This window comes from Cyprinodon tularosa, unplaced genomic scaffold (genome assembly GCF_016077235.1).
Source record: "Cyprinodon tularosa strain WSP-4 unplaced genomic scaffold, ASM1607723v1 ctg532, whole genome shotgun sequence".
In the NCBI taxonomy this organism is placed as follows: Eukaryota; Metazoa; Chordata; class Actinopteri; order Cyprinodontiformes; family Cyprinodontidae; genus Cyprinodon; species Cyprinodon tularosa.
Window position 1 is genome coordinate 3386 of NW_024039266.1, and position 144179 is coordinate 147564.

Genomic DNA, 144179 nt, shown 5'->3' on the forward strand with positions numbered 1-144179 from the left:
CTTTCTACCTCCTCATGGATACTTGTGTTTAAGCAACAAGCCCCTCATTCACCTCTGAAAATGAGTAATTATAGAATATGTGAGAAGGTCCCTTCCAGGAAGCATCTACCTTAACCTCGCTGTGCCTAAACTGTAAAGAAAGGTCCACTTTCTCCAGTCCATCACCTGCAGTGGTGTCAAAAGTTCACACATTTGTTACTTAAGTAGAAGTAAGATACTGCAGTTTAAAAACACTCTGGTAAATATCAACTTGATCTCTTTACTCAAGTAAAAGTAAAAAAGTATGTGCTCCAAAAACTGCTTAAAGTATAAAAGTATAAAGTAACCCAGTGGCGGCCGGCCCATAGGGGGCGCTAGGGCACCGCCCTCCCTGATAAAAAGAGAGAAACGTAAAATATATTTTTAGAAATTAACTCATAAATGTCAGTTTTACTCTCTAGAGTGTTTACATATAAGCAAAACAAATTATATAAACTACATTTCCCTACCTACTGTCATTAATTTGTGGATTTCCACAGACAGACTCCTACCGTCTCTGTTCTGGGGGCGCTGATCAGACTGACCCACATTTGCAGAGAATCTGTCAATCATGTACTATTGCTAGGTGAATTTAATGGCCAATCAGCGTCTCAGAACTTTATGGTCTTGGGGCGCTGAAAATACTGCGCTTTAACAGGCTTCTGAACCCAAGCGCAGGTGCAGACAATGAGAGGGACGATGGCGAATGTAACGAACGAGATGCAGCTTCCACCAAATTCGGTGAGATCCTTATTTATCTACCCGTTTGCCAGAAGAACATCTACGGAAGAGGATTAGGGCCACTGAAAAAAAAAAAAAGTTAACAGATAAAAAAAAAAAAAAAATTCAGTTTAGTATGGGAAAAAAGTCAGAATTCTGACTTTAATCTCAGAATTCTGACTTTAATCTCAGAATTCTGACTTTAATCTCAGAATTCTGACTTTTTTCTCAGAATTCTGACTTTTTTCTCAGAATTCTGACTTTTTTCTCAGAATTCTGACTTTAATCTCAGAATTCTGACTTTTTTCTCAGAATTCTGACTTTATTCTCAGAATTCTGACTTTTTCTCAGAATTCTGACTTTTTTCTCAGAATTCTGACTTTAATCTCAGAATTCTGACTTTTTTCTCAGAATTCTGACTTTAATCTCAGAATTCTGACTTTTTTCTCAGAATTCTGACTTTAATCTCAGAATTCTGACTTTTTTCTCAGAATTCTGACTTTAATCTCAGAATTCTGACTTTTTTCTCAGAATTCTGACTTTTTTCTCAGAATTCTGACTTTAATCTCAGAATTCTGACTTTTTTCTCAGAATTCTGACTTTTTTCTCAGAATTCTGACTTTAATCTCAGAATTCTGACTTTTTTCTCAGAATTCTGACTTTAATCTCAGAATTCTGACTTTTTTCTCAGAATTCTGACTTTAATCTCAGAATTCTGACTTTTTTCTCAGAATTCTGACTTTTTTCTCAGAATTCTGACTTTAATCTCAGAATTTTGGATTTTACTGTAGATGCATGCGCACCATGCAGCAAGAGATGTGGCAGCACTAAGCTTCATTGCCAAAGATACAAGTTGTTTGGGAGGGCCTGGTGGAAAATGACGGAATTAGGTGACTTTTTACGTGCCAGAGGAGTCCCCGATGATGCCATTTCATTAATGGAAGAGCAGAAGGTGAGTAAAACAAGAGAGTAGTTTGTAAACAGTCACGGCTACAGCTGTATGCTAACATGTTTGTTAGATTAAGTCGATTGAGATTTTTAACATAATAGACAACAGAGGCAGCGGTTTAACAGCGAAAGCTAGGGTTAGATTTGTAATTTGAAATTTTTTACTTTCTTTCTTGACTGTTAAGACCTGGAGCTAAGATGGCTAGCCACCGGTCCTAATATCAGCTGTTTGGGCTGATATTCAGTGGACATTGACTAGCAGACCGAGAGTTATTTAAGAAACATTACATAAATGTGACGGTGGTAGGCTACAGTCACAGCTCACTATATCAAACAATGCGGTGCTTAAACTTTTTATGCATTTTTTAAAAACAAGGTTGTCGGTACCCACTGTAGCTTTGAATTGTGACCACAGGGTGGCGTGATGACGTTAGTGCAACCAGTGGGAACGTGGATGGATGGATGGATGGATGATGGATGGATGGAGAGAAACAGGCTACTAAGAAATGTGGAGATTAAAAAAAGATCCCTTTGAGATGATTTAAAATGTTAATGTTTGTGTGTTCTACCTGTAATACTTTTTACCTTAAATGGACTGTAAGTCGTAATCTCTTTTTACATCACAATGAATTATTTTCTTTTTTTTTTATATAATGACTGATCAATTTCCTTAAAGGGTACATAAAAGCTCCCTTCTTCCATTATTTGTATGCCTCCTGAAAGCAGTAGATAGCCCTTATGTTATTTACAGTCAGTTTTTCCCATCTATGGGTGCAATGTTAAGGGTGCGCTAATTGATTTGTAGGGAAAATATTTTCAAAACTAATAATTTTCGTGTTCTTTGTGCTTAGATCGACTGTGATGTCATAGCACTGATGGATGATGCAACTCTGGCAAATTACATCCCCTCCTATGGAGACCGAATTGTCCTCTTCAATTTCTGCAGGAGCAAACAACAACCCTCAAAAAGAAATCAAGGACTTCTGCAGAGGCTTCGTGAGAAAATGAAAAACAGAGAGGGAAATTCAACAGAGAACACCTCACATGAAAGAACAAAGCAGACAAAGAAGCAGAAAGTAACACGAAATGTGGAGATAGGATGGATCCATTCTGATGGAAAAGTAACCAAACAGGTGAGAGCGAAGCAGGGAGGCGGCACTAGAAAAATTCAGATGTCCGCTGATGCTGGATTAAATGATATTCTTCGAGAAGGAAAGAAACTGTTTTTTCCTGGTGGCATATCACCTAAGGGACCTGAAACAGATTTTGAATTTGAAGTTTGGGACTTTAAACAGAACCACCTTACTGAAGACACCTGCCAGAGTATTGGCACTATGTATGAAGCAGCGAGGCTGACAATGTTGCGCTTCTACATTTCAACAAAGCTGAAAGATCCTGAAGAAGATGAAAGTGAGAAATCTGATTTCATATTTGGCTTGGAAAGCAATAGCAGTGAAATTAATCCTTTGCAAGGGGTGGAACTCAGGAATAGTTATGCTGAAGTCCGACCTGGATTGGACAATTTGGATGATTCAGAAATCACTTTCGGTCCCATTCTTGATGCTGAAGAAGATATAGAAGAAACATTAATCTATGAGGGTTTTCCTGCACCACTCAGTCCAGCAAATCCAGAGGATGTAACAACAATCACTGTACGTTACACTAACACTTTAAATGACATTATTAGTGCTTTTTCTGATGCTGAAATTATGAAAAAAACACTGAAAGTGAAACGCATACTTCCAGACAACAAAGAGGAAGCTGGCAGTGGATCAGGGATACTGAGAGATGTACTAACCTGCTTCTGGAATGAATTCTACGAGCGATGCACTCTTGGAACAACAGTTAAAGTGCCATTCATCCGCCATGATTTCACTGCTGAGAAATGGAAGGCAGTTGGGCGAATACTTTTGAAAGGTTACCAGGACTGTCAGTATTTTCCAAATAAACTTGCAATCCCCTTTCTTGAACAAGTGCTTTTCAATGGTGTTTACAGTGATCTTCAAGGGCACTTTCTGCAGTTTGTCAGCAGCCAAGAATGTGAGGTTTTGAGGGAAGCAGTCAAGAACATTTCTGCTGTTGACTTTGATGATCTTTTGGAAGTACTTGATAGTTATGGCTGTAGAAAACAAATAACGGCTGAAAATCTTCCTACCATCATTGATGAAATAGCTCACAAAGAGCTTGTCCAAAAACCAATGTTTGTCATTGACTGCTGGAGGGAGGTCATCTATCCACATCTTTCCATTACTCCAGAGGAACTAATTAAGTTGTTTTCGGACCTGCAACCAACACCAAGAAAAGTCTGCCAACTGCTGAAATTTGAAGAGGATTTGTCTCCCATGCAAAAAGAAGTGGGAAACTATCTCAAAAGATTCATCAGAGAGCTGGATGACGTTAAAATTCAGAAGTTTATGCGATTCTGCACTGGATCGGATCTTATAGTAACAAATAGTATTTATGTGGAATTTCAAGATATGACAGATTTCACAAGACGACCAGTGGGACACACATGTGGAAGCATTCTACAAATAGCTGATAGCTATGAAAACTTCCCTGACTTCCGTTCTGAATTTAATGCAGTTCTTGAAAGCAATATGTGGATAATGGACATTGTGTAGACTCTTAACTCTTCACTACATTTGAACTACTTATGCAGACTACAGCAGGGTTGTAAAAAGAGATAGATTATACATTTTGAACTCATGAAAATGACTCCTCTTCAAAAAAAAAAAAAAAAAGAAAGATAATTGAACCCTTTGTGCCTGAAAAGCAGTTTCGGCTAAAATATTCCTGTTTCTTTTACTATGCCTATTTTCGGATCCTATAGTTGAATTTGTCAAGCACGAATGAGTTCACTGTTTATTACTGTAACAGGAGCTGTTTTCACCAGACCAAGTTCTCCAGATGCATGCTAGAAACTAAGCAGCAAAAAGAAAAAAAATATCAGTTGATATCTATAAATTAGTATGAAGCTTTTACTTTGTTTTCCTTAATATTTCACATATTTTGTGACAGTTTGGCACAGACTCTTGTAAGTTAGAAGTAAGAATAATTAATTCAGGTTTAAATGTCTTTACAGCTTATGCAATTGTTTGTTAAGGTAAGTTGAGGTATCAGACTTCTTTTTTGCATTTGAACATAAATGAACATGTTTATGGCTTTTCCAGTATTGTCTAAATGTCTAATTGATTCTAAGCATATATATGTTTCATTCACTAATCAAGTTCAGTTTTCTTGTGATGAATCCACTGACCCTTATGTTATAAATGTAAACTTTACAATGGAGTGAGCTGATCGTAAGCTCTGATATTTGGTTGTCCATATGCCAAATAATAATCTTCTCAACTGTTTATTGATCTAACATCTGATAGAATTCCACTGTTACTGAATGAAGTTCTTTTTTTTTTGTTTTTTCTATTAAAAAAAAAAGAATGGAGCTGGTTTTATCTCTGAACCTTGGTTTTTACCTTTAATTTTGTTTACACAGGAGCATTAATGTTCATTATATTCTAGTTAATGTCACTGGTGTATTACAAACAACTGTATTAGACCAAAAATGTTTCTAAAAGTTGGCTCATTTTAATTACTGAGTTATAAGGATTGGCAAATGTTTTTCTAAAGTGTTCCTAATAAAGTGTTGCTTTATTGAAATCCTTTATATGAAGAGGGCTCAAATCCACAGCTTTAAATATGTATTTTCCAACTGTGATGATGTGAAAACAATGGAATCACAATTCAAAGAGACTCCAACACTTAAACTCTGTAACAGGGTGGAATACCATTTATCTTCTTAAATATTCTTTAAAAATAGTTTGATACATGCAATGTATCTATTAATCATACATGCTCTCTTACATGTGATGGGAAGATGACTTAGTATTTTATCTGTGTCATAGATGCAGGGATGCTGCACTAGATTATGTTGGGTATGTGTTTCTTAAAAATTCGGGAGTCATGTCAGATCAAGGGCTTTATAGTACAGCTCACAATGCATCATTATGGTAATGGCTCATGTCAATTTAAATGAAAAGCAAACAGGTCTTCAACTCCAGTCATTTAGGGCTTATATACAGGAAATTTTAGATGTTTCTCTGCTTCAACAAGCGCAAATTAAATAATCATGTCATTTCGAAGACTTGGAAGAATATTACTGCATATTGTGGATATAATTTGACAATTTGATTCAGGTGTGTTGGATCAGAGTCACATCTAAAAATTCTAGTAAACTCAAGGAGTCGAGTTGAAATCCATGTACCCTAAAAGGGGAAAGCAGCCTCAATTTAACTACATTTCTTCAGTTACCTTACTTGATGTATTTACAATGGTTTAACTAGAGAACTTATAAACTTAATAAATCAAGCTGCAGAAACTGAAATCAATTACTTATCAATCGAAGTACTCCAAGTTGGAGCTGCATTCTCTTTAGAATGTGAGCTAAAAATATTACATTACAGAGCTTAAATGCAATATTAAGGTGATGGATCTACATATGTGTCATGATTAGATGGCATTTTTTATTAGCACTACAAGCTTTCCAACAAGCATAATAGCTTGAAATCCACATGAAGATAAATGTTTAGAAATGCTTAAATGTTGTGTTATCACACAAGGGCCAAGTCCAACCTCCCAGAGCTATTATTCTGCAACTTTAGATGTGTAACCATTCCAGAAAACTTAAATCTTAACACTGAATACCCTCATCTGCATCTCAAGGAGCTCTGCAGTGGAATGATAACAAGCTTGTTCATTTGATGCTGTTATGATGACGAAAGTATACAATGAAGTTGAACGGCAGCTCAGTAGAGTTTCACTTTATACTGCGTAAAAACTTTGCAACAAAAGTGTTATATTTATATTCAATGGAAGATGGATAAACTACTTTTATGTTATTTTAACTGTACTTACACTGCTAATGTTACATCTCAGACATGCACCGTTATTGAATTTAGTTTAGCAGTACAGAAATGTTAGGATTGCGATAATTGTACAAGCAGTTGAATGCATGGGTATTCAGAAGGATTTGCATTGCACACATAGCTAGTTAAATCATAATATGTAGCTTTATTATTCAACAGATTTTCATTGTTTCCTCTAATTGAAAAGGTGAAAGAAAAATTAACTGTTTTGTAAAATAAGAGGTCACACAAACTGCTTTTTATTGTGATCACTGATCAGAGTTTATATTAAATCAGTAAAAAACACAATATTTGGACAGAATATAAAAAAATTGATTTGATTTCACCCAAAATATCCTTTGTTTGCAACAATGCATGTGTATTGGGTACCTGTAAGACATGGCTTGGCTATTCAGTGAAATTATCAACAGAAACAGAAACACTGTGCTTAAATTTTTCCTTTTATTGGGAGCACTTCCTAGATAATTTGGAGTATTTCTTCTCTTAATCTCATATACAAATCTGCTGATACAAGTGGATCTCTTGGGGCATCCCACTCATTTTCTGCCATGAGCAGACAACAACGTTCAAAGACTGTTTCATCACAGGGATATTGGCCTTTTGGCGACACTCCTCAGTACACACAATGATCTCATCTTTGACAACTGGTTTCAGTCTATCCTCAGCCCTGTGTAGCTCTGGAAATGAGTACATCAATACTGGTCGACCTGATGCTGCACTAGCACTTGGTGTGAGTTCCATGTGTTCAAAACGTCATCAAGTTCATCCTGCAAAAAAAAGCAGAACAGTGTAAATCTATGAAACAGACCATATAACCATGCAGCAACAGAAATATAGCACTTTAAGCTAACAGCACATGTGGAATGAGTATGGAGCAAATTTCTCTTTTTAATATTTAAACAAGCAAAAAGAAATTTAAATTAAAACATTTTTGGGAACAAAACCTCTTAAATGGAAATGAAATGTATTAATTTATTTTTAAAAGTTCTGTTTGCAAACTATTTTTTAAAATTACGTATTGTTTGATTAAATAATAAAAAATTAAATTCCTTCGATAAACAGAGAGGTGGAACAATTTATAGTGAGTGTACAGTCTGATTACTGTGTGCTAATATTGCAAGTATTTCTTTGTTAAACACTTGAAAGCCTGAAGTACCGTCTGACTAGGTCATCCAAATCTGACATTTTAGGAACAATGACTTTCACCAAACCTTCAGAGGTTTTGCAGAAGTCCTTGATTTCTTTTTGAGGGTTGTTGTTTGCTCCTGCAGAAATTGAAGAGGACAATTTGGTCTCCATAGGAGGGGATGTAATTTGCCAGAGTTGCATCATCCATCAGTGCTATGACATCACAGTCGATCTAAGCACAAAGAACAAGAAAATTATTAGTTTTGAAAATATTTTCCCTACAAATCAATTAGCGCACCCTTAACATTGCACCCATAGATGGGAAAAACTGACTGTAAATAACATAAGGGCTATCTACTGCTTTCAGGAGGCATACAAATAATGGAAGAAGGGAGCTTTTATGTACCCTTTAAGGAAATTGATCAGTCATTATATAAAAAAAAAAAGAAAATAATTCATTGTGATGTAAAAAGAGATTACGACTTACAGTCCATTTAAGGTAAAAAGTATTACAGGTAGAACACACAAACATTAACATTTTAAATCATCTCAAAGGGTTCTTTTTTTAATCTCCACATTTGTTAGTAGCCTGTTTCTCTCCATCCATCCATCCATCCATCCATCCATCCATCCACGTTCCCACTGGTTGTACTAACGTCATCACGCCACCCTGTGGTCACAATTCAAAGCTACAGTGGGTTCCGACAACCTTGTTTTTAAAAAATGCATAAAAAGTTTAAGCACCGCATTGTTTGATATAGTGAGCTGTGACTGTAGCCTACCACCGTCACATTTATGTAATGTTTCTTAAATAACTCTCGGTCTGCTAGTCAATGTCCACTGAATATCAGCCCAAACAGCTGATATTAGGACCGGTGGCTAGCCATCTTAGCTCCAGGTCTTAACAGTCAAATTTAAAACACAGTGAAAGTAAAACATTTCAAATTATAAATCTCACCCTAGCTTTCGCTGTTAAACCGCTGCCTCTGTTGTCTATTATGTTAAAAATCTCAATCGACTTAATCTAACAAACATGTTAGCATACAGCTGTAGCCGTGTCTGTTTACAAACTACTCTCTTGTTTTACTCACCTTCTGCTCTTCCATTAATGAAATGGCATCATCGGGGACTCCTCTGGCACGTAAAAAGTCACCTAATTCCGTCATTTTCCACCAGGCCCTCCCAAACAACTTGTATCTTTGGCAATGAAGCTTAGTGCTGCCACATCTCTTGCTGCATGGTGCGCATCTACAGTAAAATCCAAAATTCTGAGATTAAAGTCAGAATTCTGAGATTAAAGTCAGAATTCTGAGAAAAAAGTCAGAATTCTGAGATTAAAGTCAGAATTCTGAGATTAAAGTCAGAATTCTGAGAAAAAAGTCAGAATTCTGAGATTAAAGTCAGAATTCTGAGATTAAAGTCAGAATTCTGAGAAAAAAGTCAGAATTCTGAGATTAAAGTCAGAATTCTGAGATTAAAGTCAGAATTCTGAGATTAAAGTCAGAATTCTGAGAAAAAAGTCAGAATTCTGAGATTAAAGTCAGAATTCTGAGAAAAAAGTCAGAATTCTGAGAAAAAAGTCAGAATTCTGAGATTAAAGTCAGAATTCTGACTTTTTTCCCATACTAAACTGAATTATTTTTTTTTTAATCAGTTAACTTTTTTTTTTTTTCCAGTGGCCCTAATTCTCTTCCGTAAACATCCCTGTTGTAGGATATGAAAATTTCATGTCATGGTTATTGTGACTGCGACGAATCCACATCCTCTAACTTTGCGCGCCACACACACATTCCTGTTATACTGTGTTTGTGAGGACTAATACACTCGCGCTGAGCCCTACAGTAGCGGTCCATTAACTTAAAACACACAAGCTGTCCTGGTTACCTACTGGCATATTGAGGGTGCACACTTAATATTTCAGTGGGGTTAGCCGTGTGTGTGTGTGGGGGGGTGTGGGTGTGTACGTGTTTATGCTATGGGGAGTTGTCATCTTCAGTCTGGCTGCGTCTTTGCTGGTTTCAAACCCAGTTTGGTGTAATTGAATAAGTCAATGAATCTGTGTAAAATAATTAAGTTGTAAAAATTATTTGTTTTTGGATATCAATTATTTGTGGAGGTGATATATGGACAAAACTGATTTATGAGAAGAAATCAGAAATAAGAGAGCCTGAGGGGAGGGGCTTAAACTATTTAATGAGGGCTGTGGGAAGAAAAGCGGCAATTTTTGTTTTCTGTTTCTTTGTTACATTGCTGGTAACTGGAGAGAGGCTGAGGCCCAGAGGATCTTTTACATGTTTAGTTTCTTTTGCACCCTGTTTTGAGTTTTTGAGCACAATAAATCACCAACACCAGTAACCAGGGGCGGATTTAGGAAATTTGGGGCCCTAGGCAAAGACAGGCACGGGGCCCCCTGAGAAGAAAACCCATAAAACAGACCCATTCTGCAGATAGAGAAATGTTAATAGAATAGACATCCATTATTTGTTCTAGGTTTTGTCCCTCTCTTCTTGTCCCTTTTTCCTCTCTATTTATCAGTGTTCTGATGGCATTTTAGCCAAAGGATTTTTATCAAAAACATAATTAATGTGCACAAATAAGGATTAGTTGTATTAACCATACATGGAAACAGAGTTTTATGGGGCCCCCAGGAACTTGGGGCCCTAGGCAACTGCCTAGTATTGCCTAATGGTAAATCCCCCCCTGCCGGTAACCCGACTGAGACTGGATTCTTGGAGGCCAAAGAACCCCGTCACAGTGACCCAAATCATCACTGTTACTGTTATTATATAGTAAATTAAATCATTACTGTTAAATTGTATGTATTGTCCAATTGTTTATTTGAATTCTTATTCCGGATTAGTTAGAGACATACACTAGGCTATATCAGCCCCACCAAAAATATTTTTCACCAGCCGCCACTGAAGTAACCGTTAAAAAAAAACAGCCAAATGCCACTATATCGGGGTTTTTCAATGTTTTCCAGGCCAAGGATCCTCAAACCTATGGCGAGATGGAGCGGGGATCCCCTAATTATATAGATTGTATGGAATTATGTTATATAAAACTGTTCCTATAGTCCCTCTATTGCATATTTCTTTCTGGGATTATTAAAGTATTTCTGATTCTGATTCCTGGTTGATGGGACAGGTGTTGTGAATGAAACGGTGCCCAGATTGAAAGAGCTCCTGTGTGTCGCTGAATGTGAGCATTGATGACTGAAAGACATCTTCTGCCTCCATTTATCTGTTTACTACAGTCTGTTGAATTCATGTTAATGTGAATTTAAACATATTTCAATTAGTGGAAATAATTGCTGGGGGGAATATTAAAAAAAGTCTAATCAACCAAAACTTTTGCAACCCCCATGCAGTACCTTCATGGAGGGAGTCGCGGACCCTCTGTTGAAGAACTGTACACTATATGAATTGAAAGCTCAATTTTTCGAGTATTTCGAAAAGTTATTTGAGATAATTAGATAGAGAGATAGGATGAGGGGAGGTCTTGTTGGTCTCCATCTCTGATACGCTCTCGCCTGTGTCCGACCTTTGAGACATTTCAACATCTTTTTCTGAATCCCACATTGTAGCATGGCATAGACAATTCACGTTAGCAGTTTGAAGAACACCTGCTTGCTTCTGATGGTTTCCTTTAGCTAACCAATGAGTGTTTGCGTTCTATGACTCATCCAATTACACTAGTTTTCACTAGATGTGGATGGAGCCAATGATCTGCATTGGATGGAGCACATGACGGGAAATAAATATTTAGAAACATTAAACCGAGGCCAAGAGTAACGTTTGTTTTAAAAATGTAAGGAATAGAAAGTACAGGTACTTGGTAACCTGGGGGGTGGACCTGGGATGGATTTTTTGGGCTGGTCCTAGGCTATGCTGCTGCTCTCCTCCCTGTTTAGCATCTGAGTGCTTGTTTATGTCCATATGGGTGTAAGAGTGGGATTGTGTGAATTATTCTGGATGAAATTGAAGTTTATTTTTGTCTACTTGTCACTTTGGGTGCTTGACTCCTACGCCCAACCTACATCCTAGGTCCCAAGTATGAGGAGGGCCCTCCCCCTTTCCCTCCCCTATAGATGATTAATAACTCTGTTTAATTTATAAAACAACTTATTGACATTTACTGATGGGGAAAACTAGATTTTCATAAAGCCTTTAATAAGCTAGACACATATTTATACATGTATTCTAAAAATGTTATGGTTCCGCATTTTATATATATTTATATACATTCAATGGGTTGAGCAACGGCTCTTTTTATCTAATTTCATAGAAGACTACTTCATGGCAGGAGAGATGCAAAACTTTCTTTCTTGCCCATGAAGCCTGGATACTTAGGCCAGCTCCCGGATACTCTGACACTAGTGTTTGTTTAGATTTAGGGGACATTTACTAATGGGGAAGACATCTTGGATTTAAACTGCCGGTTCAAAATGTACGGCAACAAAGGTACATAACACAAGGTACCTAGCAAACTCAGTTAAAATCATTTAACTAAAGATAATTACTTGGGTTTACCCTTGATTTAAATGACATATTATCTAATTAAAACTCCTGCTTTAGTTAATAATATTTCCATTATCTGCTGGTAAAATGTTTCCATTTTCTACTTTACTTTTAAAGGTTATCTGGAGTTTTAAACTTTAGGTCCATAAAAATGTTCTTCACAAGAACAAGTATAGAGCAGAAGTTTATGTTTTGCATTTGTCCCAAAAATATCAATTGACTAAGAATTAATATAAAGTTTGAACCCATTTTAACCAGATTCCAGTTATGAAAATGAGACAGATTATTTCCTTTTTAACCAGAAATACTATACACATTTAAGGTAGCTCAACTGGGGGTTTACATAAAACAGTAAAGCTGGAAATTGTCCTTTTTGGTAATGGTAGAGCAGGCTGTTTAGTTTTACTATTACAATCAGAGATTTGTCATGTAGTTGAAAATCTAATAAGCAACTAAAACCACAACCAGCAAATGCATTACCAGAGCCTGTTTATTCTCCCCGGGATGAGGAGTGTCAGCGGAGGAGCCATCAGCCACCGTACGGTAAACATAACACTGCAACAAACCACAGGCAAGTTTCTAACCATCGATCTTCAGTCATTAGCCATGAGCTCATGGCGCCGCTCACTGACCAGATGAACTTCCAGGGTAATACAAGCACATAACCTCCATTATTGATCCACATACATGCCTTTTTTATGTCAAACACTCTTAACAGATGGTGTCAAAAAGACCTACAGGCAGAAGAAGAAGACATGGTCGACCTGACTGAGGTCTTTTTAGCTGTCTTTTATACTGAATGTCACTCCTCAAAAGCTATAGCGCCCCCTCAGGTGACTTACTGATGTGAAATATTGAAATTGACTTCTGACAAAACTTTGTCTGTGTATTTTAGAATCTGATAGAAGATGCAAATAAAATATAATAACAGTATTATAATAATATTACCATTTCATGTTGTGGATTATTAACCTGTCCAGGGTGTATACTGCCTCTGTACTAGAGATATGCACCAGCATATCCGCATTGGATAGATTAAGTCTATTATTTTTGTTTATATGTAAGAAAAACAGATATTGAAATATGTTAGATAAACTGAAATTGTCATGATTTTACTAAAGTTCTGACCCAAATGCAGAAGACCAAACAGGGAGACCAGGTTAAAAGGTTCAACAGGTTTTATTGAAGAGATAATGCAGAGAGAAGTGTTGCTCTGAACACTGCTCAACCGGAACTGAAAAGTGGGGGAAGGCACAGCGATTAGTTCAGGCTCAGTGGGAAAATAGATTTGTGAACTTGGAGAAGAATATTTGGTTGCTGACTCACGTTTCCAAAGAAGTTGTTGAATCTTTGACTCCAGTCTGTATGCTGTTGTTCCAGTGTTTGTCTGATTCGGAGGAGGGCGGAACAGGGTTTACCCAGAAACAGGTTGTTTGTAGGTGAACGGAGAAACCGACTGCCACTCAGATTTCCTGCCGTACTTAAATGGGTCGTAATGGAGATGAATCCCTTTCTCAGTGCGAAGCTCAAACGATCTCTTGGGGAAAGTGGATCCAAACCTCCTATTTGAACCCCAGCTCAGTTTGAAGCTCAGTTGATCCTTCCAGGGAAAGAAGATCCGAAAAATTCAGTTTGCAGGATAACTTCCTGCCGAGAGGCAAAAGACAAACAACAAGACAAACTCAAAGTTCAGCTCACAAAGCTGTAAATGAACTAGTTTAAGTTCATTTGGTAAATGAAGCCACAATACAATACAATTTACCAAATGACACAGAACTTCAGAAACCTACAGATTCTGCTGAAAAGTTCTGGATCCAAAATGATTACTTCCATTCCTCATTCAGATAGCTCAGATGCTTTAAATCCACGTGTGGCTTTAAATGTGAAGTGGACGTGGCTGACGTATGGACTCGTTTATTAAGTCCCGGTGCAAAAAGTTTGCACTAAAACGTGAGTTTTCTTCTGTCCCAGTCATCCTTTGTTAGTTGATCCATCTCTGCCAAGCTCTCTGCTAAACTGGTATCAGAAATACCAGCAGATGAGTCTGAGTGCAGCTGACTAGTACTAACATCAGACATGCTGCGCTGTAAGGCTGTTTGCCATAATAAGTGACGTAAAAACCTGACGAAAAGTATCATTATCAATTGAACGCCAATGTGAGCTGTGTGTGTCGCACATTATTCTCAGAGTGAATGTCGCTCTGGTTCACGTTCATTACTTGAAAACTGATCCATTCAGTTCACCGTTCACTGAAAATAGGAATGTATTCAGTGAACGCCGTTCATGCACAACACTGGCCATCAATATTGGTGTAATGTTCCTGGCACTGGAGCTGCTAATTGCAATCAGTGCACCTGTTCTCACTCCACCCCACCTGCTTAAAGGCTCCGCCCCTCCAGCCTCCAGTGCCAGAACGTCTCTAGCCAAACGGTGAGAACTTCCAGCCTTATCTGATTGCCCGTCTGCCTGTCTGAACCGCAACCTGTTTTTTGCCCCTGTCTTTTGAGCCAACCTGACCCCTCTCTGGATTTTGTCTGCCCACCTGAGCCCTGCTCGTCAGCCTCAGTGATCTGGACTGTCTACCCGTGTTCTGACCCTGCCTGCCTGTGAGTAACAGAGATTGCCTGCCCCTTAAACTGTCTTTGCCTTTTTGGATTGTGGAACTGGATCTGGACTTGGAACCTCTCCTGGATTCTCCCTTGGATACCTCAGCTGGCTTAACGGACCTCCCCCTGGTCAAGACCCGGACCGAACTTCGACAAAGAATCCTGGATTACCCCAGCACGTACTCCGTCCTTTCCTGAAACCAGACTGTGTCCAACCAAGTCTGCCCTTGACCAGGTTAGTGACCAAGCCCTAAACTCTCACTTCTGTCTGCCTCCACTGGTCACTAACCACCACTCTGTCTGTAGGAGCTGCCAGTTGCTGAACGTGAACCGCACGTCCCGGGAGTCCGTGCCGCCCTTCTCTTAAATAAAGACTGTTAAAGTTTCACTGACCTGTTTGCGGGTTGTGTTTGGGTCCATCCTAATCCATTACAATTGGACCCTAACTTCAATCACCTTTTGGTTAAGCAGTAGGGCAATCAACCAATATATAGACACAAGAGCAACTCCAAATAAACCCCAAAGCAATCAAAACAAACACACCTAATTTTGGTGTGACCAAACCGTACTCCAATTCAATTATGATTCAGCACTTTGTTCTTAAAACAGGTTGTTCATAGTCTTCATCTTCCATTCTGGCTGAATCACAAAATGTCTCTTCCTCAGTGTGGATGTGGATGACCTATTGGATGTTATTGCAAACTTTGATATCAGTTGCTGCTGCTTAAAGGGTCATATTGCCTGGGTCTGTGTTTCTTCCCAACCTTAATGATGGTATCCTCATTTACAAAAAAAACTTGGAGTAGCCTGTAACAATCAACAAACAAACTGCATAGATCACTGTAAATGCAGAACACATGTAATTAAATTAGAGTTTTAAAAGTGTCTCCATACTAAATCGAAAATAACCAACTACAAATAAAACATACTAAATACTACAGAATGAGCTAAAGATTTAACCAAACTGAAAAGAACAATCAATTGTTCTTAGGGTTGATCTAGATTAATCCAGATTAAGATATTTAGTTGTGCAAAGACTTCTCCAAAACATTTAACCTTGAGTGATTATGAAATCCAGTGTCTGTCTTTATTGTGGTGAGGGGTTGGAACCTGAGATCATGAAAGAGAGCTTTTTAATGAATAAAAGGTCATGTTTTTTATTTTTTCTTGCTTACATGTAACGGTATCTTGTTGACTGTTACTTTATACCTTGTGCCAAGACCAGTAATTCCTGCAATTAGGGTGAGTGGGGTCTAATGACTCATGTAACTGCTTTGACCCAATCAGGATGAGGCTCACAATGCGATCCAGTTACTTTGAGTAAATTTACATCCACATAGCTTTGACTTGAAGCGTGTTTGGGAGAGAGTAGTTTAAGAGAATGGAGATAGGTCACTTGAATGGTCCTTCTACAAGTGTTGTGACTTAGTTACGGTTGTCTGCTGTTAAATACAATTTACTTTATTATTATTCACTTAATGCCACATGGTTGTACATAATTACACAGGATAAAAGGAAATGTATTTTAAGGAAATGTTTTATATTGAAGAGTTCCTAACAGGATCAGGTTTTGTCTCTATTGCTAACTTGTCATCTGTTGCCAGTGTTGCTAGGATACGATCTGATTACTGATTACCTTGCATGTTCAATTTAAATATCAAAATTTAACTGCTCAATAAAGAGAACTTTGAGCCTCCATCATGATTTAAGAGACTTTCCTTATGAGAACGCTCTGTTGCAACAGGCACAGGCTGACCTAATAATTGGACTAATATCGTAATGTTAGCCATCCACCTTCATCAGTCAGGGTCGCAATTGGGTTGGTGCCTATCTCCAGCAATCGATGGGCAAAAGGCGGGGTCCACCCTGGACAGGTCGCCAGTCCATCGCAGGGCAACAAAGAGGCACACAAACATAGACACACATGTTAACGTCTAAGGACAAGTTAGAGATGCCAATCAACAATCACGTATTTTGTCTGAGGGAGGAAGCAAGAGTACCTGGAGAGAACACAGATATACACAAGAAGAAAATGCAAATTCCATGCAAAGAGACCCTGGGCTGAGGATCAAACACAGGCAACAATGCTACAAACTGTCCAACAGCGCAGCCATTATGTTAGCCAGAATAGCCAAACTTCAAAGACAGTTATGTAGCCATTAGTTTTAGTTTTAAACATCTAGCATTCTCAGGTGAGCATGTCAATTTATTTACTAAAGTTAATCTAAGATGTTACCATCAAGGCGCAGACAGTAGGACCCAGAATTCAGGCAGACATAACAGGTTTGTTTAAAAATTAAAAGCTTTATTGCTGCTCGTCAGCTGAGACCGGCTCACTGGAATCTCTGTAGAGATAGATACTCAGGTTAGTGACCACGAAACTCCAACGGGGAACGATAACAAGCATGTAAGTCACTAACCTTGCTCTTAAGTTCTGTCCATGCCCAGAGAAAGCAGTGGAAACCGATCGGATAATTTCTCCAAGGCATGTGGTGGGAGCTGCCCGGACCCTTCCAGGATGAATCCGAAGGGACAAGGGCAACAGATCCAAGGTCGTTTATAGACAGAATCCAAAGCAGCAGTCCGAAAACAGGAACAGGCAGAAACAGACCAGAACAGGGGCAAACCAAACTCAGGAGTCCAGAGAGAGAAACTGGTACAGGTCAGGTAATCAAATCTCCACAGGGTAGGCCAGAAAACTCTAAACACTGGGCTCAAATTATCTGGCAAACAGGTGGCATAAATGGGAACTGGAACAGGTGGATCAAATGAGAGCAAATGAAAACTGGTCAGAGCTAAGCAGGTGGAAGAAATTAACTAATAATCCAGGCATCAGTCCAAAGATCCTGACAGTTACACATATTTCAAGCATTCCATTCCACTTTATCCCAGTTGGGGTCGCAAGGTGTGCTGGTGCCTATCTCTAGCTGTCAGAGGCGGGGTCCACCCCGGACGGGTCGCCACTCCATCACAGGGCAACACAGAGACAAACAAGACAGACAACCATTCACACACACACACACTGACATCTAAGGACAATTTAGAGAAGCCAATTAACAGTCATGTTTTTAGACTGTGTGAGGAAGCCGGAGTACCCAGAGAGAACCCACCCATGCAGGGAGAACATGCAAACTTGATGCAGAATTAGAACCTGGAACCTTCTTGCTGCAAGGCAGCAGGGCTACCCGCTGGAACACTGAGCAGCCCTTCTTCACACATACACTATATTGCCAAAAGTATTTGCTCACCTGCCTTGACTCACATATGAGCTTAAGTGACATCCCGTTCCTAATCCATAGGGTTCAATATGACGTCGGTCCACCCTTTGCAGCTAGAACAGCTTCAACTCTTCTGGGAAGGCTGTCCACAAGGTTTAGGAGTGTGTTTATGGGAATTTTTGACCATTCTTCCAGAAGCGCATTTGTGAGGTCGCACACTGATGTTGGACGAGAAGGCCTGGCTCTCAGTCTCCGCTCTAATTCATCCCAAAGGTGTTCTATCGGGTTGAGGTCAGGACTCTGTGCAGGCCAGTCAAGTTCATCCACACCAGACTCTGTCATCCATGTCTTTATGGACCTTGCTTTGTGCACTGGTGCACAGTCATGTTGGAAGAGGAAGGGGCCAGCTCCAAACTGTTCCCACAAAGTTGGGAGCATGGAATTGTCCAAAATGTCTTGGTATGCTGAAGCATTCAGAGTTCCTTTCACTGGAACTAAGGGGCCAAGCCCAGCTCCTGAAAAACAACCTCACACCATAATCCCCCCTCCACCAAACTTTACACTTGGCACAATGCAGTCAGACAAGTACCGTTCTCCTGGCAACCGCCAAACCCAGACCCGTCCATCAGATTGCCAGATGGAGAAGCGCGATTCGTCACTCCAGAGAACGCGTCTCCACTGCTCTAGAGTCCAGTGGCGGCGTGCTTTACACCACCGCATCCGACGCTTTGCATTGCACTTGGTGATGTATGGCTTGGATGCAGCTGCTCGACCATGGAAACCCATTCCATGAAGCTCTCTGCGCACTGTTCTTGAGCTAATCTGAAGGCCACATGAAGTTTGGAGGTCTGTAGTGATTGACTCTGCAGAAAGTTGGCGACCTCTTCGCACTATGCGCGTCAGCATCCGCTGACCCCGCTCCGTCAGTTTACGTGGCCTACCACTTCGTGGCTGAGTTGCTGTCGTTCCCAAACACTTCCATTTTCTTATAATACAGCTGACAGTTGACTGTGGAATATTTAGGAGCGAGGAAATTTCACGACTGGATTTGTTGCACAGGTGGCATCCTATCACAGTTCCACGCTGGAATTCACTGAGCTCCTGAGAGCGACCCATTCTTTCACAAATGTTTGTAAAAACAGTCTGCATGCCTAGGTGCTTGAATTTATACACCTGTGGCCATGGAAGTGATTGGAACACCTGATTCCAATAATTTGGATGGGTGAGCAAATACTTTTGGCAATATAGTGTATCTTTACGTATTATGATGCAGTGGTGGAGGAGTGCAATAAACAGTTAATTTCCGTTAATTACCGATAACCCTAGGAGATTTAGAGAATCACACATTTATCAGTGTAAATCTCCCAAATTTGCAGGATTGAATCAGAAATTTAAGAGTACAAATTACAAATGATCAAATAAGAATGACAAATGTGTGAGTAAAAATCCTATATTTTCAAGTGCCAATCACAATTTAATAAAACCAAACATTTCAGCTCAAACAAAAACTTCAGAGATCTGATATATGATTGATGTTTTTTTTTTTTTTTTTCATATTCTTGGGGATTTGTAAACAACCTTCAGGTGTGTTACTTCCCCCAACTCGTAAGGAATATAAGAGCTTCATCATAGATTGGCACTTTTATATTTATGATTTGGAATTATATACTTGTTGTTCTTTTAATCGTGATTCATTCTGAACTGATGCAAACTTGTCGTCTTTGTAACTCCTTAACTTTTATTCTTACAGATGAAATAACTTGATTTCACATTTTTATGAGATGATAATAAGAAACAAATACAAATACTACATTTCAATACATACATTCACTTACTATCTTTTTTTTTTATTTAGACACCTTCATATTTGTAGTTATTGATTCCAAAAGTGTTAAAAAAAAAAAAAAAACAATCCATTGGACTTTGTTTCCAGGTCTGAAGATGTTTCGCTTCCCAACCAGGAATCTTTTTTAATTCAAAATTTAATTGAATTAAATGTGAGGTTCCACATTTTGAACACAAATATATATATATAAAAAAAAGGGTAAATAAAAACATGTTTTTATGCAAAAAAAAGATAAAAGTTAATATTAAGTCGAATCAAACTCCTGAATAACAGAACATCAGCATTGACAGAAAAAGAAAAAAAGGCTTTTTAAAAAGATAATTGGACCAGCTTTCTGAGATCCATTACAGAGAAAAAAACCCACTCACTTTCATTACACCACACTTTGACATCGCTTCAAGTTCTCACTTTACCACATGAAGAAAGTGAGCATGAAGTGGAGCACAGTTCAACCCCTGGGCTAATCATGGGGCCTTTTATCTGCAGCAGAAAGAGGGTCTTTTGTCAGAAACAGCGCCCTGACTCGGCAGTGAGGAGGAGGGAGGGAGAGTTCTGGGCATTGTCTCTCAGGAGGACACTAATGGGTTTTGGTGTCATGTGTTTTTCACTCAACGCTTGACACATGGAGCCGTTCTCCTTCAATCACTCCATTTTTTTTGCGTCCATTAGGATGAGGTGTGCCAAAGTAACGCGTTGACTTTTGGTCACTTTGATTGCCCAAAATGAGAATCTGCTCCGTCCCTGTTTGAAAAGGAAGCCTTTCTCTGCATCTTTTTAGTCGTTTTAGAAAACCCGCAGCCTCTCTGTTCTTTACTGTAAAGCCCATAGAGCTACATAATCTTAGTAACTGCTCTCTTTTCTAGGAACTAGACTGTCTAATGAAGCCCGGGATGCCAGTGGGCGTGGGGGAGGAGAGTGAATTTGGGGCAATAAAAGATATATTCTAACCAAAGGAGGAAGAAAAATATACAAATACAACTTCTCCTTGTCCTCACCTGGCACTATTTAAATTATGGCTCCGTCGTGGTGAAGTAGGACACTCCGTAGCTCCTAATCCATTAGACAATTAATTTGGGAGCTTAGAACGGCGCTGCAGATTTCTGCAGAGCAGTCGTCGGGCTTGTGCTAGACAGAGAGCACTCGGGGGCAGTCCCTGAAACTTGAGTAGATGATTAAGTGCATTTCTGCTCCCGAGGAGAGATTACGTCGTGTGCGCCAGTGCCTGAGTCAGAGGATGGAGCACGGCTGGGGAACTTGGCAATGGTCGAGGTACATTGAGATAATGATGTACCTGTCCTCAACAATAACGCTAATCATATCTCACCTCAAGGGTTTTCCTTTAAGGTCAGAACAAATTCGCTGCCATGCATTAGGGGCTCTTGTATTGTTCTAATGAAGGTGCATGGAGTCCTGCTGCTGCCGACTGCTCCTCCAACCTCAGAGAGTCCCGCGTGTATAAACGCCTTCCAACTCTCCGCTCTGTTAGCCGAGGAGCCTCATTGGAGCGGTGGATCAGCTCAACGTTGTGAGGAAGGAGATTGTGACACGTACGACCCCGGGCCTAGTTTTAATAAATGCGGCAATCTAGTTCTCCTGAAATTAAAGCCGTGCGGCACGTTTCGCCTCAAATGTATGGAGCCAATGAAAGGAGCATCTGGCGCCGAAGCCTGATGGTAGTTTCTCTTACAGGGGAGCCATGGAGATATATTTATGTTTCTTCCCCCATTACCAGAGCTTTAAATAATAAAGCAAAATAAATAGCATCCATTAAACTGATCACATTGTGCTAACTCAAATTGTGTTTATTATGCTAATGGTACATGAAATTAAGAAAAAGACCTTGATGCCAGTGGATTTAATTAATGGGCTTTGGGAAAGGCACTGAGACATAATTCATTTCTGAGTAAGTAAGTCTCATTTGCAGTTCCATGGGTCCTCGTGCTGCTGATTGCCTGAGTTATTCTTGCAGATGTGCTGCTCACAGCATGTCCCTCCATTAGAAATGAACACCTCATTATATAAACTACCTAATTAAACATAATACTGCTCCGCATTGACTCATTAATGCGTAGCCTGCTTTTCTCCGAAGGAAAGAATGTGAAGGAGGGAGAGAGGCAGAGATAAAGCAAATGAGAGATGGAGGAAGGAGAAAAGGTGCTGCGAGCAGAACAAGCAAGTAGCCTCTGCAGACAAAAAAAGGAGCTTGCACCTTTTTTTTTCTCTCTCCACTAATTCAACTCTTTGTTACGAATAGGAAAGTGATGAAGATGTCGGCCATACTGCATGTTTGCTGGAACTGCTGAATAGTGTTTTTTTTTCTTTTTTTCCCTCCACATTAATAGCTTCTTATAATTAGGGAGCGTTTCTTAAACAAACAGGCTCCAAACTATCACTGCATGTTTGTTTCAAAATGACCAGAAGGTGTAAAACTGAGCCCTTTGCCCTCTGTGGTTTCATCACCCTTAAAGCTGAAAGCAAACACTGGCCGTTTAAGCTTCAATAATTCAAGACTAATTAAAAAAAAAAAGACACTAGGACTCACTGAGCAGGATATACAGAGTGCCCTGGAGTCACAGATCACCCGATAGGCCCGGAGCAATCCATTTACTGCCTTCCTCAGCTGCTCAGGGTCGCCCAGGTCCAGAATTAGGCATTCATTTTAAGTCTGGGTTTAATTCAGGCCTTATGTTAAGTGCTTGCACGGGAAAAGTAGTCATTCATAGGCTCAAAATCTGGAAAAACAAAGGGTTCGGAGTCTTTTCAGGCAAACGACTTCTGACATCTTCTGTCATTTAAAAGATTTTTCTGAGGCAGATTTTTGTGTTTTTTTTAATGAGCAGGAAAACACAAGCAGGTGGGGGACATGAGAGTCCACACTGGTTACTTTCGATGTTTACACAGTTGTTTAAAACATATTTGCCTGCTTACAGATATCTGGTTTTGGTTTTATATCATGTAAATATCCGTTACGTTCGAACTTTTATAAGAATGTGTTTCCTTTTCTTTCTCGAAAAAGTCAAGAACCAGCTGAATGTTAACCTGACTCCGCTAGATGGATTTGCTCCGCATATCCATCTGGAAACCTTCCGTTGAAGTAATTTTGGGAAGGGGCGAAAATACTGGTTAGCTGATTGGCCTATGTTGGTGATAGACGGGCCAAATAAACCAATCAGATCAACGAACCATATGACGTACTAACAGAGCGACGACGAAAACACAACCACAAGCCAGGCTACTCTTGCCGAAACCAGTCGGGAGAAGAGCAAAAACATCTTTTCCTCTGAGAAAAGCCTCCAGAGCAGTGTTTTGCTCTTCTTTCAGTGAAGTAATACTCTGTAATTCCGATAAAACCTGCTCGATAGCCACGCTAACGCTAGTTTCATCGGCTGAAGCCGCCATGTTCGTCAGACTGAACTGTCGCGCTTCTCGTTGCGTCACACCTCAACCCGCCTCAAAGCCAACGCTGATTGGACGTTCGTTTGGTGAACGGCTCCAAATTTTCTTCAACCGAGAGTCTCCAGACTGATTAGCGAGTGAAACCTTGAAAGCTCGCGAGATCAGGATGGTCTCACGAGGCTACCTGAATGTAGCATAAAGACAAAAATAAGTCACTGTTTCCATCAGGCTCTTCTAATGCATAAACAAACACGTGAACTTTGGTGTAGTTGGTAGCACTGTTGCCTAGCAGCAAATGGTTGTGAATTTAAAACGTGAGCTTGGTTCCTTCTGGCTGGAGTTTGCAAGATCTTCTCATAACTGCTAAGATCTCTCGGGGTATTCCTGCTTCCTCTCATTGCCGGACATATATTACCGTTAGCCGCTCTTAGCGTTCAGTGAAAGCTATATATAATTTCCCCACTTTCCTTGAGAGGCCCTCGGCTGGTCCTTGACGGATCCTCCACAATTCCTTTTTTTAAACATCAATCTTTACTAAAATATTCTTTCTGTCATGATTTGTGGACATTAAGATCTAAAGAGAAGCGCCATCTCCTGGTCAGAACCTGTAATTCAGTTAAAGGGTGGAGTCAGAGTAAAAATATGTGTAAGAGAGGGTCACTGCAGTGGCTATATGTTGGAGGGGATTTTGCTGGGAGTTTCAGGGAAGTGGGCTGCCATTCAGCTGGCGTTGGACTGAGAAGCGCCATTTTGAACGGCTGCTACTGTGTGCTCACACTGAAGGCATATGCAACTCATAATCAATTTTTATTTCTAATATGCGACTCATATCCGACTTTTCATGACAGTCAGAAAGGCCCAGTTACGATCTTTCAACCCTACAAATAATCTGATTTCTGCCACGTCCGTATTGGATATGCATCCTATACTAATGTTACTTGCAGAGTATTTCCCTCTCAATACGCAGGTATACTAAAAGTAGAATGGGAGGCAGATCTTTTAGTTATCAGGCTCCTCTCCTGTGGAACCAACTACCAGTTTTAGTCCGTGAGGCAGACACCCTGTCTACTTTTAAGGCTAGGCTTAAAACTTTCCTTCCTTTCTGATAAAGCTTATCGTTAGAGTGGCTCAGGTTTTCTGATCAACTGTTTCTTCCCAGACAGAGCCCCCCTGTGGAGCTGGTTTACTGTTACCTTTTCTAACAGAAAGCATTTATAGATCAGTCCTTCTACATTTGTTTTGTCTGTCTGCTTCTGTCTCCTTGACCTCCCAGTTGGTCTCAGCAGAACAACGGTGCAGGGGGAAAAAAATCAAATTTACCATCAAGACCTACAGGGTGAAAGTTGCCTATTTGACTTTAGGCCTGAGATTTAAGATTTTGTTGAAATTGTACTTATTTCTGCCTCTAACTTTGGCGGACAGTGAGAGCGGTTTGCAGTGTTTCAATCTGTTTGTTTTGTTTCATGGGTGAAACTGTAAAAAACATAAGTTAAGTTTTTGTTAATCAAGAGTTAAACTGCTATTCTTTTCCACATGTGTCGTTAAACAGTCTTAGAGTTATCAGGGTGGTGCACTAGCCTGAGTAACAGATTTAGGTAAAAAAAAACTTTCCTGCTAACTTTTGACACCATAATACCAGTAAAGGGTGTGAGTACGTGCTAACAAGGCCTTTATCATTAGAATATTTTAAAGATGGATGGAAAGAGAGAAATGCAGGAATTATTTTAAATATTCTGAAGATAAAGCCTTTGCTTACACCTATAACATACGTGCAAACAGCAGTGGAGCAAAAGTTCATTTATTACATCAAATCAGGTCCAAAAGTAAAACTCATGTAAGTTCACACTCGATCAGATGCAGCTTTGATTCTCACCCTCACTGCCTTTCACACCCGGGTTACCTGGATTTCTAAATGAAATGAAAACTCGGTTCTGATTTAAAAATCAAGCTTTCAGCTACTTTTATTCTGACCGTGCAAAATAAACTTTTCTTCGCTGTGGTTCAGAAATTGATTAATACAAAATATTACTTAAAGGTATAGAGGAAGATCTCTTATTTCCGAGTGGATTATCTAAGTGGTCCTCCTAACTGTCAATCATTCTGGTGAAATGTTTACATAAGGCCGTCCTACCTGCTCTTTTTCTGCACTTGTGCACCTCGCAAAGCATTATGGGATTTGCTGTCACTGCGTCCTGCTTTCGCTCCCTACCCGACAGCAGCGACTAACGACAAAGATGGCGCAGGCACAGCGCAGTGGAGGAGGAGGTATGTGACCAATGGAGCAAAAAGCAGTGATCATCTGTCCGAACGGTCAGTTAACTGAGTTCACTATAAAGTTCACTATATGGTCCCCGCTGTATGTGGACAGAGTAAGCTTCTATGAGCTATGAGAACAGATACTTTTAAACAGGGTTTTGCACGAGAAGAAATGGGCTCGTGCACGCACTTGCACATGCATTTTTTTTTTGTGGAGAGGACGGGTCTTTTAAAAAATCCTTCACAATACCTTTAAACAAACTAATCTGACTATTTTTTTCTCATAATTTTGATAATGTCAGATGTTTACATATTTTTATCTTTTCCTTCCACTCAACGTTCTGTGAAAAACAATGTCCCAAAAGGGTCCACTGCAAAAACTATTTAGAAATAAATGAGTGTTTCTAACCTTAATTTGAGTAGGTAAATGAGATGATTTGCCAATGGAATGAGGTTTTTTACTCTTAAAATAAAATAGATGACATGCACTTGAAATAAGACAACACAATTGTTTTTTTCTTATTTCAAATGTAAATCGTCTTGTTCCATTGGCAAAGTGTCTCACTTAAGTCCTCAATTCAAGAAAAAATGCGCTTATTTTAAGAAAAAAATACTTTTTGCAGTGGATCTTTGTTTGTTTTTAAAAAATATCCTGCATGTATAGGTTGAGTTATCCACTGTAATGTTTTTTCCAGAGACATGACCCAGGCAGCTTATCCCTGTGATAAAAGTCGCTGCACAGACACAAAGAGAAATCCCAACAATTACAAATGCAGATAATTAGTCTGTGATTGCATGAAATTAGGCCATTATGAAAACCTCAACCACCCCTGCTGACAACTTCACTCCATGACTAACTGGAAATATTTTTCCTCCTCCATTCACTGTGTTGCATTAACAGTCAGTAAATAGCTGCAAACGTAAGTACAGTGAACAGTAAACAGCAGAGGTAAAGAGTAACACAAACAATGGACCTAATAGCCAATGGCAGCAGTAGGGGGTGCGTATTACCCAATCCTAATGCCCCACTCCATGTCCCCACTCAAGCAGTATTGACGATTATTGATTCATATTTTGCACTTCGTTATTAATCTGACTTCAAACCAGAGTAATCCTGCCTGCTCTGTACGCCTTCATGTCAGTCAAACTAACCTGTGCAGGTTTATTGATCACATTACCAACTGCTGTGAGAAGTTATGAAGTTATGGATATAAGTTACTAAGTTACAAGTCTGCAATATTAAGAGTAGAAATCACAATTTTACAAGTACAAAGCGAAATTGAAGCGGTTACACTCCTGACCAGTTGGTGGCAGCACTGCAAAAAATCTAAGTCTAGACTAGTCATTTTTTTCTTAAAATAAGTGCATTTGTTCTTAGATTGAGGAGGTAAAAGAGACATTCTGCCAATGGAACAAGACAATTTACACTTAAAATAAGAAAACACAACTGCATTGTCTTATTTTAAGTGCATATTATCTAATTGTCTTATTTTAAGAGTAAAATTACTAATTCCATTGGCAAACTATCTCATTTACCTTCTCAAATTAAGGGTGAATACACTTAATTTAGGAAATGTTTACTTATTTCTAGATCATTTTTGCAGTGAGTAATGCCATCGAAGGTTGTTTTAATGAGAGGAAACTCAATCACATTTTATATACTCTACATTTCATTTTACCCTAAAATTTATTATTTGCACTTCTGCATTTGTGATTCATTCATTTTAATTTGTGATTGGTTCTCATAACCTCTGATAGTTTATCTAACCTAATAGTTTATCTAACCTAATTGTTTATCTAACCTGATTGGTTCTCTAACCTGATTGGTTCTCATAACCACTGATTGGTTCTCTAACCTGATTGGTTCTCATAACCACTGATTGGTTCTTCAACCTGATTGGTTCTCTAACCTGATTGGTTCTTCAACCTGATTGGTTCTCTAACCTGATTGGTTCTCTAACCTCCGATTGGTTCTCTAACCTGATTGGTTCTCTAACCACTGATTGGTTCTCTAACCACTGATTGGTTCTCATAACCACTGATTGGTTCTCTAACCTGATTGGTTCTCATAACCACTGATTGGTTCTTCAACCTGATTGGTTCTCTAACCTGATTGGTTCTTCAACCTGATTGGTTCTCTAACCTGATTGGTTCTCTAACCTCTGATTGGTTCTCTAACCTGATTGGTTCTCTAACCACTGATTGGTTCTCATAACCACTGATTGGTTCTCTAACCTGATTGGTTTTCTAACCTGATTGGTTCTCTAACCTGTGATTGGTTCTCTAACCTGATTGGTTCTCTAACCTGTGATTGGTTCTCATAACCATTAATTGGTTCTCTAACCTGATTGGTTCTCTAACCTGTGATTGGTTCTCTAACTTGATTGGTTCTCTAACCTGATTGGTTCTCTAACCTGTGATTGGTTCTCTAACCTGATTGGTTCTCTAACCACTGATTGGTTCTCATAACCACTGATTGGTTCTCATAACCACTGATTGGTTCTCTAACCTGATTGGTTCTCTAACCTCTGATTGGTTCTCTAACCTGATTGGTTCTCTAACCTGTGATTGGTTCTCTAACCTGATTGGTTCTCTAACCACTGATTGGTTCTCATAACCACTGATTGGTTCTCTAACCTGATTGGTTCTCTAACCTCTGATTGGTTCTCTAACCTGATTGGTTCTCTAACCACTGATTGGTTCTCATAACCACTGATTGGTTCTCTAACCTGATTGGTTTTCTAACCTGATTGGTTCTCTAAGCTGTGATTGGTTCTCATAACCATTAATTGGTTCTCTAACCTGATTGGTTCTCTAACCTTATTGGTTCTCCTAACCACTGATTGGTTCTCTAACCTGTGATTGGTTCTCTAACCTGATTGGTTCTCTAACCACTGATTGGTTCTCTAACCTGTGATTGGTTCTCTAACCTGATTGGTTCTCATAACCACTGATTGGTTCTCTAACCTGTGATTGGTTCTCTAACCTGATTGGTTCTCTAACCACTGATTGGTTCTCTAACCTGATTGGTTCTCTAACCACTGATTGGTTCTCTAACCTGTGATTGGTTCCCTAACCTGATTGATTCTCATAACCACTGATTGGTTCTCTAACCTGATTGGTTCTCTAACCTCTTATTGGTTCTCTAACCTGATTGATTCTCATAACCACTGATTGGTTCTCTAACCTGTGACTGGTTCTCTAACCTGATTGGTTCTCTAACCACTGATTGGTTCTCTAACCTGTGATTGGTTCTCTAACCTGATTGGTTCTCATAACCACTGATTGGTTCTCTAACCCGATTGGTTCTCATAACCACTGATTGGTTCTCTAACCTGATTGGTTCTCTAACCTCTGATTGGTTCTCTAACCTGGTTGGTTCTCTAACCTCTGATTGGTTCTCTAACCTGATTGGTTCTCATAACCACTGATTGGTTCTCTAACCTGTGGTTGGTTCTCTAACCTGATTGGTTCTCTAACCTGTGATTGGTTCTCATAACCACTGATTGGTTCTCTAACCTGTGATTGGTTCTCTAACCTGATTGGTTCTCTAATCTGTGATTGGTTCTCTAACCTGATTGGTTCTCTAACCTGTGATTGGTTCGCGTACACAACAAAATTTAATGTATATATTAAAAATATAAAAACATAAATAAACTAGTGATTTCTACGGGGAAATTTATGATTGGTACTTGGAAATTTGTAATAAGAATCTGTAAACCTGTGATTTGTACTCTTAAAGTTGTGATTTTTTTTCTTATGAATTTGATATTTATAATTTTCTCTTTGCAAAGCTCTAACTTTGCAATTTATATTTGTAAATAAAATTCTATTCTCACAGATGGGACCTCAACAGTGAAGAGCGAACAAAATGAACCACTTTATTTACCCACTCACAGTGATGCAAGAGAAAAAGGATTCACCCCACATTTCATGTGTCCCAGGTCAAACCCTTTGTGACGACCTCCTGACCCCCTCCACCCAACAGACACATTGACGGGGAACCTCCCTACATGGTCACAAAAAAAAACAACAAACAGGACAAGACCGCATTATTTAGACAAGGTTGCAGACGCCTTATCTCACAGCAGGGATGCTGGAAGCTTTTGAAGGTGGGATAAATTGGCTAAGAGAGAAGAGGCTAATGTGCGGTTTACCAGCGTTATGCAGCTTCTCTCTGTGTCTATTAAGGACCTCAACTAATGATTTCATAAGAATCAATGCCAGTGGACATTAAATACTTCCAAAAAGTGTCATTTATTAATACTACAAAAACACCAACTGTTATGATTCCTATTTGTTGTTACTCTGAGTTTTCTGTTATCAGTTGTTTTGTTTTTATTTTCCATTATCTTCAAGCATTCTTTAGTTACTCTCTGTTGCCCCCTTGTGATTGTTTTCTTTTCCCTTGGATTCCCTCTTGCCAGTTCCACCCACACCTGCTCCCCATTCAGCTCGTTAGTCCTTCCTTTGTTTGGTTGTCCTTAAATACTCCACCTCTGCAGTCACTCAGTGCTGGTTCCTTCTTGTTGCTGTGCTGTCTACTCTGCTCGTCTCTCCCCGGCTCCTCAGACTCGTCTTTACCCTGATGTCTCCATGATTTTTGGTTTGTTTTATATTTTGAGTTGGATTCCCGGATTTCTGCCTCTGCTGCTTTTTGGTCTTCAATTAAACCTTTCAGAACACATCCCTGCTTCACTTGTCTCTGCATCTGGGTCCTCAAAGCAACCTCACCACCCATTGCTGACAGAAGGAACCAGCCAACATGGACCCAGCAGAGTCAAACTTGGCAGGAAGCATGACACACTTCCTGGAGAACTGTCGGTTCACTCTGGACAGGATTGCCACTCTCAGCCCTCCCTGGAGACGGGTATGTGCTGCAGCCGACCTAAAAAAGATTTTAACCCCCCAAACAACTCTCCTGTCATCCCTAGGGTTTCTGGTAATTTTAGAAGAGGTGGAGTGGAATTACAAGGCTGCTTTAGCTGAGCTTTTTAATAAACCTCCACCACCTCAACCTCAATCACCTGCAGCGGCTGCCTGCTCAACCTCTCCATTAGTTCCTTCCACTTCTCCCTCAGCTTCTACAGACTCTCCTCTGCCAACTGCTCCCTCCAGGCGTAAGCATCGCCGGGGGAAGAAGTCCACTCCCTCTCCGGCGGGTCAGCCTGACGCCTCCACTCCCTCTCCGGCGGGTCAGCCTGACGCCTCCACTCCCTTTCCGGCGGGTCAGCCTGACGCCTCCACTCCCTCTCCGGCGGGTCAGCCTGACGCCTCCACTCCCTCTCCGGCGGGTCAGCCTGACGCCTCCACTCCCTCTCCGGCGGGTCAGCCTGACGCCTCCACTCCCTCTCCGGCGGGTCAGCCTGACGCCTCCACTCCCTCTCCGGCGGGTCAGCCTGACGCCTCCACTCCCTCTCCGGCGGGTCAGCCTGACGCCTCCACTTCCTCTCCGGCGGGTCAGCCTGATGCCTCCACTTCCTTTGGTCAGCCAGCTGCTAGCCTTAGCTTCCCCCATAACCAGGTCAGTGTCTCCCATAGTCTCAGTCGTCACCTCCATGACAAACAGCTAGCCCCATCTACTAAAAAACTCAAACCAGGTCCACGTATTACACCCCCTGCAGTTAGAGCTCCCCATATTGAAGAATCTCAGTTAAGGCACTACTTTTATGGGGAGAGGGAGGATCTTTTTCCTTTCCTGCCACCTCCATCAGCTCCTAGCCAGCCAGATCCCCTAGCTCCAGAACCCATTAGCGATCCAGTTTTCCTAGCTCCAGAACCCATTAGCGGTCCAGTTTCCCTAGCTCCAGTCCCCATTAGCTGTCCAGTTTCCCTAGCTCCAGTCCCCATTAGCGGTCCAGTTTCCCTAGCTCCAGTCCCCATTAGCGGTCCAGTTTCCCTAGCTCCAGTCCCCAGTAGAGGGCCAGTGTCCCTAGCTCCAGAGCCCAGTAGAGGGCCAGTGTCTCTAGCTCCAGAGCCCAGTAGAGGGCCAGTGTCCCTAGCTCCAGAGCCCAGTAGAGGGCCAGTGTCCCTAGCTCCAGAGCCCAGCAGAGGGCCAGTGTCCCTAGCTCCAGAGCCCAGCAGAGGGCCAGTGTCCCTAGCTCCAGAGCCCAGCAGAGGGCCAGTGTCCCTAGCTCACGAGCCCAGTAGAGGGCCAGTGTCCCTAGCTCCAGAGCCCAGTAGAGGGCCAGTGTCCCTAGCTCCAGTCCCCATTAGCGGGGCAGCTTCCCCAGCGCCTGAGCCCAGTAGAGGGCCAGTGTCCCTAGCTCCAGTCCCCATTAGCGGGGCAGCTTCCCCAGCGCCTGAGCCCATTAGCGGGGCAGCTTCCCCAGCGCCTGAGCCCATTAGCGGGTTGCTTTGCCTAGCGCCAGAGACTCCTGAGGCCATTAGCGGGCCGTTAGGCCTAGCGCCAGAGACTCCTGAGGCCATTAGCGGGCCGTTTAGCCTAGCGCCTGGGACCCCTGAGCCCGCTCAGAGTCCTCCTGATATCCCCGAGCACACAAGTAAAAGACTCTAAAATAAAGCTCAGCGGGTGCTCCAAGCCTCCACGGCCCCTCAGCGGGCGCTCCAAGCCTCCTCTGAGGCTGTTCCAGTGCCGCAGTCGGCGGCCCCCTCCGAGGCTGTTCCAGTGCCGCAGTCGGCGGCCCCCTCCGAGGCTGTTCCAGTGCCGCAGACGGCGTCCCCCAAGGTTCCTGCAGCTGCGTCTGAGACGGCGTCCCCCAAGGTTCCTGCAGCTGCGTCTGAGACGGCGTCCCCCAAGGTTCCTGCAGCTGCGTCTGAGACGGCGTCCCCCAAGGTTCCTGCAGCTGCGTCTGAGACGGCGGCCCCCAAGGTTCCTGCAGCTGCGTCTGAGACTGCGCCGCCGGCCTCCTCCTGGGGCTCTCCTCCTTATGAGACGGTGTCGCCGCCGGCCTCCTCCTGGGGCCCTCCTCCGTCCTCCTGGGGCCCTCCTCCGTCCTCCTGGGGCCCTCCTCCGTCCTCGCCTCCGGCCCCACGGCCGGCCTCCAGAGACTCTGTCACCTCGCCTCCGGCCCCACGGCCGGCCTCCAGAGGCCCACCTTCGTCCTCGCCTCCGGCCTCCAGAGGCCCACCTTCGTCCTCGCCTCCGGCCCCACGGCCGGCCTCCAGAGGCCCACCTTCGTCCTCGCCTCCGGCCCCACGGCCGGCCTCCAGAGGCCCACCTTCGTCCTCGCCTCCGGCCCCACGGCCGGCCTCCAGAGACTCTGTCACCTCGCCTCCGGCCCCACGGCCGGCCTCCAGAGACTCTGTCACCTCGCCTCCGGCCCCACGGCCGGCCTCCAGAGACTCTGTCACCTCGCCTCCGGCCACACGGCCGGCCTCCAGAGACTCTTTCTCCTCCCCGGTCACATGTCTGAATTCTAGAGACTTTAGGTTCCCTCGCCCACCTTTTGTGGGTTGTTTTGTGTTTCTTGCCCTCCTTCCTGGTTTCCCCCTCCGCCCACCCTGGGTGGGTTGTTTTGTGTTTCTTGCCCTCCTTCCTGGTTTCCCCCTCCGCCCACCCTGGGTGGGTTGTTTTGTGTTTGGGCTCCAAGAGCGTCTGGTATCCGCCCTTGAGGGGGGGGGTACTGTTATGATTCCTATTTGTTGTTACTCTGAGTTTTCTGTTATCAGTTGTTTTGTTTTTATTTTCCATTATCTTCAAGCATTCTTTAGTTACTCTCTGTTGCCCCCTTGTGATTGTTTTCTTTTCCCTTGGATTCCCTCTTGCCAGTTCCACCCACACCTGCTCCCCATTCAGCTCGTTAGTCCTTCCTTTGTTTGGTTGTCCTTAAATACTCCACCTCTGCAGTCACTCAGTGCTGGTTCCTTCTTGTTGCTGTGCTGTCTACTCTGCTCGTCTCTCCCCGGCTCCTCAGACTCGTCTTTACCCTGATGTCTCCATGATTTTTGGTTTGTTTTATATTTTGAGTTGGATTCCCGGATTTCTGCCTCTGCTGCTTTTTGGTCTTCAATTAAACCTTTCAGAACACATCCCTGCTTCACTTGTCTCTGCATCTGGGTCCTCAAAGCAACCTCACCACCCATTGCTGACACCAACCACTCCACCATATCACTTAGTCTGCACAGGATTCATGGAGAGCTTTTGGGATTGAAGAAGGAAAAAGAAAAGGAATAAAGCTGAGTTAAGGATGGCTCATTGAGATATAGGACTGCTGTCAATTACAGCATTAAAAAAGGTCAGCATTTATGATAACATGTTAATAATCTAATACAAAAAAATCCATCCTTAATTCCAAACATTTGTTCATTCATTTTTAATTTGTCTCTTCTGTAAAGAGCAACTGGAATCTTTTTATTAAAAACATAAAAAAAAAACAGAGGCAGAGGCTTCTTTAAAATGTTAAGACTACATCTTCTCCTTTATACTGCAAATCAAAATATGTTTGTCCTAATTCTCAGCAGATTATCAGATTTATCAGATTATCAAAGAGTTTAGTTCATTTATCCAGTTTGCAGCTAAAATGTTGTAAAAGTAGCTCAGCTAACTGCAGGTACGTGTTCACTGGGCCTCCTCTGTCCATCATTCCCCTCCCCACCATCACCGATCACTTCCACCTGATCCAGGCTCTGTCCTGGCAAAACTCAGCACCAGATTAACTCCTAATATCACAGAAGCAGGTGGAGACAAGCCCCGGGCTGCTCTTTAAGCTATTGCTGTCCTAAAGAGCTGCTTTAGTAACTGTTATGAGCAACACGCTCAGTTTGTGCTCATAAGGCTACCTCAATAAGAGATTATATAAAACTTTTTTTGCCATTTATCATCATCAGATGTTAAAATCGGGGATAGTTGCAAAGTTAAGTTACAGGATCTTGGGCTTGTTTATCATAAGGTGTGTTTTCAGTACAGGGGCCCTTAACAGGGGCCAGGACCAGTTTTGCAATTGCACTGGCCCCTATCGGTCCTTGACTAGAAACGCCCATGGGTCCAGAGTCTGAAGCCAACCACAGAGAAAGCCCTCCCCACCAAGATCATTTGAAATATATCTCTTCATTTGATTCCTTTTAGGAAGCGTGCCGCAGACTTCTGCATGAACTTAAAGTTCATCCTGAGTTATGTCTTTATAGAAAGAATTTAGCAGTCTGGTAAGGTTGAAACATAAGGGATAATCACCTGCTCAAAATCCTAAAAAAGATAAATAATATAAGAATTGAAGATGATAATAGCTGGCTTTAACCACAATCCACGTGAAGAGGGACGCAAAGGCTGTGGCTGAAGGACTAAAATATTCTTTAAAGGAAAAGTCCGCTCATATTCAGAGTACAAACTTCTGAAAGTACTTTAAGTATGAAATTATTACATACTTTTTAATTAAGAGTAATGTGAATGTGCTTTACTGGAGGCATCCATGTTTGTCAAAGAACACTACTGCCACCTACTGGTTAGTGACGTCACGGTGCGGTATCGGCTGTTGATCAAGTCCCAGTGCTGTATCTGGTGTTTGTCACAACGCGCTATTATCCAAGTCATCTTGAAAACATTCTTCTTCCAAATGTTGGCTACATATTACGGGTTTTTTCTCTGGCCTGTCATGATCTGGCCTGTTTGCTCCTCCTTAATTATTCATTCCTTTCACCTGTCGTTTTCCCTCCCTGCCTCAATTATAATTTATTCCTCTCACCTGTTTCCTCTTGGTTATATTCAGTTCAGCCTGAGCATTCAGTGCCAGATCATTAACTGTTTCTCTGTTAGCCTGTCTGTTCAGTTTATTTCTTGGTTCATGTCCTGGATCCTAGCTGCCAGTGGAAAGAGGGTTTTAGTGTTTGTTTCGTCTCCTGATCGTCCACTGTTCTTCCCCTGCTGAGTCCTCTGGGTTTTTGGCTCTATATGTGGGGAGGTTCAGTTTTTATCAAAGTAAGCCTGGCTCCAAGGTGGAGACCAGTTTAAAGTCCTGCATCAAGTTCTAGTTCCACATCCTGTCTCGGCTACCCTCTTCCACTGAGTCTTCTCATCTGCACCTGATCCTGTCTGCTCCTGTGTGTGACCACCTGGTCACGCTTTCGAACCCTGTCAGACCCTCCTGGGAGCCTGTGGGTGCCTGGAAGTCTGGATCAAGCCTCCTGTTTTTGTTTCTGCCTCATCTGGATCCTGCCTGTTCTGTCTGTTCCTGTCTGTTCTGAATCCCTGACCAGGATCGGCTTCCAACATGTCCTCTGGGACTGCAGCACTTGGGGACATTCTTGGACTGTACTGTTAAACCAGGTAAGTGGCAAACTCAGATAATCATCTTTTGTCAGGTGATCGTGGTCACTTACCTGTGTTTCCCCTGCAGAGTGTCTGTGATTGGGCGGTGCCCCCCTCCCCATCCTGCAGTGCCCGTGAGCCACAGCTCCACTTTAGTTTTTGTTTGTTTATTTAATAAACGTTTTGAACTTTACTGACTGTCTCTCCTTGAATACTGGGTCCATCTGTCCTCGTTTCATGACATGGCCAGAAGTTCGATGGCAAATCCTCCCTCTTCAAGTTGGCGATCCAACGATGAACCGAGGAAGTTCAGGAATCAGAAAGTTGAAATAATGATTTGACATTTAAATATGACTTCCCTACGACTTTAAAAAGGAATTGTAGGGGACCAGCAAAGTGTCCATCAAGAAAAAAGGGGAAATTTTGAAAGGCTACTATATACACACATATATATACCAAGAGGGTATAAGTGTGTAAGTTATAATTTGTTATACTAAGACTTTATAACCACCACTGTTCCCATCAACCTCAATAAGTTGCTACATTCATGCTGATTTTGCACAGTTTCTATCTTAGTCAGTTAAAGCTACAGTGTGTAACTTTTAGCGACATCTAGCGGTCAGACTGCAGACTGCAGCAACATGAACATCTCCCCCCCACTGCTTCTCCCCCCCAACAGTACGGCAAGCGTTACGGGACAAAATGTCTTCCACGACGTCCGCATCACCTACCTTCTCAAGTGATGAGGTTTGTTTATATAGATAATTTTACAGATAGTATTTCATAAGTCTGTGTAGGGTATAGATTTCATGTAGACTTAGGATAATAAATATACCCGTTATTTTTTCTACATCGTTGTGACGTTTTGGCGATCTCGCAATCGCTACTTTGTTGGCTCTGCGCTGCCGTAGCGCAAAGATGTCTGCCTCCATGGCTGCGAGACCCGCTCCTATGTAATTATAAATAACGAATTCTAAGGCAACGCAAATATTAAGGTTAAGAGGCTGAGCTCGTAGATGATGATAAATAACATAGTTATGTATAATATATTACATTTTTGACTGTATATCCCTGTAATTATTACACACTGTAGCTTTAAATAACCTGCTGCTGTCATTCTGCACATCTCTGATGTTGCTGCTATTTTCCAATCCATTACTATAAAAATCTCCATAGCTGTTTATTGGTTATTTATTTTCCAGGTTCACAGTTTTTTATATTGTTAAAACACTTTACAGTATTTTATTGTTAATCTTTTAACTCTTCATCATTATGTTATTCTTAGAAATCTTTCTCAGTTCCACGTTTGTGTGATAGATTTTTCTATAATCTTTTTGCTGCTGTAAACACCAGAATTTCCCAATAACAGGACAATAAAGGGATTTTCTAATCTTTAAGTAATGCATTGGTCATTGTGAGTTCGATGCTTTGGATCCATCTGTTTTCACTGCTGTGGTTTTCCCCTTAAAGGCAGCAGCCGGGGTGCCGCTGAAGTTTCCTGGATTCTTCTTTGAATCTTTAGAGAAATCATGATTTGATCATTCTGCACACTTAGTGTTTTAGAAAAGTCTAGAAAACTTCATGGTGAGGAGAAATTTAAAGAAGCTTGTCATCTTTTAATACCTATAGTGTTTTTCAATGTTGCAGGTTGGGCTATAAACACAGCATGCCAGCCTGTTCGCTGTACTGCAAGACCTTTCTAAAACTCTTGACAGTGCTTGACGTGAGCTTTGTTAATTACAGTAATGGCATGCATTCTCATTAAGTCGTTGTTTACGTATCCTGGGGGCCTTATGGAGCCTGAGCGGTGCTCCAGCCTGCTCGGGCACTGCCGGCTCACTGGTCTGCCCGTCCAGGGCCTCGTTATCGCAGACAGCTGTTCCTCCCAGCCACAGCCGTGGCCCACATGACGAGTGGCGCCGGACATGCCGCCAAACACACCCACTGCAGGAGCAACTGTCAGAAATAGAAGTATCCCACAAGGCAGGAAAACGTCAATGAGTAATCAGCAACAAAGTGCTCCTCAGGTTATGTTTTTCCAGGCCCAGCCCCCAACCCTTAATGAACCAGCCGCTACCCTTCACAAGACTGTTCATGAGGCTGTCTCATGACCAAGTCTATTGTTTTAATTGGTGCAGTTGGTGCATGATTTCACCAGTAACCTGTGGCGAGGAAAAGCATGAGCAGCACCCAAACTGTAGGAATTTTTCAGCAGTTCCAGACAAACTTCTGGAGGTTTCATTGAGTAGAAACCTTGGAAAAAAATAGGGAAAAGAGACTTAACTGAGAAGCTGGTTTAGCTTGTCGGTTCTAAGTCTTTCAAAAAAACAAAAACAATGTTGGCCTCTAGTATTAATGAAAAGGTCATAACTTTATATAATTTTTGATCAATCTATGTCTTGCTTGTCTATAGAAGGAAATATGATATTCTCATGGTAGGAATGAGCTTAACTAAAAGTACCTCAGTTGTAACAATGCATATCACTGCAGTTTATTTCTATAGCGCCAATTCACAACACTTCATCTCAAGGTTCTTTATAGATACAATTCAACCAGATCATCCAGTCAAATTGATTCAAAGTTTTCTATCTAAGGAAAACCAGTTGATTGCATCGATTCATTGACTCTTCAGCAATCCCTCACACTAAGCATGCTTGTAGCGACAGTGGAGAGGAAAAACTCCCTTTGAACAGGAAGAAACCTCCAGCAGAACCAGGCTCAGTGTGAGCGGCCATCTGCTGAGGCCCACGGGGGTTCAAGGAGACAGAAGCAGACATAGAAAAAGAAGCATAGATACAAAAGGCAACTGTCAACCAGCTCCACAGGCGGCCCCGTCCAGGAAACACACAGCCAGGCAGACGAGCTCCGAGCCAGCTCTCATGTCAGAGGATGAAGAGAGCACATCCAGTTAGTCACAGTCAGAGAAACAGGACTACACTGGAAAACAGGCCAAGCTCCAACATCTAGAAACAAAGGTGTTGATGGCAGCAGGACAGCTGATATTTCATTTCAAGAGGGAAGTACGAAGTACTCAACTAAAGTACTTAAGTAAAAGTATTGATACTCACACTCAAATCTTATTTAAGTATTTACTTATACTTAAGTAGTATCAAAAATACTTAAAGGAAAATTCCGGTTTTTAACACTTTTAGCCCCTTTTCTGTAGTGTCCAGGATGAAATTGAATGATCGACACCAAAATTTTGACGATTGGTCCTGTCTCGGCTATTTGGCTCATGTAGAATCCCCCCTGGCTGCTTCAGAATGGCTTGCATAGTGCATGTCAGACAATGTCCTTAAAACAACCTTAAACGTTCTTTTTTTTAAATATGCTACTCACCGGGTCGTCAGCGCTGTTCAATGACGTTCCAAAAAAAGTTTCGTGAAGAAAAACCGTTCCTGTCTTGTTTTATTTAGCATTTTCTAAATCCCAGAGCTATTTTTTCCGATACAGCACAACCGCTTATAAACTTCCGCTTCCTGTTCGAATCTGAAGCGTTGCACACTCCAGACCACTAGTTGGCGACAATGTCTCTATACTTTGGGAATGTAGGACCACTGTGTAGGACATAGCAAACAAATTTTCAGAGTTTTTTAAAGTGTTTAACAGAGACGTTAGCACCTCGACGTCGGAGTACACAGAGTGAAGCAGAAACACTTGGGCCTTGCGAAAGGACTACAACTAAGCGTAAACAGGCCCCCTTTCCGATTCCGGTGGCGGAGGGATATTGACTATTCCAACAGAACTCAATGGGATTTACAAAATGCTAAATAAAACAAGACAGGAACGTTTTTTCTTCACGAAATTTTTTTTGGAACGTCATTGAACAGCGCTGACGACCCGGTGAGTAGCATATTTTAAAAAAAGAACGTTTAAGGTTGTTTTAAGGACATTATCGGACATGCACTATGCAAGCCATTCTGAAGCAGCCAGGGAGGATTCTGCATGAGCCAAATAGCCGAGACAGGACCAATCGTCAAAATTTTGGTGTCGATCATTCGATTTCATCCTGGACACTACAGAAAATGGGCTAAAAGTGTTAAAAACCAGAATTCTCCTTTAAGTAGTATCAAAAGTACATGCATCTAAATGTAGAAAAATATTCAACGGTACAAATAAAATGTTCTGATATTCGTACATTTCTGTCTAATTTTCAGATTATTTTTAAAGAACCTGTAACTTTCAGAAACCACCTGATCTATTGATGCGTAGAACCACCTGCTATAGATTCTACACCACCTGTAAAGAACTGTAGCATAGAAATGCCCAAAAATAAATAAGGACGACTATTTTGAATATAATTTATTATTCAAAAGCAAAACAAAAAGAAGCCAGGAGAGTCTTGATTCTCCTTTCACTTTTACTATGGAATAGAGGTTTAGGTTGAATCTGTTACCACAAAGAAACCGTTACTCTGATCGGAGAACTCATCAAACTGAACAACTGGGCCACATGTTGTTCTATAACACCTAACGCCATGATAAAACGTATAAACTACTAATAAAATCTGCCCGGAGTTTCTCACATTAGTGGAACGTCATTAGGTCTCTAAAACAGTGGCGTCCAGATTCTGTCCTGAGGGCTGCTATCTTGCATGTTTTAGTTCTTCTCCCTGGAGGTAGTTACTGCCTCCTCAGCATGTCAACGTTCTACATCTAATGAGCTACCATTCCACTCAGGTGTGTTGAAAAAGAGAGAGATAACTAAAACATCCAGGAAAGCTGTTCTTACAGATGAACGTGAACTTTGTGAGAAACATAATGTGGCCAATTGCATTTTCAGAAAGAAAAACAGAAAAAGGAGATTACAGAGCTAAGCTAAGGCAACAGGATTGATTAACGACTATAATATATAAAATATTGAACTATAAAATACTAAATTTGACTTGATATTGTTAAAACACATTACATTACAGTATTTAATTGTTTATCTTTTAACTCTTCACTATTATGTTGTTCTTATACATTTTTCGAAGGTCCACATTTGTGTGGCCATTTTTTTCTCTAATTGTTTATGTAAACACCAGAATTTCCCCATCGTGGGACAGTAAAGGGATTTTCTATTCTATTCATTCTATTATTTACATGTCCCTCCCAAGAAAAAGGGTAAAGAAATGAAGTAAATGTACTCTGTTCCACCAACTGGACACACAACACAAAAATGTTTTAGACAACAGTATAACACGATAATTCGGCAAGAGTAGCCTGGCTTGTGGTTGTGTTTTCGTCGTCGCTCTGTTAGTACGTCATATGCTGCGTTGATCTGATTGGTTTATTTGGCCCGTCTATCACCGACATAGGCCAATCAGCTAACCAGTATTTTAAAATTACTTAAAATTACTTCAGCGGAAGGTTTCCAGATGGATATGTGGCGCAAATCCAGCAAATCCATCTGGCGGAGTCAGGTTAGCTGAAAGTCGGCCCGATCGAAAAATTTTTGGACGACTGGAAAAATCGGCCCGAAAAGGGCAAAAAAATCGTACAGTGTACGCCTTTATACTTTGTGCTTTATGGTTTTATGCTCTATGCTGTAGCTACATGATACAGACTGGAGATCATGGAGAAGATTCCTCTTTCATGAGTCCAACAGAGGATTATCAACTCAAATGTCACTGCTGGAGAAACATAGTGATAACAGAGCGTTGTTTTATTAATGGAAGTTAAGGTGGAAGGAAAAAGTGGTGCAAAAGACTGTTAATTAATCCATGACAGGTTTGAGAAGCCGAGCTCCTTTAAGAGTGTCATGGTCTTGGTTCTGTTGTTCTTTACTTTGCTCCTTGTTTTCTAGTTTTATTGGTTTAATTCCAGTTTGGTGTAATTTCTACATTTATGTTAGTTCTCATGTTTTTCTGTTACCCTCTTGTGTGTTCCTTTCCCCTTGGCTCCCTCGTTGTCTCCTCTCACGCCTGCTCCTTGTCAGCTCGTTAGCCCTCCCTTTGTCTGTCAGCTATATATGCTCTCCCTCTGCTCTCGCTCTTTGTTGGTTCCTTGTCTTTGCTGTCCTCCCATGCTTTTGTCTACCTACCTCGTCTCTCCCTGGCTCCTCGTGTTTGGTTTCCCCAGATGTCTCCATAGTTCTGGTTTGCTTTTGATTATTAGTTGGATTTTTGCATTCCTGCCTTTGTTTACTGTTTTTGCCCCTATAAAATTCCAAGAAATCTCTGCAGCCTCTCTGCCTCCGCATTTTGGGTCCTCAAACCACAACGAAACCCTGACAAAGGGTTTGGAGGAGGTTCACAAGGCATGAACTGCAGCTGGAGCCAAGACAAGCAGGTGGAGGAAGAATGCAGTGGCACGGGAAGGGGGGTGCTGCGGGGGCTGCAGCCTCCCTCGTCATAGCATCAGCCCCCAATGGTGGGGGGCTGTGGAGTAACTGTTGGGATCTGGAGGTCTGTCCACTTTCTCCACCAGAGGGTGTAGTAGATCTCCTGGAGCCAGAGCTGATTGCTACCACCTGTCGCTCATCTGCTCATCAGGAGATCCGTATTTAAGGAGGCAGAGGACTTCTCTCCAGTGCCAGAGTGTTTGCCAGTAACGGTTAGCAAGCCTGAGCCAACCAGCCTGTCTGAACCTCTGACTCCCTGATAACCTGAACCTAATCTGTTCTCTCTTCTCTGCTTCCTAGCACTGAATGAAAAGTGGGATTTTCGTCAATATGCGGCACTGTAGATTGTCGTGGAACTTCAGGTTAGCGGCAGTTTACGACAATTTGCAGGCTTCGCCGAAAACTCCCGTAAATTGTCAGAAATTGACGTGGACTTTCTAAGGCAGTGTTCCCCCCATGCCTCCCCCCCATGGAATTCTAGGGGAGGCTTTAACATGTAAATGAACATGCTGTGAGCTATACAAATGCAATTCAGGGTTGCAGGGGGGTTTTACCCCAAGTGACATTTTTCTAAAAGGTAAGAAAATCTCTGATACAAAGAGATCAGGCTCAGTATAGCCTCTTACATTTTAGCTTGAATTGATTTATTTAATTAAAGTATAGAGACCAAAACAGATCTTTAGCTGACAGAGCAATACATTTAGAGCAGTAATTATAAAAAAAAAAAAAAAAATTGCATTTAAGATAAAAAATAAAATGTTGTCTGTCAATATGCTCAATTCACAATAACTTAAGTGGAAAAGTTTCAAGAAATGAGTCTGAGATGATTCACTTTATAACATGGCGCATTATCCTGTTGGAAGTAGCCATGAGAAGATTGGTACACTGTGGTCATAAGGTCCGGCCAGGTCAAGATTCGCAATTGCAATCGCACCAAACAGGAAAAAGAACATCGACAAATTCCGGTTCGTCAAATTAAAATATAGCAGCAACAGATCGGTGACTAGAAATTATAGCACAATTCTTATATATTAAAAAAAAATAAACTAACACCGTTTATGTAAATGATTGGATCCAAACTATTGGTTATTCACCAACGAGGAAGCAGATTTCTCATCTCCATCAAAATATTTATTTTATACCGAGGGACTTAAACTTTAATCAAATCCATTCAAAATAAACTTCTTATTACAGGAATGAAAAGAGATGCTGAGTTTGGGAGTAGAGAACAAGTTCATTCAAAAAAAGCAGTTTTGAATTATCCTTATCCCCGTTACAAAAATCTACAAAAATATAAATATATATTTGGGCAGAAACTGAACATATGCTGGATGATGGTGGGATTTTTTTAATATGTCATATTAAATTAAGCGCTCACAGGGTTCATACAGGAATGAGTGACTCTAATTTAATGCTATTAGAAATGATTTTAATGCCATCAACAAGAACCATGTACACAAGTTATTAGTGTACATGAAATATGAAGGAGCTGCAAGCAGAGTTCCTTGACTCCTGTATGTATGTAAACACACACACACACACATATATACGTATATATATATCCTCTAGCTTTTTCTCCGCCTGGAGCGATATAATATATCTGACGAAATTGTTTTTATAAGCATTTTTTATTAAAGAATTATAAATACTTCGATAAACATATTTAAATAATTTTAGTGCCAATTAAGGCCTTGATAAAAAAAAAAAAAAGAATGATTTTTTAATTATTTTTATTGATCCGCGGACACCCTGGTTCATCTCGCGCATGCTCTTTACGATCTCCAAGAAACTCAGAGCGTAGCGGTCTGGTGCCACATCGGAGGATGTATGCTTTGCTTTGTGCAGCGGTCTGGAGCGTCTGGATTTCGGGGTAAAACTCCTCTTGGACGCGATGGCGACTCTGCATCGAACAAGACGAACTCAAAGAAGAGATGCTAGTGGTAAATATATGTTCAATTACTGCCTGCTAGGCTAAAAGCAGCCTAGCCTAAAGCTACTGCTAATAGTAGCCTTGCAAGAACAAGCTTTATTAAAGTGTATTTTTTGTGATTCACAGGAAGCAGTACGCCGTCTTCACAACTCTGAGACTAATTGCAGGCGCTATGAACCGGAGCAAGGGTAAGATTTAAAGAATATGCTTTCATTCTGCGGTAAAAGGCAATGGGTGCGGATAGATACCGATCATAGCTTTACATTTTGTTTTCACAGACTACTGTTGCCTCACAATGAGGCTCGGAGCCATATCAGCAAGTCCAGATTTGCACGATGATGATAAAGACAACATTGTGTGTAAGTGACTTGTTTTAATGTTTTCTCCTTCCTTGTTACTGTGACTTGCGTTTGATTTTTTATTTATACCGCTCTCATTTAATTGTTTTCCAGCTGCCTGTAAGACGTATTTCAAGACGGTACGCAGGAGCTTCAGATATACGCAGCCAGCCAACACGCTGCGTGCGGAGGCTATCTGCTCGGAGTCGGGCCAGAAGAAAGAGGGTAAGACTTTATTTGGTGACTATTTTTCAGGTGCATTGATAGATGTGTTGTGTCCATACGCAGTGCGCTGATTCATTGTTTTTTTTTCAGCTGCTGAAAGCGAGGCAGAGTGTGCTAGCAGATGAGGAAGTGGAACTCTGGAAGTTCGCCTTCGTCGGCGGTGTCTCTGGATGGATTGTACGGTCGCCGCCATTTCGTAGGCCGGATCTCACTGAACTCTGTGTTAAGCTGCAGTCCCGGTTAGAAGCGATGCCGAAGTACAGAGCCACGCACAGTAGGCGTCTGCACATCGGACCTGCCTCGGAGGGAATGCTGCCAGTTACCTCCAACCCCGAGGAAGCAAACGGACCGTTCACTGACTTTTAATTTTTATATACGCATGTGTTTGGATACGCGTTGTATATAGTTGTGTTTCAATAAAGCTCTTTCTTTGCATAAACAGCTTCCTGGCAAATGTTCATTTCCTGTATAAATTCATTCATGTCCTTAATGGTAGCCTAATAATTGTGTAGTAGTGTAGGATAACATAAATACACACCATATGAATGAATAAATATATGAATGAATAAATATATATATATATATATATATATGAATAAATATATAAATGTAAATTTATATGTAAATATATATATATGCCAACCAATCACGAGCGACTTTACTTGTTTAAAAAGAAGTGGTTCCGTCCAATACTCAGTAAGAAAATTAAAGACTGGCGTGGCCACGTGTGGTTTTGCTGCCAATCACGAGCGATTTCACTTGTTTGAGAATAGTGGTTTCAGCCAATACTGAGAAGGTTATTCAAGCCAGACCTGGCCAGCCGCGCGGGTTTGCTGCATTCATATGCTAATTAGGGCCATTAGTACAGCTGATCGCTCTCCACATACGTCAGAGTCCGTTTCCGACAATTTGTGGCACGACAAACGAGGACAAGCGCGGGTTGCAAATTGTCGGAAACTGACGAAAATCAGGAAGATCTGCGGGAGTTTACGGGGGTTTACGGGGACGAAAATCTCACTTTTCATGCAGTGTAGATTGAACTTGCCTGAAACCTGAAACCCTGAACAGTTTCTCTGCCAGTAATCAGCCTGTCCGTTCTCTGAAGAACCCTGGAGAATTATTCCTGTCTAAAGATCTGCCTGCCCGCTCTCAGAAGAAACTGGAAGGGAAACTCAAATCTGTAATCTGCCAACACTCAAACCAAGCTCTGCCTCCGTCTTGCCCTCAGCCTGCAGACAGCCTCTGGACCCTCAAGGTTCCCCCCCTCTGCCGCTCAGAACAGGTACAGCCCTGCACTCTCTCAACCTGCAAATTACCTGGACCTCCACTAACTCCTCTGTCCCCCTCTGCAGTGAACCCACTCGTGGCCAGTCCTGGACCTGATAACTCTGTGTGCTTTTCAGAACCCATTCGTGACCAGACAAACTCCCCTCTGGATCTGTTCATTCATTGTGCTTAAACATTACAATAAATCTTTGAACTTTTCTCCTGCCTCTGAGTGTTCTGCATGTGGGATAGGCACCTGAAGCCAAACATGACAGTAACATAATATTGTACTTAAAAACATGAAATTATTTATGTATTTATTTTTTAAAAGACTGTGTTTGATATGGGATTAAAATGATGGGCTGTGTATAAGATATAAACTAATGATTCATTATTTTAATATTTCATAAAAAACTAGGCTACTCCCCCGGAAGCTTCCGCCACCTCACATTCGTTTAGGCATGGCTAGCAATAGGCAGCAGAAACGTATTTCTGACTATTTCGAGGTGAGAAATGGTTTTAATTCCCCTATAAGCTAGTATAAGGCTGCATATCACTAAGTATTATGTCTGTATTAAGTGATAAAATATGAAATTAGTTTTTTTTTTTTTGTGTGTGTGTTTTCTGTTTCAGATATGAAATAGTTCCCCATATCCATAGTCGAATGGACTTTCAAGACGTTAAATGCATAGTTTAGGCTATATTTAGGCCATGTTTCATTCAAGTATTCCTGATCCTGTTGATTGCGAGCTGTTGTTTGTTTTGAATGATTAAAAGAGAAGAAATAAAGTTTAAAATGTTCATGCTTTGTTCCGATGCATTTTAAATGGCAGTTGATGGCGACAAATGTAGGCCTACAATATTATGGTAAAAACGTCAGCCACAGCCCTCAACATAATGACTTCACGTGTTTTCCAACCCAGCCATCAGCCCCCCTCGCTTGAAACAGCTTCCAGCGCGCCTGGAAGAATGATGACTTTAGGTGTTAAATAAGGTAAAATAAAATGTATAAACTGAAGTGGTCACTAAAGTGACATGGGATGAAGGTTTACAGAGAAATGGAACTAAAACTGACAGCATTTTAAGTGATAGGACATGAGGGAAACAAAAAGTGAACAGAGGTGAACCGACATGAAAGGTTGATTGAGATCTGAGTGACTGCAAAGGAACAAAACTACAAGAGAACGAATCAGAGAAAAGTGACTAAATGATAAAACTAGAGAGCAAGAGAAAACACTTAACAAATAATAATTAAAAAAAAGACCTAATAAGGGAAGACTTTAAATAACGAAATCAGGCTTGAGATCAAAACAAAACATTCTTAAAGTAAACATTAAAACTTAACGGGAAACCGCAAACAGTGAATATCTTAAAAAGTAAACAAAAAACAAAAACTCACAAAAATAAAATAAAAATGATATAAAAAGAATAAAAAGAATAAAAAGTTAAAGCTCACAATGATAAAAGAAAAATTATATAGATAAAAACAAAGACCCCAAATCATGACATTTAAACCCCCACTGCCCTGAATGTGGAACATGAATATAAACCATGAAAAGGAGAATAACAAAGAGGAAAAAAGTAGGAATCAATAATCATGATGAAATGATCATCAGCCCATCAACACAACCTGTAACAATAAAATCTTATCACAGAATGGCAGAAATATATTGCAGTATTACAATTCCCATTTTATCCAGTCAGAGAGAAAGAGGAGGACGGGGGTGTCGCAGGACGTTAGCTGAAATGTCTAATAAGGAGCGCTGTGTTTCCTCTGAGTGTGCGAACTACAAAAGCTTTCATTTCCCTATCATGATGGGGATCTAACACCAATCTGTATTCTTCATTCAGGCCGTCTGTGTCGCTGCCAGACAAAGCCTTTGAAAAGCCAATTCCTGAAAATTAAAGAAAAGAGATTAAAATATCATTAGGTGCAACATAATTGAATGTCAATTTTGAATAAGCTTTAATTCAATTCCTGGTCATTAAACGGGCTGCGCTTATTTTTTTTTCTAGTCCTACTTTTGAGCCTACGGATGAGAGCGAGGTACCAACTTCAAAATCATTAAACAGAGGAGGAGCGTGTTTGGCTTTGGCGTCCCAAACTGCTTTGATTTGGACTCAAAGAGGGAGTTGGGTTTGGGGGGGAGGGGGGGCTCAAATTGAAACAAAGCTTCAGAAAATTGAAGGCAGAGTGGTCATAATAATATTTATTAATTAAATTCTTCCAAACAATGGCAGGCGAATGAAGTAATCTGCAAAAATGTGCAACATCATTTGCATAATCGACACCCCACTGCTCCCACCCCACCCTCCTCCTCTCCTGTAAATGAGTGATGAAGACAATAAAAGATGTTGCTAAAATTGGGAACAATAACAGAAAAAAAATCATCAAGGGCCCAGTGCTCTGATTAATCAGCCTGGGAAGAAATAGAAATAAATAAAAAAATCAAAACAGAGCAAAAGGAAGGAGAGAAGAGCCAGAGAACTAGGGCCCAGAGAGGAATGGGGTGAGGCTTAGGGTGAGGCAGGTGATTAACAACAGCAAAGACTGCAGCAGAGGACGGCTTGCCCCGTTTTGTATGACAACAACATGCAAAAAACAACAAAAATAAAAAAATAAGGAAGGAAGGAAAAGCTTTCCCACAGCTGCTGCATTAGTCTGAACCCGATAACATTAAATATTTATTATATATCAGTAAATACGAAAAGCAGTGTTTTAAAATAATGTTTTTATTCATCAAGGGGAAGAAAGGATACTGATAACAAACCTGTTTCCATACTTTTTTCCCTTATGGATTTTATCCCTGGTACGACGGAGTGTTAGAGCCAGGCTAGAGATTTTTTTTATTTTGAAAATAAAGTCATTATATTACAAGAATAAAGTCACAACAAAAATAGACATTAAATTACGAGAATAAACACATAATACAGCAAAAATGAAGTCATCAACAACCCGCTTCAGAAAGAAAGCTTGGAGCCCCGCCCAGCAGATGACGGTCGACCAGCTCCACCAATCAGCAACCAGAGTCCACTTTGACATCCTGCCCAGTTTGATGCTGCTGCTAAAAGAGTTCCCTATATTTCAAACCGATGCTAAAGTATAAGTTCCCATGATGCTCCACATTCCTCATTTTAGGGAAGAAAGGGCTTCTGGTAGGAGTTGTCATCAAATAACACTACTCTTGTAATTTAACGACTTTATTCTCATAATATAACGACTTTACTCTCGCAATTGTACGACTTTACTCTCGCAATTTTACGACTTTATTCTTGTAATTTTACGACTTAATTCTAATAATTTTACAGCTTTATTCTCGTAATATTACAACTTTACTCTCGCAATTTTACGACTTTACTCTCGTAATTTTACGACTTTATTCTCTTAATAATACGACTTTATTCTTGTAATTTTACGACTTAATTCTAATAATTTTACAGCTTTATTCTCATAATATTAAAACTTTACTCTCGCAATTTTACGACTTTACTCTCGCAATTTTACGAATTTACTCTCGTAATTTTACAACTTTATTCTCTTAATAATACGACTTTACTCTGGTAATTTTAGGACTTTGTTCTTGTAATTTTACGACTTTATTCTTGTAATTTTACGACTTAATTCTAATAATTTTACAGCTTTATTCTCATAATATTACAACTTTATTCTCTTAATATTACGACTTTACTCTGGTAATTTTAGGACTTTGTTCTTGTAATTTTACGACTTTATTCTTGTAATTTTACGACTTAATTCTAATAATTTTACAGCTTTATTCTCATAATATTACAACTTTATTCTCTTAATATTACGACTTTACTCTGGTAATTTTAGGACTTTGTTCTTGTAATTTTACGACTTTGGATTCCAAAGGGGTGGACCCCTTGGTATTAATTTGGGTGTTTTTATTTGTTGGGCTTTGTTGGGCTACTGTACGAAGCCTCGAACTCAACGCCTTTTCTTACACTTTGAATTGAAAAAGCTTCCTGGATGGGAAGCAAAATGTCTTCAAACTTGGAAACAAAGTCCAGTGGATTGTTTTTTTTTTTTTACTTTTTTGGAATGAACTACAATGGATGGTACTTTGATCTAGTCTCTTCTTTAATGATGAATTAGAAACAATGACCTCAACTAAGGTACATGAGACCAAGATTGCCTGAAGTTTTGTGACTTTTTTGGACCTCCTGAATGAATGGAAGCTGCTCTGTTGGGATAAATTTGTAAAGATTCCCCAGTGTTTCCTAGTGTTCCATGTTTTCTCTTTGACGATAACTTTTATCACCATGCTTTGCGGCAGTTACAAAGTCTTAGAAATGTTTATCTGAAACTTTCCACTCTAATTTATGTCAACAACTTGTTGACATTTTTTATTTTTCTTAGATAGGAACATGATATATTGAGATATTTTAAGAGTAGTCATGTAATTGGCTAGGTACCGTTAAGGTATTTGTACTCTCACCCCTTGCTCACACTGGCTCCGGTGCGGTTACCGAGCCGACGGAGACCGCAACTCCCGCACACCCCCTCTCACACCGCCCTTTTGACTACGGTGCGGTGAGGCTCTGCGGCTCCGGCAACAGGTCCGGAGATTTAAACAGAAGTTCACTTGAGTTCACGTAACTTCACGCGATAACACGGCCCAAATAAGGATATTTGCGAGAGCTTGTGTGCCGGAGCCCTCCGCAAGGATAGCTTTCTTGCTGAATTTTCTGCAGCGCCAGAGTGTCTCGGTAACCGCAGCCGGACAGCTCAGCAGCCGGTGAGAGAGGTTTACGTCTTTTTAATGACTTGGAATCACTGCGGCGCCGCACCCACCGCACCGCAACTGTAAGACCGGAGTCGGGGTGAGCCGGGGGTTACGCTTATACAAGACAGGGTTGCAGGGCAGCAGTTTCAGCAGAGACTCCCACACTTCCTGGACACCTCCTCCAGCTTCTCTGAATAAAACCTGAGCCCCAGTGTGTCCTGGACAGTCTTCTGGGCTCCTCCTGGTGCGATGTGCCTGGAACACCTAGCCTCGTGTGACCATCCTGATCTCGCGAGCTTTCAAGGTTTCCCTCGCAAATCAGTCTGGAGACTCTCCGTTGAAGAAAATTTGGAGCCGTTCACCAAACGAACGTCCAATCAGCGTTGGCTTTGAGGCGGGTTGAGGTGTGACGCAACGAGAAGCGCGAGAGTTCGGTCTAAAGAACATGGCGGCTTCAGCAGATGAAAGTAGGATTAGCGTGGCTATCGAGCAGGTTTTATCTGAATTATTTCTTCACTGAAAAAAGAGCAAAACACTGCTCTGGAGGCTTTTCTCAGAGGAAAAGATGTTTTTGCTCTTCTCCCCACTGGTTTCGGCAAGAGTAGCCTGGCTGTTAGTACGTCATATGCTTTGTTGATCTGATTGGTTTATTTGGCCCGTCTATCACCAACATAGGCCAATCAGCTAACCAGTATTTTCGCCCCTTCCCAAAATTACTTCAACGGAAGGTTTCCAGATGGATATGCGGAGCAAATCCATCTGGCGGAGTCAGGTTATGGAACACCCCCCAAAGGCACCTCAGCTGACTCCTGTTGATGGGGAGGAGAGGCGGATCTACTCCAAGCCTGGATGCTGAAAAGTTGAGCTCCTCACCCTGTCTCTAAGCGAATGCCCAGCCACCATGCAGAGGATGCTAATTTGAGCCACTTGTATTTGGGATCTCGTTCTTTATGACTTGGTCCAGATTTCATAACCACAGGTGAGGGTAGGAACATAGACCAAGCAGAAAATAGCGCGTTTTGCCTCTTGGCTCAGCTTTCTCTTCAGAACAACAGGTCGCATTACAGTGGAAGCTGCACCACTGTTAGAGAGTAACTGTATTTACGGTAGGGTAACCAGATGTCCGGCTTTGGGGCAGACAGTTCGGACTTTCATTGCTCTGTCCGGCACAGCATCCAGCTGGATGCCTATTTTTCCTCCTTTATGAGGCACGAGATTTTTTTTTTATTCCATCTTTGCTGGGCTGCATGAAATCTCCAATCATAGAATGTAAATAAAAAAAAAATGCATTGACTGTCAGATAAATATCTGCTTGTCATTGGTTAAAAAAATTAAAAAAGGATCAGAGTGCTGACAGAAAGTTAGCATCATGCCAGAACGCAAGACCTCGTTTATCTCTGAATGGACAAAAGAGCGTGAATTTATAATGAAAAGTATTTAAGACTCATTCCATGGCTTCTGCACACTTTGTCAAAGCGATGTGGACGTAAGCAGTCAATGGAAACCTGCAATTGAACGGCATGCGAGTACGGATCAACATAAAAGTAATAAACGTGTGGCAGGTAACTCTTCAAAGAAGGTTTGTTTTCATTAGATTTTGTCGCCCCTGGATGCTAAAATAACTTCTGCAGAGCTGTGCAGGGTGGACCGTACCGTAAAACATCAGCGGTCCTACAGAAGTGCGGACCGCGGCGGGAAAGTGAACCGGGAGATTTTCTGTGACTCGTCCGCAGCTAAAAGGACGACCATATAAACAGGTCTGCTGCACAACAGACTCTGAAGACAAGATCCCAAAAGAATGAATAGACTTCCTGAACACCATAATGTATTGAATAAATACAAATACTGGAAACTAGGGCTGCAACTAACCATTATTTTGCAAATCAATGAATCTGTTTATTATTATTATTTCAATTAACTTAATTAATACACAGCCAAAGGTTCCTTGAAGGAGATTTTTTACAAAATTAAACCAGGTGAAACTAAAATTTTTCCCCTTGAGGAGTTCTGGATAGAGCATATTGACAGACAGGAAATGCAGTGTCAATGTCAGGGTTTGGTTGAGGTTTTGAGGACCCAAATGCAGAGGCGAGGAGGCAGAGGTGAGTTCTTGAAGATTAAGTTTAGTACTCACATGCAACTGAGGCAGGAATCCAAAAATCCACCATAAAAAGGACAGAAAAAACAGACCCATGGAGACATCAGGGCAAACAAGAGCTAGGAAAAGACAAGGAACTACCACTAAGGAACTGCACAGGGTGATTATTGCTCTGTTCGAAAACCTGGGCTGCATCCTCCAAGGACGCGGTCTACCTAGACTGGATCCTTTGAATTCCTTGAAAATAAGGAGGCCGGAAGAGTTTTGGCTGTAATTTCAAACAGGTCTACCCTTCGGTGGGTTTTACCGCCGTATGCTATGTTGCTTAGCAACCGTGAAAGTTGACACACAAAGCAAGAAAAGAATGAATACCGAAGTTTTCAAAACTGTTTATTTTTTATTATAAAGTGAACAAAGACTCACACAAATCCAGAGTGGAATAAATGTTCCAACAGGCGGGAGCAGGAACAGATCAAATCAAATGTAATGATAGAAACCTTAGTCAGTTAAATAACCTGCTGCTGTCATTCTGCACATCTCTGATGTTGCTGCTATTTTCAAATATCCATTACTGGAAAAATGTCCATAGCTGCATATTGGTTATTTATTCCCCAGTTTTATATTGTTAAAACACTTTACAGTATTCTATTGTTTATATTTTAACTCTTCCCTATTATGTTATTCTAAGGTTTGTGTGACCATTTTCAATAATCTTTCTGCTGCTGTAAATCTGCCCATTGTTGGACAATAAAGGGATTTTCTATTCTATAAAAGGGGTAGAAAGATATAAGTAAATCTAAACAATGTATGTATAAAAATATATCTGCAAAATCTCTAATATTCAACAACAAAAAAGACTTATTCAAGCATATTGTGCAAAACAGCAATAAAAAATTAAAATTCTATCAGATTTATATTTCCCACCCTGCAGATATATTAGAATCTATCCTTAAATTACAGCCAAACTCTATAACCATTAAAACAACTATTTTTCATTAATCTCAGACGAAACTATTCACAGACTGGATTATATTAAACTGAACTTCCAATTTTCACCACTGTTCGGCGCCAAGTAACCTTTCCTCTGATCACGGAGCAGCTGGTTTGGTTGGACTCGCAATGAATCCTGGGTAAACCAAGGATACCAAGGATACATCGGACCCGTCCTTCAAATCCGGCAAAAAGAAGGACGCATTTTAAGGCCGCATAACGAGAACTCTTGGAATCCAACCAGACCTCGGCGCCGCGCAATGACGTAATCGGCCTTCGAATCTGGCCTTCTAAGGACGCGTCGTAGGTTTTCGAACAGAGCATATATAAGGGAGACTGAACAAAGACTGGTCTAATGAGGTGATTGGGAGCAGGTGTGAACAGAGGATTCTAGAAGGAGCTAGGGAAAAGGAGACCAACACAAGAGGGCAACCAAGAAAAACCTTAGAACTCAGATCTATCCAGAAAACACAACAAAATAGGAATTAAACCAATAAAACTAGAAAACAAAGAAAAACATGGATAAAATTTAACAGAACCAAGACTGTGACAGGAACCAGGCCTGGGTGAAAAGTAAACTTTCTAGAATATGTGTTTTATCCCTGTAAATTAATTTATCATGAAAGAAACCGATTGCTATTCCACATAAGGCCAAAGCAAAAACAGAAGAAATCTAAAAGTGAGAATCTTTCACTGTATCTGGTCTGTGACATGAGGAAGTAACTGATATGCTGGCATTGCCTAAATATTTCTGATATTTTCCAGCTAATTATTTCACATGTGAGCATTCTGCCTGTTTTTATTATTCACAAAGGAAGAGCTGCGTTAAACATAATACAAACTGGAGACCTAGTTTATATTCAACATTTCCAATTAACAGTTTCTCTTGATGCACATTCTCTATCTCTCTGATCGCTCAGATAACAACTTTCATCATCATCTTTTGATGTTTACAAAACACAAAAAGCAGGCATTGAAGAGATTTATGCCGCACGCTCGCCTCCTGATAACATTTGCATTTACTAGTCAATTAACTTGATTAAATTCATATCAACTGTGATTCACCACAGTTATTGCTTGGCGAATTAAAAGAAGAGGAGAAAAAAAAGAGACGCCACAGAGAAAAGGAGGGAAGGGGGCCGTGTCAGTTCACATTAAGCTGTAAACAACACAGGACAACAGAAATGACACGTTATGACAGTGTAGCCTGGCATGAAAGTTCAAAGACGCAAGGCTCTCCTGCTCGGAAGTCTCCAAGTGGTAATTCTCATTTTGGTTCCGGCCACAGCGCTTTCCGTCCTCTGCATCCGTATTCCCAAAAGCCAGCCCTATCTTGTAAATCCCACACAATTAGCAGTCTTTACATACCCAGTAACATTCGCACGATGATCCGAGCCTCCTTTGTCCAATTAACAAAATGTAGGTTGGAAAATAAATGGCAGACGCTGAGGCAAATTAATTATGTGTCCACCAAGCTGTTAGCCTGCGCACAGAGAGAAGGGGCTGGCAGTAGGAGCGGGGCGCACACCCGCCATATGGCCTGTGTGAGAGAGGACATCATTTGGGGACCAGGTTTGGATGGGTGGGGGGGTGGTTGGGGAGCGGTACACCCTTTAAATTCTCACAGATATTTACGTCTCTGTCACAATGGGGCATAGTATACTGGGCAATGCACGATTACTCTTTAATGTTGACGGCTTGCACGATTAGCACTCTATTTTTGATCCCTCTGTAATCCCTTGAGCCGTCTGTGGGAATTCTGCCGCTCTTGTTTAGGAAAATGTTTTTCACTCACTTTCAGTTTTATTTGCAATTAATAACGAAAGGCCTCTCAATGCCCTTCAAAAATAAAACGACAACGAAATCAGTGTCCGGTTAAATCCAAAACACATTCCAAGCGCTTTACTCCGCTCCTTCAACCGTCCCTTTAGCTTCCTTGACACATTATGTGGGGGGGGGGATCCACCAAGTCTCTACAAATTGATTTCGGCTGTTTTGCAGTTCCTGATCATGTTACAGTGATGATTATCTTGGGCGGAGTTCTTTATAGCACAGAGCTGGGGAGGCACAGAGGTTCTAATGAGGGAGAGCAGACTGCGACTCTGCCATTAAAGAGATAGATAATACCAGGAAGCTAATTGGGATATTAGGTCAAGTCATTTCTTATCCATAGCGCCTTATTGGTGATGGAAAATTAGGTTTATTGTACGGTTGCTGCAACAACTTGACCGTTCTCTTTAAAAATTCCTGTTTTTAATCTTCCATGACCTTTTTACACTATAAGCGGTATTAGAAATTAGCCAGTTAACTAATTTATATTATGATTAAGCATATTAGTATTATGATTAGTATAATCATCATACTAAAGTACTCATTAGTATAATGATAGTTAAATTCTAAGGAAAACCAGTCACTCATGCTAAGCGTGCTTGTAGCGACAGTGGAGAGGAAAAACTCCCTTTTAAGAGGAAGAAACTTCCAATAGAACCAGTTTCAGTGTGAGCGGCCATCTGCCGAGGCTAAATGGGGTCCAATTACGCCGAAGCAGCAATACAGAAAGAGGCAAAGAAACAAAAGGCAACTGTAAAAGGCGGCCCCATCCAGGAAACACACTGCCAGGAAACTAGAGAGCAGTAAAGGCTGAGATGTTTATAGTTCTACGGTAATGAATCAGTTGACGTAAAAATTGTCATAGAACTAGTGGGTAAGAAAGTTTTCAACAGTATGATTCTAGATTAGGTAGATCAATAGCAACGCCAAAGGAAAACTAGTTTCAAGCTAGTTTTTCAACATCTTATTTATGCCTGTTTCTGTCTTTTTGCGCGTCGTCTGTTAATAGAAACGGTAGCATAGAAGTTGTCAGGACAAGGTGGTATCTGCTTTTTACTTTCAGTCATTCGAATCGCCGCTCTTTTAATGCACAACGCAACGCACAGCGCGAGCTGCATTAAGCAAGAGGAGATGTGTTCTGAAACACATATTTACTTAATAGAGAGCAAAAAAGAACAACTTATTTACAAAAATAAAACATACATGCTTAAACATTTAGGTAACAGTTGCAGGATCTTTATCGGCTTGAATATGGTGAAAACAGGCACTTACTATTGTAGTGACATCTACAGTTTACAATAAGAACTGTGTTGGGTGTTGTGTATGGAGTGAATTTTGTTCCATTATAGTTACAAGGACAAAACGTTTTTTTTTTTTTTTTTTTTAAGTAAAAAAAAAAAAATGCAGTTGAGATGAAACTGAAAAACTTCTTAATAAAAACATGATTTTAAAAAACTCTGCTGTTTTCACAGATTTAATTTTTCCAAATTTATTTCCATTTACTTAATTGTCAAAAACGAAATTTTGATGCATACAGCTTTTAACAGTGAAATAAACATTTATAAAGTGCAGCAGTGATCAGAATGTAAACCGTAAGGAGAAAAGGAAACCAGTTTAAAGTCATGGTGCAAAAGATTCAGTGCACTGTAAAATTAATATGGTAGAAACATTGAGTTGTGTTCTATTCCCAGTTTCTTTACTTTTAAAATACAATAAATCTTCTTCAGTGAGGCTACATTTCACCCATTTTTTCATATTTATTTTAAATGTTTCTTTTAGGAATTATATTTTTAAATAATTTTCTTTTTGTAATTTGTGTTTTTACTGATTATATGCATATATATTTTTACATCTCTTTTTCATATTGAGTTTTACAAATTGCATTTAACAGATTACCTTCTCTGTACTTCCAGCTCATCCTCCACACACACGCTGAGCAGTAGTACTGTTACACATGTTTTTTTATTTTATTTACAAAACTTGTTCTTTGCTTTCAAAAATAAGGACCAAACTTCACTCCATAGCTGCGCTCTTCATTTAAAGATGTATCATCTGATGTAGGATTTTAATGTTGAATTTCCTCCGTTGCACCTTTAATATTTGAATTCTACACAAAGAAAATGGGTCTAAAATGTTGGAATAATTATTAATTTCCAGCATCTAATTTCCACAGTGGATTTGATGTACTTTTAGACCAACGTACTTCCATCATTGTTAGTATAAAGGATAAGGTTGTGGGCCTTATGCACTGTTTGGGTACAGGGACTGCTGTCATGGCTCTATTAAATGCCTCAAAGTAATATTCCCCTCTGTAATGGCTACATCAAACACAGCAGGAAGAAAGGCAGCCTCACTGCTTTTCTTAACGTGACCTGCAGAGCCACCTAGAGGCAACACGCGGTACCACCAACATCTGGTCTGACTTTTAGGGCAGCAGTAACCTAAATCCTCCTTCATAAAAGGATTGTGACATTAGATTATTGGCACGTTAATAATAATTAACATAAATTATGTGATGGTGTTCCATTTAATCCACGTGAATCAGGGAAATCCACCTTAAAGATGTCTGATAACAGCAGCCTGCATTTTAAATCCAAATTTTTTTCCCCTGCAGTCTTTTTTCCCAGGACCGGTTCTCACGCCGTATTACAAGATCAGACCATTATTTGTTTAGGGCTGCTGGAGGGAAAGTTCACCAGCTCATCCAGTTGACTGCTGAGACAAAGTTAAAGCAAAATACGAGGTTTAAGTCGTGCAGAAGTTCTTTAGAGTGTTTGTTTGTTGGTAAACCCTGCTTTTAATTTTCCTGACAGGGTCACTCAGTCTTGGCATGCTGATGTTAATCACAGGAGGTCTGAGGCCTCACTTTCCAGACGTTTCTCTAGTGCAACCCAACACTTTCATCCCAACCAGCAGCACAATTTCACGCCGACTGGAAAGCTAGCTATTAACTCTGAAGCTACAATTAAAAGCATTTCATCAGATAAAGCTTCCGTCCCTGGATTAAAGTACAGGCAGGCTGCTGCTTCTGACTGTGACAGCTGGAAATGACTTGAAGTTGGGTATTTACTACTGCAAATTAAAAAGAGACACGCTTCAGGCGTGGAACATCATTGTTATTTGTTGATCTTGCAGCAGGTTATATGGTCCACGTCTTAAAGAGAAGTATCCATAATTTAGTCATTACTAAACTATTGAAATGAGCTTTTATTTGGGGTTTCTAATGACATATAAGCACCTAAAGTTAATTAGCATACACTACTGCACTTAGATTGTGGATACAACCATTGGATCAACAATGAGCTTCAGACCAGCTGCTCCTCCTCGGTTCCTTGTCTCTGTAAGCTTCTCACAAGCAGGGACTTGCCGAGGCTGTAAATCTGATGTCATTTTGACATCAATGTATTTCATTGGGATTTTATTATTGTTGCGACAATGCCATTTTTTTGGCCCCAATACCGATACCATACTGATACTATCTCTTTGAAATTGGTGTGTGTGTATATATTCAATTCAATTCAGTTTATTTCTATAGCGCCAAATTCACAACACATGTCGTCTCAAGGCACTTTCCAGTTCAACCAGATCATACAGTCAAATTGATACAAAGTTTTCTATCTCAGGAAAACCAGTTGATTGCATCGACTCATTGACTCTTCAGCAATCCCTCACACTAAGCATGCTTGTAGCGACAGTGGAGAGGAAAAACTCCCTTTGAACAGGAAGAAACCTCCAGCAGAACCAGGCTCAGTGTGAGCGGCCATCTGCTGAGGCCCACTGGGGTTCAAGGAGACAGAAGCAGACATAGAAAAAGAAGCATAGATACAAAAGGCAACTGTCAACCAGCTCCACAGGCGGCCTCGTCCAGGAAAAACACAGCCAGGCAGACAAGCTCCCATGTCAGAGGATGAAGAGAGCACATCCAGTTAGTCACAGTCAGAGAAACAGGACTACACTGGAAAACAGGCCAAGCTCCAGCATCTATAAACAATGGTGTTGATAGCAGCAGCACAGCTGATATATGAAGAACTGCAAACTACTGTGATGTAAAATAATCACCATCATGGCTTCGTCAGGCTGCTGCCTAACTTTGAGAAGCAGGAAAAAGACTAAAACAAAGTGAATCCAGTAGAACTTTTTATTGCCTACCTGGAGTTGGCGACAATAGTTGAAGAAACTTTTGGCTCTAAAAATGGTATCGGTGCCCTATTTGTTGGTACTCGCCGATACCGATACCATCATCTTAGTGCTGGATCGGGGCCTCGCCTGATACTGGTATCGGTGCAAGACTAGATTTCATGTGACAGGGTTACACAAACATTGCAGTTTGCAAACATGAAAAAAAGGAGCGTGCATTTTGCATTCAGTCTTCTTTAGTTTGAGAACCCTAAATAAAACACAGCCTAGTTAGTTTCCCTGGTGTGTGAGTGTTAATCAGAGAAGCACCATTAACCTTTTGATAAATCCGTACAGAGATCCAGAGCTCAGGTGGGGAGTTTTGTTGACAAAATGATTATCAGTTTATTGTTTCACAAGTAAAGGCTGTAAAGAAGACTAAAGCCTGGTTTATGCTCAGAAACCAGAACGTCTGTGTGTGTGACACAGTTAACGCAGATATGCCCCCCCTTTCCGCACCTCTCCAAATCCACTGTAGGTGACTGCAGACAGTGCTGCAGACAGGAGGCCTCTGATTGGTCAATTCTACATCCGGTCTACACAATGTGTATTTCCTGTTTGGTACCCACTGGCAGAGACTCTGGCAGTAGTCCCGTCCACAACGCCTGGCACACCTTGGACTCTATCCCAGACAGTGTGCAGGACGCTAGTTGGTAGCTCTGTGCGACGGTCTGTTGGTTTGCACCTGAAGCCAGAACACGCAGCGCCACAGCCAGTCTTTGGGGAACACTCACAGGTGAACTGTGTGTCGTCCGGCGTTGGGTGAGGGGTTGTAGACGGCGAACAAGCTCATCAAACTGACACACAGACACCCACAATCCTAGCTAGTTCGTGATTGTACCTCTGGCATTGTGGTGTGGAATTGCATAGCGCAGATCACGCTTCAAAATTTGGCATAAACCAAAATATCTGCTTCATACCTACCACAAGCTAACTGTGACAAACTGCTGCGGGAGGATAACCAGCCCTTAAGGAGGAAGAAGGCAGGATGATGCGGTTAATGTCAAACATGAATCTTCAGCCGGAACCAGTTTTCTCAATATTGAAGCATGGTGGTGGCAGCATTTCACTGTGGGGTTGCTTTTTTTTTTAGCTGGGAGAGAGCAGCTGGTCCCAGCAGGAGGTAATGATGATATAAAAGGATGATTATGGACTCTTGGACAGAAGTTTAAACAAAACAGTATAACCTTTAGCCACTAGAGGGCGCCAGACATAAAGCCTCCATGTGTAGCGCCTTCAGATGGCAACTTACAACACTTTGGACCAGCAGACAGAGAAATCATGGAGTTGATAGTAAATTCAAGGCAACGTTCAGCCAACTAGAATAATCCTACCTCAGGGGGAAAATATGTCTGATCTGTGTTAGGATTATAATTATTGATGATGTGTGAGTCTGTTAAACCCCCAAAATTCCTGTCTGTTGTCTGTCAGAACTTCTGTTTTCCAAAGTAGTTTATCTAATTAGGACAGTTCTTCTGATTGAGTCTTCATTCTGTACCAGCAAAGATATGGGAATGGAATGAGAGCGGTGTCCTTGATGTAAGAACAATATTTTAAGAAGGCTGGAGCAATGGACGTCTCCTCATCTGCAGCTTGTCTGATGTAATGATGTGTCATGAAGCCACACCCGGTTGTGGTGCCTTCTCAGCTGCCTTCTCTAACGTCTCTGGACTGCATTGGATTGCAATTTCTCTCCAAACCTGTAGTGATATCTCATGGTTATTTAATGCATTTACATTATGAAGTGTTATTTAAAGCATGTCAGGTAGGGTGGAGGTTTGAAGAGAACACAAATGCAGAAGTGGAAGCTGAGGTGGTTTCTAGCTGAGTTAAAAACAAAGGGGGCAACAGAAGAAAAAAATCTACAAACAAAATACTGAAGTCCAGAGAAACTTGCATGAAGGCCAAAGAAATGACGATGAGTAACCAGCACTGAGGAGCTGCCCAGGGAGAGTATATATGGGAGACCGAACAAAGACTGGACTAATGACGGATGAGTTATCAATATATACAGGTGAAATGTTAGCAATACTATTGGCTTTACAATGGATAGAGGATGAAAAACCACTGCAAACAATACTTTGCTCAGACTCAAGCTCAGCTTTGATAAGCATAAAATATAATAATACAGAAAGTAGGATGGACATCTTGTTAGAAATATATCATAATCTACTTAGAATACAAAATATGGGGTTAGTAGTTACATTTGTGTGGGTTCCAGCACATATAGGGGGAGTAGGAAACGAGAAACACAGGTGTGGATAGAGGCATCTAGAAGGGAGCTACGGGAAAGAGGCCGACAAAAGGAGGCAACAGGAGTTAAACAAGAACTACATAAGAACTCAAAAAATATGACCAGAAACTAGAAGAACAAAAAATTAAAATTAAACCAATAAATTAGAAAACATAGAAAGACATGATTCAAACATTCCTTTACATCAGAAAGGATCAGATCTGGTTTGTTTGCTAACTGCAACTTTTAGGGAAGCTCAACTGCCGTGAAGTAGGACTCTGGGTCACATGACCCATTCAGCGATGGATCGGACCACAGGCAGAGATGGTAAAAGTACTCACTTTCCGTACTTGAGTAAAAGTACAGATACTTGTGTTAAAAAATACTCTGGTAAAAGTGGAAGTACTGATTAAACTTCTTTACTCAAGTAAAACTAACAAAGTACAGGCTTGTAAATTTACTTAAAGTATAAAAGTAAAAGTAGAAACCACTTTTTTCATGCCGTTGCCTACATTTTAAATGGATGTCTGCCAATAGGACTAGATCTCCGTTGTGTTCATTTTCAATCATCTCGTCGTCCATGCTACTATGCTAACGCCACCGCCACCAAGCTGCAATGATTTGCCGCCAATGAATACCGCCGAATCTGTCGATTCATCTTGTAGTGGTGCGTCAAATCCAACGTAGATTCCCATCCAATTAGATTGAATTTGGTATTGATGACGTGAAAAATAATAACGGTAACTCCATTGAAATGATTCAAAACTAAAGTAACGAGACAATTTTTAAAAATGTAAGGAGTAGAAAGTACAGATATTTGTGTAACAATGTAAGCAGTAGAAGTAAAAAGTCGCCATAAAAATAAGTAGTAAAGTAAAGTAAAAATATCAGAAAAATCTAATTGAGTACAGTAAGGAAGTATTTGTACTTCATTACTTCCCATCTCTGACCACAGGCGGTTCTTCAGCAGATGGCTACTGTAGTAAAGAGATAATACAGAATTAATTAAGAATTAATTATATTTACTGGAACAGAAACTGTAAATGATTAGTAAATTGGATAAGTTTTATTCTTTACTTTTCAAAGTTTCATGTTAAAGATGATGAAAAAAGGAAGTCGTTGAACTTTTAGGTTCACTTAATATTTCAAATGACGAACAATTAACCTGTTTTGTTTGTTTCTTTTTTCGTGCCCTCATGAAAAAAAAATCCATCCAAAATTTATTTTAAAAATTAAAATTATTTTTAAAGAATTGAAAGGCTGATAGATATGCCACGCCTTGATATGTAACCAAACAATGTTAGATTTGGTTGAAAAGCGAAAGGTCAAAAGTCGAAATTTTCTGATTGTTGAAAAGACGTGAAAGACACGATTTTTAACAACTATTATTGGATTAAAACAGGACACAATAAACCGATCAAACGCAGCCCAATTTCTGGACTAAATCACGACAAAAACAACAAAAACAACGTCTAACTGACATCCGGTGTTCCGCCACCATGGCCCCCCTGGTGCATTTTGATCAGAACCGCCACGGATCTGACCCTGTCAAGTTACACATCACCAGTTGGACCAGAACACACCAACAGCTGCAAATCAGAATATATGTTAACCCTTTAAAGCCCGATCCAAGAATAAAACAAAACAGAAAATTACTTTTTTTGGTTTGAATTCCTAATTTGCCCTTTTAGAAAATATGTAAAAAGAAAAAACAGAAATACATTTTTGATATTAATAATATATTACTATGCGATAAGTCAAGATTATTTTTTGTGTAGTCTTCTACTGGCTGTTATCAGGTATATCTGATTGTGTACAATAGGATTTTGAGCAAAGTTTTTACCATTAAATTATGCAAAAGGTGTCAGACGCAAAACATTTCAGAAACCATATGTATCGAATATGATACATTTGGCATTATAGGGTTAAAATAAGCTAATGCTCGAATCAAAAGTTACACAGTGTTACTTTAATAGGTTTATATCAAAACATTTTATTACTATCTATTGGACTAAAATTCAAATGATCGTTAAAATGTAAATTGATTTTCCTGGATGCAATATTTTGAATGCAATATATTAATATATTGTGCAAAACTGCTATAAATATACCACATAAGAAGAGGAACCGTAACCGGACACAAAGTATTGACCTGTAGAGGCTGAATACAAGTCATACATATTAGAATTTACTTTCTTAAACTTGAAAAGCATGAATCCTTTTTTCCTTCCTCTTCCCTCATATCAAACATTTTGCTTTTTGAATTCCAGTAAAATACCCTGAAGTTGGTATTGTGGCAAACTGTGAAAAGGTTTAAAAGTGATGAATTCTTCTGGCACTATAATAACATTAAGCCTTATAGATCCACACATAATTTTAAGACTAGTTTGAACTTGGAGCATCTTCTGCAGCAAACAATATGATCTTAATGTTATTAAAGTGATTATCTACAATCATCTATTACATTTCTGTCAAACCAAAACAGCTGCCAAGTAAAAAAAAACAGTCAATTGAAAAGTAGATGCAATAATTCGATTTCTTTTTTTTTATTTAAATTGACCTAGTTCTGTTTCTAACTGTAGGGGCTGCAAAGTAATGAGCGGAAAACTTGTAAGAAAGGGAGTTTGGTTCCGGTCTAGTGTACTTTGCCTCCCTCTAGTGGTTCAATGCAGTAAGTGACAGACCCTCAATCTTTGCCAAAAAGAAATGCCATCGTTTAAAAAGAAAAAAAAAAAAAAACTTCATATTTAATTTGATCATATTAAATATTTGATGATCTAACCTATATGGAGGAACAATCCTGTCAAATGCGACTTTTATATTCTAAATCTTTTATTTTCTTTCCCCAGTTTGAGTTTTACAAATTGCTTTAATTTTTTTCAAAGCAGCAATCTAAAACCAAAATTATAAAATCCATAAAAAATAAACTACTTGAAAAAAAAATATATAAAAAAGTTATCTTTGAACAACAAACATATGAAAGATTAAAATCTCACAAAATAGCAACGTTACTTTCAAAAAATTGCCTAAAATATTTTTTAAAGATTTATTTCTCAGTTGCATTTGTTTTCAAATTCCAATACATTTTTCAGCATTTAATTTAAAAAACGTGTTTTTCATCTGCAATATTGGAACAAAATTCCCTCCATATATACATAAACTTCATCATTACTTTAAGTTGCATGCTGTCTTGTTTTATACATCAATCATAACTCCATACACGGTTGGATGATAATGAAAACTCACCTCGACTTTGTGGAGCTTTCATGACACTGATTCAAGTGTGGATAAACCAGAACTGTTTACTATTTACATTATTTTTTTAGGTAAATAAATTGCTGTGACTGTGTCCCACAGCAATTATAGCCCCAAAATCACATATAAAAAATAGGCCTAATTCAAATTTATATAAAGAACCCACAGTAGAACCATTTAATCATATTCTTAGAATTTGTGAATCTCCCAATAAAAAAAAAAAGAGTAAATTCTTTATTGACAATTCACTCATTTTTCTATTTTTAATCATTCATTCTAATTAGTAATAATTATTACTTTATCACTGCTGTTTCCTTTATCAAGGCTGCACTTTAAAACATGAAAATGACTTGAGAGCTGTACTGAGTGAAATTTATTTTTGCACACACTTGTTAATTTATGATTTAGATGATAATCTGGAAATCTTATAACTAGAAATTTATCACAACAATAAACACATAAATGAAAAAAAACCCTACCCAATAAAATTATGTCTGAGCAAAAATTCACACTAACAAGGATTCTAGATGTATTTTTTTTTTATTGGCCTTCCAGGATAAACTGTTTGAATTAAAATTCTCCTCCTGTTAAAGAGCCGTCCACCTCTCTGTTCCCTCAGAGTTCAGCTGCTCAGATCCTGTTAAACTTTGCTCCAGTTTTTCAGGATCTTCCCCGCTGCTTCCAGAGTGCTGTCTTCCTGCAAAACAAAGACCAAAACAAACGTCACTGTTCTCTGAAGCAGCTGCGAGAACATTTTACATCCACGAAGCACCAACCTTTTAGATTGAAATGTTCCTTCTAATACACTTCTAACTGTAACAGACATATTTATTTTTGTACCTTTATGAAGCACAGGCGAATATATTTCTCAAACTGCTTCTTGGACTCTTCTCCAACGAACGCTGTGACGGGAATAGCAGCTAATTTCTAAAAGAAACCAGGAAGAGTTCGACTGATTCTGGGTTTTTTAAGGTTGATGCTGATTATTTTAACAACAGTTTAACCCAGATATGTTCTGCTAAATTTAAGTTTGGGACAAATCTTCAGGCCTTTTTTTTTTTTTTTGCTTTATTTACATGATTTAAATAAAAAACTAATAACAAATGTTCCAAATTTAAACAGAAAAGAAACATTTCTGAACATGTGATCTGCTGAGGGCCCTGATGAATCAGCAGATGCTGGAACGTATCGGCTGATAGTGATACTGGAAAAAAAAAAAGGATTATTTCTACAATAATGAACTCGTCTCACCTTTTCTTTTATCATCCATTTAACAAACTTGTAGTCATAGGCTTCATCGTCGGCCATGTGGGACAGATCCTGATCTAGAATAGATCCAGAAGGAAACAATGATTCAAAGTAGGATGTGCAGCTCAGTGCAGACAGTATGGAGGGAATTCTGTTCCATTATTGTTCCAAGGAACATGTTTTGTAAATGGGAATTCAAAAATAAACTTTTCTATTTTCTTAGATTTTAGCTTTTAAATTACACTTTTTAAAAATGTTACTTAAATAATAATAAAAAGTTTTAGAAATTTAAATATAATTTCTAAAACATGCTTAGAAATTTTATTTACTTTTATATTTATTTTTTCTTTCTTAGGTTAAGTTTTATGAATTGCATTTTTTCCCATTTTTTTTCTTCTACAAAAAATGTTCTTTACAACAATAATGAAGCAAAATTCACTCCATAAGACAGGATGTAGAAATACTGCTGTAGTCTAGATGGAAGGATCAAAGGAGGCTTTAAATCAGTTCATTCTCTTTATTTTCAGCCTTTTTGCCCCCAACCCCCCCCCATGGTATTAGGGGAAAACTTTTTTTAAAATCAACCTGATTTAATATCAAGACAAAATCCATGATTTCCAAACTGTCATTATTTTAAGCACAGATATTATTCATGAAAACAGCCACTGCTGAAATCCGATGCATTAAAGGAAAAGTCGCTCATATTCAAAACTCAAACTTCTGAAAGTTCTTTAAATATAAAATGATTCCATCGTGTTCAATAAATGATCAGTGTTTTTAATTCAGAGTAATTTTCATGTGAATGTGCTTTACTGGAGGCATCCATGTTTGTCAAAGAACACTACTGCCACCTACTGGTTAGTGACGTCACGGTGCGGTATCGGCTGTTGATCAAGTCCCAGTGCTGTATCTGGTGTTTGTCACAACGCGCTATTATCCAAGTCATCTTCAAAACATTCTTCTTCCAAATGTTGGCTACATATTACGGGTTTTTTCTCTGGCCAGAAGTTCGATGGCAAATCCTCCCTCTTCAAGTTGGCGATCCAACGACCAACCCGTCCGTGGAGGATCAGGAATCAGAAAGGTGGAATAACTCTTTTTTTTCACTTTTACCCGATGTATTCCAGCATCCAGCTGCCATGCACGTGTTCATTGTCAGTTTCACTATAGCTCTGGTGAATTTCAATGGTGAAGTCCTCTGGAAATCTTCAATAATTGTTGCTGATTGCAGATGTGTCTAGTAGTTCCCATTGATTTAGCTTGTAAAGCGGGGAGAATGGCGCTAGGCTTACCGCACCCTGACGTCACTGCTGGAAGATGGCAGGAGGGAGGGGTTACTATATTTGGGCCAAAATGGCCGCTCCCAGACTCAGTGATCAAATTATTATTTCTTATTTTTTTACTTACTAACGCTAAATTCATTAAATCTTTGCAAACGTATTAGTTTTAGGTATAAATAATGATCCACTGGTCATTCCTTGCTGATCGGACTTTTCCTCTAAGCAACAGTGATACATAATGAGTGCATTCTACTGATTATTTATTTGAGGAATACTATTAATGTAAGGAGTTAAAGTGTGTTTGGTGTGAGGTGCAGTAGCTCACTGAGAGGAGTTACATCCACCAGCATGAAGTAGCCACCCTCTGGGATAACTGGAGTCATCCCAGCCTCCTGCAGAATGGCGGCGAGGCGGTCCCTCTTTCCCTCCAGTTCTTCAGCCAATGAGGAGAAGTAACAGTCGGGCTGACCCATTAACTTATAGTTCAGCAGCAAACCCTCTGCCACGGCCTCCTAAAGCACAAACTAGATTAGCTTCTGTGATTCTATAGTTATGCTGCTATAGACGCAGAGTGCCGGAGGACATGAGGATTCCGCTTCATTCTATCTCTATTCTCCCACTCTGCAGAATCTGTTAGTTCAATCTCTACCGTTCTGCTCTCTCTGCTTTTTCTCATAGTAGCTTCATCTGGTCTGTTCCTGTTTGGCTGTGACTCCATCCTGGAGAGAAATATCAGCTGTGCTGCTGCCATCAACACCTTTGTTTCTAGATGTTGGAGCTTGGCCTGTTTTCCAGTGTAGTCCTGTTTCTCTGACTGTGACTAACTGGATGTGCTCTCTTCATCCTCTGACATGGGAGCTGGCTCGGAGCTCGTCTGCCTGGCTGTGTGTTTCCTGGACGGGGCCGCCTGTGGAGCTGGTTGACAGTTGCCTTTTGTATCTATGCTTCTTTTTCTATGTCTGCTTCTGTCTCCTTGAACCCGAGTGGGCCTCAGCAGATGGCCGCTCACACTGAGCCTGGTTCTCCTGGAGGATTTTTCCTGTTAAAAGGGAGTTTTTCCTCTCCACTGTCGCTACACGCATGCTGAGTTTCAGGGATTGCTGAAGAGTCGATGCAATCAACTTTTCCTTAGATAGAAAACTTGATAAGATGACGTGTTGTGAATTGGCGGTATATAAATAAACTGAAATGAATTGATTCTGAGGCCTAGCTCAAGTCTAAACACCTCTCACCTATTTCACAAATTGTTCCGTTAAAACCAATAAACATAATTTCTATAATTAGGATTTAATCCTGCTCCGGTCAGATGAGATCAGAGGTGCAGCTTTTTGCAAAAAACTAAATGCAAAGAGCAGGCTACGATGGAGACCTTTAATTCAAAGAGCATTCATGGGTTAGAAAAGTTAAAGTTCAGATTTAAGGTTACCTGACATAAACCAGATTGATAGGTGCATTTTTAACTTAAATGTTACTTTTTCAACTAGACATTACCTCACTACAAAGTCACACATGGGACAATTGTTGAATCTTTTGGTCAGAAATAACTATAGGAGGACAGAGCAGGAAACAGAGGGATGTTACTATTCAAGCCCTGCATGCAAACCGCAGTTTTACACTTTTAATCTATTATTGAAGCCATTTCAATGTAGATTTTTTTTTTAGACTTTTCTTATTTGGCGACAATGGCAGAGAATGCCTCCTACAAACTGAGGAAGACCCACCGCCTCCTGGCAGCAGCATCGCTAAGCAACATACAGTGTCTATCAGGGTTTTAAACACTTTTCTAACTTGTAGTGTGTGACGTACCTGTAGAGGTGTAGCACAGGTGTACAGAGTATTCTGCATGACAGTCTGAAGATGTTTAACCAGGTGCTCAGGTCCAATAGACCAACCAAGCTGGAAGAAACAGATTGTAAGACATTTTGTTTTGGTTGAACTTTGGCTCGTAAAGCGGATTATTACGAGCGCAGGGTGAATTATTTTGCTGACATCAGATCTTTTAGCTTCTTCAAACCCCCGTCCCACCTGGACGATTTAGACCAGCGGATGCCTGACATATGAAAAGGCAAAACGCTGGCATACGTTGGATAAGTTATGGGTACATTTTGTATAAGTTGTGAGCACGCTGAAGTACGCTGAAACACGTTTTCAGCATGCTGAAAATTTCCCGCCGTATGCCGGCGTATGCCATACATGGGTCATAAGTTACAGGTCAGTTATGTGATCGTTGACATACGTTAAGTGTCGGTTACTCATCAGTCGTGGCGTCTAGCCTATCAACTAACTTCTGCATAACTTATCCAGAACTTCTCTCCAACGCATATCAACGTATCTGACGTGTTCCAGACGAGCGCTGAACGTGTTTCTAACTTCCAGCTACTGTATAATGGCGTATTGGCAGCGTTTTTTATTTATTTTTATTTATTTGAATTAGGACAAAGCACATTCATCAACATGTCAGCATAAAGCATCAATGTAAATATGCCAGAGTTAGCACAACAGCTAATTTGCCTCCGCTGTCCTAAGGCAGGTAAAAACAGTGAACATTAAACCAGACGCTACAGGAGAGAACAGAGTGGACACAAACAGATAACATAAAATCACAATAAAATGAGGTTAACAGGCCCATGGAAACAGATCAATTTACCTGTGATCACATGACTGGTTAGTTTTCAACCAATGTTTCAAGGAGAATTTAAAACACATGTAGGTTCCACAGCCCCTAACATGAGCTGGCAGTTTGTTCCATAACTGTGCTCCTCTGATGGATGCAACCATTTGGCCAAATTTGGTCCTACGCCGCTGAACTTTACAGTCTCCTCTGGTTAAAGGTATACTATGCAACCGGTGTTGATTTTCCAGCGAAGCTCCCCCCAGAGGGCGAAAGTAAAAGTGCACTGTCGTAAATATGCACAGCTGTTCTCCTGGTTTCTCCGTCAAGCCAGGCGCGGTTGTTTTGAGCTTAGCAGACAGGCGAACGCAACGAATGACTAATGCTTCGTTCACACCGCAGCAGGCGCGGCAGAAGCAGCGAGTTTACATGCAAAGTCAATGGTTGACGCGCGTCAAGGAGCAGCAAAAGGTCCCGCGGTGCGTTTTGAGCAGCAGGCGCAGCGCGTCTGAGCAGCTGAAGCAGCGCGTCGGGCGCGTTTAAGCATCTGACGCGCGTGACGCGCCGCAAACGCGCTGCTGCTCGAGATGGGAAAATTTCATTTTTGCTGCTCGACGCGCCGCGTCAACCAATCAGAGAAGCTGATCTGGGAGCTGGCAGGGAGAGAGACACAGCGCTGATGATCAGAGCGCTGTGATCACTCCTCTGAAACAGTTTATTGACGCATAAATTAACTTAAAATACAGAAATCTGCCAACAGAATATGTTGGCTTTAATTATCCTGCTGCCTGCAGTTTGGATTATTTAGATGAAAAACACCTACCAGCTGCCGCGGTGAACCGCGAGGAGGCGACCCGGCCAGAGGCTGCTGATGAAGGGATTCCTACTGACAGCGCACCGCTGGTATGTGGGGGTCTGAGCGGCTCCAACAGAAATAATATTAGAAGGCAGGATGGTAATCTGGATTAACTGACTGCAATGATTACGTTTTCAGGTGGATTTTCTCACTTAAAAACATATTAAAACTACTTTATTCCCACTGATCACAGCAAATATAGCTGCAAGGCAGAGAAAGGATAGAGTAGCTCCGCCCAACGCGCGTCAGACACACTTTTGCACCGCGCAGCCAGAGCAGCAAAGCTGCTTCAGCTGCGCCTCAGAACTAACTGGTACAAGAAGCAAAAATGAAGCAGCAGACGCGATTTTGCTGCTTTTGCTGCGTCCGGTGTGAACGTAGCATAACTGCACAAATATCGCCACTGTGCTAGCAACGAGCATGCTTTTAACTGGGGGCGTGTAGCAGTTCTCGCCGTAAAGCAAGACTGACTCTCGCGAGACTTCTGAGCCTGTGGGTGCGGGTCGGTGCTCCTGCAGTTGCAAGTGCGGTATTTCCCCCACAGACCACCAGGGCGGCCGAGAAAACCTTTGTTCAACCTGAAATGACTCATTTAATCATCCAAAACGTTATGGAACACATTAATTAACTGAAAAATGTTGCATAGTATGCCTTTAAAGCTCTAGTGGTTTAGTGGTAGTGGTCTAGTGGCGTTTTGGTATAAAGGGGGTTCACAGGAGGAAACTGTCAGTTCTCCTCCAGACTTCATCACCATCATAGTGTGAGCCAGAAGGTGAGTGATGAATCCTCCCTGCGTTCACGCCCACCGCCAACAACCTTCCTAGCAGACATGACGCTCAATCTGCTGACACCAAAAACTTTCTTTCTTTCTTTCTTTTCTTTATTCTTTATCGGCGGGCGGTACGCAGCAGCTAGGTTATTACCGCAATCAAAATAATCTTTTCATGCAGACCGGGTGCCATCGGGTCATTGCTGAGGACACTGGCTCGTGCATCATTTCATGGGCAGTATGTTGCCGTGCCTTATGCATAAGTTGGGCTGTCGTTGGACATCATTTCGGGACTCTTTATGAATACTCTATGTATATGCCCAAAACTGAAAAAAATATATGGAAAGTTCAGCGTATGCCAGCGTTGTAGGAGATTCTGGGACGTCAGACGTACGATGGATAAATCAGCCAGCGTGTAACGGCGGCTTTAATGAACAGAAACAAGGATTAGTGGAGAGTTGACACAAATTGCTCCTCTGAGCGCATACAAAGCTGACTTAACAATAGGCACATGTTAATAGGAAACATTAGTTAACAGATAAGACTCTTTGTGTCAGACAGGTAGTTTTTGCTTCACTAATTCACTGAGGAAGAATTCAGAGGGAGTGAATCCAGTCAGTTTAAAAGCTGGAGAAATTACACTGCAAAAACGATCTAGAAATAAGTAAATATTTCTTAAATTAAGTGTATTTTACCTCAATTTGAGCAAGTAAATATCTTAAATAAGATAATTAGATAATATGCATTTGAAATAAGACAATGCAATTGTTTTTTCTTATTTTAAATGTAAATTATCTTGTTCCATTGGCAAAGTGTCGCATTTCTCTCCTCAATTCAAGAAAACATTATTTTAAGAAAAGATGACTTATTGAGATTTCTTTTTTTTTTCTGCAGTCTAAAGGACCACACTGCAAAAACGATCTAGAAATAAGTAAAAATGTCTTAAATTAAGTGTATTCACCATTAATTTGAGTAGGTAAATGAGATAGTTTACTCTTAAAATAAGTTTACTCTTAAAATAAGATAATTAGATAATATGCACTTGAAATAAGACAATGCAATTGTTTTTTTCTTATTTTAAGTGTAAATTGTCTTGTTCCATTGGCAAAATGTCTCTTTTACCTCCTCAATTCAAGAACAAATGCACTTATTTCAAGAAAAAATGACTTATCTAGATTTAGATATTTTGCAGTGCAGAGCAGTTGAGGTTGTGCATTGGAAAAACGATCTAGAAATAAGTTAAACTTTTCTAAATTAACTGTATTTACCCTTAATTTCAGTAGGTAAATTAGACAGTTCGCCAATGGAATGAGTATTTTTACTCTTAAAATAAGGTAATTAGAGAAAATGCACCTGAAATTAGACAATGCAATTATGTTTTCTTATTTTAAATGTAAACTGTCTTGTTCCATTAGCAAAATTTATATTTTTTCTCCTCAATCCAAGAACAAATGCACCTATTCTAAGAAAGAATGATTTATCGAGATTTCGATTTTTTCCAGTGTAGAAAATTATGCACTGCAAAAATGATCTAGAAATAAGTAAACATTTCTTAAATTAAGTGTATTTACCCTTGATTTGAATAGGTAAATTTGATAATATGCCAATGGAATGAGTATTTAAACCCTTAAAATAAAATAATTAGATGAAATGCACTTGAAATAAGAAGATGTAATTGCGTTTTCTTATTTTAAATCTAAATTGTCTTGTTCCATTGGCAAAATGTCTCTTTAATCTCCTCAATTTAAGAAGAAATTCACTTATTTTAAGAAAAAATTACTTATCTAGATTTTGATTTTTTCCAGTGTGACTGCATGAAAGTAGTGCTTCACTGCAAAAAAACATCTCGAAATAGGTAAAAAATGTCTTAAATTAAGTGTATTTACCCTTAATTTGAGTAGGTAAATAAGATGATCTGCCAATGGAATGAGTATTTTTACTCCTAAAATAAGATAATTAGATAATATACGCTTAAAATAAGACAAAGCAATTGTTTTGTTCTTATTTTAAATGTAAATTGTCTTGTTCCATTGGCAAAGTGTCTCACTTACCACCTCAATTCAAGAAAAAATGCACTTGATTTGAGCAAAAATGACTTATTTAGATTTCCATTTTTTGCAGTGTTGTTAGTAAAAAAAAAAAAAAAAAAAAAGTGGACTCTTTATCCGTCTTCATGCCTCACCTTCCAACCAGTAACACTAAAGGTTTTCCCTGCGCTGCCGATGGTTATGGTTCTGTCCCACATTCCAGGCAGAGTAGCTGCAGAGACACAGACCTGTTCAGGATTCTTATTATTAATCCCTCTTAACTTCTGTCACAAGTGAACTGAGCTTAAAACACACCGATTTTGACATGCTGGTGACCCTTATAGACGAGCCACTCGTAAACCTCATCGCTGAAGCACAGCGTGTCGTGTTTGATACAAAGGTCCGCGATCATCTGCAGCTCGTCTTTGGTAAAAACCTGCAGGAAGAGGACAGAAGGATCCATCTGTGTTGGTCTGATGTAGCATGCTCAAAGCAGGACTACCTGAATGCCATAGTGTTTACTCACCTTCCCTATGGGATTGTTGGGAGTATTGATGATGATGGCCTTCGTCTTGGAGCTGAACTTTGCAGAAAGCTCATCTGGATCAAGATACCAGTCGGCGCTTGAGAGTGTCTTTTTACCGGACTTCTGAGATCAGGTAAATGAAAATTACATCATTTTTGAAAACACCTACCCCTACTGTGAGCACGGTGGGTAAGAAAATGTGATCATTATACCAATGATAAAAATATACACTACTCAAAAACATTAAAGGAACACTTTGTAATCAAGTTAATTAAACTTCTGAGATAATGATTTGGTCAGGTAAGTAGCAGAGCGGGTTGTTAATCAGTTTTAGCTACTTTGGTGTTAATGAAATGAACAACAGGTGACCCAGAGGGGCAACAACCAGACGACCATCATAGCAGGAATGGTTTTACAGGTGGAGGCCACTGACATTTCTCCCCTCCTCATCTTTTCTGACTCTTTTTCACCAGTTTTGCATTTGGCTATGGTCACTGTCACTACTGTTAGCATGAGGCGCTACCTGGACCCTACAGAGGTTGCACAGGCAGTCCAACTCCTCCAGGATGGCGTATCAATACGTGCCATTGCCAGAAGGTTTGCTGTGTCTCCCAGCACAATCTCAAGAGCATGGAGGAGATTCCAGGAGACAGGCAGTTACTCCAGGAGAGCTGGACAGGGCTGTAGAAGGTCTACAACCCATCAGCAGGACAGGTAGTATAGAAGCAATTGTACTGCTTTGTGTAGTCCTAATTGTGACCTTATGCTAACTTGGCAACACAGACAATGCAGCATGTAGACACGGTGTCTACATCCTGGAAGTCACGTACGAATCTTGGCAAAAACAGGGTTCTTAGTGGCTGACTTGCACGCAATCAGGTCATAAGCTAAGAGATTTCCAGGAAGTTTTCGGCAGAGCTTCCAGTTATGCACGTACATCTACATAGTGCGATGTGGAAACTATAAAAGCAGCCTGGTATGAAATGAGAGTTGGGGGGGGGGGGACTGAGATGTCTGACGATGTAGCGCTGAATGTATGAAGTGTTGAAGACAGCAGTAGGAATTTGGAAATGTAAATAAATGTTTACTCCCTCTGGAAGACAAAATGGTGTGAATCGTGGCCTTCTTTCTGTCATAAGAGAATTCTACCAATGAGCTTCCACAGCATCTGCTCCTTTGTGCAAGGAGGAGCAGGAGGAGCACTGCAAGAGCCCTACAAAATGACCTCCAGCAGGCCACTGGTGTGAATGGCTCTGACCAAACAATCAGAAACAGACTCCACGAGGGTGGCCTGAGGGCCCCACGTCTTCTAGTGGGCCCCGTGCTCACTGCCCGGCACCGTGGAGCTCCATTGGCATTTACCACAGAACACCAGAATTAGCAATATATATATATATATATATATATATATACACACATATGCAAATATGTATATATAAATATACACTATATTGCCAAAAGTATTTGCTCACCTGCCTTGACTCACATATGAGCTTAAGTGACATCCCGTTCCTAATCCATAGGGTTCAATATGACATCGGTCCACCCTTTGCAGCTAGAACAGCTTCAACTCTTCTGGGACGGCTGTCCACAAGGTTTAGGAGTGTGTTTATGGGAATTTTTGACCATTCTTCCAGAAGCGCATTTGTGAGGTCGCACACTGATGTTGGACGAGAAGGCCTGGCTCTCAGTCTCCGCTCTAATTCATCCCAAAGGTGTTCTATCGGGTTGAGGTCAGGACTCTGTGCAGGCCAGTCAAGTTCATCCACACCAGACTCTGTCATCCATGTCTTTATGGACCTTGCTTTGTGCACTGGTGCACAGTCATGTTGGAAGAGGAAGGGGCCAGCTCCAAACTGTTCCCACAAAGTTGGGAGCATGGAATTGTCCAAAATGTCTTGGTATGCTGAAGCATTCAGAGTTCCTTTCACTGGAACTAAGGGGCCAAGCCCAGCTCCTGAAAAACAACCCCACACCATAATCCCCCCTCCACCAAACTTTACACTTGGCACAATGCAGTCAGACAAGTACCGTTCTCCTGGCAACCGCCAAACCCAGACCCGTCCATCAGATTGCCAGATGGAGAAGCGCGATTCGTCACTCCAGAGAACGCGTCTCCACTGCTCTAGAGTCCAGTGGCGGCGTGCTTTACACCACCGCATCCGACGCTTTGCATTGCACTTGGTGATGTATGGCTTGGATGCAGCTGCTCGACCATGGAAACCCATTCCATGAAGCTCTCTGCGCACTGTTCTTGAGCTAATCTGAAGGCCACATGAAGTTTGGAGGTCTGTAGTGATTGACTCTGCAGAAAGTTGGCGACCTCTTCGCACTATGCGCGTCAGCATCCGCTGACCCCGCTCCGTCAGTTTACGTGGCCTACCACTTCGTGGCTGAGTTGCTGTCGTTCCCAAACACTTCCATTTTCTTATAATACAGCTGACAGTTGACTGTGGAATATTTAGGAGCGAGGAAATTTCACGACTGGATTTGTTGCACAGGTGGCATCCTATCACAGTTCCACGCTGGAATTCACTGAGCTCCTGAGAGCGACCCATTCTTTCACATATGTTTGTAAAAACAGTCTGCATGCCTAGGTGCTTGAATTTATACACCTGTGGCCATGGAAGTGATTGGAACACCTGATTCCAATAATTTGGATGGGTGAGCAAATACTTTTGGCAATATAGTGTATGTGTATATATATATATATATATATATATATATATATATATATATATATATATATATATATATATATATATATATGTATACTACCTTTTACACCACAGCAAACATCTGGTCATGACAGGGTTTTAAAACAGAATTAATATCAAAAACATATGATCAACCGACACAGATAGGTTCACCTGATAATAACTGACATAACTGGGAACTCTATTATGAGTTCATGTGTTCATAGCTTCATGTTTAACTAACTTTTTGTTTTTTGTAAAGGTTTGACTCACTTTTAATTCCTCATCGGTTCTAAATAACATTTTGCATTAACAGCAGGAACCTGAAGATGAGACTTACAGGCCGTAATGGGATCAATACAGGCTTGGCTCCTGCCATTCTGACCATCGGTACGTAGCAATCGAAGAACGGTTCCACTATGATCACCTGGGGAAAGAATAAATCCCATCAGTCTACTACATACATGGCCATACATGTATAGATAAACATTATAGTCTACAGAAGGTCTTCACCTCGTCTCCTTCATCCACAAGGCCCTGCATGGTGCTAAACAAGGAACCATAACCACCAACGGTGACCAGGATTTCTTTCAGAGGGTCGACATGGCGACCGTAGACCTTCCCATACACCTGTGAGAGGGCCTTCACCAAGGAGGGATGACCCTGGTTAAAGACGAGGCGACAAACATACAGTCATTACGGAGATCAACAGCAAAAAGCTTTATATGGTATACATCGAATTTACATTCCAAGAAAGTTAAAAAACTATCCGCTGGACTTTGTTTTCAAGTTTGAAGATGTTTCGCTTCCCATCCAGGAAGGTTTTACAATTCAAAATGTCAGAAATAGGGTTGAGTTCAAGGCTTCATAGAGTGGACCAAAAACAAAACCTTGTTTTTGCTTAGAAAACATGCAAATTGGACCTGATGAGCGGGTCTGACCCTCTGGAATGGGGGTTGTTTAGTTTCGTTAGCCTGTAATACCCGAAACCTCTCTATTTCTCTGACATTCTGAATTGAAAAAACTTTCTGGATGGGAAGCGAAACATCATCAAACTTGGAAACAAAGTCCGGTGGATTGTTTTTAACTATTTTGGAATAACCATGACCTGGATGACTGGGAATTTTCACCAGCATATCTGGTTTAAATATGTTTAAAGAATAAACAGACAGTTTATTAGAATTAGCTTGGTTTATAAATCAGTTCATGGCTAAATAAGTCCACACTCTGTTTGCCTGTAGTGTTAAAAATGAACCTCTTCCTCCTGGGCTCTTTAAACTTACAAAGCCTCTGGTGTACTGGTTCATACGGTCCACTGACGCTGCCTTCGCCAAAGCCTCCTTGATATAAGAAGGCGGCGGGATGTCTGGATAGCCTTGGCCCAGGTTAACAATGGACGGGTCAGCTGCTACTGATGTAAACGCCACCCTGGGGAGAGCAGCGGTGGGCTGTCACAGAGCTAAAACATGTTTAAGACTCTGATCTAAGAGTTTAAGACCAGTAACCAGATAAGAAGGAAATATAACTGAAATCAGGAAGAAGAGGGATCAGTGCTAGGACCAGTTCTCTTTACTATATTTATGCTCCCAATCGGTAGAATTATTAAACAGTATGGGATTAATTTTCACTGCTATGCTGATGATACTCAGCTATATCTGTCTATAATCCAGATGAAGCTAACCCATTATATAGATTACAGGCATGATTGAACATAGTCTTTGAAAAAGAAGCTGATTAGCCAGTCACTTCAGTTGGATGGAATCAAATTGATCTCTGATAATAAAGTAAAAAAACTTGGTGTTGTTTTTTAACAGGACCTGTCATTTAAATCCCAGATCAAAGAGGTTTCTAGAATTTCCTTCTTTCATCTGCTAATTATTGCAAATATTGATTCCTAGAATTTCTAAAAGTAGAATGGGAGGCAGATCTTTTAGTTATCAGGCTCTTCTTCTGTGGAACCAACTACCAGTTTTAGTCCGTGAGGCAGACATCCTGGCCGTTTCTCACAATGTGTACTTGTGCGTTCTCATGTCCTCGTGAAACGTCATCAGCTTCAGCCCTACTACTGTTCCTATTCACAAGAACAAAAAAAACGAAGAACGGACACAGTCCCAGGATGTTGTTCTTGCTCCTCCCTCTTTACCCAGCATGCATCAGAGCAGACTTGTCCATTCTTGAGATTGACAGCTGTCCCAGCATGCATTGCAGCAGCTTCCAGTGGAGTGCTAACAGAGCTCAGAGTATTAAGTTATCTTTTCTGTTGCCGTTGTAGGAGCCATTTGTCCTGTCCTGTGTTTATCGCCACCAGGGGGCACATTTCATTTTGAGTTCTGATTGTCTGATAGAGGAGAAAATTATACTTAAAGTGTCACTATATGGCAGGTTTACTGATTTAGTGCATAATGAAAAATAAAAAAGTTCAGATGTTGAGAGGCTAACCGCAACCATGGCTAACATTAGCCCATCTGCAGCAACCATGGCTAACGTTAGCCCATCTGCAGCAACCATGGCTAACATTAGCCCATCTGCAGCAGCCATGGCTAACGTTGGCCCATCTGCAGCAACCATGGCTAACGTTGGCCCATCTGCAGCAACCATGGCTAACGTTGGCCTATCTGCAGCAACCATGGCTAACGTTAGCTCGTCTGCAGCAGCCATGGCTAACGTTAGCTCGTCTGCAGCAGCCATGGCTAACGTTAGCTCGTCTGCAGAAGCCATGGCTAACGTTAGCTCGTCTGCAGCAGCCAGGGCTAACGATAGCACGTCTGCAGCAGCCAGGGCTAATGTTAGCTCGTCTGCAGCAGCCAAGGCTAACGTTAGCTCGTCTGCAGCAGCTAGGGCTAACGTTAGCCCGTCTGCAGCAGCTGTATTTCTGCATAGCCATGTGTAAAGTACCGCTGGCTCTAATGGCAATATTTTGTTTTTATTTGGTAAAATGTTTATTTGATTTGTGTTTATCTGACTTTGTTAGTTATTATTCCCCCAATAAATGAAAAAAGTCAGAATTTATTATCTAGAGACTATTAATAACTGGTGAAATGCAGCTCCAGATGAGCTGAGCATGTGGTGATGTCATCAGTACGCTTCTATTCCAATTGACCCATATTTATGCTGCGTGGTCCCGTTTTCCCCGAGTCCAGACTTGCTTGTATTCTTCTCAAGAACAGATTTGGCGAGGACTTGAGTCCGTACTCACATTCTTGTGAATTGAGAAACAGGCCCTGTCTAATTTTTAAGGGAGGTTTTAAAATCTGAGAAAAACTGCAAATTTACTGTGAAAACCATTTTTCTAATAAAGCCTTTTTTAAAGTATGATTTCTGAGCATGTTTTGTTTCAAATTTCGATTTTTGAAATGTGTTGTTTGCTTGCACCAGTAATGGAACAAAGCTGACTCCATAGAATGTGAAACCCTAAAACCTTTCCAGCTGCTGATGGTATTTTTGGCAGTTTACTGCTCAGTAAACAAGAAACCCAATGTGTACAGAAGTTTGGGTGGTTTTTTTAAGTGCTTCTAAAACCAAACTGGAGAAATTAAAGAAAAAAAAAGACATCTGCTGATTTTTAAAGTGTTAACACAGTAAATATTGCATAAAGAGGTCAGTGGTTAAGTATTATTAGTGCTTCAATGCTCATTCACTTACCAAACATTCTTGTCCAGTCCTTTAATTCTTTTGGCATTAGTGTGCCTCGACGCCATTATAGACTGCAAGACAATAACAAAGTCTATATCACTGCACCAAGTGTAAACTACCCTCATGTCTGCACAGTGTGTTAGCGGGGGCAGTCAGAAAGTGGCTGAAAGTGGGATACTTAGCTGTGTTTTGTTTAGTGCGCCTACCTGTGAAGTACAAAACCTCCTGCAGATTGTTGGAGGAGAACGACATGTGAACCTGAAGCCGTTCAGGACGCACCATGTAAAGCTCATCCTGGATGAACAGGAGCCTAAATTAAGACTGGGGAATAACGCTGTGCAGATCTAAGCGATGAATCTCTACATTTGTCCACCTGCTGCACTGTTTAGTTGCTCAGTAACAGCGGTTGCTTCAAACGACAGGCATTGCTTCACTTTCTGCTTCTCTTGGATACACTCTGTTAAAATGTCACCGTTTGAGTCATGATTTTAAAACTTTTCCACATGTTATTTTCTCATGTGTGCTACAAAGTACATGTAAAAACAAATGTATTAGTTAAAAAAATATATGAAGAGTATAAATGTTTTTAATTTTATTTTTGTTATATTTCCTGTGAGACAACTTATAGTTTAAGAGTTAAGTTTCTCTATGGCTGATCAAACAAATGCTCACATTTGATCAGTTAGCCTGCTGACCAACCACTAGAATTTTAAGTAGTAAGACTAAAATAAAATATTTCCACATTCTTCTATCATATAGGGAACTTAATGCACTCAAAATAATTTGTTTATTATACAGTAAACATAAGGTATTTTTATATATTGTTGATTTTACAATTAGAATAATCAAGTTTACAGTTTTTTATTGGTTAAATTAACATTAAAAGAACACAATTATTTCTAATTAATAAATGTCATTTTCTGATGTTAAATAATTGCATTATTACATAAAACGATTCTAACAATGTCAGCTTATTAAACTGTAATATTGTATACAAATAACATATCGTTTAAATTAATGTTTAATATGTACAAAATATATATATATTTCAGTTATTTCCATAAAACACATGACTGCAGCAGAATGTAAACAAACATTTCCTTTGGATTGAAGCCAATGCTTCTTGGCAGTCACTAGATGGCGCCAGTGTGCATCACAAAATTCCAGTGAGGTTCATTAAATTGGGCCTCAAAGTCAAGTCAAAGTGCGCCGATTATACGAATTCACCACCAGGCTGAACTCTTTAAATAAATAAAAAACACTTTTCATGTTTTCCACCGCGGAGTCTCACATGAGCCGTCAGTGAAACGTTTGCAAAAGACGGCTAAGGTTGAAAGTCAGCTAGCATCGGCTAACAGCAGTTAATGTTACGGCGGCAGGAAGGACTGACCGGCCGTTACTTCTCTGCTATGCAGCTCGGCTCGGACATAAAGGCCTGAATTGAGAGTCAGTCCATATTAAACATGTTCTGCTTTCTTATAAGAGACCAGGTCAACATCGACAGCTAACTAACTAACTTACTGTGGCTGTGCTGTTCAAACTGAGCTCCAGTAGGAAAAGACGTTTCACCAGACGCCGAAGAAGAAGGTGATGCGTTTAGAAAAATTGGAGGTTTCAAGTTTTCACACTCAAGAGACCAAAATAAGTACATTAATATAAAAAAAACCCCGACTGATTGAGAAGGTAGTTATTGATAAATGTAAAATTAATAACATGAAAGTAATGTTAAATCCGAATGTTATCGCTAAAATGTAAGGCCGCATCTTTTTTTTTCTTCTACCCTTAACTATGATTTTGTAATTATAACTAACATCTTTCACCGTGGCAAACCATCACATATGTCATTGGTTGGAAACATTAATATGATTATATGCGTTTAGTTTAATAAATTGTCTATTTGACGTCCAAAAGGAGTCAGTGTGTGCTTTATTACGTTATTGGCCTTGAAGGCGACTGTCCCTGATTGGATGAGAGCCCTGAGTGACTCACTTCGTGTGTTTTCGGAAACACTCGGAGACGGGTGTACTGAACTCACCAAAATGTTTGTATGTTAAGGTTGATTTAAGTAAATGGATCAAATACATGTATCAAATGGACCAATTGGTTATCTTTTATGGACAGACTCTTGTTTCAAAATAGATTTATGATTTTTGTTTGGTATCCGTGCATATTTGTAAAGTTTTTGTAATTTGTAAATAACATTTTGTGCTATCTGTGTGTCTGAAATGCTGGATTTGTATTTTCTTTTTTAGTTTGTAAATAACATTTGTGTTTAAACTACAGGTACTTGTATGTGCATTCAAATACAAATATAATGAAATTATGAATACCAAATAATCAAATCTGATATTTACGGATTCCATAAAGGCTCCTACGCATATGAACCATTGCATTCATGTACACAAATAACATGAAACAGATGGACAAAACGACAGCTACACACAAATCAGTTTACTAGTGCTCAATGTTTTTGAGAAACATTCAGGCTTTCACCGACGGAGCTCCACACTACAAAAAATTTAAATCTTAGTAATTTTTTCTTAAAATAAGTGCATTTTTTTCTTGAGTTGAGAAGATAAGGGAGACACTTTGCCGATGGATCAAGACAAATAACATTTAAAATAAGAAAAAACAATTGCATTGTCTAATTTCAAGCTCATATTATCTAATCATCTTATTTTAAGCGTAAAAATAACATTTTCATTGGCAAATTTCATCTTATTTACTTACCCAAATTCAGGGTAAATACTACAGAACAGGATTAGGGCCACTGAAAAAACAAAAAAAAGTTAACTGATTTTTAAATTTTATTTCAGTTTAATATGAGAAAAAAGTAAGAATTCTAACTTTAATCTCAGAATTCTGACTTTAAGCCCAGAATTTTGGATCTTAATGTAGATGGGCACCATGAGAGAAGGGATGTGGGAGCTCTCAGCTTCACTGACTAAGATGTGAGTTGTTTGGCCACCATGGTGAAAAATGATGGAATTAGGTGACTTTCTAAGTGCCTGAGGGGTCCCCAGTGATGCAATTTAATTAATGAAAGAGCAGAAGGTGATTAAAGCAAGACAGCTAGGCTCTAAAACAGACATGGCTACGGCTTGATGCTAACATGTTTGTTAGCTGTCAGAATTCAGTCAGAATTCTAAGAGTAAAGTCAGACTTCTGACAAAAAAAACTGAATTCTAATTTTTTCCCCCATATTACACTGAAATAATATTTTAAAAATCAGTTAACTTTTTTATTTTTTCAGTGGCCCTAATCTTCTTCCGTAAAATACACTTCATTTAAGAACATTTAAATATTTCTAGATGCATATTCAGCGAGCTCACAGCTTCGTACTGTATGTGCATGGTAGGTTTAAATGCTGGTAAAAGCTGGGTTTTCTGAGTTTTGTTTGGAGTTTTTTTTTCCACTGAACTTATTTCACTCTATACTTTTGTTCAGGTGGAAAAGAGGATTTTCAGTAGAAAATCGGATACCTAATAAAACCCCTTAGTTAGAAAACATGAAACTACATCTGTTTTGTCTTATGCTTGTTTATTTATATGCATTTGTGAGCTGTACAGATATTTGAGGAGTACATGGAGCCTGCTGCCAGCATCTTCACATCCTAGTGGTTAGGTTGGAATCCTGAGGTTCTGAGTTCGAGTCCCACTCCCACAGACTGCCAAGATCCTTAACCCCTCACAGCTCCCCGGGTGCCACACAATGGCAGCCCACTGCTCCGCAAGGGGAAGGGTTAAATGCAGAGTTAATTTCTCCAATTTGAGATCAATAAAGTAAAAAAAAAAGTCCATCCATCTGTCCGTCTGTCCATCCAACCGACCATCCATCTAGTGTTCTTTGACAAACATGGAGTCTCTAGTAAAGCACATTTAAAATTTAATTATTATTAATTAAAAAATACTTATCATTTATTGAACAATATGAAATAATTTCATATTTAAAGTACTTTCAGAAGTTTGTATTCTGAATATAACCGGACTTCTCCTTTAAAGTGGCCTTTGACTGCGCTCTGCAATTTTCTTCATTTTTTTATCTACAGCTGTTACTAAATATATTATATAAACTTTACTTATGTCTTCAGCATTTATTATGTTATCTTTTGTATCTATGCTTCTTTTTCTATGTCTACTTCTGTCACCTTGAACCCCAGTCGGCCTCAGCAGATGGCCGCTCACACTGAGCCTGGTTCTGCTGGAGATTTCTTCCTGTTTTTCCTCCCCACTGTTGCTGCAAGCATGCTTAGCGTGAAGGAATGCAATCAACTGGTTTTCCTTAGATGGAAAACTTTGAATCAATCTATTGTGCTGTGAATTAGCGCTATAGAAATAAAATGAATTGAATATTATTTTTATTATTAGTGGACCAGAGATGGTATCTATCCCCGCCCATGGGAGTGCATCAATAACAGTAAAGTGAGCTGGGGTTTCTATGGAAGGCCACGCCCCTTTGGCTGACGGTCCATCCGCCCGCGCGCTCAGCTGGGTCCGGGGATCCAGGAAGCCTCATTGGTCAGAGAGGACAGAGGGAGCCCGAACCCCGCCGCGCGGAACCTCTCCTCCCCAGTAAAAGGTAAGCTTTCCATCCGCAGGACGGTTTGTCTTTCCCCATCCTAGAAAGTAGCGCTGCTGCGGTGTCTGTGGAGAAAGTCGCTGTTTGGATACCGTTAGTTTTCTCCTCAGTAGGAAAAAAACAAAACAAAACAACCAGCGCAGATTAAAAGTGTCCGTCTGTCAGTCTCAGCTGGAGGCGCATCTATATTTATCCTCATTCCTTTAAGGACAGAGCCCAACATTAACATTTTTATTTTCTTCTTTTCTTTTTGAAACAACTTGCGCTCCTTTGGTTGTGAATCAGCGCTTCTCTCTGACTCAGTCAGCCCTTTCTCTGGAATCTCTCCCTTTTTTTTGTACCCCTCTTAAAAAAAAGAAAGAAAAAAAAGTCCTGCATTGCGGCTTGTTTTTTTTCCACCTCCTTAGTCAGACAGGACTTTTGTAAGGCTTGAAGTCTGGGTGTGTTCCTAATATGTCTGTTTTTGGATATCTGGGATCCAGAGAAGTTTCCTGTCAGGAAGAGACCCGGATGTGGCCTGGTCAGCTCCATTCAATGGCTGACTCATCCAGCAGGACACTGTTTCTCCTCTATTGCTTACCTGATTGCATGCTTCTTAAAGCAGCACATCTGCCATTTATGCTTAACTTCATTTATTCCAACCCCGGGTCATCTCAGGCCACACATGCACAGCTTATTCATCTAAACGCGTCTTTCTCATGTTTTGATATGCAGATTGGTACTTTTAAGTAATATGCAAGTCTATAAAGATCTGAAAGGATGATCCCTTAAAAGCAGAGAGTTCATCTGCTGCAGAATATCAGTTTGAACCAATCCTATCCACTTTATTTATATATCATGATTTCAATAAACACAAGGTTTCCAAAGTGCTGCACAAAAAAGATAAAATAAATAAAAGTAAATTAAATAAAAGCACTGCCCAGACAGGATAAAAATATGCATGCGTGTACATAAAATCAACACTCTACATGGTGTCAAAAGCCAAAGAAAAGAGGTGGGTTTTAAGAAGAGTTTTAAAATGAGACAGAGAGACAAACCAATAACAGACATCAATGTATGGAGGGTAAAAGGGACACAATTAAATAAAAGAATAAAAAACACAAAATAATTCAACATACCTTGAATATAGTATAAAATAGAATAGGTATAAAAGGATCTAAATCAGAGGTCACAGATTAGCGGACCAGGTTCCGGATCAGGGTCAGACCCAACCTGATTTTTTTGATGATGTCATCATACGCCTGCTTCAATAAACCCACTGTCATTTAGATAAGGCAGACACCTTGTCTTGTGAACATCTTCTTTGGATCATGTTCAGAATGGAAGATGGACAATCAGGAACTAGCTAGGTGTGTCGGTTTGACGAGCTTTGTCGCCGTCTACAACCCCTCATCCGTTGCCAGATGACACACAGTTCACCGATGAGCGTTCGCCCTACACCGGCCGTGGCGCTGCGTGTTTTGGCTTCAGGTGCAAACCAACTGACCGTCGCACAGAGCTAGAAACTAGTGTCTGGGATAGTGTCCAAGGTGTGCCAGGCGTTGAGGACGGCACTACAGTCAGAGTTTCTGCCAAAAAGGAAATACGGGGGGTGGGGGGTTATGCATATCTTTTCTTTTTATTTTGTTTAACAGTGTCCTGTCTGGCGATGTGGCAATAAGAATAATTGTCTTGATGCCAAAAAGAGTCCAACAGATTTTGCTTTCACAAGTGGAACAGTACGGCTATTGCCATACTGTTCCACTTGATTTATGCATATAAATAGCTTTATTATAATTATGCAGGGAGTTTTACAGTTTATATGGACACTGCAATGCAAGTAGAACAGGAAAGGAAAAACAAAAAAAGGAGCAAAGATGAAAGAAAGAGGAGATAAAAGGGAGATAACAATAAAACATCTTTATTCTGCTTCATCACTTACAAAGAGATGTAAAAAGAACAGAACAACCAACGGACTTGGTACGAGACATAAGATAAAGTAACACCTAGATACTATTGTTGAAGTATAAGTAGTATCACTTAATCTGACATGTACTCTGTTACCTGAAGATAAGAATATGGGCTTTCTGTGTGGAAGTGAATCTCTGAGTACCGGAAAAGGTAGGTACCAGTGGGAAACATGAGACATCGCTGATTGGACGACGGCACCGTTTGACCCTTGAACCGGAAGTCATTCTGCCTGCTGCGGCTTTTGAAAACATGGATATTGTCGGCGCCCCAAACATAGCTGCCGTTATCCAGGAATATTTTGAATCAGGACATACGTACGAGGTGATACTGGATATGCTCAAGACTAATCACAAAATTTCAGTTAGTTTGCGTACACTGAAGACACACTTAAAAGAAGCTGGACTGTTCAGACGACGCAACTTCCGGTTCAAGGGTCAAACGGCGCCGTCGTCCAATCAGCGATGTCTCATGTTTCCCACTGGTACCTACCTTTTCCGGTAGGTTAATGTAATTTTGTTTTCCTTAATGTAGTTGCGCTTTGCTTTATGTAGTTGCGATTTCCTTAATGTAGTTGCGCTTTTAGATTTGTAGTTGCAGTTGGCACTTCAGGGCCACCGTAGACAACAGAGGGAAATGACGGCGAAAACGAGCGGGGATCCAGGTGGAAAAGGGGTCTCAACGTTCTTGCGCACCTCGCTCTTCTAGCTGGTCCAACTTCACGAGTTGTTTTCCACAATTTCGGTCATAAAGACAAAACAAGCCGGCCTCCTTTTCTGCGGCACTGTCTACGGTCACCTACAATTTGGGAGAGGTGTAGCAGAGTGTCTGCGGAGGGAGGGGGGACGTCTGTTTGTTCACTGCGACACCTACGCAGAGGACCTGGTTTCGAACTGTAAATCAGCCTTTAGAGGGTCAAACATCTTATCGTAGAGCAGATTAAAAAAAAATCCCTTTACCCCTTGTTTTATACTTTGCAACTCTCCAAACCGCACAAAGTAATCTTGGGGTCCATATTTTGCATTCAACGTACGACAGAAAAGTATTTTTCTTCCATCACAACATGCCTATAATCACCACTTCTTAACAGGTTCATCACGCTTAAAGTACTACTATAAAGTGACTCCTGGATTAATAATGCAAAATCCTTTAGCTCTTACTTTGACTGATACTCTCTCTGTTGGTATTGTCTAAGCTCGGCACTAGAGAGGGTGTTTGCTTGAACCAAAACAATGCGATGAAATTTTAAATCTATTCCATAAATATAATTGCGTTGAGATGGCATACTTGGCGAGCTAAACCTCCTCATGGTTATCTGCAGCTGTTTGACATCCTTGACCCATTACGGCGCACCATTAGTGGACATATTCACAAATACATCTTCTTAATAGTGTTTTTTTTAAGCATCCGCTGTCATTCTAATGCTGGGATGGAAGAATCAATACTGGCTTTCTAAGTGAAGACCTAATTGATCTCTGAAGAAGAAAGATCTCCCAGATAGCTCTTCTGCTTTTAGAAGGCTACCATAAAAATAACAGTAGCATTTTTCAGTAATGGCATCTCCTAGACATACACACTCCCCCCACACACACACATATCTACAAGGCCGAAGCAAACCAAGCAACCCACTGCCAGAAAGAAACGGGATATGTACAGCTGCAGCACTTCACTGAAGGTGACCAGAATGTGGGAACAGCAGATATGCACCACTTCTTCTTGCTCCCACTCTTAACAAAGCCAGATTTTAACAGTCTTTAAAGAGATAAATTACTCTGAGGCCATAGTGTGTGTACACAAGCAAAGTGCCTAGGTCTGGTTTCTGTCCATTTCTCAATTAATTGCGGGCCAGATGCAAAACCACTTGGCAAATAAGTGAGATTCGAGGAATATGATGTGATGGTAACTTACAAACACCTTTTGCAAAGATTTGCATGAATTGATGTTGACTTTATCCAATGTTCAATTGGATGAAAAATTCCCAGAAATGTAAATAGCATTAAGAGGCATGGGTCTAAATGAGAATCGTGTTTTAATCCTGTTCCTGCATCTTTTTGTGTAAAATTTGGTTCACTCCTGCACATCCTCTGGCATCTATGTGGGGGAATGTTAGTGTGCTGTGAATTTATGGTTGCAAGCGAAAATCACGTTTGGTAAATAAGAATGTGAACAAAATATCATCCAAAGATTAAACTTTGAAAAATGTTTAGCTAAAAGTAACTGCTAATTTAAAAGATTTAGAGGGTTTAAATGATATACTTTTTAATTAAGGCCTTAATTGGCATTAAAATTCATTAAATGTGATTATCGTGGGATTTAAAATGCTTTAAAAAAAAAACGATTTCGTCAGATATATTATTTCAGATATAACTGGTTCTACGTGTTTGAGCAGAACTGTTTCCGGTTGATCTTAAAGCTGCAGTCTTTAACATTGAGGAGAGAGCAGACTTCGACTGAAAATTTGAAGAAAAAAAGGTTTCACGCCACTCCCCCACCCTCTCTGCTTCACTCATGCCCCACCTCCAAGCTCCACCCCTCTCACAGCATCTGCGTGGCTACCGCATGCGACCAGAAGGGGGGGGGGGGGGGGAGTGATTGACACTCCATCAGACGCTCCTCTGGCTGTGATTGGTTGTTTTGACTCGTCCCGAATTATTCTTTCCAGATTGAAATACAGGCAGTAGGCGGTACCAATTGAAGCAGTTTTTTTCACAGGTTACATATCACATGTACTGCTGTCTGGGCATAGGGACAGTTTTAGCCAATATGACAAAAAAGTGATTTTTAAAAACTTACAGACTTCAGCTTTAAAGCCGTAAGTTTGGAAAAGAAGCTTGAGGCGAAGTAAAAGCTAGAGAATGGGGGAAATGCAAATTTCAACAAAAGTGGCTGGAAAATGAGGAATTTGGGACAAGGCTGCAGCCTGTTGATGGTAAAGATGACGAACAATTTTGCTGTGTTTTATTTATTTATATATATATATATATATATATATATATAAATATATATATATATATATATATATATGAGAGTCATGGGTACTTGTTGGAGGCATTGAAATTATTTCCTTAGAGCATTAAAAAGCATTAAATTAGATTTAGTCATTCCCTGATGAGTCGAAAACCTAAACCCTGATTTATTTTTTCTTCTTCACTTTCTTAAAAATATGTCTGTAATATTTAGTTTTTTTAAATGGTATTTTTTTTTTTACATTTCATGTTTTCAAACTATTTATTTTTTATTACTTAAACATTTTATAGATTTTATATTTTCTTTATACCGTACATTTTTTTTTCCTACTATTTTTCACTTTTATTGGCCTGCATCGATGTGAGCAACAACGTTCTTATTGGTCATCGTGTGCGTTAAGAGCGAGTGTTTGTATTGGGCTCGAAGTAAACAGAAACGCAATTTAGAAAGGATTACATTTGTGAAATCTGGAAAACAAAAAATTAGAAAAAAATGAATAAAAAATGAAATCTATAAAAAAATTTGAAAAAATCAATTTCATTACTAAAAATGCTAAATCCAATGCAACTTTCCATTTATTTTATTAATATAGCGCCAAATAACAACACATATCATCTCAAGGCACTTTACAATTCAACCAGATCATACAGTCAAATTGAAAAATATTAAAAAATATATTTGGAAAAAAAAATCTCAACAATAAATTTGAAACAAAAAAACATGTATTGAAATGACAAAATCTGAGAAAACAGCAACATGACAAAAAAAAAAAACTAGAAAATTTTTCAAGTTTCATTTTTAAAGATTGTTTTTTTTACTGTTCCATTAAAAACAATGTTTTTCCGTTTCAATTTGCATGTTTTTTTAAAGGCTTAGTTGGGCTACTGTATAAAGCCTGGAACTCAACTCTGACATTCTGACATTTTTAATTGAAAAAGCTTCCTGGATGGGAAGCGAAACGTCTTCAAACTTGGAAACAAAGTCCAGTGGATTATTTTTTTATTATTTTGCGATACTGCTGTATTACTCCTGACCAGCGGTAGCCTCTGCCCCTCACTCAGCGTTCTGTTTCCCGCGCTGATTTTTTCAATTTTCCTCTGTACTCCTTCGATCCTCCATAGTTAGCCTAGCTAGCCTGGGTCGGCCATAGCCTCTCTCCGTCCTTGCATTGTTTCCCTGGCAGGCTGTGGTTCCTCAGCTCCGGCATGGCTGGCCACCTCGTCCTGGTTATTCTCTCGGTGTTCTCACACTGATTCTCTGCTGCTTGTCTGAGCTCAGAATGCTGTCTCCCTTTACCTCTGTTGGATGATTCGTCCCCGTTTTGCGTCCTCTGACCAAAGCAAACATGGACCAAGTGTAGGAGAAAGATGCAAGTCCAATCAGAAAAAAACTCATCAGCAATGCAACGACCGGTTCTTTAATCTGTGGTCTTCATAATGACAGGCCAGCTGCTGTTCATGGCCGATCACGTGAAAACCGGACGATTATTACCTCCAACTGCTCCCTTTGCACATCTATACATTTGTGCAAGCAACTTTTGTAAATCACCTGCAACACACCCACTTATTGAATGTGCAAAAGAAAAAAAAGAATGTGCAATTTAGCGTCCTGCATTTGGAAACTATGAATACCAGGCTCTTTGTATCTTCAATTGAAAAGACACTGTATAACTGTTTAAAAATGATGGCTGAGATGATAAATCAGATTAATTAGGAGTGATTGCTTATTGAAACAATCATCAATCGTTACACAGACTAATGATACAGAGACTCTAAGGAGAATCTAGCAGTCATGTTTTTGGACTGTCGGAGGAACCTGGAGTACCCGGAGAAAACCCACGCATGCTCAGGGAGAACATGCAAAGTCCATGCAGAAAGACCCTGGGCCGGGAATGGAGCCCAGAACCTTCTTGCTGCAAGGCAGCAGTGCTACCCACTGCGCCACTGAATCACTGTATCAGTAAGAACAAAGCTCTAAAAATTTTTAACATGTTTTACACGTGTAATCACATTTCTTTTGCTGTTTACAGTTTGTTGTACATTTTGAATAACATGTGACCTCCATCAGTGACGCCATCTGAACCCTTGGCGATGCAGAAATATCCGCCTTAGAAGTATTTGGTTGGGATGTCTCAAAGTCTTTCCACAGTAATTCTTTAGGAATACTTTCCAGGACCTTGATGGGTTGGTGGATTTATAAACATGAACATTCTTGTGTGAACTCGCCAACCGTCACATGCTGTCCTCTTAAAGGAAGTCCCCAGCATCGGGGGGGTAGTTTAAAACTATAGGATTTCCTTATTTTTTTTATTACTCTATTTGTAAAGGTTTGCGTCCTTCTAGCTGATATTTTAAGGTCAGAAATAATTCCCATTATTCTTTTGCCTTGTCTGCTGACACGAGTATCGAGGATCACACTTTGACGGATGGCTGCTCTTCTCAGAGGATCGGCATGTAGGCTGCAGTAGTGAGGGTTACCTTCCTTTAGTTCTCTGTAAATTTTGATTAAAACAAGATTTTTTTGTTATAATGTAGTGGATGCAGTGCTTTCAAGAAAACCGATTAATGCGTTTATTTTTTACACGTGACATTAAAAACATGTATGGAGGATAAAAAGTGCCAAAATTAAATAAATAAATACAGCATTAAATAAATAATTAAATGTGTCAATAATTAATTAAATGTGGAATTAAATAAATAAATGTGTCATTCTTTAATTAAAACCACGTCACTAATATAAAGTGCCACAATTAAATAAATAAATACAGCGATAAACAATTAATTAAATGTGGAATTCATTACAAAAAATAAGGAATTAAATATATAAATGTGTCATTAATTTAATAAAATACGTCTTCATTTTATTAAAAAAATATATATAATTATTTCAGTGTGCATTTAATTATTTCAGTGCATCGAAACCATTAAAAGATTCTGTCAAACTCACCCATCAAAGTTAGGGGGCGGGGTTAACGTGAATCGAGTCTCTGTAATCGATTTGCTTCGCCTTAATGTGCAGGGTGACCAATCAGGTGTTAGATAACCGCCCCCTAACTTTGATGGGTGAGTTTGACAGATTCTTTTCATGGTTTTGATGTACTGCGACACAGGACCATGAAATAATTAAATGCACACTGAAATAATTATATATATATTTTTTTTAAATAAAATGAAGACTTATTTTATTAAATTAATGACACATTTATTAATTTAATTCCTTATTTATTTAATGAATTAGACATTTAATTAATTGTTTATCGCTGTATTTATTTATTTAATTGTGGCACTTTATATGAGTGACTTGGTTTTAATTAAAGAATGACACATTTATTTATTTAATTCCACATTTAATTAATTATTGACACATTTAATTATTTATTTAATGCTGTATTTATTTATTTAATTTTGGCACTTTTTATCCTCCATACTCACAATCCTCAATGCTTTATATCAGTATTATTAGTGAGTAGATCATTGTGTTTTTGAATAACAGTTCAGTCGCTATGAATCCAGCTGTTCACTTTCTTGCCTAAGATGTTTATCAGAGGACATTGATGAACAAAGAAGACCAAAGAATACAGCATGGAAAGAAGGAGCCAAAAGCGGAAGATATAAATCTAATTTAAATATAGTTTTTAATCAAAGTAAAAGTTTCTTAAAAGATGTGTATTTGCTCCTAATTGAAGCAGGTATTTACGGTAGTATGATCTGCCAATTTAATTGAAATGTTTTTTTTTTTAAAGAGAACTTAATTGCAGATCTACTATACAATAATTCTTCAGACTAATGTTTTAGTCTGTATTTGTTTCCATTACAACTGAAGAAAAAAACAACTTTTCAATCAGACGGAGAAAAAAAATGTATAAAAACCTGCGACCAGAGGTGGGAAGTAATTAGTTATACTTACTTGAGTAACTGCTTTTACTTTAGTAAAATATTTGGCTCCTCTGTCCACCGTGAGTAACTTTACTGCATACATGCAAGCTCTTTTTAAACTAAACTGCTTTAAATATATACATATTAAAGCATTATATATATATATATATATATATATATATATATATATATATATATATTTATAAGCAAAAAGTATAGTAATTTTATCAATTTTTGAAAATAAATATAATTTGTAAAAAAATGTTGTTACTTAATTCATTATTTTAAGTGTTTTTTGATGATATGATGAGGCCATTAATTTGCACAATTTAATTAACATATTTAGTATTTGAATAAATAAATGTTACATCTAATTGTTTGATTAGATTAGATTAGATTAGATTTATTGATCTCACAGCGGAGAAATTCACTGGTCACATATTGGCATAGAGGTCAAAGAAGGTGCAAACAAGGAGGAAAAACAATAAACAATATATATACAGTATTTCAAGATAAATAAGGATTAAGGTGCAAGTGTACATGTATCGCACACAATGAAACACAAAATAAAAGTAAGAAATAAAGAAATAAGAAATAAAAAATAATGGTACATGATGGTACATTTATGTTTTTCATTATATATTTTCGTCCTCCATAAACGCCAGAATTTACATAATGATTGTAAAAACCATCCTGGGGGTCCCGACCCCCCATTTGGGAACCCCTGTACATGTTAGGGTTAGGTATGCCAACTTTACACTGTTCTACCTTTTATACGTTACCTACTGTAAGCATTGGTTTCATAACTTTTATTTTGAAAAGGAAATTGATTTAGAATATTTTTTTTTTCAATCAAGATAAAACAATATCTTAACATTTCTTAACATCACATAATTTGATATAGTAAATCTTATTTAGGTAAGTTTTTCAATTGCAGCTAATTTACTTTTACTTTAGCTAAAATACGAAATAGTGTCCTAACTAAAAGAGTACATCTTTGGTTTATCCCTACCTAATTAAAGTTATATTGAATACCTGCATTAAGGTTAATTTTAAAAGCTGCTTTTATTAGACAAACAAACCTCATCTGAAGCTATTTTAAGTTATTATATTATATATAAGATTGAAGATTAAAATATCAGCTGTTAAGTAGCCTGTGTGGTTATTACATTCTACTATTTTACCTCTTTAGTCATAAAGTTCCCTTTAAAAAAAGGCCCAGGGTTGAAATTTTCTCTTCTTTTCTTCCAGCCGGCATCATGATTCCTGTTATGGAATTTCGTCAGTTCTCAGAACAGCAGCCGGCGTTCCGAGTCCTGAAGCCCTGGTGGGACGTGTTCACAGATTACCTGTCTGTGGTCATGCTAATGATTGGCGTGTTCGGATGCACTCTGCAGGTCTGAAAATGTATTTCTGTTTTCATCTAAACGTAGAACTAAAAACATCTCAGGAGTGAAGAGTTGCAGTTTTTTTTCTTGTTTTTTGTGTTGTTGTTTTTTCTCCATTCCAGCTGGATTGAATGGATGAATACGCAGGTAAACGCCTATAGGCTCCTTATTGGAACATGGCGGCCCTGCCCCCCTCCACTGGCACCAGCTCAAAAACACTGCTTGTGTTCTCTTACAGCCTGGCCCGTGTACAGCAAAGGGAAGCATTCAGTCCATCAGCAGTTTAGCTGTGGAAACATTCCCCACCCTGCCCCTTTCAGTAAACAGAGGATCCAAACCCCTGTGGACTGGCCCTTGACTTCTCGCTCTGTTTGGAACATTGCTTGGCTGCTATTAGCCCCATAGTGGAAACCCTGAACATCACTGCAAAAATATACATAAAAAAACTTCCTATTTATCTGGTTTTAAGCAGATATTGTTTTTCCCTCTCCTGCTCCGGCTTTTAGGGTTCAGTCTGAAAGCTTTGCAAATTAAGAGGACACTTATTCTTGTACTGATGTTTACTTTTTGGGGCAGAGCTGTATCAACATGCTGCTTTGTGTAATTACTTGTTATGTTCTGCTTGACAGTTAGCTAATTCATTTAGACTTTGAAGTAGAAACACTGATCTTACAAGGTTTTGGATGTTGACGGATCATCCCAGATTTGATCTAACTGACGTTTCAGGGCAGCTTCCTATATTTCGCTTTGGTCTTTAAACCATTACATTAAATTTCACAGTGGAACAGCGTGCCCTAAAGGCACCCATTCCCTTTTACTAGTGCTGTAAAGTGCCTGCTTCCTTTTCTTAGCATCTCTGTCCAGCATCTGTTTTTCATTACTTGTATTTCGAGTAAACAGCATGGGCATTTCTTGTCAAACATGTCTGCCTGTCAGTACAGTGCTAAGGAGACCATATTAAACTAATAATCTACAGACAATCTGATGCTGATGCATAGTCTACCTTGCAAAGTTATTGGTACCAGTTAAATTTTTCCATGTTTTGCAACTTTTAGTTATTCTGTTCTATTGGGCCATGTGTTAGATACTAAATTAGGTGAATAAAAATAATATCAACAAAATAAATAGAAAATAGGAGGTGGTCATTCCTTATGATATGCATTTGATATTGGGTATCCTGATCATTTCCTTCCAGCATTAAATCACTAAATGTTTTTTTTTGACTCATTGGATTTAGGGTTGAAAGATAATTTAAACATTTTGATAATTTTTCCTGCAGTTTTTGCAGAATTCTGCCAACAGGGCACAATTCAATTCAGTTTATTTCTATAGCGCCAATTCACAACGCGTCATCTCAAGGCACTTTACAGTTCAACCAGATCATACAGTCAAATTGATACAAAGTTCTCTATCTGAGCAAAACCAGCTTGCATCGACTCTTTGATGTAAGTAATCCCTCCCACTAAGCATGCTTGTAGTGACAGTGGAGAGAAAAAACTCCCTTTCAACAGGAAGAAACCTCCAGCAGAACCAGGCTCAGTGTGAGCGGCCATCTACTAAGGCCAACGGGGGTTTTAAGGAGACAGAAGCAGACATAGAAAAGGAGGCATAGATACAAAAGGCAACTGTCAACCAGCTCCACAGGCGGCCCCGTCCAAAAAACAAACAGCCAGGCAGACGAGCTCTGAGCCAGCTGCCATGTCAGAGGATGAAGAGAGCACATCCAGTTAGTCACAGTCAAAGAAACAGGACTACACTGGAAAACAGGCCAAGCTCCAACATCTAGAAACAAAGGTGTTGATGGCAGCAGCACAGCTGATATTTCTCCCCAGGATGGAGTCACAGCCAAACAGGAGCAGACCAGATGAAGCTACTATGAGAAAAAGCAAAGAGACCCTAGTATTAGAGATCGAACTAACAAAAGTGGGAGAATAGAGATAGAATGAAGCAGAATGATGAAAAAGGGGTCCCTATGTCCTCCAGCAGTCTAAGCCTATAGCAGCAGAACTATAGAGATAGCTCATGATAACCTGAGCCACTCTAACTAGAAGCTTTGTCAAAAAGGAAAGTTTTAAGCCTAGCCTTAAAAGTAGACAGGGTGTCTGCCTCACGGACTAAAACTGGTAGTTGGTTCCACAGGAGAGGAGCCTGATAAATATGCACAATACATACTCTCACCTGCAGTTCTGTTAAAAATGTGCACATGTAAACTACTTTCATTGATTCTCTTCTCATTTTGATCATTTTATGCAGGCAGATTCGGTACCATGAGTCTTCCAATATGTCACAATGATTAGTTCATGCTCCTTCTCTGCACCCTCTTGCTTCCTAGATTACCCCCTACTGGAGTGTGGACCTGTTGTTATGCACTTATGTTAACTTTTGTCAGTTTGAGGGTGGAACAGACCAAAGAAGCAAACTCCCTGTGATTGCCTTCTTTTCAAGAAATCCCCATCTCTTGAGACAGCACTTTGTTCTTCCTGGTTGTGGCTAGTAACATTAGCAAAGCATCCTTTGGCTAATAGCTCTTCTCTTCAAGAGTTGAATTCTGAATTCCAACAGCCATCTCTGTCATCAACTGACAATTTTATAAACACCAACATGGACATAAAAAGGAAAATGCTTAACAGTAGCTGTAAAATACGTAGAAATGTAAATATATGTGTTGTTAATTTAAGCCTCATTTTGCTCAATACAAACAGGGAGGCTAATTGGGAGGGATTTCCTGAAAGGTAGCAAATTAATGCGGTTAACTTTCTCAGGTTGGTTCCTCCCTCAAAGTGAAAAAAGTTTATATGAGCGCACAAAAACAGATCCACAGTTGATAGGAGAAAATCCACAGGCATTGTTGTGCCAGGTCATTCATGTGGTAAATTAAGCCACAATCCTGCACAATAGAACCTCATATTTCCCTCTCTAAATGTGTGATCATAATATATAGAAAGGAATGGAAAATACTGGATGCAGTCAAGTTATACTGGATGTGAAGTGAAGCCTTTATGTAGCTAAATTACACAGAACTTCAGAAACATTCAGCAGAAACTTTCTGCTGAAAAGATCTGGATCAAAACGATTTATTCCGTTCCTCATTCAGTAGCAGATATTTCCCAAGATAGCTCGGATGCTTTAACTCCATGTGTGGCTTTAAATTTGAAGTGGATGTGGCTGACGTACGGACTTGTTTGTTAAGTCCTGGTGTTTCTTCTTCTGTCCGAGTCTTCTTCTGTGAATTCGTAAAACTCTGCCAAGCTCCTTGCTAAACTGGCATCAGAAATACCAGCAGATGAGTCTGAATGGAGGAGAGTAGTGCTAGCAGTAGACATGCTCGTCTGTCAGCGTGGTTTGGTTTGGTTTGTCGTAAAGGGTGCTGTAAAACCTGACCAATGAAAATTGTTATCAACTAAACATGAGTTGTGTGTGTGGCTCATTATTGTTAGAGTGAAGGTCGCTCTCATTCTCGTTCATTACTTAAAAACTGATCCGTTTAGTTCACAGTTCACTAAAAATAGGATTGCATTCAGTGAATGCTGTTCATTGCACAACACTGTCTACAGGAGCATGAAAAGCAAGGAGCATGGACTAATGGTTGGGATATATTAGGAGCCACATGGCATCGTCAATCTGCATGGAGAGAATGTTCAGAATGCATGCTCGCACAGGGAGAAATTGCAAAGTCAATGCACAAATACTCCAGGCAAGGAATCTGACCCAGGACCTTCTTTTGCAATGCTATAAACTGTGCCACTGTGCAGCTCATCCAAACTCACCAAGTTAAGTTGCAGAATTATTACCTTGCTAGTTAGTCTTTTATGTTGTTTCTGTAGATACAATTGGTTTATATGCTGACATATTACCTTTTTCCTTACATTTTGTTGCAGGTAATGCAAGACAAGATCATATGCCTTCCTCACAGAATCTCATCCGGCTCAGAAAACATTTGTGAAGTAAATAGGAGCTTAGTCCTTCAACGGCAGTTCAATGCTTCAGATATGCTGAGAGAAATGAGAGGGGTAAAAACTGATCTGGATCTTCAGCAGTACAGTTTTATTAATCAGATGTGCTATGAGAAAGCTCTACACTGGTATGCCAAGTACTTCCCCTATTTGGTTCTAATGCACACACTGGTCTTCATGGTGTGTAGCAACTTCTGGTTTAAATTTCCCGGCTCAAGTTCAAAAATAGAGCACTTCATCTCAATGCTCGGCAAGTGTTTTGATTCCCCCTGGACAACGCGTGCATTGTCTGAGGTGTCTGGAGAGAATCCGGAAGAAAAGGACCAGAAAAAGAGTACAACATCTCGGTCCAGCAATGCGTTGTCGCCTGAAGAAAGCAGCCTTGAGAAAACGCAGTCCCTTCGGTCTATTCCCGAGAAGATTGTGGTGGACAAGCCATCAGCAAGTGTCCTTGATAAAAAAGAGGGCGAGCAAGCTAAGGCTCTTTTTGAAAAGGTAAAGAAATTCCGACTACACGTAGAGGAAGGAGATATCCTCTATCTTATGTATGTTCGTCAGACTGTATTCAAGGTGCTGAAATTCCTTGTGATCATTGCCTACAACAGCTTCCTCGTAGAGAAAGTACAGAACGAAGTGTGTTGTGAAGTCAAGGAAATCCAGGATGTTACCGGATATACAGTCTTTGAATGTAATCACAACATGGCTCATCTGTTTTCCAAGCTGTCTTACTGTTATCTGTTTTTGGTGGCTGTCTATGGCTTCACAAGCCTCTATACCTCCTACTGGCTGTTTTACCGCTCACTTAAAGAGTATTCCTTCGAGTATGTGCGTCACGAAACTGGCATCAGTGACATCCCAGACGTCAAAAACGACTTTGCCTTCATGTTGCACATGATTGATCAGTACGATCCGCTGTATTCCAAGCGCTTTGCTGTTTTTTTATCAGAGGTCAGTGAGAACAAACTGAAGCAACTCAATCTGAACCACGAGTGGACCCCAGAGAAATTGCGTCAGAGACTCCAGATGAACCCAAATAACAGACTCGAACTTCAGTTGTTCATGCTACCTGGCTTGCCCGACACTGTCTTTGAATTGACAGAGCTGCAGTCGCTCAAGCTCGAGATCATCAATAACGTGACAATCTCTGCATCTATCTCTCAGCTGGAAAACCTCCAGGAGCTCTCTCTCTACCAGTGCTCCTTAAAGCTGCACCCAAGTGCTACTTCTTTCCTCAAAGAGAACCTAAAAGTGCTTCGAGTGAAATTCGATGAGAACAGGGAACTTCCAAATTGGGTGTATGTTCTGCGTAACCTAGAGGAACTCTACCTCTCTGGATCACTCAGTCCTGATGCCTCAAAGAATATAGTTCTTGAGTCCCTTCGTGAGCTGAAGTGTCTGAAAACTCTCTACCTTAAGAGCAATTTGACAAAGATCCCCCAGTCAATCGTGGATGTGTCCAGCCATCTACAGCGTCTTTACCTGCACAACGATGGCACAAGGCTAGTAATGCTAAACAACCTGAAGAAAATGACTAGCCTTGTTGAGTTGGAGCTTGTGCGTTGCGACCTTGAACGCATCCCGCATGGAATTTTTAGCTTGACAAGTCTGCAGGAGATTGACCTAAAAGAGAACAACCTTCGATCTATTGAGGAGATTGTCAGCTTCCAGCATCTCCGAAAGCTCATTTGTCTCAAGCTTTGGCACAATAGCATCATGTACATCCCTGAGCATATCAAAAAGCTCAGCAGCCTGGAACGTCTTTACTTCAGCCACAACAAGATCGAGATCCTGCCCTCGCATCTGTTCTTGTGTAACAAGTTGCGCTACCTTGATCTATCCAACAATGACATCCGATTCATCCCTCCTGAAATAGGAGTACTGCAGAGTCTGCAGTACTTCTCTGTCACATGTAACAAACTTGAAAACCTTCCAGATGAACTGTTCTTTTGCAAAAAGCTCAAAACATTAAAGCTTGGCAAGAACTCGTTATCCATCTTATCACCAAAGATTTCGTATCTCAGTCTGCTAACCCACTTGGAGCTAAAAGGAAACCATTTTGAGTTCCTGCCACAAGAGCTTGGGTGTTGTTGTGCTTTGAAGCGCAGCGGCCTTATAGTGGAAGAGACACTGTTTGAAACTCTGCCATCAGATGTAAGGGACCAAATGAAGGCAGAGTAATGTGCCTTATTGTAGCCCCAGTGACTGCTGATTGTCCTGGGAATTCAGAGTATTCTTTTTTTATATTTTATGATGTCAAAATTTTGCCAAAATATGACAAATATTAATATGAGCAGTTTTATTAAAAAAAAACATGCAAGTAAACTACTCTCGACATGCATTTTTGATAATTTTGTTAGATTCAATACCATGATATGTCACAAGCATGTGCTCATGGTCCTTCACTGCGCTCCTGCTTTGCTTTTTATGCGCCCGTAGATTTTTTCTTACTAGACCTGTTTCTGTGTGCTCAAGTCAAGTTGTCTCTCTTTAAGGTTGCAATCGACCTGAAAAAGTTAACTGCCTGTGAGTGGCTACTTTTCAGAACATCCCACCCCTTGAGACAGTGGTGTAATGTTTTTTTCCTAGTTGTTGATAGTAACGTTAGCTAAGCATCTTCAGGCTGATTGCTGTTTCCTTCAAGAGTTAATAGGAAGTTATTATTAAATAACCTAATTCTAAACAGCCATGAATGTGTTATGACAGCAATGTTTGACTAAAATGGGACAAAATCAGGCACACCAAACATCCAATTTTCAACAACTAATTCTGGACTAAATCCGGGCTTTGATGAAACGACCAGATTTAGCCTAAAAATGACGTCTGGTGTTTGAACTCTATATGAGCTAAGCTATCGTTAGCCTCACTGTTAATACTGTCTAAACCAAACATTTACATCTCTATAATCAGTTTGGAGCTACTGTTAAACGTTTTTTTCCTGTTATGTCGGGCATATTGTGTTTATAAAGTTGTCAGTTGACTACATTAATGGCTTTCACTACCCGATCTTTTGTGCGCATGCATAGACAAAATAATACGATCCGGATTGCTGAAAAACTACGTGATATCAGTACTGAAAATACTTATTTATATACTTAAAACATTAAAGAATGCTAAACTACATTTTATAGAAAATATTGAAGACTTTTCTTCCAGAAAAGTCTCCATTGACATCATCGAACATACTCGGAGCAGTCACAGTAATGTTCGAAAGGCTATTTAAGTGTATTGCTTTTTTTCGTTTTTAGAATATGAAATATTTACACAAATACAATATTATTCAACAGGAACCCCCCGCCAGAAAAAGACAAAATAATTAAAAAGTAAGAAAAATTAAGTATTGCATACCGGGAAGTTATTCTGGTTGCGCATGTGCAAAACGGATCGTACTTCCGGGACGGATCGGGTAGTGACAAGAACTGTTGGAAATGAAGACAGTATTCTGCTTGTTAAAGAACAGCTATTAGTCGAAGAATGCTTTTCTAACTATATATTCTAGCCCCAAAGAAGAGAGGCAGGATTTCCTGAGAAATAGCTAATCACAGGTGGTTTACTTTCTCAAGTTGGTTCATCCCTAAAAGTTACAGAAGTTGACATGAGCGACGGAAACAGGTCGACACATGATTAGAAGTAGATGGCGAGCATGAACTCATGCTTCTGACATACTGGAGGCTTGTAATAGTGAATCTGCACACAGAAATGTTCAAATGAGCATGTATACAGTAGCAGCCATTTAAAATGGCCCTTCCCAGTCAAACGCCAGCCAATGGAAGCCTGCTTCCCTGCATCTCCCAGCAAAATCCCCTCCAACTTCCAGCCACTGGCCCCCTCCTGGGCATGCACATTTTTTTACTCTGCCTCCACCCTTTCACTGAATTACAGGGTCTGACCAGGAGATGATGCTTTTCTAAAGATCTCAATGTCCACAAATCATGACAGAAATAATATTTTAGTGCAAAGATTGATGTTTAAAAAGGAATTGTAGGGGACCAGCCAACGGCCCATCAAGGAAAGTGGGGAAATTTTGAATAGCTCTACTGTAGTAGTATGTTTGTGATTCCAAAAAAGAATCCACTGAAAGTTTTTTCCAAGTTTGAAGACGTTCCGCTTCCCATCCAGGAAGCTTTTTTCAATTCAAAATGTCAGAAATAGCGTTGAGTTTGAGGTTTTATACAGTAGCCCAACAAAGCCTTGTTTTTGTTTTCAAAACTTGCCGATTGGAATTACACAATGTGGCATTGCAGGTTAACAAACGAAGCCAAACGACCCCCATTCCAAAGGGGTGGATCCGTTCGTCCGTTCCAAATTTGCACGTTTGTGTTTTAAATAAAACTGCATCTATGGGCCTTTAGTATGCATGTACACTTTTGGCAGAATTAGACATTCTAAATCCTATTTCACTGCTTTTAAGAAACTTTATATAATTGTCATACTTAGTATGGCGGGCACAGGGACACATTTCTATCCACCTTATGTGGAACACAGGGACAAAGATAATAGTATAAATTTCTTTGCTGCAGTGGTTAAACTTCCTTCAGTGAATGTAGTAATATGGTCGCTGTCCATTAAATATTAATTAGTCACTAAAAGGGCTTATAGTTTTCAGATCGGGTAAACCATCAAATGGTTCTATTGTATCATAGATGCGTTATTCTTCTTATTAAGGCATTAAATATGCATATTTCTTAAACTATGAAATGTTCTTCCATTATTTATTGTCATGCCTGCCTGTTTTTTTTTTTTTTTTTTTTTTTGGTGAAATGTCATTTTAACCTGAGAACTAAATTTGCTGCAAATGGGGTAAACATAGGCTAGGGTTACTCCAGGGTCACTCAACAGTCTTTGAACTTAGTAAAAGGTTCTGTTCAAGTATTTCTTAGTATATATAGATCTGGAAAAAGCTAGGAGAGAAAAAAATACATGATTGTAAGATTTTCATTGTTTTACTGTTTACATGAAAAATACCTGATCATTCATTTTCAGGGTTTTATCATTTGTTTTTGATAAACTATGCAATACCGTCCATCCATCCATCCATCCATCCATCCATCCATCCATCATCACTAGGGATGGAACGGTTTATGAAAACCGTCCGAACCGTTCGGTTCGACTGTCTCGGTTCGGTTCGCGTGTGTTGCGTTCGGTTCATGCGCTGCTCCTTTTTCTCATAGGTGAAGCGTTTACATTCCAGAGCAGAAGGTGGCCGTACTGCGACCAAAGCCAACCACCAGTAGTAAACAAGAAGAAGAAGCGAAGCAGCGTAGCCGGGTGTAGCAGAAAAAAATCAGTTGTTGTGGAGAATTGTGTGGGTATGGCGAGTGGGAAAGAACAGGAGTTGGAAGACGCGCCAGCAGCACTTTATAGGTCTGCTGTATGGGACCACTTTGCATTTAGAGTGACCTACCATGACGGCGGAAAGAAAGCTGTGGATGAAAGTGCAACAGTGTGCAAGCCTTGTGCAACACGTTTTGTTTACGCTAACAGCAACATGACCAACATGTCATGCTAACCCCGAAATCCCTCATACTCCATCAGCGCTCCGCCCCGCTGCGCTCCAGACCGCCTGCACAAAGCAAAGCCTACAGCCTCCACTGCGGCTCCCGTCCGCTCCGCTCTGAGTCCCTTGCAGATCGTAGAGGGCATGCGCCAGATGATTAAATTCAAAGCAGCAAAACATGCGGAAATGATCCATGGTATCCGCGGATCATTAAAAATAATTACAATTCATTAATTTTTTTGGATTTTTTCATTAATTTCATTATTTATTTATTTTTTTTTATTTATTTTTATTTATTTTTTTTTTTTTCGGTGTAACAACAAACATATACCGAACCGAAAACCGTGACCACGAAACCATGAACCGAACCGTGGATTTTGTGAACCGTTCCAGCCCTAATAATCACTGACCTCCATTGATTGTTCAAATCTTTTCCTACCAAATCCAATTAATCTTTAAATTAATCTTCACCCTACTGATGGTGGTCAGAGGGCCTGTTGCCACCAGTGTACGGCAGCCTTTCTTCTGTCAGTGAGCCCCAGGGCAGCTGTTGCTACACTGCAGCTTGCCACCATCAGTTTGTGAGTCTGTGGGTGAATAACTGAATGTGGTGCAATGCACTTTGGTCAAGTTTCCTGACTTGGAAAAAAACACTTTTTACAGGCAATTTACCATTAATACCATTTACTAAAAACAAGGTTGAATAATGTTTAAGCAATATAAAAACAAAATTTGACAAGGAAATTACTTTTTAATTAAAGATACTGTATATGTTCATAAATGAAATGTAAAATCCATGCTCTCATCATAACACCTCTACTTAAAAAAACTTTAAGTTTTTCTAAACTGCTCTAAATTAACTAATTAATTTACTTTATATAGTTCTACAATCTTTTAGACGAACAGTTATTTGAGATATTTTTGTGACGTAGGCAGATAATGGTGATGTCTAATTGGATTAGGTCTACCTTGCATTTCCAGTCAGCTTTCGGTTGAATGTACAACCTTCTAAAAATGGTCTTACATGTATTTTGTATAAATATTTCAATTTTTCTCGACCCTCACATTTTTATTTTTTTTTTTGGACTGATTTAATGATGTCTGATTCTCCAACCAGATAATGAAAAAAGCAGTTTAAAGTGTATTCCTTGTTTTTTATGTTTCATTGAAGTGCAAATTAGTTCATATTCAGCTTTTTGTTACACTTAATAAAACTTTACTTTCCTATTTCCTATATTGGGTTTTTGGTATTGTCTTACTCATCTCTCATTTTTTCCGCCATGTAGGTACTGTTGCGAATTGATGATGTAATGCTTTACTGTAGGGTCCTGTCCCACCTTGCTGATTTAGCCAGCGTATCCCCAACGTCCGAGAATCTCCTAATACGCTGGCATACGTTGGACATTCTATGTATTTTTTCAACTTAGGGCATATACATGGAGTATTCATAACGAGTCCACAACTTATGTCCAACGACAGCCTAGCTTATGCATAACACATGGCAGCATAATGCCCATGAAATTATGCATAAGTGTCCTGAGCGGGGTTGTGATTATTGTTGCACCAATACCAGTATCCGGTGGGGCGCCGATCCAGCAATAAATGGTGGCATTGGTATTGGAGAGTAACGACAAATAGGGCGCCGATACCATTTTGAGAGCCAAAAGTGTATTCATCTATTCACCCATTGCTGTTTACCTCCTGCCAAAAAACAAAGAAAAAAGAAAGAAAAGATTTTGGTTGCAGCAGATTCAGGATCATGTCTGGTAGGAACTGTGTTGGTGGTGGGCGTGAACGCAGGGAGGATCCATCACACTCACCTTCTGGCTCACCCTATGATGGGGATGAAGTCTGGAGGAGAACTGACGGTTTCCTCCTGTGATCCCCCTTTATACCAAAACGCTGCCAATACGCCATTATACAGTAGCTGGAAGTTAGAAACACGTTCAGCGCTCGTCTGGAACACGTCAGATACGCTGATATGCGTTGGAGAGAAGTTCTTGAAAAGTTCCGTATCCGTTATGCACAACTTACTCATAAATTTAGGATAAGCTAGACGCCACGACTTATGAGTAACTGACACTTAATGTATGTCAACGATCAGATAACTGACCTTTAACTCATGACCCACGTATGAGCATACGCTGGCATGCTACGTGTGCCAGCATGCCTCAGCGTTCTCATAACTTATACAAAACATACCCATAAGTTATCCAACGTTTTTGCCTGATTTTCTGTACGTCAGGAATCCCCTGGTTTAATCATCTTGAGGCGGCTGCAGTGCAGGATCTGGAGTTAACCCGACTCCGCCAGATGGATTTGCTCCGCATATCCATCTGGAAACCTTCCGTTGAAGTAATTTTGGGAAGGGGCGAAAATACTGGTTAGCTGATTGGCCTATGTTGGTGATAGACGGGTCAAATAAACCAATCAGATCAACGAAGCATATGACGTACTAACAGAGCGACGACGAAAACACAACCACAAGCCAGGCTACTCTTGCCGAAACCAGTCGGGAGAAGAGCAAAAACATCTTTTCCTCTGAGAAAAGCCTCCAGAGCAGTGTTTTGCTCTTCTGTCAGTGAAGAAATACTCTGTTATTCCGATAAAACTTGCTCGATAGCCACGCTAACGCTAGTTTCATCGGCTGAAGCCGCCATGTTCTTTAGACTGAACTGTCGCGCTTCTCGTTGCGTCACACCTCAACCCGCCTCAAAGCCAACGCTGATTGGACGTTCATTTGGTGAACGGCTCAAAATTTTCTTTAACGGAGAGTCTCCAGACTGATCTGCGAGTGAAACCTTGAAAGCTCGCAAGATCAGGATGGTCTCACGAGGCTAATCTGGAGTATCCTTCATGTTCCTTCAATGCAGATTTGGTCAGCTCGAACAACAATGGTGAATGACTGTGGCGAAAAAAAATGGTTAAAATTAATATAGTTACCTTTATATAAGCCAAAATATGTTGTTTTTAGGTAAAGATGTAGCTTTGTTAAATACAAATATCTGCCTAGATGGGTACGAAAAAAAAAAAAAAAAATAAAAGAGCTCCATCGTTTCGTTTCCTGGGTACTGACTTTTTTTCCTTAAAAATAACAAATTTTTTCCTGAGACCTGAGATATGATAACATTTTTATTTATTTTTTTCTGAGAACTGAGGGGGTCCTAAAATGTCCACCATACTGCACAGTCATCCTTTTCCTTACACTCATTTCGGCTACTTTGAAAACAAGATAATACCTTTGATTATTTTATCTCTAAAATGCCTTTTTATAGACTAGTCATGGTTTTCATTCTCTTATAATAAACAATAAAAGATAACATAAAGCACACTTGTTTGTTTAGCTGACATTTTGAATGCAGTGAGCAGTTTATATTCTTCTTTTCATATTATTTCATGATACATACATAAAATGAGCCTGTATATAAGGATATATTTGTTTTTTTTAATATATTTTGTGTTAAAGGCACAGGCAGAAAATGTGTCTTGTATAAAAACAAAGAGTAGTAACAGATGCATATGATTTTCTTACGCAATAAATTGTTGGTATGTGGTAAAGTAATCACCTTTATCTTATCATCACCAGTGTTGCCTAAGAACAGATGATTGGAGCCGTTTTTTATAGAAATAGAAAATAAGCTTTGAGTTCACGTTAAACTGAGCGCTTATAATTTGAGGACGGTCCCTAACTTCTGCAGGCCATCTCTATCTTTACCGTCAATCGGAGCGGCGGATTAGCGCGCGCTAGGTGCGCGGATTAACCAGCTTTCTGCGCGTGACCATGAATGTGCGGTCCTGACAGATCATACTGCGGGTCACCATCGATTCGGAAACTGACGCATCCATCCGGGTCCACCGCTCCGTGGAGGGCAGAGGACCCGACCATCTGCGGCGCAGAGAGGGGAGGTAAGCCGCTTATAGGGAACCGCAAACGGGCCTGCTGTCGGAACCATGCGAAGAAAGGACGGATTCCTGTTTTCAGAGAGGATTGATCTGTGAAATGAGGCTTTGTTCCTAACAGCTGGAGTCCAAATAACGGTACCAGCCCCCCTGAAGGTGAGCAGAGTGGACGGAGGTCCTTATTTTCCTTTGTTAATGTCTATTAATAGACCTGCTGTGGGTCTGGTTCTTATAGAGGTATGGTGTTTATTACACACGATAGGCTGTCAATTTAAACTTCAATCAGTGGTTTAGATGATGTGAGCAGGTTGTTTGTTTATAAGAACTGTGGTTAGCCCCGCCTCCTGTTCTGCGTCTATTATAACCTTTATAATAGACGCATTATAACCTTTAAAACGCTATTAATGTGGTTCTGGAATCAGAATTAATCTCCTTTGCCTCCATCGATGGGTTCATTAGGCAGCTGAGACAGCTGATGGCGCAGCCGGCCCAAGGCATAAGGGAAACAAGCTCCTATTTCTGACTCTGGAGCTAAACGGAAACAGCAACGCTCCAAATGTTAAGCAGAATAAATCAAAAGAAAACTCAAAAAGAACATTAATACGTTTTTGGAGTGAATTTTGTTCCATTGTTCTAAGACAAATATATGTTTTAAAATTGGGGATTCGAAGAAAAAAAGCCATCCGGAAATGAAACTTCTTATTAAAAACAAGGTGTGGAGAGTAACTTAGCTTTTTTTTCTCAGTTAGTAGTTTGAACAATTCTTTTTAAAATGATTTCAAAAAATATTTTTTTTATATTATTTAAAATGTATTTAGTTTGGGATTTTTTTGTTAAGTATAGAGACTATATTTCCAAATTTTATTTTTGAATATATATATATATATATATATATATATATATATGTATAGGCATCCAGAAATTAGCATCTGAAATAACTTAAGCGTTTTCATATATAGCCTACATATAAACGCTAACTTTCTCACTATATATATATATATATATATATATATATATATATATATATATATATATATATATATATATGAAAATGCTAATTTTCTCAATTTGACAAATTTTTTTCACTTAAATTATTTCAGATGCTAATTTCTGGATGGCCTTTTTAACAATTTCTATTTACCATTTAATTATTGTCAATAATGGAACAAAATCAAATCCATCCTCATACACTCTTCAGACCAGTTCTGCATAATGTACATAATTATCATAATTTATGGGCTTCTAATAAATAATTTAATACATTAAAGTCTAATTTATCTTGGTTGATTAAATGACTGGATGACCTGTCATACTGTCAAATTTTTGCCTCATGGGTTTAAATATATATATATATATATATATATATACACCCTCACTTATATGGGGTTACTTTTTTCTAGCCTTCAAAAAGCTTCTGGCTTACAATGTTCATATGCCTGAGATCCAGTGTTTAGATCCGTTCTTGATGTCAGTTGTTTCCAAAGAAAATGTTACTAAGAGCAAAACATGGTAGATGTAGCATCATAGTGAGGCTCTTTATTGCGACCAGAGGCAAAACTCCTAAAATAAACCTGAAAGCATCAAACTTTGAGGACATTTGACATACAGCTGGTGTAAATGTACATGAGCTTCTATGCTTAGTTTTAAGCATTGTGTATATTACCAAAAAAGTCACTGAATGTTATTTATGCACCCATATTTTTAATAATCAAAGCTATGTCCTGTCATACTGATATGACCTCAACACGACAGTTTATGAAAAGAACTAAAGGGAAATACACAGTATTTACACTTTTGAGCAGAATTCAGTGACATGCAGCATTTAAATAGGTCATCCTGAAGGGAACAACACCGGCCTTCTCACAGCTATTTAAAAAGCATTCATTTTAGAATGCTGGCAGTCTATATTCTATTTAAACACTCTCAGCATTTAAGACCATAATTATCACTGTGATGTCATGGAGGGTAGAATGAGACTTATCCCCTGTTCATTAAATTTCTGCAATATGGTGTTTACCTCCCAGTCGCTGTTCCAGGAGCAAATTCTTGGTGGTAAACAAGGGAGAGGCTGCAGCAACCTGTGATTAAGAGAAAAATGTCTGCAAGTAGCTCAGCTGGTATTTTAGTTAGCTGTGATACCAAGCACCTTTTTTAGATCCATAATTGGGTAGGTTTGAGTACCCAATTTGAATAATTCAGCTGCATATTTTCTTATTAATTCATTTCAGTCAAATAACTTGCATCCCTTCTTTTTTGCAGGAATGTTCACTCTCACAGAAGTAGCCTCTCTGAATGATATCCAGCCAACCTATAGGATACTGAAACCATGGTGGGACGTCTTCATGGATTACCTTGGTATCGTGATGCTGATGTTGGCCATATTTTCTGGAACCATGCAGTTGACGAAGGACCAGGTCGTTTGCCTTCCCATCTTAGAGCAAACGCAAGATGGATCAGGGGGTTTCTTGGAAACTCAAATGCCAGAGCCAGGGGAGGGTTTCTGGAACAAAGAAAATGCAATTGGGGAACAAGCCGCGCCTCTGATGTCTAAACGGCCTCCCAAAGGCATAGTCCCTTCAAGTCCTTTTCCACAGTCGGCTGCTTTCATGCCACCACAGCCTAAAGGTGTTAGAACCAAGCTGGATTTTCAGCAGTATGTTTTTGTCAACCAGATGTGCTACCATGTTGCTCTTCCTTGGTATTCGAAATATTTCCCTTACCTTGCTTTAATACATACTATCGTGTTGATGGTCAGCAGCAACTTTTGGTTCAAATACCCAAAGACAAGTTCAAAAGTTGAACATTTTGTTTCCATACTTGGAAAATGCTTCGAGTCCCCTTGGACTACTAAAGCTCTGTCTGAGACTGCATGCGAGGACTCAGAGGAGAATAAGCAGAGGCTGGCCGGAGCCTCAACTCTTCTGAAACATCTGTCCACAAGCAGCGAGGATGGCAGTCCCAATCAGTCAGCCCCAGTGGGAAGCAAGTCCGGAGTCGCCTTTTCTGTCGAAAGGCTTGTGAGTGAAATTCCTTCCATGACCATACTGGACAAAAAGGACGGGGAGCAAGCCAAAGCCCTGTTTGAGAAGGTCCGGAAGTTCCGTGCACACGTAGAAGACAGCGATTTGATATACAGACTCTATGCCATTCAGACAGTCATTAAAACCGTGAAATTTATTTTGATCCTGTGCTACACTATGACATTTGTGGCATCTATAGATTTTGACCATGTGTGTGAACCGGAAATAAAGCATTTGACTGGATATTCAAAGTTTCACTGCACCCACAACATGGCATTCATGTTGAAGAAACTCCTCGTCTGTTATATTGCACTCATCTGTGTTTATGGCGTTATCTGCATATACACATTGTTCTGGCTGTTTCGCCGACCGCTGAAGGAGTATTCCTTTGAAAAGGTCAGAGAGGAAAGCAGTTTCAGTGACATACCTGATGTTAAGAATGACTTTGCATTCCTTCTCCATATGGTTGATCAGTATGATCTGTTGTATTCAAAGCGCTTTGGGGTTTTTCTGTCAGAGGTGAGTGAGAACAAACTTCGAGAGATCAGCCTTAACCACGAGTGGACCTTTGAGAAGTTACGGCAGCATGTGACCCGTAATCCTCAAGATAAATTGGAGCTTCACCTTTTCATGCTGTCTGGTGTGCCGGATGCTGTGTTTGAGCTTACAGACTTGGAAATTCTTAAATTGGAGTTGATTCCAGAGGCCAAGATAACAGCTAAGATTTCCCAAATGATCAACCTTCAGGAGTTGCACTTTTACCACTGTCCAGCCAAAGTCGAGCAGACTGCTTTTATTTTCCTTTGTGATCACCTCCGGTGCCTTCATGTAAAGTTCACAGATGTTGCTGAGATTCCCAGCTGGGTTTACCTGTTGAAAAACTTGCAGGAGCTGTATTTGATCGGCAATCTGAACTCGGAGAACAACAAACTGATCGGACTTGAGTCTCTGCGAGATCTTCGACATTTGAAGATTTTGCAGCTCAAGAGCAACCTGACAAAGATCCCAACAAACATCACCGACCTCTCTCCTCACCTGGTTAGATTGGTTATTCACAATGATGGCACCAAGCTTTTAGTGCTGAATAGTTTGAAGAAAATTGTTAACCTTGCAGAGCTGGAGTTACATAACTGTGAGCTAGAGCGCATACCTCATGCCATCTTCAGTCTAAACAACCTTCAGGAACTTGATCTAAAATCAAACAACATCCGCACCATCGAAGAGGTCATCAGCTTCCAGCACCTCAAGAGACTAACTTGTCTCAAACTGTGGTACAACAAAATCATCAGTATTCCAATGTCAATCAGTCATGTGAAAAACCTGGAGTCCCTCTATCTCTCACACAACAAGCTAGACTCCCTTCCCTCACCATTATTCACTCTCCTCAAGCTGAGGTACCTCGATCTTAGTCATAACTCTGTAGCTGTAATCCCTCCAGAAGTGGGCTTCCTCCAGAACCTCCAACATTTTGCCATCACAGGCAACAAGGTTGAGGTAGTCCCAAAGCAGCTGTTTAAGTGTGTCAAGCTAAGGACATTATGTCTCGGACAAAACTGCATCACCTCCATCCCAGAGAAAATTGGCCATCTCTCGCAGCTCACGCATCTGGAGTTGAAGGGAAACTGTCTTGACCGTCTCCCAGTTCAGCTTGGTCACTGCAGCCTCCTACGCAGGAGCTGTCTGTTTGTGGAGGACCACCTCTTTGATTCCCTTCCTATGGAGGTCAAAGAGAGCATAAATCAGGAAGCTAGTGTCTCCTTTGCAAATGGGTGTAAATGTTTAATGGAAGGTCGGTAGTTTAATGGTATTATATGCCATTGCCATTATTACGTAGTTATTGTTTTCAGCACACAAAATTAACTGTAGTTTAAGGCCTGGTTTATATTTAGAAACCAAGTCATCTGTGTGTGTCGCAATTTACGCCCCTTTCCGCAGACTCTTGTGCACCTCCCCAAAATTGTAGGTGACCGCAGAGAGTGCCGCAGACTCTGATTGGTCAATTCTACATCCGCTCTGCACTATGTTTCTGTTTGGTACCTAATGGCAGAAACTCTGGCTGTAGTGCTTTCTAAAACACGTGGCACACCTCGGACACTATCCCAAACACCTTGCAGGACGCTAGTTTGTAGCTCTGTGTGAAGGTCTGTTGGTTTGCACCCGAAGCAGAAACACGCAGCGCCGCAGCCAGTCTTTCGGGAACATTAACAGGTGAACTGTGTGTCGTCCGACGTTGGATGAGGGGTTGTAGACGGTGAACAAGTTCATCAAACCGACACACAGACACCCACAATCCTAGCTAGTTCATGATTGTGCAAGAGGGACAATCATGAACAAGAGGGACAATCATGACCTAGCTAGGATTGTGGTTATCTGTGTGTCGTCCGACGTTGGATGAGCTGTTGAAGACGGTGAACAAGTTCATCAAACCCACACACAGACACCCACAATCCTACCTAGTTCGTGATTGTCCCACTTGCGTTGTGGCGAGGAATAAAAGGGCAGACCACGCCTCAAAATTGGGCATAAATCAAAAATAATTGCATCATACCTGCGACAAGCTAACTGCGACACACTGCTGCGGGAGGATAACCAGCCCTTAAAACTTGAGAGCACTCTACACACAACCCAAAGCCTATAAATGTGGTGTTAGGAAGAACGTTTAGTAAAAAAGTGGCAATATTATTGCCTGTCTGAACTTTGAATATATTTTTGATTTATTTTTGTACTTAGATCGTGTGAAAATATATTGGGAGTTGAAGCACTTTTATTTTCTGTTTGCATGATAGTACATTTAGGAATCTCTATAACCATAACATAACTCACTTAATAATTTTGATTTTTACCGAGATTTTTTTGATTAGTTAAACTAGTTTCCCCATTTGTTCCCTTTTCTTCAGTTAGGATGTCAAATTTCAGTGAATACCACATGCTTTGAAGGTACCTCGATGTTTTCCAGCTTTTCTAACTTGCTAAAAATGGCTTTCAGGTCAACATACCTCAGTCTTCGTAAATATTACCCGTCTTCCCAAGATGCCATAAAGAATTAGTTTTGACTCGCATATCTCTTGTTTTTTTTAAGTTTAATTTCTGACTAATATTTAACTGACCTCTCCACTGTTGGCTTCACCACTTTTAGACTAAAACAGGTAACTAAACCAGGTTAACAGTCATCCAAGGGAGACTTTATTGAAAAACAGTGTTGCTTTTTGAATTTTGGGGAATACAATAAACCAACTGTTGAGGGTAATTTTCATGCACTTTTTTACATTATATGTAACTGCCTGTTCCAAAAAGTATTGTAAGATAAAACTAAAACTTTATGCATGGTTCAAAAGACAACCGACAGCCAGTTAGTACCAACCTTTCTGTTCTCTCAGCAAAGTATCTTTGACAAGATTGTCTTTCAGCACCTCACACATTATTCATACCCCTTAAGCTTGATTCCCTTTAAAACTAAAAATTTCAATGTGTTTTGTATTATCAGATTCTTTAAAGGCAGACAGGCACAAAGTAGTTCAAAGTGAAAAGAAACTTACGCATGATTCTCAAAGTGTTATATTAATTTGAAACTGAAATATGCTGCATGCGTTTATACCCCCCCCAACGCTTACTCTTTTACAAATAAAATAAAACTGGAGCAACAGATTACCTGCGACACTTGAATAGAGTCGATTTGTGTGTGATTTATTCTTACACACTCTCTGGGAAATAAAAATACGACATAAAAAAGGGAAAAACTAAAGTCAGACCAGACTAAACACACAAAACAACAATATCTCATAAAGTACTGATTAAGCTAACATTTTAGAATGGAGAAACAAGGAATAATCTGTTAAGTTCACCTAAACTCAAATAATAAACAATATAAACAAGCTCGAGCCCCACAGTAATTCAATTCAATTCAGTTTATTTATATAGCGCCAAATTCACAACATATGTCATCTCAAGGCACTTTACAGTTCAACCAGATCATACAGTCAAATTGATACAAAGTTTTCTATCTAAGGAAAACCAGTTGATTGCATTGACTCATTGACTCAAATACAATCCCCCACACTAAGCATGCTTGTAGCGACAGTGGAGAGGAAAAACTCCCTTTTAAAAGGAAGAAACCTCCAGCAGAACCAGGCTCAGTGTGAGCGGCCATCTGCCGAGGCCGACTGGGGTTCAAGGAGACAGAAGCAGAGATACAAAAAGCAGCTGTAAAAGGCGGCCCCGTCCAGGAAACACACAGCCAGGCAGACGAGCTCCAAGGCAGCTCCCATGCCAGAGGACGAAGAGAGCACATCCACTCAGTCACGGTCAGAGAAACAGGACCACACTGGAAAACAGGCCGATCTCCAACATCTATTAACAAGGGTGTTGATAGAAGCAGCACAGCTGATGTTTTTTTCCAGGATGACGTCACAGCCAAACAGGAACAGACGAGGCAAAGCTACTCTGAGGAAAAGCAGAGAGAGCAGAAGGTTAGAGATTGAACTAACAGATTCTGCAGAATAGGAGAACAGAGAGAGAATGAAGCAGAATGATGAAATGGGGGTCCCTATGTCCTCCAAAAGTCTAAGCCTATAGCAGCATAACTATAGAGATAGCTCAGGATAACCTGAGCCACCCTAACTATAAGCTTTATCAAAAATGAAAGTTTTAAGCCTAGCCTTAAAAGTAGACAGGGTGTCTGCCTCACGGACTAAAACTGGTAGTTGGTTCCACAGGAGAGGAGCCTGATAACTAAAAGATCTGCCTCCCATTCTACTTTTAGAAATTCTAGGAACCACTAGTAAACCTGCAGATTGAGAGCGAAGTGCTCTGTTAGGAACATAAGGAACAATCAGATCTCTGATATAAGATGGAGCTTGGCCATTTAAGGCTTTATATGTGAGAAGGAGGATTTTAAATTCTATTCTGGATTTAACAGGAAGCCAATGAAGAGAAGCCAGGATAGGAGAGATATGATCTCTCTTTTTCATTTTCATTAGAACTCTGGCTGCAGCATTTTGGATCAGCTGAAGGCTTTTAACTACAGTTTGTGGACTTCCTGATAGTAAAGAATTACAATAGTCCAGCCTTGAAGTAACAAATGCATGGACTAGTTTCTCAGCATCACCCCTGGACAGGATATTTCTAATTTTTGCAATGTTCCTCAGATGAAAGAAGGAAATTCTAGAAACCTCTTTGATATGGGATTTAAATGACAGGTCCTGATCAAAAATAACACCAAGATTTTTTACTTTATTATCTGAAATCAGTTTAATCCCATCCAAATGAAGTGACTGACTAATCAGCTTCTTTTTCAGAGACTCTGGTCCAAACACTATAACTTCTGTTTTGTCTGCATTCAGAAGCAGAAAATTAAGAGTCATCCAGGTTTTTATGTCTTCAAGACATGCCTGTAATCTATGTAATGGGTTAGCTTCATCTGGATTTATAGACAGATATAGCTGGGTATCATCAGCATAACAGTGGAAATTAATTCCATGCTGTCTAATAATTCTACCAATTGGGAGCATGTATAAAGTAAAGAGAATTGGTCCTAGCACTGATCCCTGTGGTACTCCACAGGTAACCTTTGAGCGTGTTGAAGATCTATCATTAACATGAACAAACTGAATTCGATCAGATAGATAAGATTTAAACCAGTCTAGTGCTGTTCCTTTAATTCCAACACAATATTCAAGTCTTTCTAAAAGAATATTATGGTCAACTGTATCAAATGCAGCACTAAGATCCAACAGGACGAGCACAGATACAAGTCCATTATCTGAGGCCATGAGAATATCATTAGTGACTTTCACCAGAGCTGTTTCAGTGCTATGATGAGCTCTAAAGCCAGACTGAAACTCTTCAAAAAGTTCATTATGGTGGAAGTGATCGCAAACTTGTTTGGCAACTACTTTCTCAAGAATTTTGGATAAGAAAGGAAGATTGGATATAGGTCTATAATTGACCAAGTCATCTGGGTCAAGAGACGGTTTCTTAAGCAGAGGTTTAATTACAGCAATCTTAAAAGCTTTAGGTACATATCCCTGTAACAGAGATAGATTAATCACATCTAAAATGGAGGAGGAGATCAAAGGGAATACCTCCTTAAATAACCTGGTTGGAACTGGATCTAACATACAAGTTGAAGGCTTAGATGAAGACAATAATTTTGCTAATTCAGAGAGTTCAACTGGATCAAAGCAGTCTAAACCCGGTTCAGATTCCATGACTACCTCAGGTACAATCGCGGATAGAGGAGTGCTTATGATCTTATTTTTAATAAGATCAATCTTATTTATAAAGAATCCCATAAAATCATTGCTGCTAAGAGCAGGTGGAATGGACGGTTCAACAGAGCTATGGCTCTGGGTGAGTTTGGCAACTGTATTAAAAAGAAATCTAGGATTATTCTTATTCTCCTCTATTAATGAGGAGAAGTTTGCTGCTCTTGCTTTACAAAGGGTCCTCTTATACAGCAGTAAACCATTTTTCCAGACTAGGAAGGACTCTCGCAGGCCTGCGGAGCGATATTTTCTCTCCAGTTTCCTAGCATTTTGCTTCAAAGTACGCAGCTCTGCATTAAACCAAGGAGCAAGCTTTCTATTTTTAACGGTTTTCATTTTCAAAGGAGCTGCGTTGTCTAAGGCAATACGCAGAGAACTAGCAACCCCATCAACAAAATCATCAACCTGTGAAGGGGAATAAGCTAAGCTTTTGCACTCTGCAGCACTGCTCAGTGACACAGAGCAGAGAGAAAGTGAAGCAGATTCTTTAAAATTTATAACTGCACTATCTGATAAAGATCTACTAAAATTGAACCTTCTTTTGGGGGAGGAGAACTCTGTTAAAGTAATCCTGAAGGTTATTAGAAAGTGGTCAGAGAGGACAGGGTTGTGAGGAAATACTGTTATTTATTCACATTCTATGCCGTATGTCAGCACAAGATCCAAAGTATGAAGATGAGAATGCGTGGGACTATTCACATTTTGAACAAAGCCAATAGTGTCTAAGATAGCATTAAAGGCTGCTCTTAAGCTATCGCCTTCAATGTCAGCATGGATGTTAAAATCTCCCACTATGATGACCCTGTCAGTATTTAATACCAAATCAGAAAGGAACTCTGAAAACTCATCTAAAAATTCAGAGTAAGGACCTGGTGGACGATACAAAGTTACAAAAAGAAGAGGTTTTCTTGCCTTGAAATTTGGATCAGGGAAATTAAGGGTTAAATGTTCAAAAGAGTTGTAGGAATTAATTGTTTTGGGAGTAATCAGTAAGTCAGACTCGAAGATTGTTGCTACTCCTCCTCCTCGCCCAGAACTTCTGGGTATGTGAAAATTTAAATAGCTTGAAGGAGTTGCCTCATTTATGCTCACATAATCCTCTTGCTGCAGCCAGGTTTCTGTAAGGCAAAACAAGTCAATGTGATTATCACAAATCAAGTCATTAACTAGTAGACTTTTAGAGGAAAGCGATCTTATGTTAAACAGACCGCATTTAATTGTTTTAACTTTTTCCCCAATTGGAGTTATTTTGATTTTAATTAGATTATCATGATTTACTCCTTTGGGAATCTTTGCTAATTTATTAGATTTTGGTCGTGGGCAAGACACTGTCTGGATGGAGTAAAGAGTGGGTAACAGTAGAGAAGCTGCAGAGATGTGTGTTAAACTACAACTCTGCTTCCTGGTCTGCACCCTGGGTGGTCAGGGTTTTGGAGGACTAATAAATGTGGCCAGATTCCTAGAAAGAAGAGCTGCACCATCCAAAGTGGGATGGATGCCGTCTCTCCAAATCAGACCAGGCTTTCCCCAAAAGGATTGCCAATTATTAATGTAGCCCACAGTAACAATTATTAGATGTGTTCTTTACAAATGGGTTTTCTGTAAGTAGTCAGAATTAATGCAAAAGTGTAATAAATACTCATATAAGCAGCTTTATTTTAAACACACACCTAAACTATGCTCCTTGTGCATTTGGAATATTTTATGTGAGCAGATTGAATAGATGGTACATCAAATAGAATGAGTACGTGTCCTTTCTCTGCACTCAGTGGCTTGCTTTTATTATGGCGGTAAATGTTCTCCTGATCGGAAGTGAATGTGTTTGTGTACGCTCATGTCAACTTCTGTAACTTTGAACCAGCGGGAGAAAGTAAACTTGCATTTATTGGATATTTTCTATGAAAATCCCACCCTTTGAGAAAGTAATGTTTCCTTCCTAGTTGTACAAGGCTAGTAGTGGTTAGGGCATTACGCTTGGAATCCAAACGGTTCTTTGTTAAAGCTGCACTCCCACTAGGGTTGCCAACCGTCCCTTGAAAAACGGAATCATTCCGTATTTAGAAATAGAAATTCCTGTCCTGTATTTAGTGGAAAAGGAACTTTGTCCCGTATTACTGTCAGAGTAAAAAAATAGTCAGTAAAAAGCTAATGAAAAATGAAGAACAAGGGAACGTTAGATACAAAACTTACGGTAAACTTGTTCCCGGGCCCTGTCCTGCATTCTGACCAATGAGCTGACAACATATATGTAACGATCCAGAATCCCTTCATCCTATTGGTCGGGCCAAGTGTTGCTCACAGAGAAGATAGCTGGAGACAACAGAGCAGTATGGGGGACGAACAAAGGAATTTAAATGCTGACTCTGCTTTTGGGGGCGGTGCACCTTCGCATAAAATCATTTTACACACAAAAATCACCACTCCAGGAGGGGTAAAGACAATCGGGTCAGCTGGCAACATGAGGAGTCCATTTTTTGTTCAGGGAGTTGGCAACCCCACTCCCACAGACTGCCAGTCTGGGTCCCTGAGCAAGACCCTTAACCTCACACTGCTCCTCAGGCGCTTCACAATGGCAGCCCACTGCTCCCCAAGAGGATGGGTTAAATGCAGAGAGTTTGTTTCATTGCGCTGTACTTATGACAATAAAAAAAGCTAGTTATGTTAGCAGAGCGTTTTTTAAAGCTAATTGTTGTTCTGTTTAAGGGTAGAATTTGTACTTTATATCAAAGTCATCTCAGATATTTTATAAACACAATCTGAATACAAATTAAAAAAAATAGCAGCAGCTTCACACTGATCAGAAATGTAAATGTTTACGTTAGCTCTAAACAAGAGTTCATTCAAGCCTCACTTTCCCTAATTTAGACAGTGAAGCTAACATTAACTTAAATGCTGTTAGAACACATTAATGACAGGGTTTAACTGGATTATGTAATAATAACTTCACTTAACCAATTATTTATTAACTGTTGAAAAGAAGAGTGATTAGCCTAAAGATGCTTTGCTAATGCTATAAGCCACAACTAGGAAGAAAACAGCGCTATCTATAGAGGTGGGGTTTCCTGATTACTGATGAAAACTTTTGTCACTTTGAGAGTGGAACCAATCCAGGAATTACTTTATCTGGATTGGTTCCACTCTCAAAGTGACTAAAGTTTTCACGAGCGCTCAGAAACAGGTCCACAATTGAGTAGGAGAGAATCTAATGGAGAATTAAAAGCAAGAGAGTTGAGAGACGAAACATGAACTCAAGCTTGGGACAGATTGGTGGCCTCGTGGTTTTAAATCTGCATGCATAGAAAGCTCAAAATGCATGTGGAAAATAGTTATTTTTTTATTGTTTGTATGATTGTTTATGTACCAGGCACTTTTGACAGAAATCTGACTTTATGCTGCTGTAATGCAAAATTTTGATGAAAAGGCGGAACCACAGGAAGAATCCTTTGCAGTTTTTGAAGCAGAGAAACAATACTGAAAGTAGAGATTTACCTTTGAGTGAAAAACGTTCAGGAATATGCATATTGTAACGGCAGTTAAAATCCACCACAAAGAAAATACTGTAGCCACCAGCTTTTAATGTCATGGTGGCAATGATAAAATATTGTTCACATTAACAAAGATTGCTAACATTTTCTAATTCTTAGCATTAGCATCCAGCCTCAGGAGTTAGAAAATATCATCCACTGCAAGTGGAGGTTGTGAATAACCTCCCAAATAAGGATATTAGTTTTTACTCTAAGTTTTATTTTTAAAACACACATTTAGTGACATCACAAGGAGTGAAAGTAACTTTTTCAATTCATGTTCCACGGTCGATAGGGTTTATCATTAACTGTCTTTCTGTCCGCCACTTTGGTTTTGATCCGCTTTTCTGTCTCCTGTTATAATTACAGATTTTATTAAATGCACCTTTGCTATTTGTTTTGTCAAGTTGTTTTTAAGGTTGACTAAATAGTTTTCCGCTGTCTGGTTTAGGCGGACTACATAATGTTAGAACTTTTCTGCTGCACTTTGCTCGGTTTTAAAACTTGCTACACCAATAAACAGATTCTTACTCACTACACTTGTCATTATTGCAAAGATATCAATACGGCTCTGTTTGTTGTGTTGCTCCTAAATAAGGATTCTCAAACGAATAAGTACATTTAAAGTGTAATATTCTTCTATCACCAAATTATGCATAATTTAACTCTACAGGCAGAATTCGGTCCTTTCTTATCTTGTGTATCTTATCAGTGTATGGAAGATTAAGGAAACTTTGAGTCATAAAAATGTCGAAGATTTGTATATTTAAATGTTTCCTTGAGCAGTTGACCAAATGTAATCTTTATTTAGTTTTGAAGCCTATTTTTCCATTTCTTTAAGACAGATAGGTACCATTAGTTGAGCATTTCTTTCAGTAGGTAAAAAACAGAACTTTATTTTTTTTTTACATTTAAAGGCTGCTTTTACACATTTCAGTTCCTATTTTTTTTAATCGTGGACCAACGTTTTCAAAACCTTTGAAACAAAAACTGAAGCAAATATCCAAGATTGTGCTGCCATCTAGTGGAAACTAATTGCCACTGCAGGTGTGACTTTGCCTAATAGAGAGACATAAAGTGGTACCTAAATAGTTTTGATTTCCATTGCAAATATTATTCAATAAACAAATCAAAGGAGATTATAATAAATGAAAGAGATACACTGTAACTAAATGCATTCACTTTGTTACAGTACTTAACTCAGTATTATTCTTTTAAATTGGGATTTGAACCTTTATTTTGTAACATTAAATGTATTTTTCGCTTTTTACTTTAAAACCTGAGAAACTTTTACTTGCTAAAAATTAAACATGACCAGAATCCTGGTGCTTACCCCTTATTGATAAGCGACAATAATGCCTCACCTAGGTGTTTGCAAAGTTTTATTTTATTCTGGTTTGTTTGTTTTGTTATGGCTCTTTAATAAGCAGTTCATTATTTCTCTAGAGGGTCAGAAAGGTATTTATACTGCTGCATTTAGACTACTTAGCTTTTATTGTACTTTAGTGAACATAGAGTGTGTGCAAAACAAAATTTTTTCTTTAGTACAGCTTTTCAGACAGTAAATTTCCATTTCATGAAGTGCAGCAGTGATCAAATCTTAACAGTAGAGGAGAAAGAAAATAAAAAAGTTAAAATCCATTGTGTAAAAATGCATTGATGTGGAAGTTCAGAGCATTAATATATATATGGTGCAAATATGCAGTAACTCTTTCTAAAAAGCTGATAAACCCAAGGTACTGCAAGACCATTAATTATTACTGTCGGTAAAGTGTTGTCAAATTTCTTCTGTTTCACATATCGATTGTTTTACACCATGTCCTTTTTTATTTTCTCTCTCTCTCGCTTTGACAGAGTAAACAAATTTCATTGTATTCTTCCAGAAGCTAATTTTATTTTTTCTCAGGCAGACAGCACTTTAGTGGAAGTGGATGCTTTTATATACAAACAATACTTTTACTTCCACAATTATTATGAACAATTTACTTACGTTTAAGTAATTTTCTCCTTATATAAATATTTGTTTGTCATATTGCAACAAAATTAAACATTCATTCTACTCTAATAACTTTAAAACCTCTCAAGCCCCCTAAAGAGAATATTACATAAGAGAGGACAGAGTTTGTTCCCAGAAATACCGATGCTGCCGTTTCATAAAATGTGGTGAGGAGGAAAAAGAAATGCCTGGAATTATATTGGAAAAAACTGGCCAGGATATCCCCAGATAAAAAATTGAACATTACATTTTTGTAAAAAGAACGGGGGCAACGCCCCCTAGTGGCAAAAAGAGGCTGACTGAAAAAGGTCTGCAGCCAATTAGGTTTGCTTCTTGTCTAAAAGGGTAGACCAAATACACTGCTCAAAAAAAGTAAAGGTAACACTTCACAGATCTGGATGAATGAAATATTCTCATTAAATACTTTGTTCTGTACAACAGAATCATAAAATCATTAATGGAAATCAAATTTATAAATCCAAAGAGGGATGGATTTGGTGTCACACACAAAATAAAGTGGAAAAAACCACTACAGGCGGATCCAATATTTATATAATGTCCTTCAAACAAGTCAGAAGGAGGCTCAGTATTGTGTGTGGCCTCCACATGCTGTTATGACCTCCCTACAACAGCTGGGCTGCTCCTGATGAGGTGGAGGATGGTCTCCTGAGGGATCTCCTTCCAGACCTGGAGTAAATCATCCACCTACTCCAGTTAGTGGATAATTACAGTCTGTGTTGCAATATGATACAGTCTGTGTTGCAATATGATACAGTCTGTGTTGCAATATGACTTTGGTGGATGGATGGAGACATGAAGTCCCAGATGTACTCAATCGGTTGCCATTGGTGAATTTGACAACCCTGGTGTTCTCTGGCAAATGCCAAGCATCCTGTATGGTGTTGGGCTGTGAGCATAATCCCCCATCTTTGGATGTTGGGCCCTCATACGATCCTCATGGAGTGGGTTTCTAACAGTTGGTGCAGACACATGCACATTTGTGGCCTACTAGAAGTGATTTTGCAGGAATCTGGCAGTGCTCCTCCTGTTCCTCCTTATACAAAGAGGGATTCCTGCAAGTGGAAAGTTTGATTTCACAGAAGTTTGATTTAATGTAAGTTATATTGTGTTGCTTACGTGTTCCCTTAAATAGTGTACTAAAGATGGAAGCCCCAGACATACGGATCACTACTATAAGTGAGTGTAAACATCATTTGAAAAGGGAGAGTGCAAATTAAACAAAAATGTAACCATTTGATGCATGGAAGTAGATCACAGTATATTGCTAATTCACATCTTTAGTCCCTTAAAAGGTTATCATATGAATAAAATAAATAATAAAATAACAAGGGGAAGCAGAAACAAAGTTAAAAACAACAGCTTCCTTTCCTCCCACCCACACACACACTATAGAACCAGACAAACATGAACACATCTGTACATGTCCTCCAGCAGTCTAACCCTATAGCAGCTTAACTATAGAGATATCTCAGGATAACCTGAGCCACTCTAACTATAAGCTTTATCAAAAAGGAAAGTTTTAAGCCTAGCCTTAAAAGTAGACAGGGTGTCTGCCTCACGGACTAAAACTGGTAGTTGGTTCCACAGGAGAGGAGCCTGATAACTAAAAGATCTGCCTCCCATTCTACTTTTAGAAACTCTAGGAACAACTAGTAAACCTGCAGATTGAGAGCGAAGTGCTCTGTTAGGAACAGAAGGAACAATCAGATCTCTGATATCAGATGGAGCTTGGCCATTTAAGGCTTTATATGTGAGAAGGAGGATTTTAGATTCTATTCTGGATTTAACAGGAAGCCAATGAAGAGAAGCCAGCATAACAGCGGAAATTAATCCAAAGCTGTCTAATATTTATACGGATTGGGAGCATATATATAGTAAAGAGAATTGGTCCTAGCACTGATCCCTGTGGTACTCCACAGGTTACCCTGGAGCACGAAGATCAAATTGATCAGATAGATACGATTTAAACCAGTCTAAAGCTCTCCCTTTAATTCCTAAAAAATATTGAAGTTTTTCTATAAGAATATTTTCAGGACGAGCACAGCTACAAGTCCATCATCTGAGGCCATGAAAATATCATTAGTGACTTACACCAGAGCTGTTTCAGTGCTATGATGAGCTCTAAAGCCAGACTGAAACAAAAAAGGTTAATTATGGTAACTACGTTCTCGAGTATTTTAGATAAGAAAGGAAGATTAGTTGTAGGTCTATAACTGACCAAGTAATCTGGGTCAAGAGAGTAAAGGTTTAATAATTACAAATACCTTAAAAGCCTGAGGTACATATCCCTGTAACAATAATCACTTCTAAAATAGAGGAGGAAATCAGAAGGAATAATCTGGTAGGAGCTTGATCTAATATACAAGTTGAAGGCTTAGATGAAGATAATAAATAAATACCAAGCCCTCACTGGGAGCTGGAATCTCCCAGTGGAGGTGTGCTGCAGAGGCTTTGCTGGACGGTCGCTTTGAAGAGCCCTCGGACAGCTGGGAATTGAAGGGCTGGCCAGGAAGCGTCCTGTAGCCAACGCTACCAAGCGGGCGGAGGAGGCATCTCACTGGATTTAGATGCAGCGCGAGGTGCGCTGGCAAAACCAAAGCACTGAGTGAATGAAGAACTGAAGACAGAGTTGGGTGGCATTCAGTGGGGGTGGGTCCAGAATGCTGGATCTGCCGTTGAGCCCCTCCGACATGTCATGTGCTTAAATCAACGAAACACCAGTGAATAGGGGTGCCCATTTGACAACCTGCTGAAGTTACCCAACTCCTCCCAGTCACAGAGACCTAGTGGTGCCTTGAGGAAAGGAGAGAGAGAGAGCGATAACCCTTATTGTATTTTGCATATATAGAGCTCATCTTAACTCCTCATTCTGCTTCATTATAACTCTATTTTGCTCTTTTTTTTTAGTCAACCTCTAATTCTATGCTCTCTCTCATTTTTCTCATCATAGTAGATTTATCTGGTCTGTTCCTGTTTGACTAGCCTGGTGAGACCATCCTGATCTCGCGAGCTTTCAAAGTTTCACTCGCAGATCAGTCTGGAGACTCTCCGTTGAAGAAAACTTGGAGCCGTTCACCAAACGAACGTCCAATCAGCGTTGGCTTTGAGGCGGGTTGAGGTGTGACGCAACGAGAAGCGCGACAGTTCAGTCTAAAGAACATGGCGGCTTCAGCCGATGAAACTAGCGTTAGCGTGGCTATCGAGCAAGTTTTATCGGAATTACAGAGTATTTCTTCACTGAAAGAAGAGCAAAACACTGCTCTGGAGGCTTTTCTCAGAGGAAAAGATGCTTTTGCTCTTCTCCCGACTGGTTTCGGCAAGAGTAGCCTGGCTTGTGGTTGTGTTTTCGTCGTCGCTCTGTTAGTACGTCATATGCTTCGTTGATCTGATTGGTTTATTTGGCCCGTCTATCACCAACATAGGCCAATCAGCTAACCAGTATTTTCGCCCCTTCCCAAAATTACTTCAACGGAAGGTTTCCAGATGGATATGCGGAGCAAATCCATCTGGCGGAGTCAGGTTACTGTTTGACTGTAATAGAGAGAGGAATATTCAGTTCAGGTTGAATTCACTTTATTTCTATAGCGCCAATTCACAACACATGTCATCTCAAGGCTCTTTCCAGTTCACCAGATCATTCAGTCAGATTGATTCAAAGTTTTCTATCATAGGAAAACCAGTTGTTTACATCGACTCATTGACTCAAATGCAATCCCTCACACTAAGCATGCTTGTAGCGACAGTGGAGAGGAAAAACTCCCTTTTAACAGCTTATATTACCAAATGCTAAAAGAACAGCAGCGTCCCTTTCTATCTTCAGGAAACTCCTAAAGATCCACCTCTTCAACGAGCAGGATTAGATCCTCAATCATGATGTCTGTGAGACATCCTGTCAAACTACACAAAGATATTTAGCAGCTTATAAGGTCTGGGTTTCAGATAAGCTCCACTTCAGTAGCCATTATAGTTGCTGCTAAGCAGTATAGTTCACACAGAGACCTCATTCGCATTGAAGCGCTGACAGTTTTAGCTACAGCTGCAGCATAATTGTAATTAATTTATGTTTGTTTAGTAGCTTCTTGCCTATGAGAGCCATTTTTTTGTTTTTTTTGGTTGTACTGAAGTCTAATACATTTTTTTGTTGTTGTTACATTTCCAACTTTTTCAGTAACTGCTTGGCAACAGAATATACAACATATTTCAACACTGGGTCATTCATCGGGCTCTCTAAGTTATGTGGATCTATCTCAACTTTGCGAAAATACACAAATTATTCCAGCATCATATTATTTTGCAGAGTTGGGGACTCGAGTCATGTGACAGGAGTCCCCACCTCAGACTCTAGTCGGTAATTCAGTCTGAATTAACGCAGAATTTTTAATTAATTTAAGAATCTGTTAGTTCAATCTCTGTTAAAAGGGAGTTTTTCCTCTCCACTGTCGCTACAAGCATGCTTAGTGTGAGGGATTGCATTCCAGTCGATGCAATCAACTGGTTTTCCTAAGATAGAAAACTTTTAATCAATTCGACTGGATGATCTGGTTGAACTGTAAAGTGCCTTGAGATGACATGTGTTGTGAATTGGCGCTATAGAAATAAACTGAATTGAACTGAATATATGTAACTATAGACTGGACCAACAAGAGTGTTAATTTTTCAGCCGATAACAGGAAGGTTGAGCAAATTCTCTAGGTTATTTTAAAAAGCTTGCAGCCTTCTAGAAACCCTTAGCTTCCGTAAAGATTTGTACACATTAACATAATTGATAACATGTGAGGCTAAAGATCATTTCCAATTTAGACGGTCATGAATTAGTAAGAAAAGAAAATCCCAGTTTCACAATGACCAGAGGCTCCACTCTAACACGTGGATCCTACTTGTTTCAAACTGGTAAAACTACGAACACTTCCTGATGTGAAAAAGAGTGTGGACTTCATTCTAGCTGATGCTGATAGAGACTATTTTGCCAACAGTCCTGTCTAACTCCAGGTTGGGAGGTGTAAATGTTTTTTCTTAGTTCTTTTCGACAAATCTGGGCAGAGGTACACCGAGACGAACAATAACCTTAAACTGGAATGACACCGTGATCGTTAGAAGTCTGCCATCAGGTGGACGCAGAAAAAGCCTTCATTACTTCGTTTGGGATCAAGCTGCGTCCTTAGTTCTGGTCATAAATGGTTAACTCGCTCCACGCCTCGGGTTAGGCCCGCCCTGCCAGCCAAGAACTGCAGGACGTGGTCGTCAAAAGGCCAAAACCTACCCTGGGGGACTCCGCTAAGATGCTGTCACTTCTTAAAAGATTCACTCAGTCTGTTTCTGCTTAAAGCTTTGACACGTCAGCTGATGAAACAGGTTATTGCTTTAACAACCCAACAAACGCATGAGCTTTCTCATTTAAAGGCTGCTTCGTCCTTGGCTGACAACATATTTTTAACAGCAGCCGGTGCCCACTGAGCATAACAAGAGCTGTAATTGGAGCTGCGAGAGAAACGCGCATCAGTCCCAATGCCATTCCCTCCTGGTGTCTCTGGTAATAAGACGTGAGCTTTCATTTAGCCCCTGCGTGGCGGCTCTGTGAATTCTGGATCTGCATGTGGCCTTCCACTCTGCCAATGACCCGAGGAAAGTGGCAGAACAGCGACAGCACTTTGTGAGCACTTGCACAGCTGATGAGCTGCAATTACGCTTTAATTATTTCTGCGGGGCATTATGCTCTCTCGACGCATGTCCTCCCCCCTTCGTGCAAATTAACTTGTTGGGTATTTTCAAAACATTTGGTGATGAAACTCTCTCCAGCGAAGTCCGCTAATTACTGTGCAGCCTCGTGTCAGCACCCTTAGAAAGCAGCTTTGATGTCTCCTGCCCAGGATGATAATCAAGGGTGCACATTGCATCGCATCTGATTGGCTGTAATTGGGACAAGTTGTTTTTTGTTTTTTTTTAAGAAAATGCAAGGCTGGAGGAGGGGTTACTGCAGCAACCACCCCTCCTTCCCCTGCCCATGCCCACAGGGTGAGGAAGCCTTGTCACTTATTAAGAAGGCTGTTGCCATGAAGTGACAGATGTCCTGATGTGATCTGTCTGCATCTTTGGCCTCCATCTGTCTTGTTAGTACACATAGTTAAGGATGGTGTGAGGAGAGAGAGACAGAGCTGTTCTTCTTTCATTTATGTTAAATGTATTGGAAGCTGTGTCTCTGGAAGCCCAAACTGGCTCCTCTGGCGAACTCTTTGACAACAAGCTCGCAGCTCCTCTTCTTCCACCTCCTGTGTTTCAAGGCTTTTGCTGTCACCTCTATGCTTCTGCAGAGGCCTCTCGTTCAGGGTTCACCGCCGCTCAACCGTCTCCAGAAGTCAGTTTTTGCTCCCTGCTTGGCAGAGGAAAGAGATTACACTGGTAAAACTAACTGTTACAACTGCAGGAATAAAACTGCTGTAACAGATCATTAAGGTAGAATTTTATTCAATATTTCTGAATAGAGACTGTAATAAGTTTGAGAAAATAAGACACTTGAATGGCTTTCATTTCAACCATTTTTAAAAGCATTTACTATTCATTTACTAGTTTTTAAGATACTTTTAAACACTAATTAATTTATTATTCTAGGTTTCTCTAACTTCAGATCAACCAGCATTGATGCTATATAGGGATGGAAGCATGAAAGCTACTGGTTTCTCCTTACCAGTAGAAAGAAACACCTTTAATGTGTATTTTATCTTTAGCTTCTTGCTTCAGTAAAAAAGAAATTAAAAATATGACTGCTTTACTATTTAGGTCTGAAAATATGAAGGAAATTTAGTTTCATTATTGTTGCCAAAAAAAGAAACATGTCTTATCAATAGAAATTTATAATTTGTAAAAAAAAAAAGAAAACAACCGACTACAATCTTTAAAACTCAATCTTTAAAGGAGAAAGTAGAAATAAATAATTCTTATAAATATAAAGAACTAATGTTGCAAACAAAGATAATGTTTTGTGAATGTATTTTGTTTGTTACATGATTATATATATCAAAATTAATAATATATAATTATATTATAATTAAGAAAAACTATTTATAGAGCATTATCTTTGCTTGCAACATTATTTGCAAACAAGTTTGCTTCATACATCCATTTCCTTCTGCTTAGTCAGGGTCGTGGGGCCAGTGCCTTTTTCCGGCAGTCTACGGGCGGGCGGGAGGGTCCAGCCTGGACTAGTCGCCAGTCTATTGCAGGGCAGCACAGAAACACACAACCATTCACTCACTCACACCTAAGGACAATTTAGAGAAACCAATTAACCTAGCAGTCATGTTTTTGGACTGTGGGACGAAGCCGGAGTACCTGGAGAGAACCCACGCACGCTCAGGGAGAACATGCAGATTCCATGCAGAAAGAGCAAGGCCGGGAATTGAACCCGGAACCCACATGCTACAAGGCAGCAGTGCTACCCATTACTAACCTGACTCCCCCAGATGGATTTGCTCCGCATATCCATCTGGAAACCTTCCGTTGAAGTAATTTTGGGAAGGGGCGAAAATACTGGTTAGCTGATTGGCCTATGTTGGTGATAGACGGGCCAAATAAACCAATCAGATCAACGAAGCATATGACGTACTAACAGAGCGACGATGAAAACACAACCACAAGATCAAACTTTTGCCGAAACCAGTCGGGAGAAGAGCAAAAACATCTTTTCCTCTGAGAAAAGCCTCCAGAGCAGTGTTTTGCTCTTCTTTCAGTGAAGAAATACTCTGTAATTCCGATAAAACTTGCTCGATAGCCACGCTAACGCTAGTTTCATCGGCTGAAGCCGCCATGTTCTTTAGACTAAACTGTCGCGCTTCTCGTTGCGTCACACCTCAACCCGCCTCAAAGCCAACGCTGATTGGATGTTCGTTTGGTGAACGGCTCCAAATTTTCTTTAACGGAGAGTCTCCAGACTGATCTGCGAGTGAAACCTTGAAAGCTCGCGAGATCAGGATGGTCTCACGAAGGTAACCCATTGCGACATGTGCAGCTCAAAATTAGCTCCACCCTCTTTTTTTTAAATAAATTTAAAAGGACTAATCCTTTTAAATTATTAAAATGAGTTGGCATGTAAACCCCATCCTGGACAACTGCAGCGAATTTGTGCTGTTCATAAGTAACCATTGTGCCAAGCTTGAGAAGCCTAGCTTGCTAGCTGTAAGACTTCCCAGATTAGGAAGGCAGATGGAAAATGGGGCTAATTGCTGCTTTAAAAGATGCTAAGGTTACTGAAAGGTATCGATAAATAATTTTAGTAATTATTATAAAATAAAAATATATGTAAAGTACAAGGATTGCATGTTTTCCTTTGTTTTTTTTATCTTTTGATATTTTATGGACGGTACGTTAGACTGTTGTATGAAACTTTCCTCCATTTGTCTTGAGACCTGTTTCTTGTTTTGCATTCATCAGCAAATCTATGCAGATCAGAGAAGCGCTAGCTTCTCTGATCTGTTAGTTGAATGAGAGGAAGTTAGTTGAATGAGAGGAAGAGACTGCTTGTGTTTCTAAAAGTGCGGGAAAAGTTGCAGCATTAAGAATTGAAATTACAAAAATGAACACAGAAAAGTTGTTTGACCGATTTTTGGGAAATATTTCTGTATTTACATGATTTAGGTGAAATCTATTAGAGATATCGCAACCTGATATTGAAATCGGATATCAGTCCGATATCAGCCAAGAAACCTAATATCAGATTTTATCAGTCGGCATCTAAAATCTCTCATATTTACATGTTGCTAGAAAAACTCTGCTATTGTTGAAAGTTTCTAAAATTCATTGGTTAATTTTAACAGTTGTTGACTGTTGTTCCCTGTTTTAGTAATATTACATGATCAAGTCTTATATATAATATTCTACAGTATAAAGCTGGAATGATTCGTGCTTAAATCATTATCGGATCAATATCTATATTAGCTAATTCTCGAAGCTGCAATATTGGTATCCTATCGGAAATGGAGACATTTAATAAAAGGGAAAAATCAATAACCAGCAGCTTTGAACATAAATGGCGTCAGAGTGTGGAGGAGGGATTTCTATCTGCGGCTGGGAGGGATTGCAGAGGACTGGTAGGACTCTGGATGTCCTGGAAGAAAGGTTGACCCCCACGAAGCCCGCTTGTAGTTGGAAAGAAAAGAAAATTGCACTTTTTTTAATGTCTCCAATAAGATTTAAAAAATATAATTCTTAGAAAAACTGCTAAATTATTGCTAGATGTGTCTGAAAATTCACCAGTTACAGTAAACAGTGTGTTGGATGACAGCAAGTGACAGGCATCAATTTTACGCCGTTCACAAACCAGATAAAGCTGGATAATTTTTATTTCTTGCTTCCACATAACTTTGATTTTTAATTTTATTTTTTAAGATATATAAACCTTCCTGTTCTCTCCTAGACTTTGCATGAGACAGAGGTGAATAACTCAACCAACAACTTGATTTAAATTCTAATCTAAATGTTGAGGTGGGATTTATTAACAGAGCATAAAAACGTTTTTTTAAATCGAGATTTGATGAGAATTTGTTTCATAATTTTATTCCTTCTTATTTAAACAGTTTTTTATAGTGTAGTGGCTCAGGTCCTAGGGTGTGCATCCCACCCTCGCTCTCGTCCTCACACCCCCCCACTCTCACCCCACTTCTCCTCACCCATCCTAGGAGACTCAAATCCTTTTAGCTTCTTCCTCAGGTAAAATTGCCAAGGACCTTGTGAGCCCTGGGTTCCCCTGGAGGTAAAATCTATAATGGAGTTTTGATATGAGCAAGAGCAGCCTTGAAAATGGACTTCTTTAACTAGCTGGCTGCCTCGCAGAAGGTCAACAGTACTCCAGGTGGACACAACATGCCACAACGGTGTTAGAAAAAGGCAGAACAAAGGAACAGTTTTACTCCAAAGACAGTGACCCTGCAGACACTGTTGTAAATAAAGAAAACCAAACTGTTGTGCTGCTTTTTTTCACCACTTTCACTGTGATTTATTCTGTATCACTTTCAAAATCACCAGGAGGATATCCACAAATATACCTCTCCTATTTGGTCTCGTTCCTTTATAGAAGTGTGACTGTGTGTTTTAAGGAGTCAACAAAAGGAACAAATCTGTCAAGAAATAGATCAGTACATTACCATTAGTAAATTATCTCTTCTTCCCTTTAATACTTTGATCAGAAGGTAGAGGGCACCAAAGACTTAATTTTGGAAAGAATCTTGACACATGAGCTTAAGCCCTGTGTGTACTTAATAGTTGCTGTGTATTGAAATGTTATCCCAGCCTTTAACTTTAGCTAGGGGGGGGTTACCCAGATATATAGTTATTACACTTTTAAATCTTTTAGTTTGAAATTTTATATTAGTGATGAGATACCACCTCCCATTCACCTACCTGCTCAGGTAATCAGTCTCTGAGTACAGTGTGCAAAACAGGAGAGGAGAAAACAAGATGATGCACCAAAAAATTGAGGTTTTTCACGCAAAACAGATCTTTCCATTTTGCAAACCTATTTTTACCAGCTAGTAATAAGGAGCGGGGTGATTTATTTATTACTTTCCAAGAGGGACATTAAACATTAATAAAAAGAAAATAAGTTAAAGTACAAAACAGTAATAAAAACTCTTAATCACACATTAATTATACATTTATACAGGTTTAAAGACCAGAACCTAGGAGGTAGATCATATACAGTAAGAGAAATATATGCTCAATCAATCAAACTTTACATTTCAGCAATCTATATCATGCACAGAGTGCATTACAAGTTAATATAAGAACAAAAAGATGTAATGAGAACAAATAACATTTAAAATGTAAAAACAAAAAATAAGAACAGATAAAAAAATGAAAAATAGTACAGTGCTACGGAGCCCCTAAAGGGACATGGTGGGGAAAAAAAGAACTTTTGCGAGATCCTGCAAAACTTTTGCGAGATCCCGCAATAGTTTTGCGAGATCTCGCAAAAGTATTGCGGGATCTCGCAAAAGTTTATTTTTTGCGATATCTCGCAAAAGTTTATTTTTTTCCCTCCATGTCCCTTTAGGGGCTCCGTAGCATTGCATACTGACCTTGTCTCTCTTCATTCATGTAATGTCGTGTTTTGGGACCTCTCTAGAAATTAAGAACCTCTCCAAATCATCCTCCATGGTTGTAGCTGACACATGGGCGTATTATCCTCCCATAGCAGTACACTTTGCACCTCCACTGTTGTGTGTCTGTTTTACTTCCGGTTAGCTGACATGGCAAAACGTTTTGCGAGATCTCACAAAAGTATTGCGGGATCTCGGAAAAGCTTATTTTTATCGAGATCTCGCAAAAGTATTGTGGGATCTCGCAAAAGTTTATTTTTTCCTCCATGTCCCTTTAGGGGTTCTGTACAGTTCAATACCTGTTGCAGGAGCTAAAAAAAAAAAAAAGATAACCATTATATAAGCCAATAGAAAACATTTTCCAGAGTTGCACAGCTAGGAGTGAAAAGCCTGTCTGAACAGATGTTCAAAATTTCTCCACTTTCTTTTATGAGCCCTTGGCTGGTCATTGGCTCCTCATACAATTTCTCTTTAAACATCAATTTTGCACTAAAATATTATTTCTGTCACAATTTGTGGACATTAAGATCTAAAGAGAAGCATCATCTCCTGGTCGGACCCTGTAATTCAGTAAAAGGGTGGAGTGAGAGTAAAAAAATATGCATGCCGAGGAGACGGCCAGTGGCTGGAAGTTGGAGGGGATTTTGCTGGGAGCTGCAGGCAAGTGGGCTGCCATTCTGATGGTGTTTGACAGGGAAGGGCCATTTGAATGGCTGCTACTGTAGATTTAGCAGTTGTCATGACGGATTTAAGAGATCTGACCCACATACAGAAAACCACTCGGAGAAACCAGAGAAAAGTTTAACAGGTTTATTGAGGAGATCAAAGGGTTGGGTTCGGGGGGAACTCAGAGAGCAGGTGAACCGGACCTGGAAGTGAGAAGGGAAGTTCACAGAGGTTAGTTCAGGGTCCGTGGCAACTTTGAACGACGACTTGCAAAACAGAGATAAACGGGACACACGATTGTGGAGAAAGGTTTCTTCCCTGAATCCAGTCAGTGTGAGTTTTCCCAGAGATAGAGGGGCTCGTTGGAGAACTCCTGGAGAACTTGAACGGGACGTGTGGAGATGAATCCCCTGCTCAGTGTGAAGCACAAACAATCCTTCCAGGGGGAGACGGCCAAACATCCAGTTTGCAGGATGACTTCCTGCAGAGGGCAAAAGACAAAATCACGTTAGACTCAGAGACAAAAACTCAGTAGAGTCGGCTAAACTTAGCTTGGCTAGAGTACACAAAACTGGCAAACACTCTGGCGTCGAAGCAGTGGCAGTCCACCGATTAAGAAGTCCTCACTAATGAGCCAACCAGCCACAGGTGTGTGGGAGGCAGGTGCGCTGGAGGCAGTTTCAAGCGAGGGGGGCTGATGGCTGGGTTGGAAAACACGTGACGTCATTATGTTGAGGGCTGTGGCTGATGTTTTTAACATAATATCGTAGGCCTACATTTGTCGCCAAAAACTGCCATTTAAAATGCATCAGAACAAAGCATGAACATTTTAAACTTTATTTCTTCTCTTTTAATCATTCGAAACAAACAACAGCTCCCAATCAACAGGATCAGGAATACTTGAATAAAACATGGCCTAAATATAACCTAAACTGAGCATTGAACGTCTTGAAAGTCCATTCGACTATGGATATGGGGAATGATTTCATATCTGAAACAAAAAACACACACACAAAAAAAATGTAACTAATTTCATATTTTATCACTAAATAGCTTAATACAGACATAATATTTAGTGATATGCAGCCTTATTCTAGCATAGACTTCTTCAGCCACAGGACTAAGATGAATAGCCACATAAATAACGCTAAATGCGGCAGTATAGGGGAATTAAAACCATTTCTCACCTCGAAATAGTCAGAAATACGTTTCTGCTGCCTATTGCTAGCCATGCCTAAGCGAATGTGAGGTAGCGGAAGCTTCCGGGGGAGTAGCCTAGTTTTTTATGAAATATTAAAATAATGAATCATTAGTTTATATCTTATACACAGCCCATCATTTTAATCCCATATCAAACACAGTCTTTTAAAAAATAAATACATAAATAATTTCATGTTTTTAAGTACAATATTATGTTACTCCACAGCCCCCCACCATGGGGGGCTGATGCTATGACGAGGGAGGCTGCAGCCCCCGCAGCACCCCCCTTCCCGTGCCACTGGTGGGAGGACCAACAAGAACAGGGTGACACCTGGTGGTGCAGGGGGAAAAAACACAAGAACACAATCCACACAGACTGGATTCCTAACAGCAGACTCCTAGGTAATGGATTGAAGTTCTGGTAGTAAAGCTTTTCACAACTTAGGAGCAAAAAACAGCAAAAGGATGATGGACATGCAGGGTTTTAAGCTCTTCTCAGCACAGTGCCTTGACTAGTGGGGAACAGTTAGGAGTTAAGAAAACTATACCTATCTATAGCAAGGTGGTTAATGATTTTAAAGTTGTAGGGATGTCATATGTAAATGTCAAATATTTCTTTCTTAAACATGTATATAAATGTACTCTTTATCAGACCATATTGTCCCAAAATTTAGAAAATTTCTATGAAAAAAAAATCCTGTCTTAAAATCTGTGGGCGTTTTTTTGTGCTTTATGCAGGCCAGTTAGTTATATGTCAGCTTGTACACCTAACTTCTGTCAATCACATTTTTTCAGTCATAGCATGTTGAGTATCATGTTGTAGCTAATATACGCAACAGTTGAAATAAGAATCATTTCCTTTCCCATTGAGGCAGTAGGCAGGCGTAGAGCTAACAAAACTGGCAGCGTTGCGAGGCAAGGGCTCAAACATGTACGGCTGGAAGCCTTCTACACCAAACCAAGCTTCTGCCGCCCTGGCGTCCTCTTCCACAACATCTTCGTCCCCGCTTTCCTCCTCTAAATAAAAAATGGATGACGGAGGAGACTCATCCACGACCTCCGACACTAAACTCTCCTCCTCTTGCATGTTTCTCCTGTCCATAGCGTTCCTTGACAGCGTCGTTTCTAAGGCACCAATTTAGTGCTACTTGGTCTCAATGGAATTTCCCATTGGGAACCTGCTAGCACTAAGTTGCTAACTGGTTAGCAAGATGCTTCTTACAAACCGGCCACAATCAAACTAGCTTGCAAACCTTCCGCCACAACAACCCCGCCTCTTGATAATCGACCAATCACATTCACTTTATTCACTCGTGTAAAGTCGGGCACCACTCTGGAGAATTAGGAAATGCAACCTTTGGTACAGTACAGCAGTTTCCCTACGACTTTAAAGCAAACAGCAGGATTTTAAAATCTACCTTAAAGCAAAAGGAAAGCCTGAGGAGAGAGGAGAGAATGAAGGGTAGTATAGGTGTGTTTAACAGCATTTGAGAAAAACCGAGCAGCAGCATTATGGATGAGTTGAAGCTTAGGAAGAATGGACCGGCTAATTCCTTAATTCAGAGCTTCACAGTAGTCCAGCCTTGAACTAATGAATGCATGCATTGCCTTTTCCAGTTATGATTTGACCTTTGATAGGAGAGTTAGTTTAAAAAAAAAGCCTGCTCTGAAGTTTATAAAAACTTCAGCGTACTGTCAGTGGGAAAGAGGGACCAGAGTTTGGGGCCCGACAAGATTGTTTTGGATTTCAGAGAATGTACTCAGTTTTCCCTTAATTTAGATGGTGAACGATTTGAGTCTACAGACGTGTTCCATCAACCTTTTATGTTGTGAAGTATAGTACTATTTGTCATGATGTAACAAAGTTCTGACCCAAAAATGCAGAAAAAACGAACAGAGATTCCAGGGAAAAGGTTAAACAGGTTTTATTGAAGAAGTAAACTGGAGGAGAAGTGTTGCTCTGAACACTGCTCAACCGGAACTGTAAAGTGAGGGGAAGACAAAGCGGTTAGTTCAGGCTCAGTGGGGAATCTGACTCGTGAAACTTGGAGAAGAGGTTTTGGTTGCCGACTCACGTTTCCAGTGAAGTTGTGTCCTTGACTCCTGTCTGTGTGGTTCCAGTGTTTGTCTGATTCGGAAGAGGGCGGAACAGGTTTTACCCAGAATGCGGTTGATAGTTCGAGAACGGAGATACTGACTGCCTCTCAGATTTCCTGCGGTACTTGAACGGGTCGTAGTGGAGAATAATCCCTTTCTCAGTGGAAAGCTCAAACAATCTCTTGGGGAAAGTGGATCCAAACCTCCTGTTTGAACCCCAGCTCAGTTTGAAGCTCAGTTGATCCTTCCAGGGACAGAAGGTCCGAGAAATCCAGTTAGCAGGACAACATTCTGCCAAGAGGCAAAGACAAAAACAAAGTTAAAACTCAGGTTGACAAAAACTCAGCTTGACTCAGCAAACACAGCTTGACTAGAGTACCCTAAACTGGCAAACACTCTGGTGTAAAAGTAGTGGCAGTCAGCAGCTTAAGAACGCTCCGTTTAACGAGGAAACCATCTGCAGGTATGTGAGGTGGCGCCCAAGAACCTGGCGCCTCTTGGTGGATGAAGAGAGACAAATACAGAAAACACAGACACAAAAACAGGAGTCCTGACACTATTACTATTATCATGTCATGTGATACTGCCATACATGATGCAGAAATTAAAATTTTGCCTTTTGAATGGTTTTAGCACATTCATTCATACCTCAGTCCGTTACTGATCTGTGGTCTGCACTCCTAGTTAATTCGCTACAATGGATGGAAACTTTTTAAAAAATATCTCACAAATTTGGATGGAAACAGGGCTTGATGTCAGACAAGCAGTTTTCACATTACTTTAGGGCACAGAAAAACATCAGATAATGGTCAAGTGCTTATTAGTTAATTATTAGTTCCTCAGTAAGTAGCGAGTCAATCATTTGGTACTCAGTAACAGTTTTTCATAAGCTGTGACTTCACAGGTTTAGGGTTTATTCAACTGCTCTAATTTTGCAGCAATGGACCAATAGTCCTCTTATAAGAACAGGTTAAAAACCCTTTAATTGCCTTTTAGTTTCCTCTTTCTTTGATAACTTCACATTTGTTCCTGATTAGTTACTCTGTGTTTCCTTGGTAACCAAATTAGCTTCCTGTTAGTTATTCTTTGTTTCCTTGCTTGCTTCTCCCTGCTTATTTACACGCTGGTCATCTTGATTGATAAATGTGTGCAGCAACACAGATCGGCCCAGCCACCAGCAAAGATCCTCTCTGTGACAGGAAGCTCACTCAAACCAGAAACCCCAGAGACCCTAACACAAATAGGCTTTTTATTACTCAAAACCAGTTACTCTTGGTCATGACTCTGCTTTCCCTTCCCTCTCCATCCCCGTCTGCTGTAAGCAGGAGCTGAGGGGAGTGTTGGCCTGGTGGTTAGAGCAGTGCGCTTGTGCTCTGAGAAGGTTGCAAGTACCCGGTTCAATCCGCACAGCCTGCACTCTGGGTCCTGAGCAAAACCCTTAACCCCACACTGCTCCCCGAGCGCCGCACAATGGCAGCCCACTGCTCCCCAAGGGGATGGGTTAAATGCAGAGAGGGAATTTCTCCACTGTGAGATCAATAAAGTGGAATTGTTGTTATTATTAAGCTGCAGAAAATGTTTGCAGACAGTCTGAAATGATGGAACTAAATGTAAATTCATATTAAATTACATCAGTTCAAATCAAGACTAGTTTACTGCTTGGTTTTTGTTCAAATACAATTGTAACGTGGTGTTTGTATGAGATTCTGATCTGTGTTTGAGAGATTCTGCTATGATCCTGCTAAGGATCTTGCTCTTTGAACTGCGTGAGGAGGTCTACTTAGATTAATGAGGCTGTACTTCTACCCTGGCTGATTATCTGACAGACCCAAAGCGGGTTGGAAGCCTAGAATGTTTAGCCAGTACTTTTGACAAACTTTAACTACAAGGCCCAAACACAAATGTGTTATTTTCTCTGATATGATCAAAGCATTTAAGAAGAATTTGGAGTTGCTTTGACTTTGATTGGATTAGGGAGCCTGAAGACTTTATAGAGCATCAAGGCTGATTTATGCTCAGAAACCAGGTATGCATTTGTGTTGCAGTTAATGCAGATATGCCCCGCCCCTTCCGCAGACACTCTGGTGCACCTCTCCGAAATTGTAGGTGACTGCAGACCGTGCCGCAGGAGGCCTCTGATTGATCAAACCTACATCCTCTCTACTCTATGCGTATTTCCTGTTTTGTGCCTCACCGCCTTGTTTGGTTTGTATAACTGCGATTGTGGAAAATGACTCTGGAAGTTGGACCAGCTAGAAGAGATAGGTGCGTGAGAACGCTTGGACCTTTTTTCCACCTGGATTCCCACACTTTTTCGCCCTCATTTCCCTCAGATGTCGCAGAAATTGCCCCTTGCGTTATTTCACCGCCTCAGGCGTATCTAGACCCACAGCTAGTAACTGATTGTCCCTCTTGCGTTGAGGCGTGGAATACACTGCAAAAAATGGAAATCTAAATAGGTCATTTTTGCTCAAATTTAGTGCATTTTTTCTTGAATTGAGGAGGTAAGTGACGCACTTTGCCAATGGAACAAGGCAATTTACATTTAAAATAAGAAAAAAAGCAATTGCTTTGTCTTATTTCAAGCTTATATTATCTAAGTCAGGTGTCTTCAACGTTTTCCAGGCAAAGGACCCCCAAACTGATGGCGAGATGAAGCGGGGACCCCCTAATTATATATATTGTTTGAAATTGTGTTATATCAAACTGGTCCTATAGTCACTATCACAGATGGAGTAATGTAACCAAAGTAATTTCGCCCTGGGATTATTAAAGTATTTCTGATTCGTATTCCTCGTTGATGGGATAGGTGTGAATGAAATGATGATGAATTCATGTTGAATTCATGTTAATGTGTATTTAAAGACATTTTAATTAGTGGAAAAAATTGCAGGGGGGAATATATATATATATATATATATATATATATATATAAAAAAAAGTAAAAAAAAAAAAAATTTTGTCGACCCCCATGCAGTACCTCTGTGGACCCCCTAGGGGTTGCGGACCCCCTGTTGAAGACCTTTGATCTAAGTATCTTATTTTAGGAGTAAAAATACTCATTCCATTGGCAGATTATCTTATTGACGTGCTCAAATTAAGGGTATATACACTTAATTTAAGACATGTTTTACTTATTTCTAGATGTTTTTTGCAGTGTAACAGCGCAGACCACGCTTAGAAATTGGGCATAAATCAAAAATATCTGCGTCAAGATATAACCAGCGGAAGAATAACCAGCCCTTAAGGATCTTGCTCTTTGAACGGTGTGAGGAGGGCTTGGCATATTTAGCCAGTATTTTTTGTCAAACTAAACAGCTTTAACTTGTCCCTACTTTGCCCAAATACAAATGTGTTATTTTCTCTGATAAGGTCAAAGCATTTAAGAAAAAAACTGGAGTTGCTTTGCCTTTGAGTGGATGGGGGAAGTTTTGAAATGTTCCTGGAGCTTGAGGACTTCATGGAGCGTTATCATTCAAACTGTTAGGTTTATGTTTTATCATCATTTGCACTGTTACTTTGTTAGCCAGATTAGAGAGAGTAGAAGGCCTTCCTTCACATTGTGGGTGTCACTGTGTGTACGGAGGTCATCTAATCAGGACAGCCTTCGTGTCTTTAAAAATACACAGGTTATGGGCACATCTTGGAGCCGGTCTGATAGAGGAGAGCTATCTGTAACCCTGAGGCATAGAGGCAAGCTGCATATAGGTCAGGGCATTGATGGCGTGTCAGTTTCTGATACGGACAGCTAAGCATCCACCTGATGCAACACATAGACTCATGAGTAGGGTTGTAAATAATAATCGTTTTGTATCGATGCATCGACCCAAAAGCCGACGATCCGATGCATCGATACGTCCGCAAGAGAATCGATTCATGTTTTTTTTTCCTCCGGTCTATTATTTTATCCATTTTTCTCCTGGGCGTAATTCTCCCTCCCGTGCTGCGGTGGCGCTAAACCTATTTTACCCTCCTACCTCGCTTCCTGGTTATACTCCTGCAGCAGTGTGTTGCAGTGAGCTTGATGCAGACATTTTTAAATTATGCTCAATATTGAAGCGTGGTCTGTGCTACACGCTGTGGGTCTAGATACGGCCGAGGCGGCGAGGAAGTGGGGGCGAGTTTAGTCCGACGACGGAGGGACATGAGGGCCAAAAAGAGCGGAGATTCAGCTGGAAAAAGGGTCCCAGCGTTCTCGCGCACCTCGCTCTTCTAGCGGGTCAAACTTCACGAGTTGTTTTCCGCAATTTCGGTCATAAAAACAAAACAAGCCGGCCTCCTGTCTGGTGCACTGTTTGCGGTCAGCTACAATCTGGGAGAGGAGCAGCGGAGCGTCTCTCAAGGGGGGCGGTGACGTCGACACTCTGAAGCCTTCTTCTTCTTCTTTTTTTTAATGGCGGTTGGCAAACAACTTATAGGTGCATTACCGCCACCTTCCAGAATGGAGTATGGACCAGACAAACTATTATATTCTCCCTAAAATACCCGTTCTTCTTAGAAAATTAAAAATACTCCCATAAACTACATCCCCAGATGACCTTTGAAACAATTCCCTTATATCTAGTTTATTTTTATTCCTGTCTAACTCTCTAAGCAACATCTCTCTTTCCTGAGTATATTTATTACATTCTAAAAAAAATATGTTGGTCAGTTTCTCTGGAGCCGAGGTATTGCATTGAACTCATTACACTGATATTGTGCAGTATTATTGCAGTATTTTTTGATGCAACTTTTCTACTTCTGTTATTTGCTGTTGTTTCTAAAGAAAATGCATAACGATATTACAGCTTTCATTGATTTATTTCAAACTTGAAACTTTGTTTAGCCTGTAAGGTGTAAAAAAAAAATAATAATATGAAAAATGTAACCGATTAATCGATTAATCGAATTGAATCGTGGTGTATTCTTCAGAATCAAAAATAATCGAATCGTTGGGTCAGGAAATCGATACTGAATGGAATCGCCATGATGGATGTGATTTACACCCCTACTCATGAGATATAAGAAGCAGGAGATGACCTTGTTCGGGGCTCAATCTTTGCCGGACGCTCGCAGACGTGATTTTTGAGCCCACAGCTGTGCAAGCTCCAAGCATTTTCTCTGTCCTGTAACGACCTGATCTGGAATAAACTCTGTTACTTTTTTACTCCTGTTTTATAGTCCTTTTTTATATGGTTTTACCCAGTTTGAGTTAAGAGTAGTAAATAACTTGCTCCCAGGAAAAGAACCGTGAGGAAGACCCTCAGGCGCAACAGCTTTTTTAGGGGACATAACTTCCTCATTTAAGAAAACTATGAGACTAACTCCTGCCTCCCACCTCAGGAGCCCCCTTAAAAAGTATTTCCTAAACTATGACACGCCAGAA

General features: G+C 40.0%; 3 protein-coding genes across 4 annotated transcripts; 2 read left to right on the forward strand and 1 right to left on the reverse strand.

Annotated features, from left to right (window-relative positions):
• Nucleotides 1-65713: 65713 nt before the first annotated feature.
• On the reverse strand, nt 65714-82441 carry LOC119796043 (kynurenine--oxoglutarate transaminase 3-like). Of its 2 annotated transcripts, XM_038304367.1 has the most exons (14): nt 82360-82441; nt 81045-81132; nt 80848-80909; nt 78489-78633; nt 77719-77868; nt 77546-77632; nt 74510-74632; nt 74299-74419; nt 74139-74215; nt 69527-69616; nt 68046-68232; nt 66444-66517; nt 66033-66119; nt 65714-65889 (listed from the first exon to the last, which is right to left on the reverse strand). In XM_038304367.1, exons 2-14 carry the CDS (start codon nt 81129-81131, stop codon nt 65833-65835), a joined length of 1347 nt encoding a protein of 448 aa, XP_038160295.1. In that variant the 5' UTR covers nt 81132; nt 82360-82441; the 3' UTR covers nt 65714-65832. The 2 variants fall into 2 exon arrangements, with proteins under 2 accessions (XP_038160295.1, XP_038160296.1); XM_038304368.1 differs by lacking the exon at nt 81045-81132 and having other exon boundaries at nt 82360-82438.
• A 2843-nt stretch (nt 82442-85284) lies between these two features.
• lrrc8c (leucine rich repeat containing 8 VRAC subunit C) lies at nt 85285-103444 on the forward strand. The gene is made up of 3 exons (XM_038304371.1): nt 85285-85416; nt 95457-95602; nt 99472-103444. Exons 2-3 carry the CDS (start codon nt 95465-95467, stop codon nt 101722-101724), a joined length of 2391 nt encoding a protein of 796 aa, XP_038160299.1. The 5' UTR covers nt 85285-85416; nt 95457-95464; the 3' UTR covers nt 101725-103444.
• A 5282-nt stretch (nt 103445-108726) lies between these two features.
• Nucleotides 108727-113940, forward strand: lrrc8db (leucine rich repeat containing 8 VRAC subunit Db). Its single transcript, XM_038304366.1, has 2 exons — nt 108727-109096; nt 111200-113940. The coding sequence occupies exon 2, from the start codon at nt 111202-111204 to the stop codon at nt 113755-113757; it is 2556 nt and encodes an 851-aa protein (XP_038160294.1). The 5' UTR covers nt 108727-109096; nt 111200-111201; the 3' UTR covers nt 113758-113940.
• Nucleotides 113941-144179: the final 30239 nt, after the last annotated feature.

Coding starts and splice junctions, on each gene's coding strand:
- LOC119796043 (XM_038304367.1), bottom strand. CDS start 81,131: ATGAGCTTTACATGGTGCGTCCTGAACGGCTTCAGGTTCACATGTCGT. Junction 68,233..69,526: donor CCTGTGCTACACCTCTACAG/GTACGTCACACA, acceptor TTTGTGCTTTAG/GAGGCCGTGGCAGAGGGTTT. Junction 66,120..66,443: donor AATGGATGATAAAAGAAAAG/GTGAGACGAGTT, acceptor GGTTTCTTTTAG/AAATTAGCTGCTATTCCCGT.
- lrrc8c (XM_038304371.1), top strand. CDS start 95,465: ATGATTCCTGTTATGGAATTTCGTCAGTTCTCAGAACAGCAGCCGGCG. Junction 95,603..99,471: donor TGTTCGGATGCACTCTGCAG/GTCTGAAAATGT, acceptor ATTTTGTTGCAG/GTAATGCAAGACAAGATCAT.
- lrrc8db (XM_038304366.1), top strand. CDS start 111,202: ATGTTCACTCTCACAGAAGTAGCCTCTCTGAATGATATCCAGCCAACC.